This window comes from Nothobranchius furzeri, chromosome 3 (assembly GCF_043380555.1).
Source record: "Nothobranchius furzeri strain GRZ-AD chromosome 3, NfurGRZ-RIMD1, whole genome shotgun sequence".
NCBI lineage: Eukaryota > Metazoa > Chordata > Actinopteri > Cyprinodontiformes > Nothobranchiidae > Nothobranchius > Nothobranchius furzeri.
The window spans coordinates 41493907-41634982 of record NC_091743.1 but is presented as its reverse complement, the minus strand read 5'-3'; the positions used below and the strand labels follow the sequence as shown (position 1 = coordinate 41634982).

At 44.3% G+C, this 141076-nt stretch overlaps 9 protein-coding genes across 18 annotated transcripts; 3 read left to right on the top strand and 6 right to left on the bottom strand.

Moving 5' to 3' along the window:
• Positions 1 to 33980: 33980 nt before the first annotated feature.
• On the top strand, positions 33981 to 40690 carry LOC107385831 (bactericidal permeability-increasing protein). 2 transcript variants are annotated; one of them, XM_015959969.3, is made up of 16 exons: positions 33981 to 34077; positions 36339 to 36449; positions 36538 to 36652; positions 36725 to 36856; positions 36921 to 37076; positions 37160 to 37223; positions 38226 to 38286; positions 38349 to 38440; positions 38521 to 38697; positions 38770 to 38829; positions 38901 to 39068; positions 39420 to 39487; positions 39566 to 39608; positions 39686 to 39749; positions 40211 to 40287; positions 40358 to 40690. In XM_015959969.3, exons 2-16 carry the CDS (start codon positions 36347 to 36349, stop codon positions 40397 to 40399), a joined length of 1422 nt encoding a protein of 473 aa, XP_015815455.3. In that variant the 5' UTR covers positions 33981 to 34077; positions 36339 to 36346; the 3' UTR covers positions 40400 to 40690. The 2 variants fall into 2 exon arrangements, with proteins under 2 accessions (XP_015815455.3, XP_070405281.1); XM_070549180.1 differs by having other exon boundaries at positions 33989 to 34077; positions 36342 to 36449.
• Positions 40691 to 40812: 122 nt separating this feature from the next.
• cdk5rap1 (CDK5 regulatory subunit associated protein 1) lies at positions 40813 to 53783 on the bottom strand. 2 transcript variants are annotated; one of them, XM_015959968.3, is made up of 13 exons: positions 53351 to 53783; positions 53173 to 53276; positions 52779 to 52813; positions 52589 to 52689; positions 52316 to 52526; positions 52102 to 52222; positions 51405 to 51635; positions 50782 to 50879; positions 50651 to 50706; positions 50413 to 50543; positions 50178 to 50327; positions 48984 to 49097; positions 40813 to 41096 (listed from the first exon to the last, which is right to left on the bottom strand). In XM_015959968.3, exons 1-13 carry the CDS (start codon positions 53601 to 53603, stop codon positions 40959 to 40961), a joined length of 1743 nt encoding a protein of 580 aa, XP_015815454.3. In that variant the 5' UTR covers positions 53604 to 53783; the 3' UTR covers positions 40813 to 40958. The 2 variants fall into 2 exon arrangements, with proteins under 2 accessions (XP_015815454.3, XP_054604249.2); XM_054748274.2 differs by having other exon boundaries at positions 50178 to 50324.
• Positions 53784 to 54866: 1083 nt separating this feature from the next.
• ghrh (growth hormone releasing hormone) lies at positions 54867 to 57584 on the top strand. Of its 3 annotated transcripts, none has more exons than XM_070549772.1 (6): positions 54867 to 55049; positions 55317 to 55422; positions 56031 to 56135; positions 57131 to 57199; positions 57273 to 57371; positions 57447 to 57584. In XM_070549772.1, exons 2-6 carry the CDS (start codon positions 55343 to 55345, stop codon positions 57457 to 57459), a joined length of 366 nt encoding a protein of 121 aa, XP_070405873.1. In that variant the 5' UTR covers positions 54867 to 55049; positions 55317 to 55342; the 3' UTR covers positions 57460 to 57584. The 3 variants fall into 3 exon arrangements, with proteins under 3 accessions (XP_070405873.1, XP_015815587.3, XP_015815588.3); XM_015960101.3 differs by having other exon boundaries at positions 54872 to 55049; positions 57095 to 57199; XM_015960102.3 differs by lacking the exon at positions 54867 to 55049 and having other exon boundaries at positions 55099 to 55422; positions 57095 to 57199.
• A 4042-nt stretch (positions 57585 to 61626) lies between these two features.
• Positions 61627 to 87822, bottom strand: rpn2 (ribophorin II). 3 transcript variants are annotated; one of them, XM_054748220.2, is made up of 18 exons: positions 87710 to 87822; positions 87219 to 87409; positions 84867 to 84962; positions 81609 to 81784; positions 81448 to 81523; positions 80224 to 80358; positions 79967 to 80143; positions 79767 to 79885; positions 69450 to 69555; positions 68682 to 68773; positions 68188 to 68302; positions 67840 to 68034; positions 67685 to 67771; positions 67503 to 67598; positions 67068 to 67143; positions 65574 to 65703; positions 64921 to 65017; positions 62073 to 62136 (listed from the first exon to the last, which is right to left on the bottom strand). In XM_054748220.2, exons 1-17 carry the CDS (start codon positions 87720 to 87722, stop codon positions 64966 to 64968), a joined length of 1932 nt encoding a protein of 643 aa, XP_054604195.2. In that variant the 5' UTR covers positions 87723 to 87822; the 3' UTR covers positions 62073 to 62136; positions 64921 to 64965. The 3 variants fall into 3 exon arrangements, with proteins under 3 accessions (XP_054604200.2, XP_054604195.2, XP_054604193.2); XM_054748218.2 differs by having other exon boundaries at positions 64970 to 65017; XM_054748225.2 differs by lacking the exon at positions 64921 to 65017 and having other exon boundaries at positions 61627 to 62136.
• An 898-nt stretch (positions 87823 to 88720) lies between these two features.
• Positions 88721 to 97011, bottom strand: mybl2b (v-myb avian myeloblastosis viral oncogene homolog-like 2b). Its single transcript, XM_015959972.3, has 15 exons — positions 96808 to 97011; positions 96320 to 96416; positions 96174 to 96245; positions 95997 to 96089; positions 95687 to 95907; positions 95451 to 95583; positions 95302 to 95361; positions 95020 to 95226; positions 94449 to 94721; positions 93683 to 93825; positions 93040 to 93139; positions 92837 to 92947; positions 89759 to 89869; positions 89552 to 89683; positions 88721 to 89474 (listed from the first exon to the last, which is right to left on the bottom strand). The coding sequence occupies exons 1-15, from the start codon at positions 96825 to 96827 to the stop codon at positions 89346 to 89348; spliced, it is 1902 nt and encodes a 633-aa protein (XP_015815458.3). The 5' UTR covers positions 96828 to 97011; the 3' UTR covers positions 88721 to 89345.
• A 760-nt stretch (positions 97012 to 97771) lies between these two features.
• On the top strand, positions 97772 to 98723 carry LOC139068841 (uncharacterized). Its single transcript, XM_070549178.1, has 2 exons — positions 97772 to 98022; positions 98093 to 98723. Exons 1-2 carry the CDS (start codon positions 97989 to 97991, stop codon positions 98581 to 98583), a joined length of 525 nt encoding a protein of 174 aa, XP_070405279.1. The 5' UTR covers positions 97772 to 97988; the 3' UTR covers positions 98584 to 98723.
• Positions 98590 to 102808, bottom strand: ift52 (intraflagellar transport 52 homolog (Chlamydomonas)). 3 transcript variants are annotated; one of them, XM_015959973.3, is made up of 13 exons: positions 102507 to 102808; positions 102253 to 102340; positions 102003 to 102132; positions 101844 to 101919; positions 101657 to 101728; positions 101439 to 101565; positions 101279 to 101362; positions 101115 to 101183; positions 100892 to 101043; positions 100728 to 100815; positions 99144 to 99252; positions 98922 to 99067; positions 98590 to 98851 (listed from the first exon to the last, which is right to left on the bottom strand). In XM_015959973.3, exons 1-13 carry the CDS (start codon positions 102623 to 102625, stop codon positions 98813 to 98815), a joined length of 1299 nt encoding a protein of 432 aa, XP_015815459.3. In that variant the 5' UTR covers positions 102626 to 102808; the 3' UTR covers positions 98590 to 98812. The 3 variants fall into 3 exon arrangements, with proteins under 3 accessions (XP_015815459.3, XP_054604214.2, XP_054604225.2); XM_054748239.2 differs by having other exon boundaries at positions 98688 to 99067; XM_054748250.2 differs by lacking the exon at positions 102507 to 102808 and having other exon boundaries at positions 98688 to 99067; positions 102003 to 102128.
• A 2760-nt stretch (positions 102809 to 105568) lies between these two features.
• Positions 105569 to 120555, bottom strand: acot8 (acyl-CoA thioesterase 8). 2 transcript variants are annotated; one of them, XM_015959974.3, is made up of 6 exons: positions 120250 to 120552; positions 119850 to 119986; positions 111036 to 111261; positions 109366 to 109523; positions 107864 to 108055; positions 105569 to 106333 (listed from the first exon to the last, which is right to left on the bottom strand). In XM_015959974.3, the coding sequence occupies exons 1-6, from the start codon at positions 120423 to 120425 to the stop codon at positions 106215 to 106217; spliced, it is 1008 nt and encodes a 335-aa protein (XP_015815460.1). In that variant the 5' UTR covers positions 120426 to 120552; the 3' UTR covers positions 105569 to 106214. The 2 variants fall into 2 exon arrangements, with proteins under 2 accessions (XP_015815460.1, XP_054604231.1); XM_054748256.2 differs by lacking the exon at positions 107864 to 108055 and having other exon boundaries at positions 120250 to 120555.
• Positions 120556 to 136860: 16305 nt separating this feature from the next.
• Positions 136861 to 139156, bottom strand: LOC129165165 (serine/threonine-protein kinase pim-1-like). Its single transcript, XM_070549839.1, has one exon. It carries the CDS (start codon positions 138460 to 138462, stop codon positions 137149 to 137151), a length of 1314 nt encoding a protein of 437 aa, XP_070405940.1. The 5' UTR covers positions 138463 to 139156; the 3' UTR covers positions 136861 to 137148.
• Positions 139157 to 141076: the final 1920 nt, after the last annotated feature.

The following is a 141076-nucleotide window of genomic DNA, read 5'->3' as shown; positions in this document are numbered from 1 at the left end:
CATTTACTTACTTTGAATTCACTAAAGCTCTAAATTGAGGCAGTGCCCTCTCCCACTCCACCCTGAAACACGTCAGGGTGTCTTTAGGTGTGACACTGGTTGTCGCAGTCGCTCGGAAATCTCTGTTCTGCAGAATGATGAGGTGGGTTGGGGTTGCAGCCCACATTAGGCAAGCATAGTGTGACGATGTTTCCTTTTGTCAAAAAAGAGGACCAAGGGTCTTAATGCTGGTTTATGCTTGACGCGTCCGCGAGGTTTGCACGGCTCCGCGCGGCGAAATTGCGTCATTTTAACAACCGCGCCTCCGCACAACCCAAAATTTCCGCACCTAGGAAATTTTCTAACCACGCCGTGGACGGTCGGACGCGGAAAAACATGGCGGACTGGCAAGAACTAGTATGGCAGAGGTTCGTAAATACAGACATTTGTATGATTTAGCTCTCAAAGATCGCCGTGATCAACATGTTGTTAATAATTCTTGGAGAGAAATTGCTCGGACTGTCAGAAAAGACGAGGACGCTGTTAAAAAATGCTGGAATGCCATGTTGTAAACAACAGTCATTTTAACTTCTACTATGGTGTAGTGTTGGATGCATGCCATAGAGCTCCATGCTGCTCCCTACAGTTTGGGAGAATATTGGCTCACCGCAGAGACAAGCCGCATGAACCATAAACGTTGCAAGCTGTGAAGCACGTTCGATCCACGAGCCGCATCACCAAGCGGAAAGTAAATGCGTCAAGCATAAACCAAGCTTAAGCCTACCGATGACATCACACTATGGCAACACCACACAAACCATGTTAGACCCCTTTTTTCCCAGAGTTCTGTCACACCTGGTTTAGAGCAAAAATAATATGAGTTTCTGCCAACAAATTAAATTTAGAAACTATTCATAAGTATTTTTTTTTTTTTGCAATCTCAGTCAGATTAGACAATCAGATTAGGGCTGGGCAATAGATTGATATTTTTAAAATATTGATATAATTTTAAACAAAACAGAAGGACTTTATATAACTCGGCTAACTAATGCTAGCGATTAGCCGCTATGCTAGTGACTACCTTGCTCTGTCTCTAAGCCAGGGTGTCCGCGGGGTTTTAAAAAGTATTAAAAAGTGATAAATAAAAATAGTCAAATTTAAGGCCATTAAAAGTGTTAAATTTGGTCTCAGAGGTATTATTTTTTCCAAGTTAGGTATTATTTTTTTCAGACTATCAGTTGTCGTATTCTGAACATCGACATAGAAATATATTCCGAATGAAATGTTTTGAACGATTATAAAAACAAAACAAGCCGATTATTTGCTCCTCCCACTTTCGCTGCCCCGAGTTGCAAATGAAGCGCTCCTCCTAGGGTGTTGCCAACTTGGCGACTTTGATGCTATTTCTAGCAGCTTTTCAGATCCCCTTATTGACTTTTTAAATCTTAAGTACCTAGCGAACACCTCAGAAACATCTCTGGTAACCCTTAGCTACTTTCTGGATAACTGTCGTCGACATTTACTGCAGGTTAGCTAAACACTCCGCCTGCACTCCGGACCGTTCTTCAGGACATTAGGAAAGGGAATGATGTAGTGATGTGTCAGTCGCTAAAGAAACAGCTCTCAGAGCCGGCTCCCTGTTGGAGTAACCAGAGTGAGTGACACACACACCGCACCTGCGGACTCCTGAGCCGCTAAAACGGCTAAATGTGCGCGTGCTAAACACACGTGCAGCTTGCCCCTGATTGCTGTGAAACCGGGTTGGGGGGTGGGAGGTGCAGCTGTGGTTGGGACAATTATTACATTAACTGATGGACCTGTAAATAAATAGTTTATAAATAAGGTAGAAATAAGTTCCTCATGCTGATAAATAATAACTAATCTCTCTGAGGACATGGTGTTAGTGCACGCTCCTACAGCACCTTGACATGACTCAATAAATGCTATGCAACATTTAGTGAACAGCAATTTGCATGTATTTGTTATAAATGCCACTGTATAATTCTTGCTGTCAGTATTTGCAAAATATTGGTATTTGGGTCTGTACTGGTTAGACTTAAATGAGTTAAACCAAGGTCTATAGCCCTTGGGTCTTAGACTATGAGCTATAAGTATATTGGTCTTTTTATACTGGGAATCAGGAGTTATTTTAGTGATCATCTTGTTTCTTGTTTATTTTTGCCCTGATTGTGCCCTGAGCAGTTTTATGACTGAATAAAAATAAAAAAATAAAAATCTACATAAATTGAAAAATCGTCTTAAATAATCGAGATCTCAATTTCAGTCACAATAATCGTGATTATTGTTTTTGCCATAATCGAGCAGCCCTACTTTAGCATATCCGGTCACATAATGATGACGTCATATTCAGTTTTCGTTCTGCATCATTTCAGGCCTCGTGGTCAACTGAACCGCTGAACAGAAGTGCCTGGCTTATTTTCTAAGTAAAATAAATATGTGCAATACGTTGTAAACATCAGTGAGTCTCTAAGTCTATTCTTTTTGTATGTTATATATGTTAAAATATGTGTAAATAGGTCGCTGATTAACACTTGCAATTTAGTGTTGTGATGGTTTTAAAAAAATTCTGAAGGTAGTAAAAAAAGTATTAAAAAGTAGTAAATTTTACTTAAGGATTGCTGTATATACCCTGTAAGCGGTCATTACATTATTCTCACAAGTCTGCTCATCCTGAGTTTTAATTATCTAGGATGTTCATTCATGTTTCAGTCTTTTCATTGGGGATGTGTTCTGTTTAGCCTGCTTCTGCAAAGAGACGGGCCAAACCCCTCCTCCATGTAATCAGGAAACATCTACGGAGAGCCGGAGTGGCCAAATGACCTCAAACCTGTTGTAACGGTTTGAATAGTTAACGTTGGGGTTACCTTTTTATTTTGAAGGGGAGAGGTTGTTCCGGTTCCGGTTTTTGCCGCTTTGCTATGCTAGAAAATGCTCTATTACGAGCGATTCGGTCGAAAAAGTTAAGAGTTTGTAAGGTGTGGGTTACGACGACAGTAATCCAAAAACAATACCCATAAAACGTGTGTGTTAACAGACAGCTAGTTCAGTGGTTTTAAAGCTCAGACTGGAATAAAAAGCGGCACTAAGGTTACTGTTTGACATGAATCAATACATTTTTATGGATTTAATCTGCTGATTAATTTATGTATATAGTTTCCTAAGACAGCTTGAAGGGAGTTAGTTTTTACCTATTTTAGAGGAGAAAAAAAATCGAGAGATATATATCATATATCGGAATTCAGCTAAAATATATTGGGATATAAGTTTTGGTCCATATCGCCCAGCTCTAGATTCAACAAATTCTCACACCCTAAGCTTCGAAAAATGACGCAGGGTGACCAAACATTTGTTTCCGACATGTTGGGAGCCTCAGAGAGTCATCTGACGCCCACGGTAAAATGGACATTTCACTGACATTTCACCTCTAACCTCTAGCGATTTAACCTTCCCCTCACCCCCATCCAGTGCTGGACTGACCATAGGGCATAGCGGGCAACTGCCCGCTGGGCCAACCCTTTCATCTTTTATGGGCCGGTGTCTGTTTTTTTTTTTTTTTTTTTTTTCCTGGCCTCTAGTTGTTGCGGACAACTTGCCCGCGCCGCCCCACGCGACGCCTCGTAAAAGTTGGTGGATTGGCCAATTGGTAATAATACACTCTGGGCTGGACCAATAGCCAGAGGTCTGATGCACCCGCCAGTTGTTTGTGAATCTCAGTAAACAGACAGACGAGCTTAACAAAATGGAGAACAAAAAACGGAAAGGAGGAGCGGAGAAAATTCGACTAAAAAAGAAACTGGCCCTTCAGGCTGATGCTGGCACGTGTTAAAATCTCACAGTTGTTTGGTAGTGAAGGTTCAAGTAAAATCAATTTAGGAAGTGATGGAGCCTCAGCCCAGCGACAGGTTGGAGAAGAAAAGAGGGAGGAGGAGGAGAAACCCGAGCCGGTGTTGTGCCATAAATTGACTCGCTGCCAAAAAATGATTAGCCACCGCGGGATCGCGCACGGTTAGATAATTGCATTTCTAGACAAAATTCCCCAGGATTTCGCCCTAAAACTCAGCATATCTAGCAATATGGACATTCAGAAAGCAAAGATAACCTCTTCCGGTACTTAAACAGATGTTTATCGCGGATATTAGTGTGGCAGTGTTTGTGGCACCCTGCGCGGGAGCACGAGGACGTGCTTGTGGAAAGAGGGAGGGAGATGTGGCAGTGTGAGCATCCACAATGTCCCGATAGATCATGCGCCCTGGCTACTTGGCCAAGGAGATGCTCCTTTGGCTGACTGGTTAGAGTGTTTGACTTCCACCCGGGAGTCTGGGGATCGAATTCCGCCCGGGAACTCGTTTCCTCACCTTGCCACATTAGTTTTTCCAGTTCGGAAGTTGTTTTAAGTGTTGCTATTTGTCTTAAACGTTCACAATGAGGATATATTAATCCTTTTTGCAATATTTGCGATTGAAAGATGGTTTGTGCCACAAACTTTGTGGTAAGAACTGGCTTTCTTTATGTTACAGCCTTGATACTAAAAAAATAAATAAACAATGTAAAATGGCACCCTGTATTGAATGTAAACGTTGTATAAATGGAAATAAACAATTATCCAGCGATTAAATTTTTTCCCCTTCCTTTCTTTAGTCCACTTGACATGGAGCCACAGTTAACTAGTTTGGGTACATTTTTACTTGAAAAAAAGTATTTAAAATGATCCAGCATTGGCTTTACAATGACACTGTGAAGGTTGCTATTCATTACATTGCTCTATTTAAAAGTAACAAGATAAAAGCACTTCAGCACATAAAATCAAGATTGTCACTTGCCAAATAGACTACACCCTCCCGTTTACCTATAAGAAATGCCTCAAAATATCTTTAAATTCTTTATTGATGATTTAATTGTAGACAACTAAAATGGCATTTTACTTGCCAAAAAGTGATTGAATCGCTAAGATTTTCATGGAGGCTAAAATTGACCAAATAAGGGTTTTATGTATTATCTGTTGACGTTACTGTACTCATACTGCCTACTGTGTCATCAAAAACACCCCAAAAATGGCAACAAAAAAAAAGAAGATAATTTCCCTTGCCAAAAATTGATTAGTGTCCTGGTCACGTGTAAAGGGTTAAATTGACCTAAATATTACCTTATTTATTATCTCTTGATGTTATTAGTGCCATCACAGGATGCTGGGTGTCTTCCACATTCATAAACACCTCAAAAATGGCAACAAATGATAATTTCCCTTGCCAAAAATTTATCACAGAGTCCTGGTCACCCATAAAGGCTTAAATTGGCATAAATATTACTTCATGTATTATGATGCTGGGTGTGTTCCACAATCATATTCGAATAAACGTGAAAATATTCTGTCCGAATATCTGTTTCTTGTTATAAATATAACAGCTAGAAGGATTTACAGTTAAAATAGGAGAAACACGTGACTCCCCAGGAAGGGTCGTAACACCACTTGCCTCATGCACATAAGTGAACAAAACAAAGCAGCATGGAGACAATCCGTCTCCAACCACCTCTCAGGCAGCAGCCTGCACTCCCAAGTTCTACACGTCACCAGAACATAAACAACCGCAACACAATAAAAGCAGTGTTATACAAAATGGAAGGCCTGTAGTGTTTATTCTCTTACAGTAACAACTTATCAATTTTTTGGAGGAATTTATTTGAGAATTTTTTGGTTTTTATTAATTGTGCAATAGAAAAGTAATCGCTAGATTAATCATCTAAATAGTTATTAGAATAGTCGACTATTCGATAAAATAATCGTCAGAATAATCATTTTAAAAATAATCAGTTACCCCCAACCCTACTTTTTAGAATACCAGGATAGGAAGGATGGTGTAGGTTTACGTTTATTAGATTGATACATAAATACTACCAATAAGAAAGTGTACGTTGGTGTGTGTCAGAAACAGCGTAAGGCTTAATGTCTTTTCCAAAAAAAACAGGTGATGGGCCGGTCTCCAGTCAAAATGCCCGGGCTGAATTTTTGTCCCAGTCCAGCCCTGCCCCCATCCTAACCTTAACTCAGTACATCAGTCTAAATTTTCCGTTAAGCGTGTTTGAGAGGAACAATGAAACGCGAAACAAATCCTGCATGCGCAAGCTAGTTAAGGTTAGGATGGGGGTGAGGGGAAGGTTAAATAGCAAGAGGGTAAAGGTCAAATTCAGTCAAATGTCCGTTTTACCGCAAGCATCAGATACCGACGCTCTGGCACAGCACGTTGCCTTCCAACGCGCAGAGGCTCCCAACGAGTCGGAAACAAACACTAGTTACCTCGTGTCATTTATCGACACTTAGGGTGTGAAAAGGTGTTACTAGATCAGATCAATGGGGAAAAAAAAGTTTATCACAGACTCCGTGGAATTTTACTATTGGAGAATCTGCAGATAGAGGCGTTCAAACGGTTTTTGTTACTGAGATGTTTGCAAGCTTAGAAAAAAACAGACGAGAGACAACACGTCTGACAATTTAGTTTTTCATCTGACAATATTAGAACACGTCAGTAATGTCTTTTTTGTAATGTTTTTTTTATTTGACTATATTCCTGTCCTGTCTGTGTCACGACGTGATGCGGAATGGAGCGGAGCTAAGGCGAGGATCCAGACCGGGGATGAAGCAGGCAGACAGGTAGGATGCACTTTAACAGTTTTATTAGGACGCACGCTGGACAATGAAACAATGACACCACAAGGAACACAGAACAGAAGGGGTTTAAATACACGAGGAGCGGGAGCTATGGTGATTGGGAAACAAGGGGCAGGTGGGAGCAATTAACGGAGACACAGACTACAACCTAGGAGAAGACAGGACAGGGTGTGACAGTACCCCCCCCCCCCCCCCCCCCTCAAAGGGCGGATCCCAGACGCCCACAGGAACTAGGAGCAGGGCGGGGGGAGGGGGAACCGGAGGGAGGGCCCAGAGGACGATGGAGAGGCGGCAGGGATCAGCAGAGTCCGGGGGCCGGCGCCTGCGGCAGATGAGGCTACGGGCCCTTGGAGGCCGGCGGAGGAGGCGACGGGCCCTTGGAGGCTGGCGGAGGAGGCGACGGGCCCTTGGAGGCCGACGGAGGAGGCGACGGGCCCTAGGAGGCCGGCGGAGGAGGCGACGGGCCCTTGGAGGCCGACGCCTGCGGCAGAAGAGGAGGCGACGGGCCCTTGGAGGACGGCGCCTGCGGCAGATGAGGAGGCGACGGGCCCTTGGAGGCCGGCGCCTGCGGCAGAAGAGGAGGCGACAGGCCCTTGGAGGCCGGCGGCAGAGGAGGAGGCGACGGGCCCTTGGAGGCCGGCGCCTGCGGCAGAAGAGGAGGCGACGGGCCCATGGAGGCCGGCGCCTGCGGCAGATGAGGAGGCGACGGGCCCTTGGAGGCCGGCGCCTGCGGCAGAGGAGGAGGCGACGGGCCCTTGGAGGCCGGCGCCTGCGGCAGATGAGGAGGCGACTCAGACGAGCCGACTTCAGAGGAGGCGACGTCGTCAGACGATCTGACTTCGGAGGAGACGTCGTCAGACGAGCCGACTTCGGAGGCGACGTCGTCAGACGAGCAGACTTGGGAGGCGACGTCATCGGACGAGCCGACTTCAGAGGGGGCGGCGACGTCATCGGACGAGTCGACTTCAGAGAGGGCGGCGACGTCATCGGACGAGCCGACTTCAGAGGAGGCTGTGATGCCGACTTCAGAGGGGGCGGCAACGTCATCAGACAAGCCGATTTCAGAGGCGATGTCATCAGACAAGCAACTTCAGAGGCGACGTCATCAGACGAGCCGACTTCAGAGGTGGCGGCGACGTCATCAGACGAGCCAACTTCAGAGGCGACGTCATCAGACGAGCCGACTTCAGAGGGGGCGGCGACGTCATCAGACGAGCCGACCTCAGAGGAGACGACTTCGGACACGTCGACTTCAGAGGAGACGACTTCGGACACGTCGACTTCACAACAGGAACGGGCGTCGACTTCAGAACTGGAACAGGCGTCGACTTCAGAACTGGAACGGGCGTCGACTTCAGAACAGGAACGGGCGTCGACTTCAGAACAGGAACGGGCGTCGACTTCAGAACAGGAACGGGCGTCGACTTCAGAACAGGAAGGGGCGTCGACCCTAGGACCGGATCGGGCGTCGACCACCATCGACTTCTGGTCCGGGGGCGTCGGCTTCGGGTCCGGGGGCGTCGACTTCTGGTCCTTCGATTTTCGGACCGTCGACCTCTGGACCGGAACCGGAACCGTCTGCTTCTGGCCCGGAGGAGTCGGCTTCTGGTCCCTCGTCTTCTGGACCGCCGACTTTTGGACCGGATCCGGTACCGTCTGCTTCCGGGTCGGTACCCTCTGCCTCTGGGCCCGCTCCGTCGGCTTATGGGCCGGTACCGTCAGCTTCTGGACCCGATCCGTCAACTTCTGGGCCAGTGGCAGAGCCGCTGCTGGGAGAGCTTGGAACGATGAGAAGAGGCGGGAGGTCAGCTCGTCCAGCTGTAGCTCCCTGAGGCTGAGTGTCCAACGGAGCTGGGCCAGCTCAGCCCGCTGACCGGCGAGCTCCGCTGGGTGAACCCCGCACTCGCTCCTCTGGCCCTGAGACGAGGAGGATAGAGCATCCAGGTGAGACTCCTGGCGGCTGATGAGCTCGCGGAACCGGCCGAGCTCTGCCTGGAGCTCTATCAGCCAGGCTGCGATCGCTGCTCCTCCCCCTGCAGACGACGGAGGCGACCGGTTCGGCAGGAGACGGGACTGGTGGCCTGGCCGGGGGCGTGTCTGAACTGCCACGCCGGGCACGGCCAGCGGCGGGCTCGAAGCTCCGTCCAGAAGCGCAAGGCTGCGGTGGCTTCTGGAGTCTCTCCCCACGCCGTGGACCGACTTCAGGGGAACAGATCGCCAGCCTCGTGCCCTCATAGCTGGAGCGATCCAGGAGCGTCTCCCCATCCCAACACCCGTCCGGTTCCGGAAGGGCAGCGAGGAACGCCGAGGCTGACAGTCGGGGACGCCGGCGGTGGCGAGGCGGAGCTGGGGCTGGAGAGGGAGAAGCCGGCTGGTGGGTCGGGGTAAGCCACTGGAGCAGGTTCTCCCACGGAAGAATTTCCCCACTGGATCCGCTACTGGGTGGTGGTGTCATTCTGTCACGACGTGCTGCGGAGTGGAGCCGAGCTAAGGCGAGGATCCAGACCAGGGATGAAGCAGGCAGACAGGTTGGATGCACTTTAACAGTTTTATTAGGACGCACGCTGGACAATGAAACAATGACACCACAAGGAACACAGACCAGAAGGGGTTTAAATACACGAGGAGCGGGAGCTATGGTGATTGGGAAGCAAGAGGCAGGTGGGAGCAATTAACGGAGACACATACTACAACCTAGGAGAAGACAGGACAGGGTGTGACAATCTGTCTGTGATCTTCCTGCATCTCCTCTAAATTCTCCAGACAAACCCTGGCTTCCTAATTTTTCACCACATGAGGTAGGCTACATTTGAGCAGATCAAAGGGATATGTTGATGTTAGAATAGGATGCTTCTGCCACAATGTCATGGGCTCTATTTTGTTCAGCGTAAAGTTACACTTTATGTGAGTTCCGTGTCATTCAATAAAGGCAGGGCCTACCCTTTTGCTGAGCTGAGTGGGCATTGGGGCAGTGTGGCTTCCAGAGAGCGCCAAGTATGACTCTTGTGGTTTTGTATAGCTAGCGGATAACACAAGATCAGCATGACCGATACCGAGACCAGAGATGGTGGTTTGACTCCCGTGATAGGTAGGCAACCTGAAGCTGCGATGTCAATAGGTTATGGGCCCAGACAAGTCCCGGGTACGGTAGTACATGGAAGAGGATTACCGCCGCGGGTTGACGGGGAGGAAGCCCGCTATCACATCTGGGAGGCAAGGTTTTTAGCATATATGAAAACCATCGGCCTCAAGGAGGTTATCCTGGGAAGAGAGCTAGCAACGGGAGCTAACGACGCACAAGAAGCCGCAGAATTTGGTAGGAAAAATGAACTGGCATATGCAGATTTGTGTGGTTGCCTGGATGACAAAATGCTAACTTGAGTCCTCCATCAGGCACCGGATGATGGCAAGAAGAGCCTAGAAATATTGAGGTGCCATTTCGAGTCAGACGAAAAACCGCAAATCATCGGATTGTACACAGAGCTAACCAATGTGCAAATGGCTAACGGCGAAGAGCTAGCAGACTACCTAGAACGTGTGGAAAATATAGTGGCCGCTCTAAACAGAGCTAAAGAGACTCTGAGTGACGCACTCCTGGTAGTGATGGTACTTAAAGGACTCACGGATTAAAATGACCCATTTTCCGTGCATGTTATCAGACCAAGGAGATGCTAACTTTTGCCGAGTTAAAAGCTAGGCTAAGAAGTTTCGAGTGCACTCTCCGATACAGAGGCAAACCCCGCTCAGATGAAGTGATGACAGAGAGTTACAAGACATCCAAACCAAAGTTCAAAGAGGAAAAGAGGTACTTTAATGGAGAGTGCTTTATATGTGAGAAGACGGGACATAAAGCCAGAGACTGCAGAGACATAGACAAGAAGCTACGGCGAAAAGTGGTCAGCGCACACAGCAGCAACAAGGTGGTCACCGTCATGGACACTGGACAGGTCATTCACAACACCAAAGATAAACGAAAGCCCACGAAGGAAGAGGAGGAGTATGTGCTATGGCTGAGCGAGTGGAAGCCCCACGGAGCGGAGCAGCAAGGCCTACTAGTAGAGAGCGGAGCACATTATAACCAAAGAGGGAGCCTTCATCAGATCCGATGAGACATTTCGGCCCGAGAACCACGTCATGCAGCTGGCAGACGGGACCTGGAAGACCGGCAGCATCAAGAGGAAGGGAGATGCGCAGATCCAGCTGACTGACTGCAACGGGAGAGTGGTGAGTGTCAAACTCACAGACGCCCTGCTGATTCCTGGATACGCACAGAACATTCTATTTGTGGATGCAGCGACGTCGAATGGAGCGAGATTCAACTTTGAGAATAAGAACAACAAAATTATCCTTCCTGATGGTACTATATGTACAATGAAGGTAAAAGATAGACTGTACCATTTAGACACTGTTATTGAGAAGGATGTAAACATTGAAAGTTCGTGTAATGTAGCCCGTGATTTGAAAACTTAGCATGAAGTAATGGGACATTGCAACTATGGAGATCTAGTAAAGCTAGAATCTGTTGTAAACGGTATGAAAATCAAAGACAAAACATGCAAACCCAACCAATGGGAAGTGTGTCTTGAGGGCAAATTTTCTCAGAGCAGAAATAGAGTGATGCAAGAGCAAAAGAGCCATTAGAGTTGATCCACACAGACCTGGGTGGCCCTATTGTCCCAGAGTCATCCGAAGGGTACAAATATGCCATGACTTTCATAGATGATTTTTCTGGTGCTTTGTACATGTATTTCCTTAGGAATAAAAACAAAGCTGTTGAAGCAGCAAGGTAGTTTTTAGCAGATTCAGCACCCTACGCTAAAGTAAAGTGTCTGAGATCAGACAATGGGACAGAGTTTGTTTCAGAGGAGCACCAGGAATTACTGAGAAACAATGCGATCAAACATGAGAGGTCAGCGCCCTACTCCCCGCATCAAAACAGGACGGCGGAGACAGGCTGGCGTACACTGTTCGACATGGTCGGATGTATGTTGATCGAGACAGGCCTACCCAAAGAGCTGTGGCCACATGCAGCCAGGACTGCTGTTTATATCAGGGATAGGTGTTACTGTAAGAGAACGGGGAAACGCCCTATTTTCTTTTCACTGGACAAAGACCAGATATATCCAAAATGAAGTTGAAGTTTGGTTCAGTGTGTAGTGTATGAACAAAACAGGAAAAAGCTAGACCCGAAGGGCAAAAGGGGGATTTTTGTTGGTTTTGACCGTCACTCACCTGCCTACATGATTTATTTTCCAGAGAAAAACAAGGTTCAGAAACACAGACTGGTTCAAATTGTTGCAAAAGACGTGACTGAGAGCCAGATGCAGACTGACATGGACCAACTGGAGGACCACTTTGTAGAGTGGGTAACTATGCCAAGTCAGACTAGTCAGCAACAGAGTGAGCAAACTGTACAAAACTCTGACGAAGACGCAACCAAGGACACTTATAGTAACACACAGACTACACGCACTACTGATAGAATCAGGAAGAAACCTAAGTACTTGGAGGACTATGAGTGTGCAGTGCAGAATACTGAGTTAACCATAGACTTCTGTTACAGGGCTACAGTTGGACTGCCACAGAACTTTAAGGAGGCTATGGCATCACCAACTTCAGAAAAACGGTAAAAGGCTATGAAGGAGGAAGTAGCCTCTCTTAAAGAGAACAACACCTACTCACTTGTACCGTTACCAGAGGGTAGACAGACAGTGGGGGGAAGGTCGGTGTACGCTCTTAAAGAGAAAAAACACATGACTGCTTTGAAGCATGTGTACAGATACTTACAGGGGACCATGGACTATAAACTGTGCTACAACCAATGTTCATCAGATTTGGAACTGGTTGGATACTCGGACGCGTACTGGGCAAATGATGTCGAGAGCACTACAGGCTATTGTATCAGTCTCAGTCAAGAAAGTGCCATTATTTCATGGAAAACAAAGAAACAACAAACGGTGGCACTGTCGACATGTGAAGCGGAGTATGTGGCCTTAACAGCTACTGTTCAGGAAGCGCTCCATTTGACTCAACTGTTAAAGGACATTGGCTGCAGTTCAAAACATGCAGCAAAAGTCTTTGAAGACAACCAAGGGACTATATGCCTTGCAAAGAACCCTGTGAATGGTCAGAGGAACAAACATGTGGACATTAAATATCACTTCATCAGGTCTAATGTGTTTCAGGGGAAAGTTGTTTTGGTGTATTGTCCAACTGAAAATATGGTTGCAGATGTATTCACAAAGTCTGCTTCTAGAGCCATGGTTGAAAAGTTCAAGCCCAATATATTTGGAAAATAAGGACTGAAGTAAATGACAGTGGCATCATCGAGTGGGGGTGTTAGAATACGATATTTCTGCCACAATGTCATGGGCTCTATTTTTGTTCAGCGTAAGGTTAAACATGATGTGAGTTCCGCATTATTCAATAAAGGCGGGGCCTCCCCTTTTGCTGAACTGACTGGGCATTGGGGCAGTGTGGCTTCCAGAGAGCGCCAAGCATGACTCCTGTGGTTTTGTATAGCTAGAGCAAGATCAGCATGACCGATACTGAGACCAGAGATGGTGGTTTGACTCCCGTGATAGGTAGGCAACCTGAAGCTGCGATGTCAACAGTTGACCGCAGTGCTCTCTACATGACCGCGTCAGTGAGGTGAAATCACCGCAGCAGGTGATGAGTCCCGCAGTAGCGGAGCGCTTCAGGCACCAAAACAGAAATGAGAGAATATGAACAGACATGAACAACCGTGTGTTAAATTACAACTTTTTGGTTGCGCCACTTTGAGAATGTGCCGTTTTCATCAGTAAATGCCCCGGACAGAGACTGAAAAGTGGACATGTCCGAAAAGAGGACGTTTGGCCACCCTGGGAAAGCGGCCCATCGGGACGATGCCAGATGGGCATAGGGGGAAGTACACACCTAAATCATTACGGATGGCCATTAGGGTCAAAAATCTCTGGGAGTGCAACCTCCAGCAAAATGACAAGTACATCAGACTCCCTCTCATAACTGGCAACAAAGTGCCCCATGTGCACGGGCATGCTAACTCCATGCAGAACCTCCAACCCTGCTGCCAACTGCATCATCATGCAGCCTGATTTGAAAACAACTCAATTCAGTTTAATTTGCTGAAAACAAAGGGCTTGGATTTGGCCATAACATGAATCCGACATGTCATTTCTGCAGAATGCCCATTAAGTTTTCCATGGAAGTCAAATATGGGATGAAACAACTCTTTTAAAGAAGGTTGTTGCATTTTTCACATTTTATGCTCAAATTAACCTAAAATGATTTTAACATTTGGACACTATGCTTAATTGGATCTGTATTCATCTTTTATTTTCTTAGTCTGACATCAGACTACAAAAAATCTGAATAGGCTAGTGCTTACTTCTTAATTTTAAGAATAAAATAAAGAGGATGTTTGCATCCTCGCCACCTAGAAACTTGAAACTGTTTTTGATTTAATCTAATCTGACTTTTTTTAAGGTTTCTGCCTCACTGCACAACCACAGGAGATGAAGAAATGGTGCAGCGAAATATAAATCCTAAAATCAAAAGCCATTTTGTACCCGTTTGAGGGAGGAATAAAGAGTCTTTAATGTGTGTGTTATTGAGTGTGAAGGCCTGAGGTCAGAGGAAAGCCCCCACTCTGCTGAAGCTCTTACAGATTTCAGAGATCAGTGAACTCACAAACACATGATAAACATTTGAAACAACACAACTGGGTCTCCTGCTCTCCTCGTGCTGCTTCAACGGGTTCCAGCAGAAACAAGAAATGAGCAGCGAGTCAAAGTCAGAAAGAGACAGACTGATGCAGGAATCTTTTCCAGTTTAAACACACTTTATAATAACAGAGCATCATCTCATAGTTTTACAGTGTGAGGGTGTCAGGAGGGCCCACGGAGCAGAGGGCATGGATGTGTGCCCAGGCCCCACAGCTGCATGGTGCCGGGGCACAGACAGCCCTTCTCTCTGGGGCACATTACTCCTTTTATCCCCGACACACAGAAGCATTGATGTGGAGGCTCCACGATCGCTGCAGAGACCCGGTCCAGGTCAGCAGACCTCACCAGGGCCCAGAGAAACCAGATCTGACCACATCCCGAATGCAAACATGGATTTGGTTATCAGAGGTGGAAGAATCAGTTCTAAGGAAGCAAAGCTTGTCTCTTTAACTTCTAACATTATTAGAACTACAACAAGAGTTAGAAACTGTTTCTCAGGCTGCTAGTTTTTCTCAGTTGCTTTGGTGCATTTCTCACAACAGTACTAAAGTTTGCACCACTGCTAATAACCCTATACCACAGTATGCTGGTCTCTTCTCCCGATGAAACGTCTGAATAATTGAACTGACAGCTTCTCCCATCATTTGGCTGCACCCTTCGACCATCCTCAGCCACCGAGAGGCCATGATTTACCACATGATCCACAGGAATCTGTATATGTGGATGACCTCTTCTTCCCTGGTATTGTCCCCTTCCTCCACGCATCCTCTCCCCTCTTCCACGAGGCTGACCTTCCATGTATTGCAGTTTTGCAGATACAGAATGCACCTCATGCAAACCCTGTCTCCTGGTTTAGACATATTTAGAAATCAAACTTCTAGGAGTGTGGTGCCTTGGTCTGCCTGAGTGTTCGCGGCTCCCAGGCCAGGGGGTTTAAGATTTTTGGCATTTGCCTAATTAATCCTGGTGGCTGCCAGGCGGGATCTGGTTCCCTGGGCTCTGTTGGGTCCCCGGTGGGGGTGGTCACCCCTGGGTCCCGGGTTGCTGGTTTCTGGGCTCAGACGGCTAGGGGATGGGAGGCTGCAGGCGGGCCTGTGGGCTTGCCACTGATATCCCCGGGACTCTGCTGGCTGCTGGTTGTGGTCCCCCGGGGCAATCCTCTGCGCCTCTCGAAGGGGGCGGGGGCTTTTCTGGTCGCAGATTCCCTGGGGTCCCTGAGCTTTGGGGCAGCTCCTGGATCTCTGGGAATTGGAGCTCCCTCCATCTCCTACACATCTTTGGGGGGCAGATCCGTGGCCCCTCACACTCTCTGTTGGACGCTCCTATAGAGAAACCTCACATGGGGCTCTCATAAGTATGGACTTGGGCACGTTCAACACATGTCTTAAGGCTGTGGTTGGCACTAAATGCACTGTGAGTTATTATCGTGTGATTGTTCAGTTAAACAATGTTGATTTTATATTTCCTCATCAGGTTGATGCAATGATAACTTGCTCCTGTTGTATTGTTGTGTGTCCCTTTTCTGCAGATCTAGAAGCAGACTCTTGTTCATCAGCATTCAGACATTAATTCTGTTTGCTTCACAGCCAGACAGGACACAGGGAAAAAAGAAATAAAAAATAAAAAAAAGAAATCAAACTTCATGTGATTCAACTGCGAGTGACTCTGAATGAGAGGCTTATCATTGGTTGTGTTACCGGCCCCAGAGAGCAGAGAGCCAAAATAACAATTACTGTTGGTCCTGATGTGGACCAGACCTGAATAAACAGGAGAAATGGAGCAATGAGGAAACAGGACTTGTAGCTTTTTGTTTCTCCAGAATACAACTGTATCTGTGGATTTATTTACCACCAAATTGATTTACAAACAGTAGCAAGACATCTTATTTTATCTCAGCTTTCTTCTTAGTTTAATCGCTTTACTTTCGATAAACCCAGGGCAACGTCCCCTTTTCACAGTTTCAGTTTCATAGCAGCAACACTTTAACTTTCTCCTTTACTCATATTTGACTAAACTGCACATTCAAACTACCTTTAACAATAAAGGGAACATTTACAGAACAACACTGTTTAAATTATCACTTTCCAAAGTGCAATATTATTGTGCACATATTCTGGTGCACTGTACCTTTTAATATTGATCTTTAACCTTCCCACCATCTTTATGGGTGACCCCGCAAGGAAAGTTGACCATTGAGAAGGATTGATGGTTTATCCCTTGAGGTCCACGTGGCAGGGGTGAGGTACTGCTCACTCCTCACCCCTGCCACATGGACCCAAGGGATAAACCATCAACCCTGCTCAATGGTCAACGTTCCTTGCAGGGTCACACCATTAGGACAGTGGGAGGGTTAATATTGAATTTAATATGAAATGCTTATGCTACCTCCAATACAGGCCCTTCTCAAAAAATGTGCATATTGTGATAAAGTTCATTATTTTCTGTAAAGTACTGATAAACATTAGACTTTCATATATGTTAGATTCATTACACACAACTGAAGTAGTTCAAGCCTTTTATTGTTTCTAATATTAATAATTTTGTCATACAGCTCATGAAAACCCAAAATTCCTATTAAATGGTAAGAAAAAAAGTTTGTCACAGACTCCAAGGAAACTTTCAGAGAATCCACAAATGGTGGCTTTCAAATGGTTTTGTTACTGGCAGATTTTTGTAAGTTTAGAAAAGAAGCAGATGAGTCAGCGTGTCTGACAATTTTGTTTTTCGTCAGACAATATTAGAACATGTCAGCAATGTCTAAGGTGTTTTTATAAAAACTGTATACTTAATAGTCCTGGACAGGGTAGGAATTACACAAAGGCTTCTGGGGGAACCCAGTCATTGGGGGGGGGGGGGGGGTTTTTGCCTTGAAATGGCCCTGGGTGTGTGGCTGCATTTTGAAGATGATCTGATTCAGATCATCTGGATTGTATCAAATGTATAAATATTACATGTGCATAACTTATTGTTTTATAAAATGTGTAGCGGAGATAAATCTACCTAAATTTTACTTTCAAACACTTTGCTTAGTTTCTTGTTTTTATGTAACTATGTACCTGTCCTGTTTGTCTCTCACCTTCCTGCATCTCCTCTAAACTCTCCAGAAAAACTGCTGCCTGGCTTCTTACTTTTTCACCTCATCAGTTACTTGTGAACTACGCAGATCAAATGGATCTCAGATCAAAGACAGAATACCAGAGGATATAAACACATATGAATGATCATGTGTTAATATTAATGTTTTGTTGCGCCACCTTGAGAATGTATTGCGCGCCGGACGCAGCGGGCGCACCAACGACCAGCGCTCTGCGTCCTCTCCGCTCAACAGAATCCCGCTACGCTGAGAGTCCATGAATATTGTAATAAAAGCAAAAACTGGATCTGTCAATGAAACGCTTCCCGACAACAAAAGTGGCTCTCGACACTTTCCATAGCGTTTTCAAAACCAAAAAACAAATACACACCTGCAAACTGTACATTTCCTAAAACTCAGTATACATCTGAATCTTCATCCAAATCAGACTTCACTCTCTTGGTCCCTCCAAACCCTGTCTTTCAACGGCGGGCTTTTTCGGTGGATTAGGGACTGGTGTGATCCCTTGGGGCGGGAACTGGAGGTTGTTGACAGGCAACAGTAAGTTCCGGTGTAATGTCCGTGTTTTCCTCTTGTCCCCGTTCTCTAGGTGGATTGTGTAAACCGGATTATCTGCAACTTGGTCCTTGATCACAGATTTGGTTCTCCCAGTATGAAAGCAACTTCCCGGGTCCACCTCGCTCACCCAGATTCCTCACCAACACCCTGTCTCTTGGCTCTAAGACCACTCCTTTCACCTACTGGTCATAATACAACTTGCTCTTTTCACTAGAAGACAAGCTCCTTTCGTTAGCAATCCGATTTGCTTTCTTCATTCTTTCGCACCACTTCTCCACATACTCGCTGTGTGTTACTGTCTCACGTCTCTTCGACCAGGCCAAACAGAAGATCTATTGGTAAACGAGGGTGCTGACCTTACATTAAAGGGACTTTATGGAGTTTTGAATTTTTATGCTCGTGATTGCCCCCTCTGGCCAAAAGCGTAACGGCAGCTTCAATAGGAGGCTTGTGCACGAGGCGTGCATGCTGTACGTGCACACTCCTTAACGAAAATAACAGCTGAGACGAAGCTCTGTGAAGCTGACGGGGTCAGCTTCACAGAGCCCTGAGAGCTGACAGTCCCTTGTATGTGTGTGTGTGTGTGTGTGTGTGTGTGTGTGTGTGTGTGTGTGTGTGTGTGTGTGTGTGCGTGTGCGTGTGCGTGTGTGTGTGTGGCCCGGAGGACAGGGCAGGAGAACACACAGCTAGTTAATTAAATAATTTGGTTCTGTACCTTTCTCTTCAGCACAGCCGACAAAGGTTTATGATGGGTCAGTCCTCCTGCATGCTCAGACCATTCCCTTCCCTTGTTTGAGAATTTGTTCCAAAATGAAAGTTGAACCCACATCTTTTTTATCTGTGAATTCAATGCCGTTCGGCGAGTCTCAAATAAAAATTTGGGCATCTTACTGTAAAAAAAATATATACCATTAATGTAAAAAAGAAACTCTAAAAAAACTGTGTTCTCACCCAGAATCAAACCCAGGTCTCCTGCACAAGAGTCCAATGTCTAACTAGATGAGCTAAACCACCACTGATGCTTTTGGTATCTGTAATATTTATACCCTTGATTACAGCTAAAACAACATTCAAAGAACAGTTCGGAGCGAAAATGGCTGTTTTGTTGCTAATTTGCAGGAAATATCTAGAAGAAAGTAGCTAAGGGTCCTCAGAAATGTAGCTAGGTTCATCACTAGGCGTTAGGAACAGCGACAAAGTCGCTGAGTTGGCACTACCTCACTCTCTGCTGCTAAAGCTACGGATAGCAAATGCTACGAGCTATGCCTGAGTGTGAACGCGCATGAAGCAGCCTGCTCGACCCGAGCATCTCTCTTTTTCTGTGATTTTACAGAAAAACAGGCAATCACAGTAAAAATGCCAGGGCTCATTCTACAGGACCAGGGCATTGCAGGAGAATGTATGAAGAAGACATTTATTATTTCTATACATGTTTTGGCTGTCAAACTTCCATAATGCCCCTTTAAGAAGTAGAGAGAGAACCCTGTGGACTCATGACGTGTTCAATTATATGCGTAGACCACCTGTGGGAGGTGCTCCTTACATCTCTCTTTCTCCCTGTCTGTCAAGGTACGCAACATCTGTAAGAGTGTGCGGTTGAACCACTCAGCCGGATTTCCCTGTGGGTGATACGAGGAGGTTCGGGAATGTCCCACTCCTGAGAGCTGTCCCAGAGTCCTGAACAGCTCATCCTCATACTCCCGTCCCTGATCATGGTGTAACTTGTTCAGAAATCCAAAGCGCGTTACAAAGTCACTGTAGATCCATTCTGCTGCAGTTTTCCCACTTTTATTTTTGGTTGCATAGGCCTGGCAAACCTTGTAAAGTGTTCAATCACCACTAAAATGTGCTCGTATCCCCCTTAGCTCTTCTCCAGATGAAGGTAGTCTGTGCAGACAGTTCAAGGGGCGAGTTGGATTTCAGGCTGCTCATAGGGGCTCGGACGTAGTGCCATTGGCTTTTTCTGGACTATGCAGCGGAATTTCTTGGTAACATAGTCCTCGATACACCGTTTCATGTAGGGCCAATAAAACCGTTCTCGAGCCAAATGCAGCACCCTCTCCACCCCGACATGTCCCATATCATCATGGAGGTGCCAAGACAATGGATTGGTGTTCGGGGGGCAGAACTAGCTGTTTCCTACCTGGTGTCTTTCGGTACAGGATTCCCTCCTCAAGATGTAAATGGTTCCATTCATGGAGTATCTTATGAGTGGTTGCTTTCATCAGACCCATATCCAATGACCCGAAGCTTTCCACCCTGCTGCTGATAAAGGACTGCGCCGAGGCCTTGCTCTGATGCATCAGTATGCAAGACAAAGGGTTGGTTGAAATCTGGATAGGGCAGGATGGGGAGTCGAATCAACATGTCAACCAGTTTTCCCAATACTTCCTGATGTATGGTTGTCCACCCTATGTGTGCCCTTGATGACAGCTGTGGATTTTTTAACTTAACCTGCCGGGGTTGTGATGGCATTGTTAGATACCTAGTCTGGAGCAACTCATACAGCGGTTTTGCGATCTTTGAAAAGTTCTGTATGTAGGACCGGTAGTAAGATAGGAACCCAGGGATCCACCTAAGGTCACCTACTGTATGGGGTTTGTTGGTTTTCAGGGCTATTACTGCCTCAAAATATTTGGCGTCGACTCGAACTCCCTTAGCGCTCACCAGACGTCCTACGTAGCGAATGTCCCCTTTAAACATTTCGCACTTCTCAGGACGGAGTTTAATCCCCTGATGCTGCAAGGCTTTGAGCACTTTGCGGACCACTTCTACATGAACTTCAAAAGTCTGCAAATAACACAGAACATCATCGAGGTAAGATATGCAGCACTCATTCCTAAGGGAGCTCAGCATTTCCTCCATTGATCTCTGAAAGGCCGCTGGGGCATTGGACAAACCAAATGGAATCCGAACCCACTCATAGAGGCCCCACGGTGTGATGAGGGCTGTCAAATGTTGTGAGCCCTCTGCCATAAACCCCTGGTGGTAAGCTTTACCCTGGTCCAGGATGCTAAATCAGGAGTAACTCCCCAGAGTGTCCAGAAGGTTTCAAATGTGGGGTAGTGGATGTCTGTCCAGTATTGTTTTTGATTTAGCAGCCAGTAGTCTATGCAAGATGTGGCATACCATCCTTTTTTCGTACGTACACAACAGGGGCAGAGAAGGAAGTCTTTGATTTTACTCTCCAGCCCTTCACTAGCAAGTCCTGGATATATTCTTTAACTTCTCTCAACAGTGGTTTTGGAATGGATGAGTACGTCCTCTGCACGGGAATGTCATTTTTTAAGTTTATCACCATTTGCAAGCTAGGATTGCAGCCAATTTCATTCGCATCCCTTGTCCTTGGACTCTTCAAATAACATTCTCTTAACCAGCTTCTGCTGTTCTTCTGATAAGTGGCTGAGGTCTATTGGCGGGTGCCATAAGGGTAATGTGGGCTCAACTAGTTGGGGGGTGGTCTCCTCTATGGCCGCGACCTGCAGTGGATTGGCCGGGGAATCAGCATCCACAACCCTTTCAATGTTCTGCAACATACCCAAGGCTGTCTTCCATGGTAAATTTATGTCAAGCTTGGTGTTGTTGCCCACTGCCATTGTAACATAGGGTTTTGCTGGATTTTGAATCTGTACCAGGCCAGCCCCTCTCTCTAGTTGGTCTACTGGATGGCTGCCTTCCACTGCTTCAAACAACACCTGGGGGGGGGGGGGGGGGGGGGGGGGGGGGTACAGTTGCAATAAATTTTTCACACACCCTTTTCATCAGTGTAAGATAAGGTTCACCTGAGAAAAGTTATTTATGACATTCTCATGGAAACAATCAAAATATTTTGAAAACGGATGTACAAAATGTTTGACAACATGTTCAACAATTTTATGTTTAATGACAGAAGCAATTAAATTAAGATCGTTAGTTGTATGAACACCGACTATTCAGCCTGTACAAGTATTAGTTTTGACAGATAAAAGCAATTGATCATTTTGCAGATATTTATACTTACTCAAATGATTCATGCCCAAGAACAGTTACCATTGGATGAAATGAACATGTTGTGAAGGTTGCATTAACCGTTGTGCAAAGTTTAATTCTGCTGTGAGAAATGCACCAAAGAAACTGAGAATACAAAGAAATGTTCCAAGTGTGTTTTTCATTTCTCATTCATTGTTAGGAGAGTTTCTCAGTGCAGCATTTCATTTAGAAGACATGTTTTATGGGTTTAGTGGCAATAAAAGCTTAATATTGCAAAACCAAGAGGGACATCTGATGAACCTCAAAGAGCAGCTAAACCCCAAAATTACTTTTTTTTTTTTTTTGCTTACACACTGTATAATTGGGTCTTTACAAATGCTATCTTTCTGTTTCTGTGCATTTTTGACATATTTGTGACTTGATTAAATCTGGATGCTAGGTTTTATTTGATAATATTTTCCTCCAACCCTCTCCCTTCCCCTTTTCTCGCTGCATACTTCAGAAGTAGACACAAAGGGGCGACGGTGGCACAGGAGTTAAGTGCTCGCCTCGCAATTGGAAGGTCGCAGGTTCGAGACCCGCTCAGTCTGTCGCTGTCGTTGTGTCCTTGGGCAAGGCACTTAACCCACATTGCCTGCTGGTGGTGGTCGGAGGGACCGGTGGCGCCAGTGCTCGGCAGCCTCGCCTCTGTCAGTGCGCCACAGGGCAGCTGTGGCTACATCGTAGCTCATCCCCACCAGTGTGTGAATGTGTGTGTGAATGGGTGAATGACTGATTGTGTTGTAAAGCGCCTTGGGGGGTTCCAGGACTCTAGAAGGCGCTATATCAAATACAGGCCATTTACCATTTACAAAGGACTGTGAACAACTCTCTGTGGCTGCAAAAGGAAGATATTTTAATTAAATGTGCTAATTCCACCCTTTTGCTATTAACAAGTCTACCTTTTGTTTCTGCGTGGATTTATGATCAGCTGCTCCTCCACACTTTTGAAAAGGAAACAGAAAATTACGGAAGAAAATTCTGCATTCAGGTGAGAAACCCCGCCTCCATTTGGAGCTGTATGAGGGTGTATTCACGCTAAAAACATTACTCAGAATCTAAAAGGCTCTCAGAAAGATGGACTTTACATGACTGAAATGGTGTTTTTGTGTATTTGATGGTTTTCACACAATCCCAGTTGAAACGTGAAACTGGAAAAATTAGAATTAAAATTTAGGCTTGTTTTAGGCAGTAGCTGCTTTGGTGCTCAGTTCTTTTGCACCACCTTCTTTATTTTATCATTCTTAGTTTCACAATAAAGTTTCACCCAGTTTTTTTTACAGAGTCCTGTCCGTTAACAGTGAGAAGAGCTAAAATTAAAACAACTAGACTTCTTACGATCCATTTTACTCATTTGAATGCGAACTAAATTTGTTAAATGTGGCAAAAATCCTCCAAATTAAAAAGCCTAAATAAGCCTTTAGTTTTTAATAAAAAGAAGAAAAAGACGATGACAAAAATTATACTGAAATGTTATTGTCCAAGTAATAAAAAATCTGATGAACACTAAACTGAGGACTACGTATGGTGGTTTTTGGTTGAGGTGTGCAACTTCATGAGGAAACTGTAACTAAGCCATTTCCCTGCAAAGTCATGTTGGTTTAAAATGCTTCCCATTAAAAAATGAAATCAATCCCCACCGTCCAGTTCCACTCTCACTCCACTGGCCCAGAGGCTCCTGGTCAATACTCACTGCTCTTCTCCGACGGCTGACGCTTTGAACAGATTACAGACTCGGTGGGAGGAAGTCTGTCAATACGAATCAGAGGCGCTTTTATGATTCTACGACTGTTCTACATCTGCCCTTTGCTGCATGTGATTCCCCTCAGTAATATCCAGGTCTTTGAAAATGAGATAAATGCTTCATGGTGTGAACTACACACACCTAAAACAGAGAGGAAAGGACTCGGGATTTATTTATTTGATGCAAAACATGTAGGTTGAATTAAATATCTTCCTCTTTACTCATTTCATGACAATTTTGAAGAATAAATTATAACAAAACATGAAAACTACACGAAAGGTTTATTTTAAAAATAAGTTTTGAACATTAAATGTTCTTCAATAATTTTAGAAGTATTTGTTCTGCTGATATACAGCTGGTGTGTGAGAATGTAAAAGTCATTTTGACATAAATAAATAGCAGAAAATAACGTATTGTGATATAGACTTTAGGTCACATGGCCCAAATGAATAATAAACCAGCTTTTGTCAACCCTAAACACCTAAAACATGAAGGACCAGGGTCAAGAAACACAACATGAAGGAAAAACCAGAGCAGGGCTGCAGCTGCTACTGAGAGGGCCTGAAGCATCGCTCACATGGGGATGGATACAGTTTCACATGGATCAGAAATCATTCAGTCCAATCAGAGCATTCACACCAGCTCTGGTGAGGATGCAGAGCTCAAGAAAATGTTCATATGAAGTCTGGGTCCTGCATGAGGATTGTTAAAGCCAAATAATTCACCTGAGCCAGACAGGAAGTGGGTTTCAGAGTTATGGAGATTTAATGAAATTGTTTTGATTTAATAATCAGTTGTATGCTCTACTTTTGGGCAATCGTTTGTCTAAGGGGTACTCGTGGTCCTAGAGAACGGCTCAGGGGGTCCACGAGTCCAAAGGGTTGGGAACCACTGTCCCAGCTAACCATCTCAGTTTATCTTTTAGTCTGTTCAGCTCTTGGTTTTCTTCTCCTCTTGTTAACCTTGTATTTTGGTGTTGCCCTTGTGTTCAGTTATCAAGTTCGGTAGGTTCCTCCAATACTTTCATGCACTTTGCGATGAAATCTCTTCCCTTTTCTCTTCTGATTTGGAGCCTCAGCTCCTTTCTTCTGTTTGGACATTTCTTCTTCCTTTCTGGTCACTTGTAATAGTTCTGTTGGCTCATCTGAGCGGCTGTTACTCTTTGCTGTGTAGCTTTTTTCAGTCACAGCAATATTTCTCCACTTACTTAGACCTTTCAGTGCCATCTGTATTTGGACAATTTCACTGTATTTATCTTTGTTGTCTGTTCCAGTGTTTTTAAGTCGTTTTTGGGTCTCTCCAGATTCCTGGTGCTGCCGGTGCAGATCTGATTCTCTGATGATAAGCCTTTCCAGAACCTCGAACACTTCCAGGGAAATCTCTTATTTTTGCATCTGAACAAGCAGCTCAGACTCTCTGATTTCAGAAACCGTGGTCACATCCGTTAGTAGCTTTCCAGCAATCACAACTTTCTTTTGAATAAAACGGAAAGGTGAGGTTTTCTTGTAGGAAATTGTCTCTTGGGGACCCACCTTTATGTTTTACTGTTGTTGATCTGTTTATCACTCAGGATTCGTTTTAAATGGATGTAACTGCTGTAGGAGAAACTGGTTTGGCTCAGTTATATTGTAGCGTTGTGATTTTATGCTCTTTTATGAAAGAGGAACCCTGCTACGTATTAATTCGGAATATTAATTTTTAATAAATCAATAACCAAATTTTATATTGTTAAGAAGACTCAAAGGTTGTTTTCATCGATAAACTGACGATAATATCTGTGTGTCTGTGTTTCAGTTCAATGAGGAAACCAGTTTGACAATTAAAAGTTTTAATTCTTCAAATTAAACTAATGATTTTGAAATTGACAAACAGGAAATAGAACACAGAGGCCAGAGACAGAGTCACACCCCTGTGAAAGGAGGAAAGAATTGGCCACCGTATTAGCAGAGGTCACAAACTGAAAAGTGACAAGGTCATTCACATAAAGGTCTTGATGTCCGGGCACAAACCCTGCAAATGGCAAGGTGGCTCCGTCCGGAGACCACAAGTGTTTCACGGCGGCTGACGTTTCCATCACGCCCCGATAAATAAGCCGGTTTGTGCATGAGGCGGACTGATGAGTAAAGCAGACCCCTGACTGAAGAGGTGGATCACAGCCTGAAGATTTCACCCCCATGCTGGAGAGATGGTCAGCCTTTAACACGGATGACAGAGAAAAAGCATCAGGAACCAAAGGGTTAAGCACAACCTGTTTGTCAGAGAGGTTAACCATAGGCTCAAGAGATTTATTCAGCCTAAAAGCAGCAGAGAAAGTGTTGTTTATTTCAAACCTTGATATTGATGGTGGGTTTTTGACCCCCTGGAAGAAATAAAGGCAAAGAAAAAGCGTTATGACTGTAAACAGCATGTTGTTTGAATTCACGTCATGAAGTGCAAACCAGAACCACCTCCGACCCAGAGCAGCTGGCACCGAACCGCTGCCACTAGTCCCCACCGTGCCCGACCGGCGGCACCCGACTAATGCGGGCCCGTTCGGGCGGGCGGCGGGACCAGCGCGGCCCGGCCGGTAAACAGACTCCTGCGTCTTGGCATGTTCTGGAAGCAGAACGTCAGAGAACCTTACATCAGGTGTAACAGTGCAAGAAAGATTTTGTCGTGTCTCGTCCATCCCTCATTAAGTTCAGAGCAACTCGCGTTTTTACCTTCTGAGTCGACGTAAAACTCCGGGCAAATTCCTTAATATGTCTCACAATCAAGGACTGTCCGTAGCGTAACTTAACTTTATGACACAGGGTAAAACAAGGAGCTGTTGATAGAGAAAGGAATGTACACAACTTCACAAGACGGAAGAAAAAGGCATGGACCCGAGCAACGGAGGCTGTGAAAGCTGACCCGTACAGTGGTCCAAAATAAAAATAAAAATAATAAAACCTACGCTGCCGTGTTGGTATCAGACGGACAAACGTAGCAAAATGTCGATTCTACACACCGTAGTGATTTACAAGAACCACCGCCAATGCGGGTTTCGGGAGGACACAGACTGACTGTGTCAGAAATGGTTTGACAATTTAATGGGACGCGTTCCCGTTTTGTCTAACTGTGGCTCGCTAGCTTAGCTCTCCGGCTAGGTCTAGCTTTTCGTCTGTAGCGACCAGACTTAAATTTGCCTGATTAACCAGCAGGCATCTCGCTCCGCGGCTAAAACGGACTGTAAAGCGTACGCAATCTGGATGCAGTAACGTGCTACGGTAATAACCCGACTTACAGCGTTTACCTAGCAAGTGAAGCTACGGTAGGTGCCAACGAGTATTCCGGTAAGATTCGGCTCCGAACAGTCGCCTATGTAATGGAAATATCTTCCACAATAGCTCGCCCACAGTGTCAACACACTGAGATGAAGGTTGTCCGAGAATACGGAGAATTTAGTCGCTGGCGTTCAGGTCTTAATCTGTGGGTGAAAGTTCTCAGCGACCCAGCTTTGACCCAGCTGAGTCCAACACCACCTTTGTGACAGAAAACCCACACTTCCTCACGTTACACTGCTGAAAATACAAAGATGTAAAAAGCAATCAGCAATTAATTACAAATTTTTACAAGTTTATAAATCTCATAGTACGTGACAGGTGTGGTCACAACACCCATCATTACTTTTCTATTAAATTGCAGTACAACACACAGTATGTGTGTTTCTGGGCACAAGGCGAAGTGGATTAGATAATAGCTCTTTTAGTCCCGTTCACTTACATTACCCATGAGCCGACCGGGAAGGGAGGCTAGTGGAGCCTACCTTTATAAATATTATTATTGTTGTTTCTTTATTATTATTATTATTATTATTATTATTATTATTATGGTTGTTGTTGTTGTTGTTATTATTGCTATTATTATTGTTATTATTATTATTGTTGTTGTTAATGTTATTATATTAGTGTTTAATGTTATTATTATTATTATTATAGCTTTATTATTATCATTATTGTTGTCGTTTTATTATTATTATTATTAATAATGATGATGATGATGATGATGATTTCCCACTGTGGTTCAGCTGCCAGTCTCTCCTCTTGACTGAATTTGTGTTCCAACAAACAACATCTTACATGAGACACTAGAGGGCAGTGTTGTTCTTTGAAGTTTCTGCACCCAGACATGTTTCATCCCACAGGAAAACCCGACAGCATCAGCCTGAGGAGAGAAATATTTCACATTTCTGGATCATCTGCTGTCGTGCTGTGTTCATACCTTGTGGACAACTTGACTAAAAATCCTAGAAAGAATTTGTGACTCCAAGTTTTGAAGAATTTCCTCCATCCATCCACTGATCCACCCATGTTCCCTCTCATCCTGTTTCTGTTTGGGGTCATGAACTTGTGGGGAGCTGGCTCCTAATCCCAGTGGTCATTGGAAACACCAGGACACGTGTCAGGAGACCATAAACATGAATGTATCTATCTTTGGTATGTTCTTTCTGTGTTTGGCTTCTAATTCCATTTTTGGTTCTTTTTTAAGACACAGGAAAGGTTTACTCTGCTGCCCGCGGACAAACGGAGTAGGAAGTGACGCCACCATCAGCATCAGCTGTGAGGAAGTTTGCAGCCGCGAACAAAACTGTCAGCAAGGTAAAGAGAAACCTTTCCTGTGGTTTAAAAAAAGAACCAACAATACAGTTAGAAAAGCAACACAGCAACAACGTACCAAAGATAAACCTTCATCGTTTTAGAGACTGACTTGAAACAAAAGACATGCAACTTTAAGGCAAAGTCACAGAAGTTTCAGTAGAGAAAACAAAGATTATTTGGTGTGAGGAGTTCTGTAAAGTCTTGATGCAACCTGCTGGGTTCCTTAAATAGGAAACTTTTTACTGACTGGCTTAATGACCTGACCTGTATTGGAATGTTTACTGTGTGAAGCGCCTTGAGACGACTCTTGTCCTGATTATTTGGCGCTTTATAAATAAACTGAACTGAATCTAGTTTTGGGAACCCCGGCAGGTAACCATTTAAATTTGTTAGAGCAAACTTTATTCTCCTTCCTGTTCCTCCAGATCCGACCAACAGGATGTGATGAACAAAATGCAACATGCGTCTCTGCGTCGGGTCTGCCGGGCCAGAGGCAGGAACAGGAAGCTGAACTCTGTCTGAACCACTTCTCCTCTGTAGTGAGTCTGCAGAGCGTCTTCAGCGGGTTTCATCTCCCCTGATGTGAGCGTCCACATGCATTAGGCTTTGAAAAGTGGGTGTCCAGGTGGTCCCATTGAGCGGGGAGGATTTCAGCTGTCACAGTCTCTCTGATCTGACGAGGCCTTTGTTTTCTGAGCTACGACGACATTACCAGAAAAAAAGCCTCACACAGCACATTTAGTTTGATTTCCAGAGATTCTGACTGCATGGATGCATAATAGTTGTTCTCTCTGCACAGTAACATCTTCTTTTGCATTGAATAGCTCAGACTTAGAGCTATCATCACCAAATAATGTATCATTGCGTGAATAATGTTTGTACTGTAAATAAGAATGTTTCCATTTTCTGGGTTTGTTTCTACTCTGGCGACTTCTGGATCTTACTGTGGGAGCTGAAGTGAAGAATGGCCCCAGAAATAGTCTCTGATTCCTGGGAAAATGTTCCCTAATTATCCAAGCCTAGAGCTGGTGAGGCACAACGAGGCTAAAATCAGACTAATTCTGGCCTAAAAGTAAAATGTTTTCTAAACATCCACATCTTATTTCAGATGTCAGAAGGTCTGACTTTTTTAATTCAATTCAAGTTTATTTATAAAGCGCCAAATCACGACAAGAGTCGTCTCCAGGCACTTCACACAAACATTCCAGTACAGGTCGGTTCATTCAGCCAATCAGCAAAAAGTTTCCTATATAAGGAACCCAGCAGGTTGCATCGAGTCACTGACTAGTGTCAGAGTCTTTTCAGCACTCCTCATACTAAGCAAGCATGCAGCTCGGTGGATCATGGGTCTGTGAGCCCGGGTTTTGACTGGGATGTTTTGAAACAACCACTGTGTTTTGGACACTGGACCTCCAGCATTCAGAACTTCACACTTGAGGAATTTGGGTGTTGTTTCTGACTAGTCTACGTGTCTTGAAGGTCACTCAAAAACATTGGTCCGAAACAGTTTTTAGCCCTTAAGAAATATCTCCAAACTGCGAAGGTTGGTGTCAAAACATAAACTTGAAATGGTTCTCCATGCCTTTATCTCCTCCCGTCTAGATTTCTGTAACACACTTTTCACATGTTTTAACAAAAAGCCCTTGACCGCCTTCAGTTGGTCCAGAACTCTGCAGCGAGGCTCCTAACTGGAGCAAACAGAAGAGCACACATCACTCCTATTCTGATGTCTCTGCACTGGTTACCCGTTAACTTTAGAGATCATTTTAGAATCCTGACTATAACTTTCAATGCTCTACATCAGTGGTACTCAACCTTTTTTGACTGATGTACCCCCTGTGAAATATTTTTTTCAGCCGAGTACCCCCTTATGAGCGCAAAAGCATTTTTGGTTGTAAGAAACAAAAGACCTTAAATAGAGCACGGTGCCTTCAGTGACTGATTTATTAAATTTTGGAACTGATAAACAAGTACAAAATTCAACCATTTGAAAAAAAACTACTTCAAATATTTTAAATATTAATAATCCATTACTAAATGTATTGGAAATATTTTTCATCACTAAAATGTGATTCTAATCAATTATGGTCAGGCTCCTCCCTATATTACTGAACTGTTAGAGCCTTGTGCTCCAACCCAGCCCTCAGGTCCACACACCAGAACCTTCTAGAAGTTCCAAAGACCAGATAAAAAGTCGACTGTTGCACCCCGACTCTGGAATGATCTTCCTTACGCAGCATCGACAGTCTGGACACTTTTAAAAAGCAGATGTCATTTATTTTAAGCTGCTTTTACCTAAACCTTTTATTTCCTTATGTTTAACTCGATTTGTAATCTATCATCTGTTTATGAAATTTTATAATGTTATGACTTTATATTTTCGGATGTTAATCTAATTCTGTTTTGAGATCATTCTGATTTTATGACTTTGGTTTTGATCCATGTGAAGCACTTTGTGATTCTATGTCTGCGATAAGTGCTACATACATAAAATGTCTAAAAATACTTGAGTTCTGTTTCCTGTATTATCTGAAACAAAGAACAAAACCGCCCGCTGCGTACTTTCATTCAACTTCATTGTTTAAAAAGTCCTTTTACTATTCATTCCCACTCGGGTGGTGAGTGAACTACATCATGGCCCCAGTCTGATGGTGTGCTCCACCACCCCCTCTGACCAACAACCAGTCAAGTGTCTTGCACAAGGTCACAACAGCAACTCCCAGGAAGGAGCATTCCACCTTCTCCTCTACCTTCTGAGCTACTGCTAACTCAAGACTAGGAGATAGTTCAGCTCCTCTGGGTCACTCCGTCATTGCCTACATGAGGGGTGGCATCTCCCAGCAAGACTATGGAGTCCCTGGTAGGAGAGCCTTCTCACACTAATCCAAGAGCCTCCAAAAATGGTGGTGTAATCTGGATTGTTTGTGGCTTAAACCTAAGCAACAGTCTGATCCCAACTTAACGGTACAGATAAGCAACCCTTTTGTTTTCGTGTCGAGCGTTCTAGAACTTGGTGTTGATGTTCAGGAAGGGTCTTCTTAACAACTCCTCCTTGTGTCGCCTTTCACCTGCAAACCAGTTACCTCTGCAGACCCCAGGGAGCAAAGTGGCCCTGATGACAGCAGTCCCAAAAACCTCCACCACAGTACGGACATTCAAGAAGGAGATGTGAACATCCAGTCACACACACACACACACACACGCCAGACAACACGCCCTAGGACAACTGTGATGGACTAACTAACTGGAGGTTTGTGGGATTTTGTCCCGCTTAAGCCGGGCGTACACTGTGCGACTTTTTCACTCGTAGCACTCAGCTTCAGCTCAAACTGTACGACTTCCTCGCAGGGCAGATCTCACGAGTCATGCGCTCACACTGTACGACCCGGTTCTCGGATACGACCTGACTGCTCACACTGTACGTCTGGTAGCAACACGTCGGCCCTAAAAATATGCTAAAAATAGCAGTTTTTACACAACACATCAGACTTTTTTCTCTTCTAAGTGTGTGTGTGTGTGCGTGTGTGTGTGTGTGTGTGTGTGTGTGTGTGTGTGTGTGTGTGTGTGTGATGAGTGATGTTCCAACTTGTTTAGAGGTGTGCTTTGATCCTAGCCTGGCAAGCCAGACTAAATAAATGTTAGTCTGGCCACGCTCCATTGACGGCTCTCGGTTGTGGGGCGGGTTCTACCGTTGTCTTTCAAATGATCTCCGCATTCCTGCGTTTACATGCAGCCAGTAACCCTTTTAAAACCCGAATATTCACAATAACCCGGTTCCGCACGGCCATGTAAACACCGCCAAAAACCCGGATATGCTCATAACCGGGTTTTTAAAAACCCGGTTACTACACCTGGGGTAACCCTTTTCTAACCCGAATGTTTGGTCGTGTAAACGCATATCGGGATATCCCCATCAAAGCGTGTGTTCTGCGCATGCTCTGTTCGCAAGGAATCTTGGTCTTTTGAGTAGCGAGACGTCTTGTATGCGCCAGAACTCCGGAAGTAAACAACAAGTTGGGAGCAAAATGGCGAGTCGCAGCACAGCACCACACTTTCGGAGTGATGAGGAAACTAAAGCGCAAACAAACTCGGTCGCTATCTCTTCCGAACTGGGAAACATGTTGTTGTTTTCACGGATACCGGAACGAGAAGAACCGGAAATGACGCATATTGCATCTGGACGGAGTCCACACGTCCTGACGCTACCCCAACGTCCGCATTTAAATCGGGTTATGCAAGTTAGGGGTAACTCTTTCTATTTATGCTTGTAAACGGGTTATTCTGATCAACTCAGAAACCCAAATGCCGACCTTGATCCGATCATAACCCAGATATTGGCTGCATGTAAACGTATGTCATAGTGACATACTCTTGTTTCACTCTGTTGCATCACCCCACCCACCAGGCATATAGAGTGCCCTGATTGGCCCACAAAGTGGATAAAGCTCTGTGATTAGTTCACTAAGCAGATAGAGCACTATGATAAGCCCACCACTATGGACCAATCACAGCTCTTTATGTGTTTGAAACCCCTCTAGAGAGCTGTGATTGGCTAGCCAGAGTCCTGGTAGGAGCTACTGAGGTTCCAATGGAGAATGCTTAGACCATTCTTTGCAAAACAAGAATTTGGTCTAGTTCACTAGGCTACTTTGATCCCACATGAGTGTCTGGATCTTTTCTCCTAATCAAATCTAACCTGAGTCATTAATTAATGCTCGAACACTGAAACATTGTTATATATCCAGTCTGCTTTCCTGCCCTGCAGCTTTGAGGAAAAAGCAACCGTGAAATTTCCATAAAAACATGAGATTCCACCAGGAAAAGCATGATCTTTCTTCCACAGACCATAAAAAACTCTGAGACGTGTAATGTGATTTTGGTGGGTTAGGTGAGAAAACCCCGCCCTCTTTAGAGCTTTAGACCTTTCTTTGTTGTTCTTCTCATGCAGTTTATAGTTTGTTTCAGAGGGTAGGACCGGCTTGGTAAAGCATTACATGATATGGTTAAGCAGAAAGGTTAATGCAGATGGGAATCGTGACATCACCTGGTTTAGCTGCTGAAATGAAGAAAACACGGCATGGAGATGACTTGTCGATGCCACAATCCCCTATCTCTGCTTGTAACGTTAAGTTATTAAAGTTAAGTAACATTAATAAAGGGACCCTTACTGTAACATGCTACCGAATGTTATAGCTCTTTATGTTGCACAATAAAAAATAGATTATGATGTGATAATGAATGTTTCTCTTGTCTAGAGAAGCTATGAGGAAGTACATGTTTAGTTGTTTGTCCGCTGCTTTACTGGAACTGCCCTAGGGGTTGTATCAACTAGTCGAAGTCGACTCGATTTTCATTACTTGACGGTCGACTTTTAAAAAAATGAAGTCATGCAGCCCCTACTGCCTACACCACTGAAATCCAAACAATAGCAGCAACATCTCAGAACAAACATTCATGTTGTTGCTGATTTTCTATGAGATAAAACCCAGAGAGGGCGAGTTGGTTAGTTTTTGCATGAAGCCTTCTGGGTAAGTCCCTTTGCCAGGTTCAGTTCCTGATTGAGTAACTGAGTTAGAAGTCATGTGCCTCCTGCTGCTTCCCTCTGTCAGTCAGACGCTCCGCAGGAGACTAGAAGTCGTACATTCCTCCTAGCTCTGCTCCAGGTAAGTGTGTGTGTGTGTGTGTGTGTGTGTGTGTGTGTGTGTGTGTGTGTGTGTGTGTGTTTCCATTAGATTAATAGAGGATTTTGACCACAACCTTAATTTTATTGGTGTCCTCCATCTGCAGTTAGAAAAGCAACAATATAGACGACTTAAACTTACCTTCAAATCATTGTGTTAGTACACTGTCGGCATCAGCCACGCCTCCTTTGGTAAAAGTGGAAGAAACTTTATTAACTTTGGTTTATTAACTTAGACTGAGCAGTTTAAGTTCCGCGTGGATCACCAAAGCCTGATTCTGTTCACGTCTTTTAGACTTTTTTACTTTCACGTTGTTATTTGTGAAGCTTGCACCATTTCCACGGTGGCTTAAGCATCCTTGAAATGTTTGACTGAGATGTTGAGCCTCAGTTTGATTTCATTAAGCTGCTGGCTGACGAGGTCATGGTATTTCATCTGAAGGAACCACATGACAGCTGGATCTTTTAGAGGCTTCACCATCGACATTTATATATGGACAATGGGTTTCCAAAGGCTCCAATAATATGTTTTTGAGCTAAAATGGGAGGTGGCCACCACCGCCATTTTGACCGTGTCACAGGTTCCGTCAAGCCCAGACAATTCCACAAAAGGGAAGAGAGGTGGAGCTGAGGGTGAGGCTGTAAGACTGGGATCAACTGACGACACCCGGTCGAACTAGCTACAAGCTAACCTGAAGCTAACCCAAAGCTAACGCGGAGGTGGGAGCTAAGCTAACGGAGGTAGCAACCTAGCTACAACCGGAGTTAACTGTGCACAACACCAGAGCTTCTGAGTCAGATACGCTGGGCTGACCGCTAGGTAAAACCGGGTGGAACACAGAGGTCTCCCGAGAGTTCCACAAGCTAGCAGCCGCACAGCAGACAAGCGCCGCTGCGAACAGAGATGCGCCAAGCTGTCGCTGAGGGGAGGGGACCATACTGATAGTTGGAACCCAGCTCCACCAACATGTTATATTTCAACCCATTTTCTAAAGTGCAGCATTATGTTAAATGCACTGGGGTTTACCCTATTACATTTAAATTTCATGGTTAAACAGTACATGTTAAAATCTAAGCTCAGCTCGGCAGTGACCTAAAATACATAAATATAATTTTACTTACCGAAAAAAATGAAGTGGAGACTTCTTGGACGCTCTATTAGTGCAATTAATGCCACAGCAAGTCATTTTGTCCAACAATTGCACAAATAATATCCAAAAAAGAACGCACAAATGCTACAACTAATGGTCTAAGTTGAGAGACTGAAAATCCCGGAACAGTTTCCAAGCCAGACCGAGGCTCTACTGAGGCCTTTCCACGGAGCTAGCTCTGTGGTCACGTGGGTCTGATGCTCATTAATTATACAGCATTTTAGGCTTTTAATACACTTAAACAGAAGAGTGAGAAAAAAAAATTCACCCCCCTCAGAGTGTTCATGAGTGTAAACTAGATCATTTAAACCAAAAACATGTTTTGGTACCAGGCCGTAAACATGTTTATTTCTGCTGTGAAATTGGTATTTTTAACATGGGAGTCAATGAGGATTTGCTCGCTTCTGACACCAGCCCCCAGTGGATGAGGGTGGAACTGCAATTTATTTCATTTCCGCATTGGCCTCATTTTCAGAACCGAATTGTGGGGGCTTGTGGGCCATTCCCATCTGTACCGGGTCGGCCCGGGCCGGGTAGCCCCAGCCTGGCCCGGTTGATTCCACACATCCTTGCCTTAAGCCCATGTGGGCTGATTCTACCCACCAATCAGAGGCTTGCTCTAATGGAAGGTGTGAATTTGCTGTCAGCAGTGGGTGTGTTGGCTCTGGTTGGCCTGAAGCAGACCCCCTCAAGAAGAGGGCTGAGAATGAGCCTTAGTTGGCCCGGAAAAATACCAGGCCACCCAGATATGTAAACAACCTACGCTACCCGGCCCGGGCCGACCCGGTACAGATGGGAATGGCCCATTGGTCTTCACCCATGTAGCTCACGACGTTTCAGAGTATTCCAGATCTCTTGTGGTAGACAAACTTCTGCTTGCATGGGAGATGTTCTCAGCTGATTGTGTTGTTGATTGGATTTCCTTGTGAACTGTTTGTTTTTTTAAGAGCACAGTCATCTAAAAGAGGGAAGCTTGGTGAATGATTCCCTCAAACCTTTTTCACTAAGCTGTGAAAGCTTCAAACACACAAAAGCAAAGCTTTTCTGTTTTGCAGCCACCACCATAAATCTGACATTGTCCCTTATTCCCCAGAAGTGGAGATGATTCTGTCGTGGTGTCTGGTCCTAGTGACTTTCACATCTACAACTTTTGGTACCAATCCAGGTGTGCAAGTCAGGCTAACGCAGAAAGGCCTTGAATATGGTGAGGGTTGCATCTGAAGTGTCCTTTTGCATAGCATGGTCTGTCCTGGGGTTCATCATCATCATCATACCTGCTTGTGCTTTTTCAGGCAGACAGCTGGGCATCACTTCTCTGCAGCAGAAACTCGGATCCGTGACAATCCCGGACTTTTCAGGGTCTCAGAGTGTGTCTCCCATCGGTAACGTCAAGTACAGTTTGACAAAGTAAGCCAAAGTTTTTCTACCTAATCTGAGACCTGTGAGGCTTTCCTGCCCTAACAGCCCAGTTCCTTTCAGTATAAATCTGGTCAACGTTGGGTTACCGAAGTCTGCACTGGACCTGGTGCCTGGGACTGGCGTCAGACTGTCCATTGGTGATGCCTTTATGAATCTGCATGGAGACTGGAGGGTCAAGTACCTCTATGTGATGTGAGTGATCCTTTCACACTGTAATTACTTCTGTCTCCCAGCGCTGACTCGTGTGTCTCAACAGAAAGGACAGCGGCTCCTTTGACGTGAACGTCAACGGGCTTTCGATCACGACGAGTATTGCCGTGAGCAGCGACGAAACGGGCAGGCCAGCGGTCGACGTTGCCAACTGTGCAGCCAGCGTCGCCAGTGCCGACGTCAAGTTTCATGGGGGAGCCAGGTAAGAAGGAACAGATCACATGAAGGAACGTGATGGAACCTTTACTGGAGACTCCTGAACTCCATAACTGCTGTACGTTTCAGTTGGCTTTACAACCTCTTCAGCAAGTTTATAGACAAGGCTCTACGCGACGCTCTGCAGGAGCAGGTGAGACCTAATACACTGATCACTCTTCCTCTCTGGGTTTAGATCCTGTTCACACACACACACACCAAAGGGTGACATCACACCACACATATTTATAATGTTGGACTGTTTAGATTTGTGTTCAAATGCAGTCGGTATTCATGGTATCACTCTGGAATCGGAGCCCTACGTTGAATTGGGACGGTACCACACTTACATCAAGTCTAAATATTTTCTCTGGACCAAAAGTCGATTTTTGAGGCTCATATCCATCTACTAATTGTGACCAACGCGCCCGTGCTCCAATGAGACTCATGTGACTTCCTGTGCTCCCATCAGGATAATTTAATCTACTCTACCCTGGCTTTCCAAATGAGAAAAGCAAAGGGATTAGTTCTGTGAGAAGGAGACAGGGAAACATCTGCATACAGTGGATGTAAACGGGAGACGAAGCAGCCCAAAGGTTTCTTTTTCCCAAAACTTGAATCAACCTGCAGCAGATTTAGTCAGCTCATAAATAAATCATATAAATAAAACTACACACACATCTGTTATTTGGTAACTCTTTACAATACAGGTCCCTTTATAAATGTTACTTAGTGCATTAATAAGCATCAATAATCTGTTAAATAAAGTATTAACAACTTCACATTAATGTTAATATTAAGTAATGCATTAATAAGGAGACACCCCCCTGGACCCGTGTCCTAACCTTAAGGACATTTAATAATAAACAACATAGGACACATTAATAAAAGGATCCTTTGTTTATTATTGCATAATAATGCACTGAAGGGAAACTTATTGTAAAGTGTTACCAACAGTTTCTCTTGATCCTAAAATAAAGTCCAGGACCGGAGGCCATATTTAGGGATGAGAGTTCTCTTGAGGACGTTGGGTCGCTGTTTGGTTTGATTAGATCTGGTTTTTGTATCGAGGACCTTTTGAGGAACATTCCTTTTTTTTGTTTAGAAATCTCTCTGTAATGTTGTTACAACGGACAGGTTTCTCTTCTCGTTGCAGATCTGCCCTCTGGTGGTCAAAGCAGTGGCAGATTTAAACCCCACACTGAGAACACTCAATGGTATACAGCATCTCTCTTCCCAATCACAACTATATTTTACTAACACTGCTGTGTTTCTGCAGTGCTGGCCAAGGTGGACAAGTACGCTGAGATTGAATACTCCATGGTGTCTTCTCCCATAGTTACAGCGTCTTCTCTGGATCTGAGCTTAAAGGTAAAGAACTGGGATGTGTACAGAATGAAGGATGGTGTTTTTATTCCGACCTGTGATCACTGTTGTTTTTGCATGTTTAGGGTGAATTCTACAACATTGGGAAGCATCGGGAGCCTCCGTTCTCCCCTGCAGCCTTCTCCCTGCCACCTCAGACAGACAACATGGTGTACATCGCACTGTCTGCCTTCACACCCAGCTCTGCAGGCTTCGTCTACAACAAAGCCGGAGTTATGAGTCTGTACATCACAGACGACATGGTCCGCTGCTTCTTTCTAACTACAGCTCATCAACATTCACGACATTACTCTAATCATGCTACGTCTCGACAGGTCCCCAAGGAATCTCCTGTCAGACTCAACACCAATACGTTTGGGGTCTTCATCCCACAGGTGGGATTCACCGGGAGGTGTAAACACTGTTGGCAGCTTGCCATCATTGTACTAAAGTCTTGTTTCCTCAGATTAAAAAGCAGTTTCCTGGTCTGATGATGAAGCTGCTGCTGAAGACTTTGGACAATCCCACCATCACTTTTCAACCCAAAAATGCAACAGTTGAGGTCAACGGCACGATGACGGCCTATGCCGTCCAACCCAATGGAACCCTGTCTCCTCTCTTTGTCCTAAACATGGTAAATTAGTTCTGGTGAGATTAAGAAGCCTGCTGTTAGACAAACAGGTAGTTTAGGAGGTAGAGCGGGTTGTCCAGTCATCAGACGGTTGCAGGTTCGATCCCAGCTCTGACCAGAGAATGCTGCTGTTGTGTCCTTGAGCAAGACACTTAACCCGCCTTGCCTGCTGCTGCTGGTGGTCAGAGGGAGCGGTGGAGCCAGTGGAGCTCATCACCACCACCATGTAAATGTGTGTGTGAATGGGTGAATGACTGATTGTGTTGTGAAGAGCCTTGGGGGGTGTAGAACCCTAACAAGGCGCTATACAAACCCATTTACCAGCCTTAAACCATCCTGATGTTGCCTTGGTAGGAGAGCAGCGTCAGCAGCGACGTGTTTGTGAGTGGGCTGAACTTCGCTGGAAGAGTCAGCCTCAACAGGTGAGTTACTAATAAACATCTTCATAACCTACGGCTTACGCAAGGATGATCAACCCAGTTCCAACTGAATGTTCACAGAATGAAACTGACTCTGGCCACAAGTTATGTGGGACTGTTTCAGGTAAGACCCGTTTTCTGATCATAGTCCCTGTTAGATCCTTAAATCCATCTGAAACTAATCCTAATCCCTAACTACAGGTCAGCACTCTAAACAGCATATTCCAAACCGTCCTCAAAGTGGTGGTGATACCCGTGGTGAATGGTGAGTTTGTTCCTGCCTTTTCAACTATAAGGGAGATAACGTGAATTAGTCCATGGATGTGATGCATCTAATAGCTTTTACCATTATTGTATCATAAAACTCACTGTGGGAGGTCATCAACTACAATTAATTATTTAGAATTAGATTTGAACATTTGTTTCAGGTTAAATTAAGAATTATCTAAAAATGAAGACAAGAAGTTTGGTCTACTTTTAAAGTACTAAGTCCCGGATGACAGAATCTGCACCAGCATACATGCACAACTACTGTAGTTCATTGAGACTCATACTGCACCCAACCACAAGGGGGCATCTGCTGTGAAGGTTTAGCTTCCAGGTTGAATTTTCCTGTCTAGTTTGTGTTTTTGTTCACGATTCTGACCAAATATATTAAAGTCGCACCAATGGCACCTTACCATCCACGGATCCATATCTGAATTAACCGACCAGTTTTCTCCACAGTGCAACTTGCTAAGGGTTACCCACTTCCTGCTCTTGGAAAGATGAACCTGGTGAACCCCCAGGTTCAAATGATGAAAGTATGAGAAAAAATTCATTTAAGATTTAAAATCATGTTTCAAATTAATAATTGTTGTTTGTTGTTATTAGGACTACATGCTGATTGGAACAGATGTCACGTTCACAGCCTGAACCAGGAACTGAACTGGGTCAGTGTACATAAGAAGTCCAATCACTGGAAGAAAACCAGCCAACATCAATTCCTCCTAAACTGATCTATGCTCTACTTCTGAGACACGACTTCTTCTTTTGTATTTACTTTAGCAGTAAGTGACCTGTGGATGGGGCAGTGGTGTTACTGCGGAGCTTTAATACCAGGAGAGTGGGTTTTACCGCTCTCACCGCTTTTAGAAATCAGTGTGCTCTTCTAAAGCACATCACAGCTCTCTGAGCTGCTGACTTTGGCAAAATTTCCTCTCAAAGTTTCTGACTTTATGGAATGATTCTGCAGAGTGCTGATCTGCAGCAGTTTTCCTGCTGCCTGGAGAATCCCATTAAAACACTACTATATCATCACACATCAGGAAAAATCAGTCAGAATCAGGTGATGGGAGCAGATTCTACATTTATTTAATCCAAATGGGATTAAAGTCATTTAGATACTTTGAATCAATAGTATAATTAAGTTAAATTGAACTTTTCAAAAGGTGAATCTGATCAGACTAAAGAATATAAAGCGATTTTTTTGTCTTCATCCCGTGATGTCCTTGATCATGGTGCTGTCTGAGGTCACATATCCACGAAGCTGGCCAGAGGTTGCTGTCCGTGTGTCCAGGTTGCTGTGGCCAAGGGCTCGACCTCGCAGGCTCTGTGAGGTGGCTGATAATATCTACACACACACACACACAAAGGACATCCAACCCGGAGATTATAGCAGACTAACAAAACTAGTTGACAGGTGTCTGTTTTAGCGTTTGAAGTAAATCTATTTTTGTTTACACAGCAATGCATTATGGGTGAAGCAGTTTGGTGGCAAAGGGTGCAGGTGTGGTACACTATGGGTGTACCACAAGGCTCAGTTCTGGGACCACCGCGGTACAGTTTGTACATCAATAGTGCAGGATTGTGTTGAAACTTTAACCGTATGCTGATGATTTTAACATTTATAAACAAGATCAATAAACTTATCAAACAACAGACAGGCTTCTCAGAACTGTCGTGTTTTTTGTACATAACCTAAAATTCAACTATTAACTACTGAAGTTAAATACTAAAGATGGATTTTAGGCCCAATTCTTGAGCTGAAAAAACACAGAGAAGGTTAATTAATCACTAAAATATCCTCTACCTACTTGTAGCCACATGATGAACTCTCATAAAAGGAAAGCAGTGTTGTACATTTCTACAGATTGGTTAGGAATTAAGTCATTAAATTATCACAACTCGACCCCAAAGGCTAATTTATACTTCTCCGTCTGCGTAGGGATGGACGCACGCTACGCCATTATCTGTCCTTTCGAGGGCTCTCTGACAGGCCCGAAAGGACGGACGGAGTCGAGCTCTCTTTTCTAAACATCAATCTGTCGAGACGATGAACGCAAGCTTGTGATTGGTCAGGATGCTGCTGTCGTCTACAGCTCCGCGATTGTGCCCTCAAAAACATACAGATCTGAGAATATCTAGCAGCAGACATGGAGAAGCTTGAGTACACCGCGGAAAAATCTAAAAATATGAACGTTTTATTCCCCCCATGTCTGGGGACTGAGGAGCGTTTTATTTGTGGACAGAAATGACGGGAAACGTGGGTTTAGAGGTGGAGGAGGATGAGGGACAAATGTTAAAAAGTCTCTTAAATACAGAAAAACGCAATATAAACACATCAACTTGGACCGGATACATGACAGGATACCACAGAACAGCGCTACGCTCTCTGCTGTCCTGGTGGAGAATTGCTTTGCAACACTCCCCAGTAGACGGAGAAGTATGAGGGCAAGTTGCCTCCGTCCGTGCGCGTCTCTCCCTCCTGGAGCTGACAAAGAAGTATAAATTAGACTTAAATACACACTAAACCAAGATGGAAGCAGATTCAGAAAAAAAAAAAAAGAGTGACTTCCGTTCGGGCTGCAAAAAAAGTATGACGTGTCCAGAAAACAAATCTTTTCTGCCAGTTGAAGGCATCTTTGTCCCTCAGCTCCCCTCAGGGAGGCAACTGTTCGATGGGAGACAAAAACTTGCAATGCACAGTCAGGTTAGAGGCGCATTATTTAAGGGCATTATGGGATAGATATCCTACACAACACAGAGACACACTTTGCCCGAAATGTATTTATTCAGTGGAAAAACAAACAAGTATTCCAATGGTATCATGAAAGTAACTGTATTCTAAATACCAAGTTTTCAAATAGTAACTAACTGAATGCAGTTGCTCATCTTTAGTATTCTAAATACACGTGTTCAGTTAGTCCCCAACAGTGGAGCTGGAGCATATTACAGTACTGCTCGGAGGTGGAGGAACGTGTTGGACACAGCAGCCGAACCCTAACCTGGTGTCAGGAGCTGTTCCAGGTAAACCCACGGTGTCTGTGGCCAGCCGACGAAGGGCTGTCACGTCTGATCTTCATGATTTAAGGTTCAGATGGTTGAGAAGTTTAAACACAAAATAAGCAGGACATTCAGAGAAAGTCATTGATGGCTAGTGTGTGTGTGTGTGTGTGTGTGTGTGTGTGTGCGTGTGTGTGCATGCGTGCGTGAGACCATGACCATGAAAAGCACTTGTCCTAACCACATATCAGATTCCACAGCACGATGACAGATAATTGTGCACTTCCTTCCCAGACAAGAGCTTTCATCTTCAGCTGATGTGATAACGCTTTTCAATAACTGTTTGTGGAAGAAGTACAAAGATATTCGAAATAATAAGTCAGTAAAGATGGCTCTCCCTTGCCCTGCCTCCATGTTAAAGGCTAGGTTATCCAGAGTTATCTCTGTAGTTATGCTGCTATAGGCTTAAGCCGGGCGTACACTGTGCGACTTTTTCACTCGCAGCGTTCAGCTTCAGCTCAAACTGTACGACTTCCTCGCAGAGCAGATCTCGAGTCGTGTGCTCACACTGCACGACCCAGTTCTCGCATGCGACCTGACTGCTCACACTGTACGTCTGGTAGCAACACGTCGGCCCTAAAAATGTGCTAAAAATAGCAGTTTTTACTCAACACGTCAGACTTTTTTGTCTTGCCTGTTGTCCTTCGGGAGTGCTCAGGGCTGGACTGGGACAAAAATTCAGCCCGGGCATTTTGATTGGAGACCGGCCCATCACCTGGTTTTTTTGGAAAAGACATTAAGCCTTACGCTGTTTCTGACACACACCAACGTACACTTTCTTATTGGTAGTATTTATGTATCAATCTAATAAACGTAAACCTACACCATCCTTCCTATCCTGGTATTCTAAAAAAGTAGGGTTGGGGGCAAATGATTATTTTTAAAATGATTATTCTGACGATTATTTTATCGAATAGTCAGCTATTCTAATGACTATTTAGATGATTAATCTAGCGATTATTTTTCTATTGCACAATTAATAAAAACCAAAAAATCTTAAATAAATTCCTCCAAAAAATTGATAAGTTGTTACTGTAAGAGAATAAACACTACAGGCCTTCCATTTTGTATAACACTGCTTTTATTGTGTTGCGGTTGTTTATATTCTGGTGACGTGTAGATCATGCAGGCTGCTGCCTGAGAGGTGGTTGGAGATGGAGTGTCTCCATGCTGCTTTGTTTTGGTCACTTATGTGCATGAGGCAAGTGGTGTTACGACCCTTGCTGGGGAGTCACGTGTAAAGGGTTAAATTTACCTAAATATTACCTTATTTATTATCTCTTGATGTTATTCGTCCCTATTTCTGTGGTTAATTGACAATAGTTTCCTGAAATGTTTCTCCTATTTTAACTGTAAATCCTTCTAGCTGTTATATTTATAACAAGAAACAGATATTCGGACGGAATATTTTCATGTTTATTCGAATATGATTGTGGAACACACCCAGCATCATAATAAATGAAGTCATATTTATGCCAATTTAAGCCTTTATGGGTGACCAGGACACTGTGATCAATTTTTGGCAAGGGAAATTATCATTTGTTGCCATTTTTGAGGTGTTTATGAATGTGGAAGACACCCAGCATCCTGTGATGGCACTAATAACATCAAGAGATAATAAATGTAACCCTTTACAGGTGACCAGGACACTGTAATCAATTTTTGGCAAGGGAAATTATCTTTTTTTTTTTTTTGTGCCATTTTTGGGGTGTTTTTGATGATACAGTAGGCAGTATGAGTACAGTAACATCAACAGATAATACATAAAACCCTTATTTGGTCAATTTTAGCCTCCATGAAAATCTGAGCGATTCAATCACTTTTTGGCAAGTAAAATGCCATTTTAGTTATCTACAATTAAATCATCAATAAAGAATTTAAAGACATTTTGAGGCGTTTCTTATAGGTAAACGGGAGGGTGTAGTCTATTTGGCAAGTGACAATCTTAATTGTATGTGCTGAAGTGCTTTTATCTTGTTACTTTTAAATAGAGCAACGTAATGTTTAGCAACTTACACAGTGTCATTGTAAAGCCAAAGCTTGATCAGTTTAAATACTTTTTTTCCAAGTAAAAATGTGCCCCAAACTAGTTAACCGTGGCTCCATGTCAAGTGGACTAAAGAAAGGAAGGGGGAAAAAATTAAATCGCTGGAGAATTGTTTATTTACATTTATACAACGTTTACATTCAATACAGGGTGCCATTTTACATTGTTTATTTATTTTTTTAGTATCAAGGCTGTAACATAAAGAAAGCCAGTTCTTACCACAAACCATCTTTCAATCGCAAATATTGCAAAAAGGATTAATATATCCTCATTGTGAACGTTTAAGACAAATAGCAACACTTAAAACAACTTCCGAACTGGAAAAACTTATGTGGCAAGGTGAAGAAACAATGCCCGAGCGGGATTCGATCCCCAGACCTTTGGGGTGAGAGTCATACGCTCTAACCATTCAGCCAAAGGGACATCCCCTTGGCCAAGTAGCCAGGGCGCACAATCTATCGGGACATTGTGACAGGACGCTCACACTGTCACATCTTCCTCCCTCTTTCCACAAGCATGTCCTCGTGCTCCCGCGCAGGGTGCCACCAACACTGCCACACTAATATCCGCGATAAACATCTGTTTAAGTACCGGAAGAGGTTATCTTTGCTTTCTGAATGTCCATATTGCTAGATATGCCGAGTTTTAGGGCGAAATACTGGGGAATTTTGTCTAGAAATGCAATTACCTCACCGTGCGCGATCCCGCGGTGGCTAATCATTTTTTGGCAGCGAGTCGATTAATGGCACAACACCGGCTCGGGTTTCTCCTCCTCCTCCCTCTTTTCTTCTCCAACCTGTCGCTGGGCTGAGGCTCCATCACTTCCTAAATTGATTTTACTTGAACCTTCACTACCAAACAACTGTGAGATTTTAACACATGTGCCAGCATCAGCCTGAAGGGCCAGTTTCTTTTTTAGTCGAATTTTCTCCGCTCCTCCTTTCCGTTTTTTGTTCTCCATTTTGTTAAGCTCGTCTGTCTGTTGACTGAGATTCACAAACAACTGGCGGGTGCATCAGACCTCTGGCTATTGGTCCAGCCCAGAGTGTATTATTACCAATTGGCCAATCCACCAACTTTTACGAGGCGTCGCGTGGGGCGGCGCGGACAAGTTGTCCGCAACAACTACAGGCCAGGAAAAAAAAAAAAAAAAAAAAAAACAGACACCGGCCCATAAAAGATGAAAGGGTCGGCCCAGCGGGCAATTGCCCGCTATGCCCTATGGTCAGTCCAGCAGTGCTCGTAACCCCCTGTACACTACACGACCGCTCGGCGCAAAACTCGCCCCGATGTCGTGGCTTCTCGCACGACTGGAAAATCGGCTCAAAAAAGTGAAAAAGTCGCAGTGTACGCCCGGCTTTAGACTGCTGGAGGACACACTGACCACTTTCCACACTCGACTACTTTCTTCTACAATCTGCTCTTTAACTGTATTATTTTCTGCTATTTCAGCTGTTAACTTTATTTTCTCTCTAAGTGTTTTTCTCCCCAGAAGAAGCTACAATGATGTTCTGCTGAGCTGTGGTGGCCTCATGGAGGGGGCCATCGTCTAGCACACTGCTGCTAACCACTTAAACATTCTCCCTCTCCTGATAATAACATTAACTTTCCTTGACGTTGGATGTGCTACTACTAGTTTACCCGTTTAACTATAGAATCACTAGGTTAAATACAAAAGTTTATCTCTCACCAAATAGAATATTTACTAAGAAATCACAATGTCACCATAGAAACACTGCTTGGTGTGTGTGTGTATCTGCTCTGTCTTCTCCATCCCCAGTGAGTCATGGAGGATGGCTGCTTATACTGAGCCAGGATTCTCTGGAGGTTTCTTCCTGTTAAAAGGGAGTTTTCCTCTCCACTGTCGCTGCATGCTTGCTTAGTATGAGGATTGCTGTAAAGACTCTGACACTAGTCAGTGACTCGATGCAACCTGCTGGGTTCCTTATATAGGAAACTTTTTTCTGATTGGCTTAATGAACTGACCATGTTTACTGTGTGAAGGTCCTTGAGACGACTCTTGTCGTGATTTGGCGCTTTATAAATAAACTTGAATTGAATAATTATACAACTACCCGTTACGGGTGCCTGTGCACTTTTTCCAACTACCCTGTGAATATTTACATGGTGTGCTCAAAAAAACATGGAAACATACAATTATTTATTATGCAATATTCAGTGTGTGTTCAATGATGTAGAGTTAAAGTCCCATTAGATGTCACACACACTGATGTGTGTTTAAAATTTGTACTCCACATTTGCCCATCCTCTGTGGGGGCGGTGAGCGGCAGACACGGCATCCCTCGGGAACCGTTTGGTGGTTTAACCCACAGACACAAAAACGTAGACGCCTGGTGGACTAGCACCGTCTGTCGGCCACACTTTTGTTTTTGCTCCCATTTTTCATGAGCTGAACTCAAACATCTGAAAATGTGTGTACATGTAATTAATCCAGCCTGACATGTGCACAGTGTTGCTTTATTTGGGGGGGGGGGGGGGGGGGGCAGAAAACCAGTCAGTATCTGGTGTGGCCACCATTTGCCTCATGCAGGGCAACACATCATCTTCATCACACATAGTTGATCGGGTTGTTGGTTGAGGCCTGTGGAGTGTTGGTCCACTCCTCCTCAGTAGCTGTGAGAAGTTGCTGAACATTGGCCGGCACTGGTACACGCGGTCGAGTACGCCAATCCAGAGCATCCCAAACACGCTCTACGGGTGACATGTCTGGTGAGGGTGCTGGCCATGCAAGGACTGGGATGTTTGCAGCTTCCAGGAATTGTGCACAGATCCTTGCAACATGGAGCCGTGCGTTATCACGCTGCAACATGAGGTGATGTTCATGGATGTACGGCACAACAGCGGGCCTCAGGATCTCAGCACGGTACCTCTGTGCATTCAAAATGCCATCCATGAAATGCACCTGTGTCCGTTGGCCATAACATACGCTTGCCCATTCCATAACCCCACCGTCACCAAGGGCCACTCGCTCCACAACATTCATCAGCAAACCGCTCACCCACACGACGCCACACACGCAGTCGGCCATCTGCCCTGAACAGTGGAAACCGGGACTCGTCTCCAACGTGCCAATCGCCATCGAATGTGAGCGTTTGTCCACACAAGTCAGTTATGATGGCAAACTGCAGTCAGGTCCAGACCCTGACAAGGACAATGAGCAGGCAGATGAGCTTCCCTGAGACGGTTTGTGACAGTGGCTGATGCAGCTGTCCAGGTGGCTGGTCTCAGGCGATCCTGGAGGTGAACCTGCTGGATGTGGAGGTCCTGGGCTGGCGTGGTCACACGTGGTCTGCGGTTGTGAGGCCGGTTGGATGTACTGCCATATTCTCTGAAACGCCTTTGGAGACAGCTTACGGTGGAGAAATGAACATCCATGTCACGGGCAACATCCGTGCCGTTGTGCTGTTTGATCAAACTGAAAACAGGACGATCTTCCGGAGTTTTCGTTGATGTACCGACGGTTGGTTTTCAGAACCTCTTCAGCTTCAGTCGTTTTTAAAGATATTTTTGTCAAATGTCTCTTTGGTTACTGGGGAAGAATGGCAAGCACTACAACAGTTTTAACTGAAAGAGTCAGCGTTAGTAGTGTGGGCTGGTCTAGACCTGCAGGTTCCCCTGACATGCTGTCAACCAGCCTCTGGCCCAGATCCAGACTGATGGAGCTCAGTCTTCATCATCATCAGCTACCCTTTACCAACAGCTCGGGTCGGTTGGGAATTCACATTTATAGGATAGCTTGGTTCCTCGTGTAAAAATGTGACACCAGCGACTGTCCAGTTGGCCAGGGAGGCGGAGTCACTTGCTCCAGGGCTTTACGGGTTCAGAGACTGACAAAAAGCCAGAGACTGAACAGAATGGTAAACATCATCACCCTACGTTTGGCTCAGGAACAGGTCGCAAGTCAGCTTTTCTTCTCCAGATGATGCCTTTCCCAAACGCTCCAGAATAGAAGAAGTTGTAGCAACAGGGGACCAAGTAGACGGTTTTATTTAGCTCATCACCCTTCAGTTGATTCTGGAGTTTTTATACAAGCCCTGGCTGAGCTACTCTCACCGCTACGGTCCACATCTGTACAGGGTGTGTGTGTTCGTGTCCCCCCCCGCCTACCTCCACCAGCACGTAGTCTCCAGCATGGATCGACGCAGCATCCTCTTTGGGGAAAATCACTTTCACGTTGCCATCCGTTCTCCCACACAGGTCTTTGGCCGATCTTTTACTTTCCTTAATAGAAACAGACACCAAGATTTGAGCAGCGTTGCCTAGCAACAGGTTAAAGTAACCCTGTACTGGTACAGCTCTTCTGCTTTCGCGTAAAATGAGCCGTGCGGAAAATTACTATTTCTATTTGTGTATTTCTGAAGGAAATAATTAGATTCACCTCTCCCTCTGCCCTGTTCATGCAGCAGAGTGCCCCCCCCCCCCCCCCCCCCCCCCCCCATGTGAGCTGAAGGTGGGCCAGGATGCAGAGCTGTGCTCCTGTTTGTTGGGTTTACATGCTGCGATTGATAAAACCCACGTTTACACACACCGCCATCCGACTGACGTCCCTTTTATAAACAATGAAGTGTTCTAACGTTAGTTGGGCGGTTCTGATCCGGTCCTCCTGATGCAACAACCCCCCCCCCCCCCCCCCCCGCTTCACTGAAACGGAGGCCGACGGCCGATAAAAACACGATCTTCCTCTCTGCGTTAGGATGAAAGTCTCAGCTCTTCCCTGCTGGTTGGTGTGCTTTAAACCGACCAGAGAGCGTCAGATCACCACATAAAGTTGTTGTCATCTGAGCTCAGAAACGCCGTCGGGTCTTTAGGTCCGCCCGGCTGGCGCTGACGGTCCTGATCTCTGTGATGACAAGGAACTCGCCTGCCTTCAGACTGGCTCAGAGTGGAGGAGACGTTTCCTCCAGAGCAGACAGGAAGCCTCTGATTACTGGAGGACAGGCTGTTCTGGAAGGAGGTTAATGAAGGCAAAGGTCATCATCTCTGGCACACGTGTGCCGGCAGAGAGGAAGCAGCACCTTGTATCAGGCACAGGTGGGACGAGCTGGTGTTCAACACTTAGATCTGAAAACCCAAAGATGCTTGACTGCTGAATGATCAGACAGCGGCGGTCCCAACAACGATCCTCCTCTAAAAACTCACCAGCACGGACCTTAATCACGGCCACGTTCTGTCTGCCAGAGCCCGATATCACGAGGACCGGACTGAGACTCGGGATTACACAAGACAAAGAATCCTAATCAGGACGTGTCCCGTTAGGAGGTTTAGATCATGCTGGCTCTAGACAAACGCCGCTGTACCCACCCCCTCCACCAGCACCAGCTGTGAGCTGCCAACGAGAGCCGCGTTGACCCTTGAAGCTTCCTCTCTGAACACGTCGATGCACTCCTCCAGCCGCCGCCGCTTCACGTGAGCCGGAACGTCGTCCTGAAGGCGGTGGAAGGCGTGGGTCTTCTAATGCATTCAACACACAACAGCAGATCTAAGGGCTCCATCGTTTGGTTTCATTCCAGAGACCACAGAGGTTACAGGAGGTCACCTTTCTCATGCTGTAGGCAAACAGGAAGCCCAGGTTGTAGCCCACCTCTCTTATGAGGGAGAGGGTCTGCTGGTGGTCGTCCTCCGTCTCGCCACAGAATCCGGAGATGAAGTCGCTACTGAGGCTCACAGCTGACACAGAAACAAACACTTCAGTGGTTTTTTTTACATCGCTGGACGTGCAATCAGAGCAACATGGCACCAGTCGGCTGAGTTCAGAGGTGATTTCTGTTTCCCACCTGGGATGATTCTCTTTATGTTGCTCACGAGATCCAGGTAGGCCTCTCTGGAGTAGCTGAGCACCACGACAAACAAGGTTTAGACACAACCTGCAGCTCTAAAACGCGGCTGCTGCGGCTACACGTCTCACCCGCGGCGCATGGCTTGGAGGACCTGGTTGCTCCCGCTCTGAGCTGGAAGGTGGATCTGTTTACAGATGTTCCTCCGCTCGGAGATCAGATGCAACACCTGAAAACAGCAGGCGGGTGGGCAGGAATCAGCAACGAAACCAACCGAACCGCGTCGGGTGCAAGAGTCGGTAAATCGTATGACCTGAAAATCTATCAGGGAGGGGAAAAAAGGGCCGGCTTTCACGTCAGGTTGCTCAAAAACACTTGAATCTAGTTTTAATAAGAGCGGTTTTGCTCCAGAGTCGTCTCAGTCTGCCTCATCCGTGTGGGAGGTCTAAGTTAGTCTGAAAGAACGTGGGTCTGGGTTCGTTTTTACCCGATTTCACCTGAAAACGTGGTGAACGGGCTCCATTTCTCTACGACAGCTCTCAGAGCTGTCCTCACGTCTACTCTCACCTTCCCAATCGGGAGAATAAAGCCCAAACTTTCAGGAAGCATTGAGACGGTCTGTTTCCTGCAGCAGGAACACGTCTGACTAAATGACACCGACAGGTTTTTAAACTGGCCAACGTTAAGGGCCGGCCTCTCGCCTGCCTACTCGACCAAAAAATCCCTTCACACATTTGAAGCTGGACTCACGGACCTCGTCTGGGAAGTCCTTGGGATGGGGAGAGGTGAATCGGATCCTCATGGCAGGATCAACACGGGAAACTCGGTCCAGCAGGTCCGAGAAGCGCAGACCTCCTCGTTTGGATCGGTACACGGTGTTGAATCCACGGCTGAGCTTCGTCACGTCAGAGCCACAGAACTGTTCTTCTGACGCGTCCCGGTAGCTGTTCACATTCTGGCCTAACAACGTCACCTCCTTCACACCCTGACACACACACACACACACACACACACACACACTGTTGTAATGAGGGCTAGTACAGGGCATGATGACAGAGTTTTGATGAGATCCTGAAGACTGATGGGAGTTTCAGCTGATTTGCATCTTGCAGGATCTCATCTGAAGCCGTAGCTCAGCATCTGCTGACCGACCTGCAGCCATGTTGAATCAGGCTGACTGGCTGTAGATGAAAACGTGATGGATTCATCTCTGTTCAGTGATTCGTGAGATTTTTTCTCTAAAACTTCAGACAAACATCATTTAAAACTAAACGTTTTTTGTTTTCTACTAAATAAATCAGCAGAATAAAAATAATTTCAAATATTTCAAAATAACTCTGGACAATCGTTCTCTGAGGTGACAGAATTTTGTGCATTTCAGAGCCTTTTTGCTTCATTTGATCCAACTTTTGACTCTTGTGGGTGTCTGACTGGTCCAGATGCTGGCTCACCTGGTCGGAGAGCATACGGACCTCCTCCAGGATGGAGCTGACGGGACGACTCCTCTCCCTGCCTCTGGTGAAAGGAACAATGCAGTAGCTGCACATGTTGTCACAGCCACGCATGATGGAGCTGCCACCAGCCAACAGAAACACACAGCGTTAGGCAGAAGCGATGGGGGGGTGTTACCTCCCCAGCAGTCCACTCTCAGGATGAAAGACCTACACAAAAGCACTGTGGCTCTGAGGAGCGCGGTGGACGGGCATGATGTCGGCGTAAGTCTCCTCCAGGGACAGCAGCACGTTGCTGGCTTGGTGACCTCCGTCGGCCACGGTTAGAAGGCGAGGGAGGTCTCGGTAAGAATCTGGACCAGCGATGACATCAACCAGCTTCTCTCGCTCCAGGAGCTCCGTCTTCAGCCTCTCTGCCATGCAGCCTGCAGAGACTCGTCAGTGTGGTCTCACTGTAACACACACACACACACACACACTTTCTTACCTAAAATGCCTATCTTCATTGGTGACTGGATCTTTAATCGTTTTCTCTTCATGGCTGCGAGTTGTTGTAATCTATTCCAAATTGTTTGTTCCGCTTTTTCTCTGTTGAGAAACGTTTGAGTCACTTTCATCTGGCCACAAAAAGGCTGGTTTTAACAAATAAAAGATGGCGTGAGGGTGAACGATCAGACCTTATGGAGCAGGTCACCAGCAGAACAACATCTGCCTGCGAGAAGAACAAAACATCACTGAGGTTAGCTTCAGATTCAGCGTTTGGATCAAAAATGTATCTCATTATCAGATCATCTTAGATCAGCTTTAGCTCAAAAACCAAGAAAATGAATCCTTAGTGGCTTCTGGGGACATCAGCACCAGTCCGGGTCTTAAAACTGGTGCAGGTGGCCCATGGTGGAACAGGCTAGGTGGGATTACGTACCTCAACCCTCCCAATGTCCTACCACCTCACCCCGGCCACACGGACCTCAAGGGATGAACCATGAATCCTGCTCACCGGTCACCTTTCCCGGAGGGGTCACTCGACAGGACAGAGGGAGGGTTAGAAAGAGGACACACATCAGGCTGTACCTGGCTCAGATGAGCTGTCCGTTGGTAGCCTTTCTTCTCCAGGATGGCCTGAGCTATCTGCGTGTCACTGACGTTCATTTGGCACCCGTAAGTCTCGAAGTACACTGCAGAGACGCAAAACAACAACACGTGAAAGGATGAGCTTCAGCTTCAGCGTGAGAGGCTCTCACACACTGACCTTTCCTTGACCTCCCCATGTCCAGGTCTGCAGAAAGATAGCCCTGTTCCTCTGGGTCTGCTCCGCCTAATGCCACTGAAACTCCCTTCTTAACAAAGTCCTGGAAACTTGGACCAGATGCTAACCGAGTCCTGAAGTTGTCCGTTACAGATGTCCTCTTCTTTTCTGGACTAGTGCTAGAGAAGTTACAACAACGTCTAAGCAGCGCACACATGAGAGGAGAACAGGTCGTTAAGGTCTTTAAAGTCCTCATGTTAGCTAGCAGCTAACGTGGTATCTGACCAGTAAAACTACAAATGGATCAATTGTCGCTTTGATGTGACACAATCGGTCCCGCTAAACTCCTGAATGTGTAATGAGCTCTAGTTATTAAGGAAACGTGAGACAAGCTCTCCTCCCATAAACATCCGCTGCCTCCTGCTCCTCATTCTTCTTCTTCTTCGGTGCATTTGTCGCTGTTGGTTTGTCGCCCTGTGGAGCGTTACCGCCACCGACAGGCTCAGACTGGAACTACAAGTGTTAGCGGCGGAGATGTTCCTGCTGTCGGGTCTCTGGGATAAACGGGGCTTTATTTATAACAACGATGGTTTAAAAAGGAAGTGTTAGCTCTACCGGACTAGAGGCCCGTTGCTCTGGCTAGCGTACTCTCAAAAGTCTTGGACAGAATCAACGACACCTTAAAAATTACCGATGATCAGCTTGGCTGAGCTTGGTGCAGACATGTGCTCTAAAGGAGATGGTGACCTCCTCAGTCTCTGTGTGCTTCTTGCATCCAAAGCAGTTAACCATAGGAAACCCATTCATAACGCTGCTGCAAAGGCATCCCATTGTACACATCCTGTTTTATTGGTATGGTCAACAAATGTCACAGATAAATGGGGTAACAGTATCTCAGAGTGCTGGTGAAGGTTCTCAGTCATCCAGGTCATAGTAATCCAAAGGGTTCAACTGGACTTCTTTGGTTTCTTCAAGACGTTGTTCTTCTCTTATGAGGAGCTTTGTCTATTCTGACTGGAATAAAAAAAAAATAAAAAATTAAAATAAATCTAATTTCCCTCTGGGATCAATAAAGTATTTTTGAATTTGAATTGAACTGAGAGTCAAGCTTATAAGCTGTAGCCGTCTGTTATTTAACGAGCCGAAACTACTCTGAGTACCCCGCCTCTCTACCCCCGATGAGTCGTTAGCCTCTACTGAGAGGGAGTCATGTTGATTAGATGCAGGAAGGTGGACCCAGACTGAAACTGCTTAGGAATGAGATTCAAAGCTGCATTATTGGTATTATTATGAAGTTGTTTGTATTTTAAGTAGCTGCTGCTGTTTTTGGCGCAAAACGTCGTCAAAAATGTTTTTGTACAAAACTGACGTCACAGTTCTGGAATGGTCTTGATAACCAGGAAAGCTTGACTCTTGAATTTATCAGAGACACAGGGCATGCCAACAGCTCATTTCAGGGGAGGGTTGGTGGTGATGGTGATGATGATGATGATGATGATGATGATGATGATGATAATGATGATGATGATGTGGGATGTGGGTGTGACTAGCAAATCCAGGTTCAGTATAAACTGACCACGGCTGCAGGGGGGACAAGCAGCACTGCCCCTGTGTCTCCTGCATTTGCTGGCTGCCAGTGACGATGAGAGTGGAAGGCACTGAGTAGAGGCTCAGCAGGGATCCTCAAAGCACACACAACTAGGTGAACACACACTTGCATGTGTGCACATATCTTGTGTGTGTGTGTGTGTGTGTGTGTGTGTGTGTGTGTGTGTGTGTGTGTGTGTGTGTGTGTGTGTGTGTGTGTGTGTGTGTGTGTGTGTGTGTGTTTAAGAGCTGAGTTAAGTGTTGCCATCTCACACATCTGCCTGCATCAACTCTGGTCTGTTTTGTTTTTTCTGCTGTGCGATGACGCCGGTGGTGGGAAACTGTGATTTCAGCGTTTTTTGAATGTAATTTCTACTCCTAGTCGACTCTTCTCCGGGACCGGCTGTGATGATGGAGAAAGCCGCGCTGTTGCTGTTATGTTGCCTGGTCATTTCTTTGTCAGGCTCCCCGCTCTACCCATCCATTAGGTGAGTCCTCACACTTTTTCATCTGGCACTGATTTTTGGGAATCATTTGGAAGTTTTGGAAATGCTTTTTGACTGATTATCAAAGCTGGCTTAGTGGATCTGACGTAAAATACGTAATAATATGATTTTATTTTTAACTAGAGATATTTCTTAGACATCTGATGTCTATAAGCGAATAACTACACCCCTTGTTGCTCTTAAAATATGATAAAATGTTAGAAATAGTTAAACAAAACAAGTTTTTCTTAGTTTTTCAGTAAATTACCTGACACCGCATGCTGATGAAAATGTTTTCAACCCCTCGTCGCTGACTTCTCCAGTCGTCGCTGTGTCCTCGACACTTGTTATGCAAAGGAGGGTCAAGATGCCAGAATTAGTCACCGTGTTTCATTGTTCCTTTGACACGGCATCTTCATCATGCACTCAAGCTGCACGATGCTATTTGACAAGGACAGTTTTTAACATCTGAAATTCCTAATTACAAATGTTCCGAATTAGAATAAAACTTATTTGCTTACTTGATAAAAGTGGAATATTTAATCCTGCCGGGTAAACCGGGGGAGTCTGAATGCAGAACAAAGACATTCAGTTGGTTTTATGTTTCTCAGCTTTGGCCAGACCGATACGTCCATCCTGATGACATCGTCCATAAAAGACGCAGCAGACCAACTGGAGGAAGACACACGTCGTCTCAGGGACAGGGCAGAACTGCGGTGAGTGTGACCACCTGGACCAATAAATGTATACAGAATATGTTCTTTTTATTTGGTGTTTGTCAATCTTTTCCTGTAAAGTGGTGACAGCTGAAGCAGCTTTCCTGTAAACGTGTGGCAGGTGCTGATGGTGTACTCACACAAACCACCACGCTGGGCTCCAGTGTGTCATCTTATCCGTTAGAGTGAGGAATGTCACTTTTAACTCTCAACTATAGCTAAATCAATGAACTGACAAAATAAAATATCTTTACTAAAATTATTTTGTTACTGTCAGCTTTGCACACATGCCCTCATTTTGTTTTTCCTTCCAAATGATGCAAAACGATCCGCCTTCTGAACGTTAAACTGACCCGAAGGTGGCAGAACAAGGGTAAAACACACAGCTACATTTGACACACCTCCAAAAACAAACCCCAGCAACTCACTGCATGATTCTTATGTTCTGCAATAGGTTTCTGTACCATTTAGCCCAGACATCCAGGCTCTCGTAGCTCTTCTCTGCTTTTATAGCAGCGCTGACTTGTCCTTGTTTAACTAGTTGGAGCTGAAACCCAGTGTCTGAGTTTTACAACAGTTCTTATAGTTCCAAAACGGCCTGATATATTTTTGATGTAAACTAAATTTATTAGTGTTATTAAAAGTCATATCAAATAAAATAGTATCTTTTATCGCAGCTAAACTGTGCAAGTCTGCCACCTGGTGGTGCACAGCTGATTATGGTTTATCTGAAATCGGAGACTAAAACACACAACATTTAACATTTACTTTTGTCTCTAAAGATGAATTAAAATCCTGACTGAAGTTGTGATTTTTATATGAATGGGTAGAAACGACATCACGTTCCATCCACTTTTAGTCATGTAAACACTGAGACCTGTTTGTATTCTAATTTAGCCTCGTTCTAATTTGATTTGAGAATCCCAAGCTGACGGGACCGATCTACTTTCTGATTTTAGCTCCGAGCGCCATGCTGATGCCATCTTTACAAACAGTTACAGGAAGGTGTTGGGCCAGATCTCTGCCAGGAAGTTCCTGCAGACCATCATGGGCAAGCGCCTGGGGTAAGAGAGGACAAGCCTACGACGGGTTTTCAGAAATGTCCTGGCGAATCTGATTTGTGTGTTTTTACCTCAGAGATGGGAGTTACATGAAGCGTCAGTCAGATATCTACGAAGGGATGTTTAAGGAAGACCTCACGTCCATCCAGAGTGACCAGAGATACACAGGGCCCAGGTAACAAAACTCAACATCTGTTTAAAACATCACTTATTGCTTGTTTGACCTTACCTGAGTGTCCTGTCTCTCCAGGCTGCTGAGTTGAGCACTAACTGAAGATTAGCAATCTTCACTGATTGCTTTTTTTGTTGCTTCCATTAATAAAATGTTATTTTATTTCACAAATTAAAAAGTGCTAATATTCTTTATTATTATTATTATTATTAAAATCTAAGGAAACTATCTGCAGCCTGACTCATTATTGGGGATGGGAGACATCAGAAAAGCTCTATTTGATGAGCCGTGGCATCTAGAGGGATCGTCAGGTAAACATAATTTGATACGTGTTAAAAACATTTTCTTTAACGCAGCATAACTTCGTCATGGGAAATGTTGAAAGAGAAGCCCTGATAAAAACATTTAAGCACACACATTAATAATTGTTACCAAAATTATTAAAGCTGAGAACAATATTCAGAGGCTGTGGATCATTTCTGGAGACTTTCTAGTTGGTTTGTGGGTTTTGAACAACGGGGTGTCGACCAGCAGCTTCTCAACAGCACAGCACACTTACAAAGCACAAACGGTCAGTTTTACACATGTTGAGCTAAAATAATACATAGCTGGGAATTAATAACAACCATGAGCATTTATTATGGTGGACAATGTGTCCGCCATCTTAGATCTGATGTTTCAGCTTTTAGAAAGCGTTGCTCACCATCATGGCGTTTTTAACACTTTAAAGAGCAAGTTACCCCTACCAGAGTATAACTCCACTCCCACTTCCTGTTTGAAAAATGCAACAAATGCTGTTGCCTAGCAGACCGAGAGGGCGGGGCGCTAACAAATACACACACACACACACACACACACACACACACACACACACACACACACACACACACACACACACACACACACACAGGCTCACAACGACATTGTGACATCATATGGCTCACGTTCAAGGGTACCTCTTAGCCAATAGCGATGGCAGATTTAAATTCAAATGCAGTGCAGAGTTTTTACCTGACAACGGAACAACACCGACAGTTTTAGGCAGAAAATTAAAATTTTAACAACTACAGTACAAAACTGTTGACTACACTTGTCTGCAGCACGATTAGACACGCATTTATATAGTTTATCAGGAAAAAAAAGTTGATTGGGGGGGGGACTTGCTCTTTAATTTCCACAAGACAGATTGTGCATACTGTCCTTTAGGGTTTTAACCCTCAGGCTTTCATTTACTATACGCTTGAGTCTTCAGAGGATGTCCGCTGGTAAAAACGGCTACAAAAATGTATACATTAATATTATTTATTTGCTTTTTTCATAGATCTGTTAAATAGCTTCATATCTGCTCAAACATATAAAAACTTCCATCATTTTGAGGATTATCACCCATCAAATGCCAGTTTGATTACTCAGTAATTTCTGTATTTTATGAAACACACACACACACACACACACACACACACACACACACACACACACACACACACACACACACAGAGTTATTTTCCATAAAAAACAACTTTTTCAGTCTGGTGTATTTATTATAAATCAGTCTTGGTTGCTATGAAATAGACAACATTTAAAAGTTTTGCATCGATAGTTCTTGTGTCGCTACAGATTGATCTTAGCGGACAAAAGCGTCCCATTGGTTTCCATTCAAACCAGTTTTGATTCGGTAACATCTGCAACAAATAATTGTGCTTTCTGTGATATTAGGCTTTCATTTTGGAGAACAGTAGTCAAATTTATGATTTTCACTGTTCACCACCAAATTCAGTCATTTCTGTCCCTAAAGACGCCTGAGGGTTAAGATAAACTCATCTAAACAGCAATATTTGATTATTTTGCATTTAGTTCAGTACTTCTTCAGTTCGGTTCATGCGTCTATTAAGTACAGGGACTAAAAAGTGCACTACGCTGTCAAAGCGTAAAAGTATTAATTACTCAACATGTAACAGTAAAGTATGCATAAAAACAAGGTGAGGATTACATAAATGCATCAACTGAAAAAAGTTCGGTCCAGGAAGGGATCCACTGAATTAGATCAGGGGTTTGCAGCGCTGAGGAAATTTAGATTTGATAATAATGCAGGTTTGAGCAGCTTTTGTGTTTGCCATTTAATAAGTTGAGGTTCCACAACAGAATGACATGAAAGGACCGGTAATGTTTCAACATGGCTTTTTTTTTTGTATATCATGGTTCTAAAATATTAATATCTCTTCAAAAGAAAAATTTTAAAACAAAACTTTTTATTACAAACCTCAGATTTTTACATATTTACTCGCCTCCTCAAAAAAAAAAAACTGATTTCAAAATTTAAACTGAGAAAAAAACTGAACCCTGATTATAATCCTACACTTCTGAACTTTCTCAGACGATTTCTTCTGGCCCTAAGTGTCTTCAACAGATTTTTCTCAAAAATAATTTGTCATTAACTAGGGATGTACGAAAATATCGATATAGCAATATATTGGAATATTTTTTGCTGTGACATTACATCGATATTTAAAGCTGTGTATCGATTTTTTGGAAGAACTTAATGCAAACATTTAGTGTTTTTCCTTTTCTTTTGGTGCAATTCAAACACTGACCACTAATTGGCAGTAGTGTGCAATGGGTATTGTTTCCACCACAGAAATATAAATCCCTCTATTATGGGCTTGACACACAGGAGGCGACATCGCCTCTCCTCCATTCATTTTCAGTGAGACATGCGCGGTAAAGCGATAATCGCGGGTCTTCCTCCTACTAAGCGAAACGCGAAAAACGTGCGTGTGAAATTTTGCGCTCGTGCACGTGTCGTGCACTGGCGACCCAGTGACGCGATCCCAGAAAGTTGAAATATTTTCAACTTTTCATCGCTATCGCTCAGACGAGGACCAATCAACGGGGGTTTCATTCACTGACCAATAAGCGGACAGGATGCTCCATACATCTCCAGGCAAACATGAAGAAGTTGATTATTATTGTTTTATATAGTAAAATCTGAAGTAAGATTTCACATAACTCTAGCAGCACTTTGTGAAACATCATATCTACCACTTTATTAACTCTGAACCACTTAAATAACCTTAATTCCCTCCAACCTGACACAGCCAATGAAAACGGAAGTTTCGATTTCGCCTTGGAACAGAACGCGTAGACGGCTCTGCCGCTGGCGCAGATCGCCTCCCGTGTGTCGAGTCCCTCATACAGATTATAATATTTATAGATATAGATATATATATATATCTATAAATATCTATATATAGATATATATATCCCGCAGCGCTCCGTGAGAGCGGGGGGCGGGGCATGATGCTTTGCCTGGCGGGTGGTCAAGCAAAGCCTGGTTTATAAAGCGCTGGGGGAAACCCTGTATGTGTATGTATATATACATTATATATATATTATACACGATTCAGACACCTCATGTTAAACATGTTATGTATCAGTTTGGTCTGTTTATTGCATTTTCCTACATAACTTCAGTCTAGGGCTGCGCAGTGGTTAGAGCTGTTGCCTTGTAGCAAGAAGGTCCTGGGTTCGATTCCCAGCCTGGGATCTTTCTGCATGGAGTTTGCATGTTCTCCCTGAGCATGCGTGGGTTCTCTCCAGGTACTCCGGCTTCCTCCCACAGTCCAAAAACATGACTGTTAGGTTAATTGGTTTGTCCAAATTGTCCTTAGGTGTGTGTGTGTGCATGGTTGTTTGTCCTGTGTGTCTCTGTGTTGCCCTGCGATGGACTGGCTCTCTGTCTAGGGTGTACCCCACCTGATTGCCCGTTGACCGCTGGAGATAGACACCTGCTCTGAAGTTGGGTGGTCTGAGGGGGAAAACGGCCTTTTGAATGGTAAAGGTTGACAAGTCCGGGTTGAGATAGACTCTTGTCAGACGCTAGAGGACGTTTCTTTTTTGGGAGGGGGGTGGGTCTAACTTAGGCCTCACGTCATCAAAGATTTAACCTGAGAGGTAATCCTAGATACTATAGCTCAAAGTGAAGAAACTAAAGGATGAGAACACAATAATCTATGATTCATATTGAACACATCATAAATGCACCTGTTGATTCTAGGATAGAACCCAAAAACCTCCACAGTATTTCTGCTCATGTCCCTCCATATTTATCGTTAGCATAATATGTCAGGACCACTGGACAACCTCTGCTTTCCTCTTTCTAAACAGTTTCAGCAGCTAAAAACAAACAAACAAAACGTAATTAAGCTTAATGGGCTTGCACTTAAAACACAATGTCTCCCAAATAAAGACACAACTCCAGTTTCACCTCAACATCTTTATTTCCCCTCTTCTTTACAAAAACATCACATCCTGAAATTGCCCATGTTTTATTACCAAATTTCCACGAGGACATATCAAACAGAGCATCACAGGCAAACAATGGCATAGTTAATAGGTGTCAGTGCTACTGCTGTTGAGTCACTGATGAGGTGAAATGGGCAACAAAAGAGGAAAGTACAAAAAAAAGGGACAAAACCAAATTTCATCAGGAAACCACAAAGAAAATTCCAGCTCGCTTAGAAAAGTCTGGCGTGTCGGACATCAGGAAAAGAACTCTCACAGGAAGATGAGGTGCAATGATCAGTAGCTTTTCAGTCCTCGGCGGGGGAATCTGTCGGCGTCTTCTGTTGGGAAACACACACCTACTGCATTTTAATGATTCAATTCCTAAATGTCCACGCCTCTTTTCTCAGTCTGATTTGAATGGAAACACAAAAATGACCATCTTCATTGTCTTCTTTTGATTATTTGGCCTTATTTCTTCTCCATTCTGTGGGTGAAATAAGAGAGAAGAACCCTGTTAGACGTGACAAGAGGACTGTTTCCCATTAGTCAGTGTACTGACAACATGAAGAGGGTCATGCATGTTGATGTGCACCCTAGACAATTCACAGAGATGGTGAAGATGAGGACGGCTGTCTAGAACACACACCATGACTCAAACACCATGATACAACCACAAACATCAGTCTGAGGGACCAGCAAAGAGCTGGTGTGGCTTTGGTTGGACAACCAGCATCTTCCTGGGCAGCGACTGTAGGCGACAACGTCAAAACACTTTATGTGGGAGTGTCCAACATAACTGCAACAATCTCAATTTCCTTGCAAGAGCCACAGGCTTGCTGCATGTGTCTGGAACAAATTCCAAAGCCTTCACAAGTACAGATGGCAGTGAAGGGCGAGCATTAATAAGGCTCTCGTGACTAGACATCTAAACATGTAAGAAATGTTAGCTTTGGTGTGTGTGTGTGTGTGCAGGCACAGCCTAAATAAAATGAGTAAACACAGCAAACACACTGAGAGCCAGAAATTAAAGTGTCCAAACACAAAAACTCAGTAATGGAAATGATATTCTGCTCCATCCCACTTTTAAGCATGCATGGTCTCGTCTTGCCAATACTAAAAAATAGGGATGTCCCGTTCCGATGTTGGTGTCGGCCCAAAAACACTATCGAATGATATGGGACTGCATCAAAAATCTCCGATATTAGCAGTCCGTTCCGCTTTAAATTCCATTCCAGCAATTCTATCCATCAGTGCCCAGATCCAGCATGCAAAGTCCACGTGATCAGACCAGTGTGTGCTAGCAAGGTAGCATGGAACAACGCCGGCCATGAAAAAGACGGTCTGGCTCAGTGCAACACTGTCATGCACACGTTTGGTGGAACAGAACCAGGAATGATGAACACGTCCAACCTCATCGTGTTTGCAGCAGGATCATTAAAGACTGCTTGATGATCTTCTCAGTGTGTGAAACTGAAACTTTAGACACTCAACTTGTAGCAGTTAGTCAGTGAACAATGTGTGTTTGTTTCCTTATGTCCCTAACCCCAGCTGTTCACATTCATGCAACCAAAGGTTAATATAAAATGGTCAGTTTTTTATACTTACCGTTGCTGGCTTTTGTTTTCTGTTTGAGTAATATCACTTTGATACATTCCACACTAGGAAATAAGTAAAAGTATGCATGATTTGTGCCGATATCGTATCGGAGCGATATCGGTATTGGTCAATACGGAAGGCTGCAATATCGGTATCGTATCAGAAGTGAAAAAAGTTATATCGGGACATCCCTACTAAAAAACTTTGCCACGTTCGAAGAATAAATCGTGTACATTCCCCATACTTGTTTTTAAATAGTTATCACAAAAAACAATAGAAGAGCAAATGACAGAAAAACATAATAAACCTCAGTGGCCGTCAACGCGACCCCTAGCATGCTCGCTAGTAGAGGTCAGTGAGATTTGGTATTTTTACTTCTGGTTGTATCTCCAAACGTCAACATTCCAGGAGGAAAACGTCTTTATGCATATGCTCTCTCTGCTAGGACCTCCAGGCTGCTGTATCAGCTCCGCTCAATACGCCACACAACCTTAAGAACGGCCATATTTAGTCTACAGTTCAAAAAGAACATTAAACAGCTCAATTCTGCCATCTATCAGCATAACTTGGTCCCAGTGGTCATCGGAGATGTGAGCTTTTGTTTAGTGCTTTTTCATTTCCTCTTGCCTGGCAGAAAAAAAGAGCTTTTCAAAGAACAGAAAATGAGTTTGTTGAAGAGCACCTTCACTGAGAAACTATTATTATTGTAAATGATCGGTCCTTCTGGGTTTTTCATGCACTCCCTAAACAAGTGATGTTTTACGGCAAATAAACGAAAGAAATGCTAAACACAGAAAGAAACGCATTAACGATTAATATAACTTAGAGGACAACTATAGTGTTCTCCTTTTCTCCTAACGCATTTCTAAGGTATCAGATTGGGACTCGGTATCGGCAGATTCTTAAAGTCAAATGACTCGGAATCGGATCGGGAGCAAAAAACGTGATCGGAACATCCCTACTCAACATTCATGGACTCACCCAACTTGACTCACAACGGGAAGGCTGTTGGGTTTAGCGTCCAGGTAACAGCAGAGGACATCTTGGCTAGCAGAAGCTAACCATTAACATTAGCAACTCCACCACACAGCAAAACTCCTCCAGGCTTGAGTTATTTGTGGAGGCCAAACATCAACGTTGCAGAGCAAACAATCGGTGGTAGTGTCACGTTGCTGTTAGCCAATCAGAGAAGAGATGTCCAAATATCAGGAAACAGACAAAATCCTGCCGTCTTCAGCTGACTTCTACGTCCTCAAACAGCAGCACACGAGCTTTCCTCCCAGAGAACAACTTACAAGGCACGCTTTCATACCAGAATCCACATCAAATGAGAAAATTTGACCTTTAAAGATCTTATTTACTTGTTTTTTCACTAAATCTGCTCACTCTCAACGATTTATACGGGAAAATCATAAAGATCAACAACACTGCCCACACGTTCCCATTCCACTGTATGCCCCAAGTCTGTGTCAAAAGCCATCGTCGCCGCCAGCCGAAGCCCAGTAAGATACTGGTTTAATGATCATGATGGGATGAATGACGTAAACCGGTGGTGGTGGGGGGGGTGGGGGGGGTGGGGCATGAACACTCAGTGTTGGAATGAGCGAGCGAGCACCACAGCCATGCACACTGCCAGATGTTATGGAGATGCCGTGTCAGAGGATGCCCTTACTTCAGCCTGGAAGCCACTCATTTGTTACAAAAGGGGAGGGGGAGTTTACCGGAGGCTCCTATACTTTGCCAACCTACTACTTTGCTCTGCAGCGATCCTGAAAGGGGAGTAAAGAGACAGCAAGGTGTGGATCGAGGGGTTGAAGTAAAAAAGAAAGAAAGACAGGCACCATCTTAGAGGAGAGAGGGGGACAATGTCCTCACGGGGGAAATGACATTGGACCACATCATTAATTATAATGTCCTATCTGCGGTTAAACAGGCTGCTGTAAGAAAGAGAAATGAAAGTGACCTCTTCAGTCAGGCACAGGCTACAAATTGCTCACTCTGGTCCTTGAAGAGCTCTACATATTGATGGTGAAGAAATTGCCCACTCAGATGGTCACTTCTACAGATCTTGTAGCGGTGCTCCTCTTCCTATACATGAGAACGTCTTCTAGGGGAGAATTTTCTATTAAAATTCTGCCCTACAGGCCCGCCAAGGAGCTACAGACATGGAAAGCTGCCCTTTGCCTCAGCTCTACCACTAAGAATTAAACAGAGTTCTTAAATCAGCAGAGTCCTTGTCCCCCAAAGGGGCTGGACTCTCTCTCTCTCTCTGGGATCAAGGACTCTTTGGGAACCATTTGTGCCAGGCACCATCAGGACACATACCTCTTTACTGCTTTCTGGGCCAACATGCGGTTCCCGGCAAGGAAGGTTACACCGCCGATGATTGCCAGGTACTTCAGAGTCTGAAACATGTTCAGGTGGGTCCAGTAGACGTACATCAGACCGAGCATGGCTGAAACGACACAAGCGAGGAGGGCTGAGAGTTCAGTTTCACAAAAACTCACCCACGACTTCCTTTTGAAGAAGAAATGAGTCACAGTAAAAGGAAAGTCTGGATTCTGAATCAGATGATTTGACCTCAAACCAGCAGCAGACACTATAAGGTACATGGCCTGTATTTATTTATTTAACATTAAATATTGAACTATTATTTAAATGTAGGAAGCACTGATCTAGTGGTAACTAGAGTGGACACGAGTCCAGGTGGAGTGACTTGTTAAGGTGATATTTTTGTACATATAAACTCACATTCATGCGACCTTCCTTCAAATTTCAGAGCACATCACCAAGTCTGTATTTGTTCTGTATGAAACATCTCTCTCTTATGGCTCCAAGCAGTCAAACCTTGGTAGCGGAACATTTAGAAGAGCTCTTGAAGCTCATGTTTTTGAACCGTCAACATTCCAGTGACACGAGATGAGGATCCTGACAAAATTGAAAACCTGTATGATGAATTAGAGACCGTTGGGAACACTGACGTGGGGTGCGCGGGAATTTGCCCAACCAATCTTCACTGGCGCTTACACGTGAGCATTGGCACGGTTGGGTTTGGTGGGACGGGATAGCTTGGGTTCGTACTCCAACGGGCGGTGTAGTGTTCACACATACATCTGAGGGACTTCTCCTCCATAATAAAGTAAACAAAGGCGGGCATGAGCTGTGTTGCTTTTGGAGACTCGGAACCACATTATTTTATTCATTTGTTGTGTGTGTCCTTGTAATCTTGTGACACACACACACGCACACACACACACGCACACGCACACACACGCACACACGCACACACGCACACACACACACACACACACACACACGCGTGACACGCGTCACTATGGGGGCCGTGCGGGGGGGGACTCTGTGAGTATAGGGTACCAAGCCCCTTGATATGGGCTGTTAGGTCCCTCCCTGTATGGCACCTGGACGCCTCCCTGGTGGTTTTCCGTGCACGTCCAACTAGAAGACCTAAATGAAGACCCAGGACACGCCAGAGGGACTATGTCTCACGGCTGGCCAGGGAACGCCTTAGGATTCTCCCCCAGAGGGCCTCTCTGCTTAGGCTGCTGCCCCCGCGATCCCACCCTGAATGAGCGGACAATAATGGATGGCCGGTTTATATTTTTCAGGAGGATTTATAATTCAGACTGATTTGGATTCTGATGACTGCAGAAAGGTTTAAACACGAGTTTTATTGTGGACTCTGCATTAATTGCCCTGCTGAGTAGTTTTTTGTAAGAATGTGCCTTTATCATTACTGTACCGGAGGTTTTCACCACAGCGTGTGGGGTAATCGGAGCTCTTTAGCGGGGGAGGACTAACCTGCGTGTCCCACGTGGAACAGGATAGTGCTTGGAGAAAAGCTGAAGCTGGAGATGTTGGCTCCCAGCTTAAACCACTAGTGGAGAGAAATAAAACCATTATTATTTGTTCCCTGCAAACAAAAGAGCTGCAACATTTGTTTGTCACCAAACGGACAATGCAGAGATCCTCGGCAACAATGACGGACACTACGCTGTGGGAAGCCTAAAGATAAAACACTCCACAGCTTTTGTGATCTCATTCATGCGCGACGGGCTTGTTGACCATGTTCCTAACGACATGACAGCACATCAGCATCAATACAACAGGTAAACGTTCCATCAGCAAAGCTCCACACGACAGTTAGGTTCGTTTGATTCCTACGGTAGTTCTACAGTTAAAGCCCGCTTCAGATAATTACCCAGTAAACACAGAGAACACCAGATCTATTTTTACCAGGATGAGCAGCAGCAGGAAGGGAGACAGGACGAGAGCAGTGAAGGTGTTGGAGACCACAGTTGGAGGCTTCTTCTCTGGCTCCCGGAACAAGTGCTGCACAGAAACAGATGTTGCACTAGTGAAACTGCCGACTCGACGCGGTTTCTGTGCATCAGCTCTAACAAGCAGAGAGGTGCTACCTGGATCTCTGGTTTAGGGACATAAAGGGTCTTGGGCTGCACAGCGGCTGGGGCTTCCTCCTCCACAAACTTCAGGACAACATCAGCCTGCAAACAGAAGCTTCTTCAGCAACATGTCATGCCGCGGTGATCCTGAAGCCGGGACACACACTCACTACGTTCCACAGGATGGGATTCTCCAACGTGGCATCCCCGACGATCAGGTAGAGGGAGTAGGTACCGGACATGGAGTCAAACTCAGACTTCCGCTCGGCCGCGTCCAACTCAAACTTGTAGAGATTCTTGCTGTCGGGTTCGGCCACAAACACGACTTCCTGTCCGGTTTTCTGATTGTGCAGCCGGACGAAGGTCTGTGATGGAGATAAACCCACCTCACATTAAACAGATGGCTTTTCTGCTGACTGGGCGTGCTGTTGGAGAGCCTCCTGGTCAACCACACGGATGGTTTAATAGCAGCTTGGTCCCAGACGTGCAGCTGAAATCAGAAACAATAGACTACACACCTGGTGAGGCGTGAGCTCCTGACCCGTGTTGACGTCAACCAGCTGGAAGGACATGGCGAAGTTCTGGTGGCTGTCTGCTGTGAACGGGCTCTTGGCCTTGGACGGATAATCCACCCTGAATGATCACACCAGAAGAAGAACACGCTTATTTACTCTCCTGTGTAGCCCACATGGAAACGGTGTTTTATTTGAAAATGGCTCCCGGAGCTGCGGGCTGCTTCATTTAAACAGCTTTTAAAATGATGATGTCATAGCCCTTCTAAACTACAACCCACCAACACCACCTGTTGCTAGGATCCCATCTCCTAAACTGATCAATGCAACAGCTTTAATAAACACACTCAGCGACGGACCACTCCACAGTTTTCACTGGGAGTGCACCCTTTGGAATGGGGAGGGATCCTACTAACCGTTAGCCCATCAGTCCTGTATATTATAAACCATTTCTCTAAAACAAGGCTGTTCAGGTTGAGTTATTGGTCCATTCTTCTGACCTGGTGGTCTTGGTCCCGATGCTCTGGTCCTTGTCCACCACAGACAGGTCCATGTTGGAGACTGACACCTCTGTGGACACCTTTACTTTGAGCTGGAAGAGGAGACGGCAACGACAGAACATGGAGTCATTCTCTAAAGACGACATTTTATCTTCATCCCTTAAACATTTAAATAAAAACAAAGCTGGATAAATGTTTGTAACTCCAGAAGTTCAGTTTCGTTTCGTTCGCATGTGTCCTAAAACACGTCTCTGCGTCTCAGTGTGGACAAACCAAGATCAGGTAACTGTGTCCAGAGGTGGTCTGAGTCACGGGCGTCTCCATCCTCATTAGCTCTGTGTGTGTGTGTGTGTGTGTGTGTGTGTGTGTGTGTGGGTGGGGGTGGGGAGGTGGGTGGGTGGGGGGTCAAAGTCCATCTCAATACAGTTAAGGCCTCCTAAAATGATTCTACGGTTACCTTTTCTCTAATAACATGTCCAGAATAGACGTTCTAGAAACATCTGAACACAAAAATGTCAGAAAGTACCACCACATCAAAAACCTGCTGAGACATAATTGAAGGCCACACAAAACCATTCCAAGGGCCACACTTTGGACATGCCTGTTATAAACAATTATGTATGCTAGCTTGTGTTAGCTAACACAGATCTGAGAACAAACGTGTGAAACCTGACATATGAAGGACTGTCCCATGACCCATGAGAAGCTGAAGCATCAGAAACACCCCCACCACCACACCGCTGGAGACGTTTAAAGGGCACAACTTGCCTCAACGTGACTGGCCACCAGCCGGCTGTCTCCAGTCACAGCCACGGTGAACTGGTAGTATCCACTGGCTGGTTGGCTGGACATGAAGTTCAGCTCGAAGACGCCACTAAAAGCAAGAGAACAAGAGAACATGAGTCCAGAAAAACAGAGTTTAGAAGAGTAGGAGCAGCTTTAAGCCTGCTTTATTCTTCTCCGTCTGCGTCGGGACAGACACACTCTTTGCATCGATGTAAGAGCCCTGCGGAGGTAGACGGAGACAGTGTATCTGCAGGTTTAAGGGAGCCAAATTGAAGACTTTTTAAGACCTTTTTTAAGCTATTTTAAAATTTTTATTTAAGCTATAATTTCCAGCTATTGCCTGGAACCGGTGCCAACCACGTCGCGAACGTGGGACTAGCCATCCAGTTACCATTAAACTTAAGAGGCCGAACAAGATGGCGGCCGAGTAGGACATTTTTCGCCATTATGGTCATACCCAAACGTTTTTTGAACGCGTTTCACTGCTTTTTCGTGTTAAAAATAACCTACCCAACAGTCTACCAACAATTTAAGCCTCTCTGGCTTCTTCTGGGTGGGTAACCATGCCTAAATCAGCTCTTAAAAGAGGCAGCTATGGCAACAAGATGGTAGCTAGCTTGGTAGCTAATAACAACAACCATAACTATGACGGTACATTGGCCGGCAACTCTCAAGTAGTGGATGAAGACAAATTCCCTCCTCTCCCGGTTACACCATGCAAACCCCCAATTATGAAGAAACCAGCTGTCGGTAATTCCCGGCTCAACAATTCCCTAATTTCTGAAGATGCCGCTTCGATGCTTGCTAACTTGATACATTCCAGAAGTGATCTGCTGGAGAAAAAAGTGGAAAGTGTGCATGAAGAAATTGTTGAGATAAAGAATAAGATAGGCTGCGTTGAGAAAAGAGTTGTCTCAAATGAAAAACCCATCGCTGTGTGCATGGACCGAGTGGCAGAACTTGAGCGTTACGGGCGGCGGTGGAATTTAAAGCTCCACGGTGTTGCCGAGTCTGACAGAGAAAACTGTCGACAGGAAATAATACGTGTTTGCCAAGAGATTTTGCCCCAGGAGAAAGAGAACATTCCCGACTTCATTGATGTGGCACACCGCGTTGGAAAGAAGCGCTCAGGTGATCCCAGACCAAGAGCCATCATCCTGCGCTTCACTGCCAGAAGACACCGAGATGACATCTGGAAAGCGGCCAATGGCAGCAGCTTCTTGCAGAGAAATAACTTGCACTTCTTTGAGGACTTGTGTAAAGTCGACCGCGACTCACATCAAAAACTGTGGCCCTCCACCCGGAAAGCTCGAGAAGAAGGAAAATCGGCGTACGTCATCGGAGGCCGGGGCTTTGTTGACGGTACTGAAATCTCGCAGATCGCCATAATGGAACACTGAATTAGAGCCTCACTATCGTCTTTTGGCATCACTCGGTTCTTCTATTCAAAGAGTGGCTTTTTGGCCATCTGCTAATATGGGTATGTTAACATAATTTCAAGTTAATGTGTTGCAGTTTACTTGTTGGTTTAGCGGGGTACCAGTTACGGTGGTCCCATCTTATACACTATTCAACACAGGTTGTTCAATAATATTTTAACTTTACTGTTAGTGTTCTTTGTTGTTGTTATGTTATCTTTATTTTCTCTAAATGCCAGGGGTTTACGCAATATAACTAAAAGAAAAGCTTTATTTTATTTGCTAAAATGACCAGATCAGATTTTTGTTTTTTTCAGCAAAGTCATTCTACAGTAGAGGATGCTAGTTTTTGGAAAACACAATGGGGTAATACTATTTGGTTTTCACATGGGTCTGTGCATTCTGCAGGAGTTGCAACTCTAAAAAACAGATTTAATGGAGAGATTCTTTTAACGGAGAGCGAGCTCTTTGGTCACTATGTATGTCAGATGATTGAGGTGGAACATAGACATTTTTGCTGTGCAAATGTATTTGGTTATAATAACAGAAAAGATAACATAAGTTTATTTCGCTCTCTTGAAAAGATAGTTACAACGTGGTTTAAAAACTTTCACACATGCTCTAATTTGTCTGGGAGGTAATGTTAACACTATTATGAATGGGCAAACTGACAAATGGCCACCAGGGTAACCAAATGATTCCAGCTCCATTGTCATGGCTTTCATGGAAAAATTTAATTTAGTTGACATTTGGAGGGTTTAGAATGATGACACCAGTATGTTTACCAGGTCTAACAAAACTGGTTCAAAACACTAGACTGGATTTCTGGTTGATCTCTAAAACTATAAATAAAGATTGTGTCGATATTAAGATTTCCCCTAATCCTCTCACTGATCACAAAGCCATTCAGATAACCATCAATCTCTCAGATTATAAAAACTCCAACTCCATACGCACTTATTGGAAATTGAACTGTCAATTAAAGTTAAAGTTAAAGTCCCATTAGTTGTCACACACACTGATGTGTGTGCGACATTTGTTCTCCGCATTTGACCCATCCCCTGGGGGAGCGGTGAGCTGCAGACACAGCCGCGCTCGGGAACTATTTGGTGGTTTAACCCCCCAATCCAACCCCTTACTGCTGAGTGTCAAGCAGGGAGGCATTGGGTCCCATTTTATCAAAGTCTTTGGTATGACCCGACCAGGAATCGAACCCTGATCTCCCAGTCTCAGGGCGGACACTCTACCACTAGGCCACTGAGCTGGTTCAATTACTACAATATGAAGAGGTCAAGGTAAAGATTTCTGAGTTAATTCATGCATTCTGGTCAAAAGCTAAAGATGAAAATAGTTTTGGATATAACTGGGAACTTTTCAAGTTTGAATGTGGTAAGTTTCTGAGGAAATCTGGCAGTGCCAGAGCAAAATCATCTAACGCCGAGGAAGCAAATATTATACTGGGTATTTCAAAACTCTCTCAGATTCGCCCCACTCTATTGACTAGTGAAGAACAGCAAGAGTTAGCTGAATTACAACTTAAACCAGAGAATATCTATACCCAGAAGAGTAAAGGTGCCTTTGTCAGATCGAGGAAGGAGAAAAAAATTCTCATTTCTTGAATTTAGAAAAGAGCAAGGCCACAAACAATACACGTGGCATGCTAAAAATCAATAATACAATCACAGAGCATCATAGATTAATTTCCCAATTCTGTAGCTGCTTTTATGAAAAGTTATATTCCTCCAATCAAAACATATCATCTGCCGATTCCTTTCTAAGCTCTTCGACTGCTACAACTAATTTGTGAAAATTCTATTACAAGAAATTTTAGATGCAATAAATTGTCTAAAAGCTAACAAATCGCCCAGGGTTGATGGTTTAATTACAGAATTCTACAAAACATTTTCCCAAGATTAGAGGTTTTCAATGAAAGTATTGGAAGAGGTGTCCTTCCACCCACCTTGACTCAAGGTCTAACGACATTAATTCCTAAACCCAAAAAAGATCCGTTGCTCATTGATAATTGGCGCCCTATCCGTCTTCTCAATAATGATTATAAAATCCTTGCTGTCGCTCTTGCTAAAAGGTTAAAATCAACTCTACACTCAATCACTGATGACACACAATCAGGCTTTATGAGGAACAGACATATCACCAATAATATTAGGCTTGTTTTAGACCTCCTAGATTACCCTGAGCTTGTTCAAGACAACAGTTTCCTTTTATTTTTAGACTTTAACAAAGCCTTTGATACCGTTGAGCATAATTTCATTTTTCAGTCTCTTGACAAATTTGGTTTTGGGCCTTTCTTTAAAGCTACTATTAAGACTTTGTATAAAAATGGAAATAGATCCATCAAGTTGAAGGGCGGTACTTCTGCCAGATTTAATATTTGTCAAGGATGCCCCATCTCCCCCTATTTATCTCTTTTAGTGAGTCCAATTCTGGTCTATCAAATTCATTCTAGTCCCCTTAAAGGTATAACAGTAGCTGGTAGAAGCTTAATATTAACACAACTGGCTGATGACACAACCTTATTTTTAAGAGATCACTCTCAAATTTCTGTGGCAATCAGTGTAATAAATACCTTTTCCAATGTATCCGGCCTCCATTTAAATATTAAAAAATGCAAACTCAGCATGGCTCATAAGAGACCTCTCTATAAGAGGTCGCCTTTTGATTAGCAAAGCTGAGGGTATCTCCCGGCTGACTTATGCGGCCCTGGCTCTAGATCTTAATAGTAAAGTGTGTAAGGAGATTGATCGGTTATTACTTGACTTTGTTTGGAAAAACAAGACCCACTTCCGTAATAAATCCTCCCTAATGAATATGCTAGAAAATGGTGGTTTGAACTTGCTTCCCTTTTCTTTATTGAATAATATTTCTAAAATTAACTGGATTTGTCAATTTTTCAAGTCTCCTACCTCTATCTGGAATATAATACCCCATCACATTTTATCCCAACTTGGTGGTTTAAAGTTTTTCTTGATTTGCAACTAAAATGTCGAAAAGCTCCCCGTTAAGTTCTCAGCCTTTCATCGCCAGGCCTTCCTCTCATGGACACTCATGTACAAGCACAAGTTCTCACCTCACCGCTACTTCATCTGGAATAATAACATTCTTTATAAACACAAGTCTCTGTTTTTCAACTCATGGTTCCAGAATAACATCATTTTAGTAGACCAACTCTTAAGTATGTTTTAATTGCTCTCCTAATAATAAAAATAAAGCAGTTAAAACTCTCTTTCTTAAAGACATGGCATCTCTTCCATGTGCCGTATCATACTGGAATAGATTTGTGGATGACTTGACATGGAGGAAGGTTTGGCTTCTACCCGATCAATTTTTGATCACCAACAAGGTAAAAGAAACTTCCTTTAAACTATTACATAGATTCTACCCCTCTACAGGTTATTTAAAAACATTTAAATCAGACCTGGATGTATCTTGTACATTTTGTGAAGATCTTCCAGAAACAACAACTCATCTTTTTTGGCTGTGCCCTCATTCCAAACGGCTTTGGCAGTCTTTCTGTGACTTCATCTGCTGTAAATTCTCTGTCAAGTTTAACATTTATTAGAAGCAGGTTTTGTTTGGCCTTCACCAGAATATTTTTTAATAACTATTGCATTTTTTATTAATCTGCTTTTTTTTGGGCCAAATTTCATATCCATAATTATAAATTTCTTAAAAGCAAACCCAACTTTAATTGTTTCTTGGTGGAGGTCAAACATTATATGACTCAGTCCGGTTCTCACTAAACCAGAAGGCTGTAAAGACTACTGAAATATGTACCTGCTTTAAGATACTCTGATGCTGATTTATTACTATTTCTGTGTTGATGTTCTCTCTAGATATATGCTACTTTAATCGGTATTTTTCTGTACATCCACCTTTTTTTATACCCCCTGGCACTTTGTTTTCATTTTTGTTCACATCTCACTTTTCTTCTAAGTTGTCAACTGTGAGCTTGTAACCTCATTGTCACATTGTATATTCTATTTTTGTTAATAAAGGTTTATTAAAAAATAAATAAGATAAAAAAATAAAATAAAAACGATTTGGCACGACAAAAAAAAGTTACCTTTAAACTTGCACTTCCCCATGGCGCAAGCTCCCACTAGCTTAACCAGCTAATGTGCTCTAGGCTTGGGCGGTACTACGGTATTACCGTATACACGCGGTATTACCGTATACACGCGGTATTACCGTATACGCGGTATTACCGTATACACGCGGTATTACCGTATACACGTGGTATTACCGTATACACGCGGTATTACCGTATACACGCGGTATTACCGTATACACGTGGTATTACAAAATAGCGACGGTGTCAGTTCCAATACCGTCATGAAAAACAGCTGTGTGTGTGTGCACTTAGGAGACAAGGATTAAAAATGTGAAAATCAACGAAAAAGATAAATAAGTCATTTCATGTATAAAACTGATGCGTTTTTGAATTATTGTTTTTACTTAAATATTTTAAAATGTTTTGTAAGCTTTTGGAGATATTTCATAAAGTTTATGAACGTGACGTTACGTAATCACGTGACAGTGCGGAGGAGAAAGGCTGAGCGAAAGATGGCAGGTTGCACACCGACTGACTTGGTGTCCAAAAAGAAAACAACTTCTGCAATTTGGGAATTTTTCGGCTTCAAGCAAAATGACAAAGGAGAGCCGGTGAATCCCAACGAGGCCATTTGTAAATTATGCAATAAAAAGGTAACCGCGAGAAATGGAAACACCTCAAACCTACGGACCTTTTGGCCTTTGCCAAAACAACAAAATACAAAAGGGACAGTCTCCGTTGGAGAACTTGCACTGATGCTGTGACAACATATTTGGCAAAGGAAATGGTTTCTTTCCACATGGTGGAAAAAAAGTCATTTAAGGACATGGTGAAGGTCCTAGATGCCCAGTACGAGCTGCCCGGACGGAAACATTGTTCACAAACAGCGATCCCAAGTTTGTATGTTAAAGTCAGAGACGATGTTCAGGCGCTGCTGTCAGGGGCAGATCATGTTTCCTTAACAACTGACATGTGGTCGTCGGTTAATATGACACCATACATGTCTCTGACTGTCCACATAATTACACCTGAGTGGAAACTTGAATCCAAATGCCTCCAAACAACCTATTTTCCAGAGAGTCACACAGCGGAGAATCTTGCTGCTGCGCTCAAAGCTGCACTTCAGGACTGGAAACTCGAAGAGGAAAAACATTCAGCCATAACAACCGACAACGCTGCAAACATTTCTGCTGCAATCAGGTCCCTGCAGTGGCCGTGGCTTAACTGCTTTGGTCACAATCTAAACTTGGCGATCACAAATGCATTGCATGACCATAAGCAAAAAACTGAGCGCGCCCTCGGATTATGCCGCAGCATTGTGGGGGCATTTTCACACAGCTGGCAACGTAAAAGTGAACTCCACAAGAAGCAAGTGGAGTTGGGACTCCCAGAGCATAGTCTCGTAACGGTAAGCATACATTTAGTCTATATCTGAATCTGAGAACGTTAGATCATGTAACTAACAACAGAATTCGTTTATTTATTTAGTTATTAATTTAGTGTGTCATTCATCATTGCAGAACCTCCCTGAACCGTCTACAGGTGGTTCAGAATGCCTGTGCTCGGCTTCTGACCAAGTCCTCCAAACACACCCACATCACCCCGCTTCTTCTCCAGCTTCACTGGCTGCCAGTCAACTTCAGGGTTCATTTCAAGATCCTGGTTCTGGTCTATAGGGCCTTACATGGACAAGCACCATCTTACATTGGTGATCTTCTTAGTCCCTACACCCCCAGCAGGTCCCTGAGGTCCAGTGATCAAAGCCTACTGGTTGTGCAGCACCAGGCTAAAGGTCAAAGGTGACAGATCATTTGCTGCTGTGGCCCCCAGACTCTGGACCTCTCTCCCCCTGAGCCTGAGATCAGTGGACTCAGTGGTCTCCTTTAAAAAGCAGCTGAAGACTCACTTGTTCAAGCTGGCTTTTGTATGACCTTCTTCACCACTCTCTCTTTATTCTGCTCTCCCCACCTATTCCACCTTCCTCAGGATCCACTGATTTCCCTCTTTCCTGTTCACTCTCTCTCTTTCTTAACATTTTTTCTTTTAAATCGCAATTGCTTATTCTTGCTCATTTTGAATATATTTTTAAACATTTTCGAAATGCTTTTTTATATTTTTACAATTTTTTATATTTTTTGTTTTTGTGAAGCGCCTCGTGATTTTTATCTTGAGAGGCGCTATAGAAATGATATTTTCTTCTTCTTCTTCGTCCGTCGGCAGGACTGCGCAACTCACCGGGGCTCCAAACTGCATGGTGGAGCGCATCCTCGAGCAGGCCCCAGCCATCAAGCTCGTCCTGTCTGATGACAGAAGCAGCAACCTGTCCCTGCACTGGCAGGATACTGATATCTTGAAAGCTGTGAATGGCGCACTGACACCTGTTGGTGACTTCACTGATATTTTGTCTGGTGAGAACTATGTGACCAGTTCCTCTATCCTCCCCATACTCCAGCTCTGCAGGGAGAGCGTGTTGACTGTATCAGAAGACGACCTCCAGCTTACAAAGTCAATAAAAACCACAATTGTAAAAAAGCTGGAGGCCAAGTATGAATCTGATTCAGTGCGTTAATTCATGCGAAAATGCACTTTCCTCGATCCTCGTTACCGTGGCAGCTTGATGACAACGCACTGGCTGAAATCAAAGCTGAATTACAGGCTGAGATCGTGAGCTTAGAGGGGCAAGCAGCACCAGAAGCAGTGGCCATCCGAACCATAGAGGAACGAGCACAACCTGAACCCCCACCAAAAAGATGTCTCTGGGAGCTCTCCTGCAAAAACGAGCCGCTGACGCTGCACCGGAGGGTCCCGTCAGCGCAGAGCAACGAGCTGGAGCTGAAATAACAGCGTACTGTTTGGAACCTGTTATTCAAGGGGGCGAAGACCCTCTCTGGTGGAAATATGCTGCCAGTCATTTTCACCAGATGTCACGAACGGCGGAGGTGTCTATGTATTTGTGCCACCAGCTCACCACCGGAGCGGGGTTTCAGCACTGCAGGTAAAGTTGTTGGTCCACAACGTGCAAACTTGAACCCAGAAAAAGTAAACATGCTGGTTTTTCTGGTGAGAAATCTTAACTAGATTTGCTGCTACATGCTGTAATGTTCACACTCCTGTCTGTGTGTGTGTGTGTGTGTGTGTGTGTGTGTGTGTGTGTGAGTTTTTTTTATAATTTTAATGCAGTCGTTTTGGTTGAAATCATTTTTATAATTTTAATGTTTATGGTTATTCAACTCTTGTTGGCTGTTACGGCCTACTTGCACGGTTTCATGCTGCTCGTTGGGAAGTTGTTCACTTGACTGGCGCACAACAGCTGTCCTGGGTTTTTATGTTGATTTATTGCTGTTGGACTGTTGACTCTTTGCACTTGTTTATAGGTTGTGTTTTTTTGTGTTAATAAATGCTGTTAATAGTATGCGAGTTACGTTGTTATTTTTTTAGTAATTGTTTGGTATTCGGATTCAGAAAGGTGAAGGTTCACTTGAGGCTTACGTCATACTTTTCAAGTATTCACGTATTCAAGTATTCATTTACCGTATACCGTGGTAAAATTAAGAGGAAGTTAGACGGTATTCAAATTTGGATACCGCCCAAGCCTAATGTGCTCATCTAAAAATAGCCCCCTTTCACAACCAGCTGAACGTGTACGGTTCCGCTTACGGCAACATCATACACGAAAAATGCTGATAACAACTGGAAATTCACAAAAGTTTTATAGAAATAACAGAATCTTGTTTATTGGGTCTTTGGTAATTTAAGACCATTGGAAACTGTATTCAAGAATTATTTCTCATTTTTAAGGATTTTTAGGGCCTTAAATTTGGAAAAGCTAATTTAAGACTTTTTAAGACTTTAAGGACCTGCGGGTACCCCAAACTATGTGTCAAAAGCTCGTGATTGGTCAGGATGCTGGTTCCTGTTTTCATTCATCAACAGCAGATATTTAGCGGGATCGCAGGAAGTCTGAAAATATGAAAGTTTATTCACCCGTCACTGAAGGAGTGAAGGGTTTTATTCGTGGAGGGAAGAGACGAGAAACGTGCCGATTGTATGGAGAGGTGGGGGGAATGAGGAACAAATCTGTCCGTGTTCAAAAGTCTCGGAAACAAATGACAACAATGCAAACACACCCGTAAATACACCATCCTGGACCGGATACTGTAATGGTGGCAGGATACCGCTACGCCCTATGTTGTCCTGGCAGGGAATTGTTTTCTAAAAGCAAAACATCTGTCAACCCGTGTGGGTCTCTCTCTCACAGAGCTGACGGAGAAGTATGAATGAAGCTTTGGGCTTATATGGATCCAAAATCATCAACACGGATCTACTGGGAGCAAATGATCTGGTTCGTATTTTCTCCTTAAAGAGCAAGTCACCCCCAAATCAACTGTTTTTGCTGATAAACTATAAATGAGTGTCTAATCGTGCTGCAGACACGTGCAGTCAATAATTTGGCACTTTAGTGCATCTTAGTTAAAATTTAAATATTCTTCCTAAAACAGTCAGTGTTCAGGTAAAAACTCTGCACTGCATTTGAATTTAAATCTGCCATCGCTTTTGGCTTAGAGGTACACAATGACGTTAGCTGGTACATTATGATGTCACAATGCTGTTGCGAGCCTGTTTGTGTGTATTTGTTAGCGGTTCCGCCCTCTCAGTCTGCTTAGCAACAGCATTTGTTGCATTTTTCATACATGAAGTGGGAGTCGAGGAAGTTTCAAGTAGGGGGTGACTTGCTCTTTAAGCTGGGATTCACTTCCAACAACCCCGAGACCCTTCTGGGAGCCGGAGTTTATCTCTGACTGTACATACTCATTCAGAGTGAAAGGTGTCTGGCTGAGGATGGCGCTCTTTGTGGCCACAGCAAACGCAGACTCCACCAGCACGCTGGCTGAGGTCAGAGGCTGAGACATGACGTCAGTAACCAGCAGCTGTGAAACACACACAGGAAGGGTCAGCGTCTAAAACCCACCAGCAGTTAGTTAGAGCAAACTCCAGCGTGTAGGCCGTACCTGCAGGGTAGGCTGGTTGTGGGACACTGTGGCCGGGCCCTGAGCGCTGACGATGACCGGCACGTGGAAGCGGTTGTTGGACAGGGCAGCAGCGGCGCTCGCCACGCTGAAGGCCTCAGCCAGAGAGTCCCAGGACTTCTTACTGAAGATGGAGTTCACCAGCTGGATGACCTGGTCCTGGGGGGGGGGGGGGGGGGGGGGGGGGGGGCATTCGTTACAAACTGGTTTCAGACACACAGGGACGTGACTTCTCATACCTCCTTGAGCGGGGGCTCCACGTCCACATGATCCGACAGAGCGTACGCAGCAGCCACAAACAGAGCGGTTGCCTCCAGTCCCTCTTCAAACTGCAGGTAGATTCCACCCAGGTCGTCCAGGCGGGCCGTCAGATCCTACAAACAAACATTTTCAGCTGCAGCACATCAGAGGAAGGCGCTTCGGTCTGGAAAAACGTTCGTACAGCGTGAAGGAGGCTAAAGCAGTAAGCTGGCGAGGAATAAAGATTTGTTCAGTCTGTGAGGTTTGTTGTCTCACTACGGCAACATCACCAGCACCAGGAGCTGAAACGGCTACACACGCTGGTCAGACGGGTGAAAAAACCTGAATCTGGACCCACGCTCAGCTTACCCGCTTACGTTCAGACTTCCACTGTCACACACACACACACACACACACACACACACACACACACACACACACACACACACACACACACACACACACACACACACACACACACACACACACACACACCCTGCTGCAGTTACAGCCACAGCCGCGCTCGGGAAACACTACCAAGCCTTTTTCATCCATTAGCTTTTAATCACATTTCATTTTAGGCAACACTAAATAAACTTTAAGCTTTAACGCTGAGTTAGGAGCTCGACCAGCTTCATCTCTGACACCGCTCTGCAGCCCTCTACTGGTCAGATACGGCACCTAGCAGTTTTGTGGAGCAGGTTAGGGTTTACCTGCTTTACGGCTGTTAGCTGTTATGCTAGCAGTTAGCTTTTTCACTTTGCCAACTGTCGATAAAAAGCACCAGAAGAAGAAAATGAAGACGCTTGCTCTTTTGCCGGCATCATGGCGGAGCCTGGAAGTAAGAGAGTAATGTCTTTGGAGGCGGAGCTAAACCGCAGTGAACATCGGCGAGGTCTGAGGGAGCAGCAGGGCGGTTTACCAGTAGGGCAGAGGAGCAGGAACGGCTCCGTGTTATCCAATAGAAAATGTTCATTATATTACATTAAGTAACACTCAGTTTGTCAGCAAGAGCTTCACTTTCTGCTTTTACTGGTTTGGTTTGGTTATTTTTCTTTATTACGTAAAACATTTTATTTTGTGACCAACATTGAATTTCAAATTAAATGTAATTGTTTGGAATAACGGATGAAACTGAAAACAAATGACTCAGCCTGACCCGAACCACTTCCTGTGAGGTAAATGGTACCACAGCACCACTTGGTGGAGATCAATGAGCTCACCTCAATTTCCTCCAGGATTCTTCCCAGTTCCGCCTGCTGGGATAGGCGGGATGCCGTCTGCAGAGCCAAGATGATCCTGTCCCAACACAAAACCGCATACGTTGTAAACCACATCAACTCTGAGACCGTCGCTCCACCTCACCCTGATGGCCCACGCTTACGCCATAACATTATCCTCCTTGTTGATGCGAGCTGCGAGAGCGCCCACGACTTCCTGGGAAGCAAGCGGGAGCCCCAGAGAGCTGAGGGCACCCACGGCCCGATGGATCTGGGTCATGGACGAGTCCTCGCTGACTGCTGCCAGGAGGATGTCCCGGGTTTCGTTGGACACTGGGATCTGAGAGGCAAAGAAAGCTCTTGATGAACTATGGTCAGCATTATTTCTCTATTAACGTGCTTTTGGCTATAACGGACATGACTACATAAACACTGTACTCATAACCAGTTCAACCCCACTGGGATTATTATCAAAAAGAAACTGGAAACCATTTTCTAAATAAAGCAACTCAGACAATTCCATTCGGGAAAGCAACGCTCTGGTTTTGGAAAAGCTTTCACAGAATCAGACAGAAGTGAGGTGAGCGACGGAGTCGCAGTGATCTCTAAAACAAACCCTCTGTGCAAGCAGGTGTGAGAGTGAAAGAGCAACAGGAAACACGACTCCGACACGAGTCGGCTTAAAACCCCGACAGGAGTGTGAAAAAGGTGATTTAAAAAGGAAAAACATGGCAGTCGGCCTCAAATAAACGAATAAATAACAAAAGCACAGGATGTGCCACAAGATACGACTCCGAACTCCTTTTACATGAATACGCTGGACCAACGCTGATTTTCTGCTTCACCTAAAGGTTTCTTTTATGAGGCGTGTTAAACAAAAACAGCCTTTAGTGAATTAAATTAACTCATTATGAAAAAATAATGTGAGAGTACTGCTTCACCAGCGATCTCATCCCATGTTCCTTCCTATGAACAGTCAACATCCTGATGTAAGGTGATGAAGGAGCCATGTCTCCCCACTAACAGCTGTTCTGTTTGACTCAGTGCCAGAGTGCATGAAACAGCCCAAGGTCGTGCATTCACTCCTGATGTTTACGTTCCAGCAGTGAAGACAGAAGAACGAAGAATGAACTCTTTTCTTTTAATTAACCAAAGAACTCTATTTTAATAAAGCTAATCAAAACAACTGTTAGTCAATAATAACCATGTGACCGATCTGTTATTTAGTCGTGTCAAAGTGCTGTAGGAGCGTGCACTAGCACCGCGTCCTCAGAGAGATTAATTATCAGCGTGAGGAACTTATTCTACCTTATTTATAAACTATTTATTTACAAGTCCATCAGTTAATGTAATAATTGTCCCAACCACAGCTGCACCCCCCACCACCCAACCCGGTCTCACAGCAATCAGGGGCAAGCTGCACGTGTGTTTAGCGCGCCGCACACGCACATTACGCCGTTTTTAGTGGCTCAGGAGCCCGCAGGTGCGGTGTGTGTGTGTCACTCACTCTGGTTACTCCAACAGGGAACCGGCTCTGAGAGCCGTTTCTTTAGCGACTGACACATCACTACATCATTCCCTTTCCTAATGTCCTGAAGAACGGTCCGGAGCGCAGGCGGAGTGTTTAGCTAACCTGCAGGAAATGTCGACGACAGTTATCCAGAAAGTAGCTAAGGGTTACCAGAGATGTTTCTGAGGTGTTTGCTAGGTACTTTTAAGTTAAAAAGTCAAGAAGGGGGTCTGAGAAGCTGTTAGAAATAGCGTCAAAGTCGCTAAGCTGGCAACACTGTGGGAGGAGCGCTTCATTTGAAACTCAGGGCAGCGCAAGTGGGAGGAGCAAATAATCGGCCTGTTTTGTTTTCATAATCGTTCAAAACTCAGATCGTAATTGTGATTAAAATTCGATTAATTGAGCAGCCCTACCGTTCATCATCGTTTACATACACAAACGCCCTCAATTAACCACACTGGGTCCCACCACGTCCTCCGCTCCTGAGGGGAATCCCGGGGTTCTTCCCGAAAGAAAGAAAAAAGAAATCTTTGACAGCGAGGTTGAGACAGAGGCTGCTGAAGTGCTAAAGAACCAGACAAGTTGCAGAGGTTGTAAACGCGGTCGGGACAGAGAAGAGGTCTCGGGAAGTGGAAACGGCTCCAAATAAATCATACAGACTAACAGGAGCTCATTACGGTTTACATTCAAGGAGTCGTTCTGTTTGGAGTTGGATTTATTAGGAAACGTATTCTCTGGTCATGGGTATGATCGAGGAGGTTCTGGGCGGTTCTCGTGGATGTAAAACAGAATCGGATTTGTCTGTCGCTCCACAAAGTGTCCCAAATCCCAGCACAGCTCCAGGCGGACCTCCTAGAGAGCTCACGGAAACGCGTTTCCCCCCTGAGAGCACGCATTTAGTTATATCTAGCACCTTCCACAACCCTTCTCGGGCACCCTAACCCTAGAACACACTGTAAACAGACTTGTGGTCGTAAAAAGAGAAGTTAAAACATAGAACACAAAACGTAGAGCATACGGCAAAGGGATAAAACAATGAATAAAAGCCACCTAACAAGGAATAAAACAGCTATTTAAAGCAAGAAGTTAAAATAACACAAAAGCAAGCCGACTTCAAACATGTTCTGGAAATGCTAATAAAAATAAAGAGTTTTCAGTAGACTCTTAAAAACCGGCAAAGAGTAGACCGCCTAACTGCAGGAGGCAGCTAGAATAATAAGAAACGATCTTTTACTTAGGGTCTCCCAAGATAACAGTCACAAGAACAAAAAGCTAAAGAGGAAAATCATAATAAATAATTAATAAAAAATATAAAGAAAGAGAAGAGTCAAAAACTGATTAAAAGGTTAAATCAGCTACGACACGCCGTCAGATTCTGATCACTCACAGGTGTCTTATAGGCTTTAGCACCAATCATGTGACTCCGCCTAAATATTTATTTATTGGGTAAAATAATTAGTGGATGAGGAACACGTGTGGACGGCTGAGGCCTTGGGTGTTGCCGCTCCCTCCCATCCCCGCTAGACGCTGCTGGTACGCGTGGTCTGAGGTTTTCTACGTTTAGGAACATTTTCACCCACATGTACAAAAGGATGAAGACCACACAACGCCTACGTCAGTTCCTACGCACGACGAACACACAGATCTGTGTGTCAGTACGGCTGATACACGAGGCCCTGCTCTGGGAATGGGAAAACAATCAAAGACATTTAGGTTTTATGAAAAAATAAGGAAATGTCCTAATTTTTTTTTACTTTATTGCCAGGTTAAAGTTACATTAAAATCTATTTGATGCATAAAAGACCTTTCAGTTACCCTGATGCCCGTTTGTGTTTTTATAAACAAACAACCATGTCTTCTTCTCTTAAAGTCACAGCCTGTGAGAGTGGTCACAGACAGAAAAGAGTCCCACCTCGCATCCTGAGATGGCCTGACTGGTCTCAGCAGCAAAGAAGAGCGAGTCCACACTGCTGGGGTCCAGCTGAGACTTCAGGAACTGGCACACTTCCTAAAAAACAACATTCAGATTCCACAGATTTAGCCCGACTGCACCGAACCGCTCGTCCTCTTCATTCAGAAGCTTCACTTCATCAGATTTTTTTAACCGAGTTTGACTTGATTTTAGTTTCTGATCAGGTTAGTTAAGAAGTTTTAAATTTAGGCTGATTGTAATGACGGATAGAAAAAGATATAACACTATAACATTTCCTGCTGAAACCAAATACACATTAAAAAGCATCAATGGTTGCATTTAGACCTTTTGCACGGAAACCTCCTGTGTGTGTTTTAAGTGACAGCTCTGTTGTTTTCCTAAATTTATGACCTATTTAATCAATAAACTATAAACTGTGCCGCAGCTGAGTCGCACTACACATGTGAAATAAGAGCTATTGTCTCTCAGCTAAGGCGCGGTATGGGGGCCAAAATTAAGACTACTGCCCAGCAGCAGGAGGCTGTATAATTTCTGAAGCAAACTACTGATCTGATTAATGATCAGCTGGCGCCGGTAACTGAGAGGCTGGCGCTGCTTACTGAGGAACAGCACCTTTACCGGCGTTACTACTAGATACGCTAGGGACTAGCAGCCCTCGGCTGGTCATTGACTGGTTCACACACTCCCTCTGCTGTCTATTAGCATGGATAGGCTAGCGTTAGCCTGGACGGGCTGGTGTTAGCATTGGAGAGGCTAGCCATTAGCGTGCCTAGGCTGGCTACTAGCTGGATTTCCTACCCCCTCGACGGACCTTAAGCATGGATAGGCTGGCATTAGCATCGGAGAGGCTAGCCATTAGCACGTCTCGGAGAGTCACTAGTCAGCTAGTGGCCAGCCTAGGCACGCTAATGGTTAGCCTCTTCAATGCTAACACTAGCCTATCCATGCTAACAGACAGCAGAGGGAGTGTGTGAACCAGTCAATGACCAGCCGAGGGCTGCTAGTCCCTAGCGTATCTAGTAGTAACGCCAGTAAAGGTGCTGTTCCTCAGTAAGCAGCGCCAGCCTCTCAGTTACCGGCGCCAGCTGATCATTAATCAGGTCGGTAGTTTGCTTCGGAACTTATATAGCCTCCTGCTGCTGGGCAGTAGTCTTAATTTTGGCCCCCATAACGCGCCATAGTCAGCCAATAGGTGGGTGGGAGGTGGGGCTTTACATATTGGTTCAGGACGCTGTCACCTTCTGGATGTTGAAGGACCATTCTTGTTGGAGATGGCTATATTCTGTCCATGACATGCCGCTTGGAACCGTGACTTAGACATTTGTAAAGTTTGGGTTTGACTAAAGCATCTACAGTTATGGTTAAACCACAGACTTTCAGCTTTTAAATGATGTGTAATATCTATAAGTACATAGAACAAGTGTTGCAGAAAAGATGCCAATTTGAGGTGGAAGTTTGCAACATCCCATCCACAAGACTAACTCGTAGGTATAAAAACATATTGCTCATTCAAACGTGACAGATTCATGGGATGATAAGTACATGTGCTGTATTTGTTTATACTGGCCTGTGAGATCATATTTTACAGTTTTTATAACCAGTACACAGGTGTGAAGTATTTTTGACACTTCATGTCCCAGAATGCACTGGAACTAGCAGCCCCTCCCCTCTAGAGTTTGTGCTGCCAGGAAGAATCGAAGCACATCGTTTAAAACAGTCGAGTTCATGGAGAAATTTAGAAAACGAAGTCTGAAATTCTCGGTAACCAATAAGTATGAGCTGTAGGATCTAACGGAGCTGCTGGTTCACATGGAAGAACTCAGATCATCTCTGATTAAAATGATCTACCCAGGAGATGTGTCACTGACAGCAACGACAGCTTAGCTGCAGAGCTACAGGATGTCTGCTATTCATCTACACAACTCTGAGATTTGTTGTTAAAGTTAAGGGTTTTATTTAGGGAACCTTTTAGGCCCTTTTGATGGCAGGTGGGAAAATATTTTAATAGAAATAATCCGTGAAAATGTTGAGGAAGACGTTAGAAATAAATAAATACCGACATCTCGTAGATATATTCTTACTGGGAAAAACAGTAAATAATCATTTATCTCTAGAATTAAAACAAACATCTAAAGGCCTGAAGAGCAGGAGTTGGATTTCTATATGTTGACCAAGTTTCCATCGGGTGGCCCTCGAGAATGGGATTAATTCTAATATTACGTAACTTCCTAATTGAATGGTCTTTTCAGTAAGGAATCGTTTGTTATTCAGAATTTTAATCACTTTCATTGGTTTTTAATTCAGGTGAAGGGGAAAAACACAATTTCTTACTTGGTGATCGGGAACGATGCCTCCAAGTTTTGAGAGACCAACCACAGAGTAATAAGCGGACTGCAGGTCGGTGAAGGGCTGGCTCAGGAGGTTCTGGAGTCGGCTCACATCGGAGAGAGACAGGTAATGGGACGGTGTGAGCGCCTGAGCTCCAGCAGGAGCCAGGCTGAGGACGAGCAACCCGAGCAGCTCTGCGAAAAACACCAGAAACTCTCACCCCAAACCAACTACAACAGGACGGTATAAGATCACTTTCATTCAAAAACACATTCTAGTCATTCATTCATTGAATCAACGGTCAGTCCGTGCTAATGGGGTTAGCTACAACACGTTTAAGCTAACGTCGTTGGAAAGCAGCGGGCTGCAAACACCAAACAGCTTTTTATCAAACTCTTCTGCAAACAGCAACTAAATAAGAGTATTTAAACCATAAACATTTGGAAAGAAGCATATTATAAACGCTTAATTTGCCCATTTAAAGGTGTACTTACGAGACCGGTTCATTTCTGGAAGTCTAATGCAGCGTCACCAAAACCGACGAATACATCCGGGTACTCAAAGAGCTGTCAGAAGATTAATAACTTCCGGGTAAGCAGCTTGTACTTCAAAAAATAAAAGCACGAATTTGTATTTAGTTTTACACTTCTGTACATACAGCCACACAGAAAACCATTTATACTGTTGCAAGGTTAGCTAACGTTAGCATTTCCAGCGGCAAAACCCTCGACTGCTGCGGCGGTTGAGGGTTGACGCTCTTCATCCATATCCGTAGGTTTTTGTGGGTCTGAGATCACTTCCAAAGACTCATTCGTTTCTGACTGAACCTGTGGAAATTTGGGCAACAAAAACCGATCCATTTTACCACTAGCTCTACCTTTCACTCGTTCGCAGTTGGAAAATGGGGTCAAAGGTTAACATCAATTTTCTGTTATGGTTTAAGTTTTTACTATCTATATAATTTACTGATTATTTTTGTTTTGTATGTTAAATACTATCACATCCACACGTTAAATTAAAATTGGGGGTGCAATGACTAATCCAGGGGTAGCTATAGCGCCACCACTGGTTCTTCAGTGAAGTTTAGATAAGAACAACTTTATTTATCCCGAGGGAAATTCTTGTGTCATGTACATGCTCAAAGCAGCTCAAGTTCTTAAAATCATCTAATGTAACTCATACGTGTAACACTGAACAGATGTTTTAAACAGAGTAATTCACTAATGAGATTTTAGGCTGTTGTTACCATGCCCATGGTTGCAACATAAAAGCAGCATTTCAAAATAAAAGCAGGGTAAAAAGATAGTCAATTCCTGATGTGGCAATTTGTTTTATCGCAGATCCAAGTTCATCAATGTTCTGGGAAATAAACAGAATCAAATAGACCACTTTGCACTTTTGTATTTTTAACCACATCCATTTCAAAGCACTCTGTTATTGTTTTGTTAAGTCTGATTTGATAAATAGTTGCTGATCTAAAGTTACATTACTCAAATTGAATTATCTGGCAGGAATCATATATTTTATTTTATCAGTTTGCCATCCTCTGTCACTTGGTTGGTTTTACTGAAGCCTTTAAGCAGTTAAAGTGTGGAAAAATAATAGAACAAACATTCTGGAAAAATAGATGTTTTCATTAAACCCATCTATTACATGAGTGAGATAATACCCAACTCTAATTATATTTACAAATATTGCTAAATAACAACGCATTATGCAAACAGTGGTCAGAACAGGTCTTCTACACAACCTTTACTGTATAAAAACAGGTCACATTTTTAAAATATTGATAAGTTGCTGTTAGGGTTGCAGTGGGATGTAATTTGTGAGACTTGAGGTTTTAATTCTACTTATGGTGAACATGTTCTGCAGTAAAACTGATGTGAAGATGTTTCCTGAGGGTTTTTTTTTTTGTTCACAACAGTACAAAAACACTTTCCAGATTCATAAAACCACAATTTTTACAAAATGTTACAATCTTGATTCCTTGTTTTTACATTCAAAGTTCTTTTCTAACATTTGAAATCAACAATGATTAGCCTACATCTAGAAGCACCACACTCTCAAACGGGTCATTTCTTTGAACCCTGTAGTCGCCGGTCTCTGCCCACGTTGGCGTGGCAACCGAACTCAGGACAGAACCAAAGCCCGGTTTGGAGCGCTGCGTTTCAGAGAGCGAAGGTAGCGCCTTGCTTTCTCCGTCATTATCAGCTGATCTTTAGTTTGTCCACAAACGACTTTCTCCCACTCCCTGGACATCTGTGGAAAGAGAAACCAGCTTCAGATCAGAACTACGTACACTGGTGCTGAGGTCATACTGGGAGGGGATGACTTACAGGAAGTGGAGGCAGTGAACTGGGAAATATGGCGCTGTCACTTGGCCCCAGCAGGAACCCCTGGTCCAGAATGCTTTCATGTCTCCTGCTCCGGAACGATGAGGAGTTGAGAGGAACGGTGACGGGTTCCTCCTGTGAGCAGGAGGCAAAAACATCAGAACTCACATCTACAGACGACTGAACCTTTTGTTTATTTACACATTCCACCTTGATGGTGCGTCTGGCCTCCATCTTGCCGGATTTGCGTTTGGATGGAGGATTCACCTCCATGACGTCCAGGGCCAGCGACTTCCGCACCTTCTTCATCGGAGGGCGATGCTGCAGGCGGGGTGACAAATCAAAGCTACAGTTACAGTTCCAGATCAGCTGATCACAAGTTTATCCTGTGGTCTGATGCATCTCCAGTCTGGAACCACCTGTTCCTCCTTGTGAGGAGCTGAGGACTAAAGATCCAGCTCCACTTTAGCCAAACTCATGAAGACATTCCAGGAAGCTTTTAGTTTGGTGCAACGAGACGAGGCAGCAGACCCGTGGGTGAGTGTTCTGTAACAGAGCTCAACGGCGTTTTAGAAGACTCAAGAGAACATCTGCAGAACTCGGCTGTACCGCTGCTGACTGACACCTAGAGTCGGGGTGGAGTCCAGGAGCTGTACGCATCAAACGTTCGTAGAATATTTCTAAATTCCTGCTCATACGAACGCAGATGGCTTCTCGTTCCTCCTCTATCACCTGATGATAAATCTCACCTGTGCTCGTGTTTGTTCACCATCATTTACATACAGAAACACCCTCAATTAACCATATTTGGTCACACCGTGTCTTCAGCTCATGAGAGGAATCCCTGCATTCCTCCCCAAAAATTTATAAACGTGGGCCAGAGGAGACATCCTGTCACTCTGCTGTCATTTACCGTTGACATCAAAGAGTTGTCTGCATGTTCGGTTTGGAAACCTTTGTTGTCCGAGTGCAGCCTCCTCTGAGCTGCCACTCAGTCTGGTTACCACGACGACACGCTGCGTATGACGGGGCAGCAGAGGAGGTTCTGGACGGGTTCTTCTCTTAGTTGTAAACAACTGAATGTGCTAGAGTCGGATGTGTGTGGTCTGTAACCACGACAGCTCCAGAAGGATCCCTTTCGGGGAGATCCGTGCGCTCACGGAGGACGCGCCGGAGTGCACATTCTGCCAAATCCTCAGATAACACAGATCAGCCATGCTCCTGTCAGTCACAGGTGTCTCTTACAGGTTTTGGCGCCAGTCGGGCGCGAAAAAACTGATTTTCCACCGCTAGAATTGTTTATTGGGTGAAATAATTCAGAGATGAGGAACATGTGTGGAGTTCTACCACTAGATGCTGCTCATACGCATGGACCAAGCCCCCACAATGCTGCTCTAAAATTTGAGTCCAACCCGGAAATACCAAAAATTGCAGTTCCACCCTCATCCACTAGGGGCTGGTGTCAGAAGCGAGCAAATCCTCATTGACTCCCATGTTAAAAATACCAATTTCACAGCAGAAATAAACATGTTCACAGCCTGGTACCAAAACATGTTTTTGGTTTAAATTATCTAGTTTACACTCATGACAACTCTGAGGGGGGTGAATTTTTTTCTCACTCTTCTGTTTAAGTGTATTAAAAGCCTAAAATTCTGTATAATTAATGAGCATCCGACCCACGTGACCACAGAGCTAGCTCCGTGGAAAGGCCTCAGTAGAGCCTCGGTCTGGCCTGGAAACTGTTCCAGGATTTTGAGTCTCTGTGTGTGTGTATTCTTTTTTGGATATTTTTTGTGCAATTGTTGGACAAAATGACTTGCTGTGGCATTAATTGCACTAATAGAGCATCCAAGGAGCCTGCACTTCATTTTTTTCGGTAAGTAAAATTATATTTATGTATTTTAGGTCACTGCCGAGCTGAGCTTAGATTTTAACACGTACTGTTTAACCATGAAATTTAAATGTAATAGGGTAAAACCCAGTGCATTTAACATAATGCTACACTTTAGAAAATGGGTTGAAATATAACATGTTGGTGGAGCTGGGTTCCCACTATCGGCTTGTGGAGCTCTCGGGAGACCGATGTTTTCCACCCGTTCTCCCCTCCCTGCAGCTCGGCGCATCTCGGTCTGCTGCGCGGACTGCCGGCTTTCGGCAGCTTTTGGGAGACCTCTGTGTTCCACCCGGTTTTACCCAGCGGTCAGTCCGGCGTATCTCTGACTCAGAAGCTCTGGTGTTGTGCACAGTTAACTCCGGTTGTAGCTAGGTTGCTACCTCCGTTAGCTTAGCTCCCACCTCCGCATTAGCTTCAGGTTAGCTTGTAGCTAGTTCGACCGGGTGTCGTCAGTTGATCCCAGCCTTACAGCCCCACCCTCAGCTCCACCTCTCTTTCCTTTTGTGGAATTGTCTGGGCTTGACGGAACCTGTGACACGGTCAAAATGGCGGTGGTGGCCACCTCCCATTTTGGCACAAAAGCGTGATATTGGAGCCTATGGAAAGGAGATGTCCACGTATATTTATGTCAAAGGCATGGACCGAGGTTTTCTTAGAATCAGGAACATTTCCAGCACAGGTACAGAACCATTAGTACATTTGCTCCTACTGTATACGTACAGAGATCGTGTTATTTTTTATCTTCTACTTTTCAGTTGTTAGATCAGGAATCTAATTTCGTTGACGATAATATTTTATTCTGGATATTTTAATTACAGATTAGTTTTATTTGGCAGCATTTTATTTTTCAGATTACCGACATCATTTCATATGGAACAAACCCGTCTCAACAGAAAACGACGTGTTTTAGATGCTGAATTCACGACATGCTGATTACTCTGTGAAATTATGTATTTGAATGTTTTAATTAAAATACACCAGCGTCAACTTCACCCGTACAAATCCAGCAGCTGATATTCAGCATGGCAGGTGGCCTGACCTCCTAGTGACCAAAGCACTCGTCACCTCGTTGAGCCGCGTGGCTTTTAGTCAATCGGGTTACGTCTCTCTGACCACGTGACGCCAGGAGGTGGCCTTTTTTTTAAATGGATGTAATGTTTGCAGGTGTATTGAGGTAAACAAACCCAATACAGAATGTCACACAAATAAAACATCATAAAGTCGTTTCTTCCATGATTTTACTACCTCTCTGAATCCGCTCTTTCCCGTTAGAGTGGGAGGAGCTACAGCTTTCTTGGTGCTCCTAACTCCTTGCTGCCTGTAATTGTTCGGTTTTACTTCCTCTCTTATAAAGCACGCTGCTTCACGCCTGACTGGAAAAAAGCTCTCGTTACCGCTGTTTTGCGCCGTTGCTCCGGTGGAGTGGAACGCATGACGACCACATTTATCCCCGCATCTCTGAGGATGACTTCGTTAATATCGTTTTCAAGGTTTGGAGTCTGGGGCTGAGGAGACCAAACAGGAAATAGCAGAAATCAAACACAGAAGTAAACCAAACACCTACCAGCGGCTGTGAGGAGACCGGGGCGAGACTCACCAGAGGATGCAGAGCGCCGTACTTCTCCATGGCATTCTTGAACGGTGTTGGGGTTCGTGGCGTTGTGCAGATCCCAGACTTGTGGTTCGGAGTAACAAACCTAAAATACACACAAAAATAAGGTCATGAGTGAAAATAAAAACACTGATCTGTTCCACAGCAAAGCAGCAGGGCCTCACATGGACAAGCACCATCATACATTGGTGATCTTCTCAGTCCCTACACCTCCAGCAGGTCCCTGAGGTCCAGTGATCAAAGCCTACTGGTTGTGCAGCACCAGGCTAAAGGTCAAAGGTGACAGATCATTTGCTGCTGTGGCCCCCAGACTCTGGAACTCTCTCCCCCTGAGCCTGAGATCAGTGGACTCAGCGGTCTCCTTTAAAAAGCAGCTGAAGACTCACCTGTTCAGGCTTTGGTCGGACCTTCATCACCCTCTCCTTGTTCCACCCGTTCCACCTTTCCCGGTTTCCACTGATTAGCTCTTATTCATTTCCTCATTTCTTTCCTTACATTTTTTATTTTTCTCATTTTTGTGATTTTTCAATCACTTTTAAAAATCTTTTTTATTTTAATTGAGACGATTTTTTATCTGGTGAGGCGCCGCGCTACAGAAAACATCTGTCCTCTCTTCTTTTTCACTCACATGGATTTTTCCTTCTGCGTGAGCGGCGTTTTGTCCCGCTGCAGCGGCGTGGTGACGACGACCTTCTGGCTGCACACGGGGGTGGACGTGAGGGACGGGTTCTCCAGGTCGTGCGTGTCCTGCTTGGTCCACATGTTCAGGAACTGAAAACAACAAGTCAGGTCGGCAGATTTTGTGCCTCTAAAAAACGACGTTTAGTAAAAGAGGAGATTAAACGGCCATTTTATTTATAAAGGCAGCAAACTCCAATCTTACAATAAAACGATTAACCAGTTGTCACGGCTTTGGGACAAACATCACTTCTGACATCTTTGTAATAACCAGCTTCATGCTAATAGGTCAGTAATTATGTGTGTGAGGCTTTAGCTGGGCAGTAGAATAAATACACACACATTTTCTGTACATCAGCATCGGCCCCATAAATAAAACTGGGCCGATATGAACAACCCATATTTTCCCCCCATCTTCTTTATGTTTAAGAGGGTGGGGTGTATTCGTTTAGTCATGTGACCGTGATTGTAATCATCTCTTCAGCTTTAATGTGTTCATTCTATGCAAAACCTGCTGATTTTAGAAGCACTGATGTCAGTATTTGGATATCGGCCCAAAAATGTCATATCGGTGCATTTATTTCTGTCCTGCTGCCATTAAGCCTCTTTTAGGCGAAGAACCGAAGAAGTTCAGTTGCCTTCATCAGACTACCATGACCCGGATGACGGAGACGTGTAACCAGCGTCGGTGCCGTCAGCATGGAGCTTTTCCTCACCTGTGACGGAGAAAAGGGCAGGATTTTGACAGGGGTGCTCTTTGGAGTCATGGACCGATTGACGTCTGGAGACAGGGCGATGCGTCTCCGGCTGCGGCGGGACAGAATGGAGGGAGGGGTGATTCCTCCGGGGGAGATGGGGATGAGTTCTCCCTTGCTGCACTTGCTCAGCTCCTGCAAGGCGCTGCCCTCCAGACGGAACTGGTGGCGCTCGGGGCTGGGGCTGTCCTCGGGCAAGTCGAAGGCTGCCAGGTTGCACCAGCCGTCCAAGTCCTCCACCAACAGGAGATATCGTTTTATTTACAAGTCTGGTATCCGCTAGATTTTACAAAGAGTCGACTAAATAGAATAGAATAGAATAGAATAGAATAATCCTTTAAAACAACACGGACAGAAAAAGGCACCACCTGGATTTAACTGCTGCACCGGTGATCATCTTTCTGCTGCAACTGGTTATTTAACTAAACCGGAGCAACGAGTTGCTTCTCATTTCTTATAATCAAATACGATTAAACTTTAGTTAGTTTCAGAGATGCGTTTGTTATTTTTCTGGTGAATTATGGGTATTTACCCCGTCTACCATGTCCAGCACTTCCTTCAGCACAGGGCCTGTAGGGTAGAGGAAACCAGAGCTGTCCACCACCCAGTTGGAACTGTTCGTCTCTCCTGTGGAGTCCACATCGGTCTTGGGGCTTGACACGTCCTTTAGAGAGGAGACAGCCCTGGACGACTCTGCTTCGTGGGAATTCTTAGCAGGAGCCGATGGTTCCTGTGACTTCTGTAAAAACATAAGGACTGATGGCTGATGCAACATTTAAGCTCATAGTTTTTAATAGATGCGATGATTTCTTACTAAAAGTCGGACTTTTGAATCCGTTTCTTTGTCCGAACCATCCTGAGAGCATCCAGCGACCTGTTGGTTCACCACAGACAAGATGTTCGAATCAGAAACACGTGAGACTGCTGCTGATGTAGGAGGCTTGGTGGAGGGAGACGACCCACCAGCACGTCTTTACTAACGCGCGCCAGCAGCTCCTCCAGCTCGTTTGCTCTGAAAACCTCGCTGGCGTAGAAGCCCATCTCCAGCTTTCGTTTTATAGTGGAGTTCCAGTGATTCTTCACAGCATTATCCGTCCTGTTAAACGATGTACAAGACCTTTCAGCAGAAGATTCAGCTTCAACCACAAATCAGTGCATCCTCCCACTTGTTTAGAAAACAGGAAGCAACATTTTCCGACCTTCCAGGAAGCAGCTTGGCGATCTCGGCCCAGCGGTTTCCAAGCAGACAGTGGGCCTTGTAGATGATCAGGTCCTCCTCAGCAGTCCACGATGACTTCTTCACGTTGGGGTTGAGGTGGTTGTGCCAGCGCTCCCTACACTGCTTTCCCAGTCTGCCCTTCAGGTGCTTGGCTACCATCGCCCACTGTTTGTTACCGTAGAGATTAACAAGCTCTATGACCTGGAAGAAAAACAAACAATTCAGTTGCATCTTTTTGACAATCTCAAGAAATATTCTACACTTGATCCACAACACGAAACGCAGCCCACCTTCTCATCCTCCTCTTTGGTCCAAGGACCTTTGACCAGTTCTGGATCCAAGACCTTCAACCAGCGGTGCTGACACTGGTGCTCGGTGTGAGTCTGAAGAATGCAAAGAGAGGCACGAACGAGCTAAAGGAGTGACTCGAAGACGGTAACACTAAAGACCAGAACAGCGGGACTCACTGGGATGCAGCTGGCAACACGTTTCCAATCATTCTGACCCAGTTTTAGAACCAGCACTTTAAGCTTCTCATCCTGTAAAGACAACCCAGTGTGTTCAGGTCTGCTGACCCACAACGACGTGATCTGGGACAAGTCAGCACACTCACCTCCTCCTGAGTCCACTTCACCTTCACCTTCCCTCCATCCCTGGGCTCGGCCACATCAGAATCAGTGTCCTGATGCATGGCCTCGTCTGCATCCTCGCTGAGAAACACATGTGCACAGCTGATTAATGAAGACACCAGGAGTTAGCCAGTGCCCGCCCTAAGGCCATACAGGCGGGGGGAGGCTAAACGAGCGGACTTGCGCGTTTTCATGGTTATATTATTTATAATTCACTAGCTACAACCAACAGTACTGCTGAGGGCAGGACAAGGATTCATTTGCTCAGACTTGTTGTTCGTGATTACAGCCCGGAAAAGGGCGGCAGTCGTGAGTCACAATTCCAACAATAAAACTCCTCCTAACGTGTTTCCCTTCCGCTAACTGCAGCTGCAAATGCATCTAAGCTAGGCAGTAACGTCCAGACATCAGTAGATTAACAAGTTCTGCTACTGTCAAAAACAACATCCGGCAACAACGATCGATCTCTTACCCGCGCGACCACGAAGACATTTCTCTGCTTCACTTGTTTACTTTGTCACACGGCGATATTCCCTCCTTCCGCCGCGCGCGCACAGAGGTGTTTACGTTGGAGTGGACCGTTGTCCCGGTGTGGTTCTGAGGGGCCGGCGCTGGAGGTTCTGTGTACCGACAGCAGCAGCCGCTGAGCGCCCATTCCGACCGCGCTTCTTATTTCTATCTCGCGCCCTTCACTCTCGTTCGACCAGAGCAGTGACGTAGATGCGCACCAGATCTGCGCGGTCGAACCAGTCAGGCGCAGGAAGATGTCAAACTTCCCACCAGACTTTCAAAATAAAAGAACGAGGAGCGTAGCAAGCTTTTGTTTATTCTAGAAATTTCACAATTTCTCTCGAAACTTCTTAACTCAAAAACAAGAAACACGTTTCTTCAATTGTCCTTTCTTCTGATTAATCCTAGTATATTTATTTATTTTATCCACTTAATGTAATTGGCTTGTAATCAATATATTTAGCCAAATATGTGATTTTCCTCTGGAGGTCAAATTAAAAGGCACTCCCTCTGTAAGTGTAAAAACAATATTGTGGTAAAATATAAACACTAAACTATTCCACTATGAAATCTAACATATGCTATACCTCTATTTCTTTCTCTAACTTGCCAGATAACCCTTTTATCAATGTGTCATGTTTAATTAAATGAGTCCTAAATACTCGCCATAACTTTATTTAAATATATTTACTTTGTGGTGAATTTGAGTAAAAGATCAGGGACAATAAGCTATGGAACCAATCGACAGAGGTGTCATTAGTATCAAATTGTTATAGATGTATATAAACTTGCATAAAACTGGACAGAAACCAAACAAAGACCTTTATTATGAAACTTTGAAAATAAATATAATTAATCACCAAGATATGAGACACAAAGAGCCTCTTGTGGCCCCAAGTTGCAGATTACTATGATCATGTGCTGTAAATTTGTCTTGTTTTCTTTTCAATAAAGATTTAAAAGCCATTCTAATCATTTTATAAATGAAACAGTATTTTTTAAAGCAGAACTGCAAACACACATCGGCCCAAACAGAAAACGTTTCCTCTGATCCCGACTGATGAGCAGCCTCCAGCTGGGCCAATTAACAAGCAGCTTCAACCATTTAAAGCCACCTGCTGCTGGCCAGGTGTTTGAAGACCAATGGACACCATGGACAAAGCTTTTGTTTTTAAAGGTAAGCATGCTGGTGATTTTGTTGCTACCTTTGATGAGAAGCTCACATTCTTAACTACTTATCTTTCTAGATCTGAAAAGCTTTGAGTGCTCATCTCCATCAGAGCTGGACAGGAAGTTCTTTGGAGAACAGGGTTTGCTGTCTGCTTTGTCTTTGGAGTACCTGTCCCTCTCCAGAGCATCAAATGAAGCTGTAGCGAACAGATCTGAGGGCAGAGTATCTATCCTGGCTTCCCTCTGTCTGTCAACGGATCTCCTTTCTCCTTGTCGGGGGTTTTCGTTTCTGGGCTCCGGCTCCAACACACAAGAGGCTGATGGCTGCACCCTGACCGTGCCCATGCAGGGGAAATTTTCCACGCCCATCGTGACCGTGCCGAATTCTAAACCCGCTGGGTTTTTTGACCGGTCTAATGGAGACCTCACGTCCTTGCAGATCTCTTGGGACGTGTCCGTGATTAAAGCTGAGAGCAACAGCCCCCGGTGCTTCGTGGATTCCAGCGTTCAGCAGCAGACGTGGAGTCCCAAACCCCAGAACCAGTCCCTGGCTGAGGTTTCACCCTGATGGGGCATCAGAATGATCTACTGTTGCATCCTTTAAGATGAAGTGGATGGATTATTTTTGAGTCATGCACCTAAAAACTATTCTAATAAATGAGGGTCTTTTAATTAATAATTTACTACAATAAAGATAGAAAACGTTGATTTGCAGATGCTTTCACTCCCAAGTCTTCTGAACGTTGACGGCAGCTTGCTAGGACCACATCCCGCTCGCGTTCGGACCGTAGACCAGGTCATGTTGACACCCGTTCCTCTGTCTCCATGTCGTGTTCCTGAAGGTGAGAAGTTAAACTTGAACCAGACTCGAAGCACCATGGCACCAGACTGACAGGCCACACCCACCTGGTTGAGTTTCTTAAACTCTACAACCTGAAAGAAGATATGTTCTAGTATGTGCTTGGCATCCCGCTGCTCTTTATCTAGTTTGGGAGTCACACCCAGAATTTCACCACATCTGCGAATGTAGAACTCCAGGTCGTCGTCTGTGCCTGTGGGGAGGGGGGGAGGGGAGTTGGCAATGGTACCGTCCTGCTTCCAGCTGAGGAAGCTGGTGAAAGGTCTTACAATTGTTGGTGAGTTGTGCGAGTCGGGCCTTCTCTGATGAGAAGGTTTCATCTAGATCAAACAAGTCCAGCATAGGAGGAGGCAAGTCGTTCAGGGCAGGAGGGAAAACCTAAAACGTAAAGGCGTTAAGACATTTTTCGGCCCCATTTTGGAGTTAATTCTTGTACAGCAGTCTAATCCTGTAATCTCACTGATCATGTGGTAAAAGCTCCTGTTCACAAAGAGTGTTAACATCCAACAGAACCGATGAGCTACGGGTTGGACCAACGTTTATTCTGACCTAAAAATGAGGAGCAAGGTTTGAGTCGTCTGAGAAAATTTGTCAGCTCAGATGCAACTTATGGAGTCCTGAAATGAAAAAGTAATTTCTAAAGGCTGCACTTCAGATGGGCCTGGAGTTCGTCTACTTGACATTTTGGTCAAATGACAAAACAAATCGGTGTTTGCAGCACATCCAGGACCGCTTCAGACGTCATCTGTTTTAATAACTGGCACGCTCTCTGTTCGCCTGATGGCGTCGGTGCAGGATCGGCTCGGGGTCCTTCGACTGCCGATGACGTCAACGTGGTTGATTGGCTGAACATGAAGCTTACGGAAGTTACGTTATCACGTTATGATTGTGATTGGTCAGAACAAATTTGCGGTTGCAGTCCTGTAGTGCAAAAATCAACAGTTTTTGGAGAAAATGTTTGAATTTCTAAATGAAATGTAAAATATAAGCAAATGATAAACGGTGACCCTCAAAAGCTCTTTATGTTGATGAAATGGGGCAAAATAAAATATAAGAACTTTTTTGAAAGACACCAAGCAATATTTAGAGTCAAAGAGTGTATTTAGATAACTAAGGAAATATACAGACAAACTCCACATTAATACAAACCGATATGGCTTCACATGTAAGAACTGTTCGAATGTCAGTCCAATGCTGGTTTTATGCAGTTTCACATTCTTTACAAAACAAAGATAATCTGGTGTTTTATTAACAAATTACAATTCTAAAGAAAACATTTAAGTGTTAACAAACAAGAATTTATTAAAACTGCTGATGTCTTTCCAAAACGTGTGTGAAAGCCGAGTAGATTTGCAGTAATGTGACGTCATCGGCAGTCGAAGGGACCCGAGCCGATCCTGTACCGACACCGGCAATGTCAATGAATGATCAGGTGATTGGCTGTGAAACATATTGGTGTGCTTTTATTTTGAAAACACGTTGGTGTTGGCTGTGCTCTGACCAGCTGCTGAGTGTTCAGGACTCCAGCTGCAAACTTTTATTCAATTTTACATGAAAATAAAAATACCTTAATATCCCTTTTAGACGTCTGCAAGGCCGGCAGTGCTTTTGGACATAGCGACGAGCAAAGGGTGCCTCTGCGGGTATTGTCTAACTAGACTGTGGGTGGACTGAGATTTCTACACGTTTTATTCTTCAATACTGTCACATAGTCTCACTGACCATTTACAGGTGGCACCTCAGTGAATCTGTTAGCCTGAGGAGGCACAGCTGAATAGGAGCTTGGCTAATGTGCGGCTCTATAGCCACCTGTTCTACAGGGCCTTATGTGGTTTTTGGACGTAAAAACTTACAGCCGGTTCAAGCGGAGGCAAAGGAGTCTCGAACTGTGGTGTGATGAGCTGGAGTGGCTCGTGCTTCACATTCAGCTGCTCATAAGCACTGCCAAGAGCAAGGGAAAGTGGTTTAGCTGCAAGGAAAGCATCAAACATGTGCTGGATGAGTCCCGCTTTCCCACCTTATGACTTGCTGTAATGTCTCAGTTGATAAATCTAACACAGACTTAATGAAGGAGGTGGAGTCTCTGGGGTTCTCGTCGCTTTCTTGTAAACATGCACTGAGCTGTCCTGACAAGCACCCTGTGTTTGGCAGCATGGTGTAGTCTGCAACCTGGGAGATCACAGAGGTGTGCATCAAACCACCGGTGGTCCTGTTTCCCGGGCCCGTTGTGTTCTACGTACCTCTGGATCTTCTGCATCGATCTGATTCAGCTGAATAGTATCAGTCATGAGCCACTGAAGCACAACATCCTGGGAGGAAAAGAGGGAAAACAAAATCCCATAAAAAAAAAAAAACAGGCTGGGATGGTTTTCCATTTGAAAGAAAAAAAAACTCTTGAACTCACCATGATTTTACTATTTCCTTCCTTGTCTATATACTGATCACTGAACATGTGGCAGGAACCCAAAACAGCCAGCTTGCCAGCCTCCTTCATGAGAAAACATATATCTTTCAGTATCATTTTACAGATGTTACTGGCCAATAAAAACATTTTTAAAACTCACTTTTCCCTGATAGAAGGCCAGGATAGGCCTGTTGAGCGGGAAGCTGATGAAACCGGTAGAAAGAACAGCCACAGCAGGCTTCATCACACTCAGCGTGGCTCCATATGGGTACACAAATGAGAGATTTCTGTACAAAAACACACAGAACAACTCGTTTCACCCAAACAAAAACAGGAAACATGGTGTGTAAAAAGACAACATTAAAGGAAGTCATTTACTGAGACTTGTTTCCGATATTTTCATCCTCGATAAGTCCTGAGGTCACTTTGCTGGCAGCTTGACTGATCGCTCTGAGGAAGAGGAAGAAAACCTCTCATTTGAATCAGCCTGAAACGCCAGCATATTTTATTTCTTTGTAAAAGACAGGACTTTGTAAAGTTTTAGAATTCTGAGAAAATTTCAAACCTGTTCAACACGCCATCAGAAACAAAAGCCTCCTTTGGATGGAAGTATTTGTAATAAACATTCCTCACAACTGCATCTGGTGTAGCGAAGAGAACATTCACCGTTTTACGAAAAACAACCTTAACAGAAGTTCTGACGTCTGGTAAGATCAACACGCACCATTGTTGACCATTATTCCAAACTCCTCCAGGAGGAAATTGATGTTTGTGTTGTATTTCATCTCTCCCCCCTCGCCCAGCATGACCAAGATATTCCCCCCTCCATCCAGGTATTGCTTCAGCATCTCTAACTGGAAGAAATGGGATCAGACAGAGCAAAGCAGCTCTTCTCAGACTGATGCAAGTAATTCTCATGCAAATGTGCAAATTTCCATTAAAATAAAGCAGCCAGATTAGTGTAAACAAATCACCTCTGATGCAGTGAACTTCTCCCTCGGGCCTGCAGAAATCCACAACGGGGCTCCCTTCAACTTCTCCATACTGACCTTTTCCTTCATGCTGAAGTAGAAATCAGATGCATGCAACTCAGCACATTTCCTATTGTACTTTGCTTGAATACTTGTTTTATTTCATGACAGCTTCTGTTTTGGTCCACATACAGAAGTGTGTACGTACTGGCACCCTGGTCAGACGTTTAAATCACAGGCAGGTTTGTTCAGCTTACCTTTGTATTTTCCACTGAGCTCGGAGTTTCTTTTGCAAAGACTTGAATCCATTGATTGCGGTAAAAAGCTCGTTTTTTGAAGCGTTGAAGATTATGGCGTTACTCTTTTCTATCTCCATTGTTTACACGTCACCTCCGGCCTCATCCAGCCACCTGAAAACCCCCCTTTTAAACCCTCAGACGCGGGTTTGCCTCTTATCTTTGGGAATGAAAGCACAGCCGTGTTGTTCTTCAGACTTTATAACACCGTGAAACACAAATGAAGAACGACGTGAACCGAAGCCGTGTTGTTGTGGTTGTTAGCGTTTAGCTTGAATCTCCGAAGCTAACATTAGCCGTCGGGCGTATTATGTGGTGTTTTACTTAATAACGTCATATAATTCGTTCTACGTTTGACTCAATACACAAATTATGCAAACAAGGGGCAACACTTGCCTTGAATTAAATGTTATGTCCCCGTTTAATGTTAAATTTTAACAACAAATTAGCTCGATACACTTCTAGAAGGGATGCATTGTGGGGGAAAAATTGTGGTTGCTAAGGGCGCTAGAGCCCCAGCAACCAAGTGGCAAACTGCATGTCAAAATAAGAGTCCTCGTTGATTTTTCCTTCCTTCCTTTATATATTCATTCATTTATTTGTTTTTGGTCAATGAGGGTCAAGTCATCTGCGAACTTGACCAGTTTCACACTAAAGGCTGGAGGTGAAGCGGGAGGAGAGCAGAGGAGAGGATGCATGTAATGAGTCTATTTTATGTACATGGTATAGAACAGTGTATCCCAACCCTGGCCCTCAAGGCACACTGTCCTGCATGTTTTCCATGTTTCCCTTTTAAACACCAGCGTTTACCTGCTTCCAGCACCTGACTTTAATGAATGAGTGATCAACAGGCATCTGCAGCACTTGATGTCCTCCTGAGGAGGCAGTGTAAATCAGGTGTGCTGAATCAGACATGGGTTGGGAAACACTGGTATAGAACACTTTTAGTGACAAGAGATAAGTCTTCCCATTTACATGTTGGAAGTGGAGACTAGGGAAAGGTTTTCCTGAGTTAATGAGTCACTTACTTTACTTATTGGGGTAGCTCCCTACTGGGGAGCTACCCCAATAAAGTCCCTACCCCAATCCAATAGGGTAGACTTTATTGGGGTAGCTCCCTACTGGGGAGCTACCCCAATAAAGTCCCTACCCCAATCCAATAGGGTAGACTTTATTGGGGTAGCTCCCTACTAACACAGGTCTGTTGCAACAACGTAGTCGCAACGTATTTTCTGACACCTTGTGATGTTGCAGGAACATTGTATGTTACGTAGTAGCGACTTCCAAAGTGAAGTTCCGCTACGACGTTGTCAGAACGTCACATAGCGCGTTGCTGGAAGGTTGTCGCGACATATCCACAACTTTACTGCGATATTGTGACAACATACCAACTAAATGTTTGTGACATGTTGCAGAGACGTTTTCAGGTAAACTTATTTTGTCACCTTTATTCATTATGTAGATACCACAGGAAATTATATTTTAAAACTAACGGCAGATTAACAGCAAAAACAACCAGAATGGCAAAACAAATGTATAAAAACCTTAAAAACAAGTAATATAAGACAGCGGTGTCTTGATTTCATTTAAAAAATAAGCTCTACTGCATATGTTTAGTAGTAGGCAGCAGGATCAGATGTAATTTCACAAAGGATGGACAATAAACAGACTTTTCTGCTTTTTATCACATAAAGGTTTGACATTTTCATGCACAATTTAAGCAAAACATTTTTATAGCACCTCTCAAAATAAAAATCACAAGGCGCTTCAAAAAAATAAAAATAAATGATCAAAAATTATATATATATATATATATATATATATATATATATATATATATATATATATATATATATATAAAAAGCAAAAATTGTGAGCAAAAGAAAGAAAACAGAAAGGGTGCAGGCGGCACCTATGTTTTGCGGATTTTGCCCATATGACCCTCTGCTGGGTGCCAACATGTTCAGATTGTTTTCCATACATTGCACATCTCCCTGTAGCTTGGATGAAAGAGATGAAAGGGCAGATTGACTTAGTCCTCCCCAGAAAAATGGGCCTCCATTTGTGTGGCCCGATGAAAAAAAAAGTCCAGTTAGTTTGTTTGACTTTACTTGAACAGACCGAATAAACTACAGTACATAAGCTACCATGCGGCATTGTTTGAGGGCAGATATATACTATTGCCTTTTATAAACCAAAATTACAACTATAATAACAAGCACAGGATTTAAAACTTTTCTTGCCTGCAGCAAGCGAACTAAAGAGTGAGTGGTTGACAAATAAATTAGACGAAGTAGCCAAACAGCAAAGAGCAACTAGAAATAAATCTGGTGGTAAAAAAACATGGGATAAAATAAGAACAAGAACAGAGGCAGATTAAGCTGATTGGAAGATGGTCGTGGAACATGTGATGACCCGAGAACTGGCTGGAACATCAGTCACAGTAACTGGTTGATTTTCAGGGTTGTTACAACAAGCCATTCCAATGGAATGCTGAGAGGGCAGTAACATGTAAATTAGGTTACTTTTCTCTGCTGGTGGATTTTAGAAAGTAAACATTTGTAAACAGCAAAAATGAGTTTTTCAGTAAACAAAGTTTAAAAAAATATCCAATTCTTTGGTAGAAAAACTGTTTTAGCCATGAAAGTGGAATAAAGGTTAACTTAATTATTACTTAATACTAACAAAAACAAAACAATGGAGGGCTGTGAGGGCAGGTTGTTATAATATAGGGATTTAAGCCAGTGAAACCTAAACATTTTAAAAATATTCTCTACAAATAAAAATGTAGTTATAGAACTTGTTTTTGCCAAATGCAAACATTTGTATAAATAGATTTTCATTCCATTTTACATTTAATAACATCCAATTAGCAGAGTCAACACTGGCCATGTGACAAACCCATCTGTAGCCATGGCCAAATAGCAGGGATGTGCATTTTTGAAATTCTGTCGATACGATACATATCACGATACAGGGGAGATGATACGATATATCACGATATATTGCGATACATTCAGTCAGACGTTACAATTTTTTTTACTGAATTTATTGAAAGAATGTTCAATAAACAGTCCAAACTGATACGTAACATGTTTAACATGAGGTATCTGAACCATGATGGAGGGATTTACATTTCAATGGTGGAAACAAAACCCATTGCACACTGCTGCCAACTAGCGGGTGGCGATTGAATTGCACAAAATGAAAAAAAAATACACAAATGTTTGCATGTAAATTCTTTCAAGATTTAGATACACAGCTTTTGAATATCGATGTAATAATCACAGGAAAAAATATCACAATATATTGCCATATCGATATTTCCGATACACAGCTTTTGAATATCAATATAATATTGCTGGAAAAAATATCACAATATATTGCCATATCGATATTTCCGATACACAGCTTTTGAATATCAATATAATATTGCTGGAAAAAATATCACAATATATTGCCATATCGATATTTTCTTACATCCCTACTGGTTAGTCTTTCCAGCATAATCAGGAACTGAGATCATTAATAATTTCACATGTGAGACTATAAGTCTTTCATTAAGACATACAGATCATGACATTATTAAATAGTCTTGTTAATCTTGTCAAATGTTATTGGCAGAATGAAAGATGGCGGTTATAATAATAATCGGTATAACTGGTGTTGCTAAAGTTTGCTGGTGTGTGTGACGGGTTTGACTCTCAGGACCCCCTCCTGGGAACACGTAGCAGCCAGGACTCCATCTCTCCTCCACAGCCGGCCTTGTGCCAGGCCTCTACTGCTCCCTGTAGACACAGAACAAAGAAAAGGTCTTTCAAGTTCAAATCCATCACCGTGCACTCGACTTCTACTTTTATCACATGTTGTGTGATACTGTGTTAAACAAACACGAGTTTTGTTTCGTTGAGAGAAAAAATGTGTAATAATTAAATGCGTCCACAGCTACGTTCCCACCATAGGAGCTGAGGAAATATTTCTGGGTGGGAAAAGGGACCAGGAGAGAGGATGGCTCGGTCCTCCCTGCCGGTGCGTCTCCACACAAATGCAGCACTTTCAGGACTTTGCACAGAAGTAAGCATATTGTGACTACTTCAGCAGTGAGTGATGTCACAGATCAGCGCCAAAAAGTATCCAAGGACATTAATGACATTAGAGGTTTTATTTGTCAAAGTACGCAGTCATTTAGTCTGTTCAGGGGACTGGCAGAAGTGCTGTGTGATGCAAAACGCAGCATCTCATGATCAGAAAAAGCATCTTTTTTATGGTTCTCCAGCAAAGCGCTGGTAATTACCAAGGATGCACCGATAACACTTTTTATCCGATACGATACTGATACTTGGATCTGAGTACTCGCCGATACTGATTACTGATACTTCTACCATACAAAAATGCCATGAACTGGAATACAGGTTTTACTTTATTCTCTGCTTTCAACAGGAAAAGTCTGTGAGGAAGATAAAAATAAAATATATGAATTAAAATGATCACAAAACTAAAATTTTAGGTGAACAGAAATGACAAGTTACAGTGAAGCTAATTTCAGGCAACTGCACTGGTATTGGCTAACTTTTGCTGATACCGATAAAGATATTGGTATCGGTGCAGCCCTAGTAATCATAGTACTGTGGGGGAGTTCCACCACGTTTTAGACATTGGGGGTTTAGAAACGGCCATTTTAAACAAAGGGGAACGTTGCTCTTATGTTTTCTTTTCACTCTTCTTCACCAGCTACTCTTCCAATTTTCCAAATGCGGGTTTTTGGCGACGTTTTCTGATGCAACTTCCTACTGAGTTACAGCCAATCAGCACGTGTTAAACACAAGTCCCAATCAGCGACTCTACCGAGCCTTTCAGAGAACATAGCCCAGTTCAGGTAAACGACCTGTGTTTGTATAGCGCCTTCTTAGGGTTCTACAACCCCCCAAGGTGCCCATTCACACGCTGGTGGGGATGAGCTACAATGCAGCAACCTGAACCCACCTACTGCCGAACCCTGGCGCCATCGTTTCCTCAGACCACCACCATCAGGTGAGGCAGGTTAAGGATCGAACCTGCAACCCTCAGATTACCGGACAACCCGCTACCTCCTGCAGTGTGTCTGTGCATGCGAACGTGCTTGTTAATGGCTCGTTTCTACGACTGACATTTTTGTGGTCCACAAGGACGATGACCTTGGCAGTTTTGGTCTGCTCTAGTGTTTTTACTCAGGAAACAGAGGAAAACAAATCAAACCCTGGGACTGAGAGCAGTCAGCGGCAAGTCTTAGAGAATATTGAAAGTGTCTGAGAAAAAAAAACAATAAAAAACGTGCTGACCTGCCCATGGACTCTCACATTCATACAGCATCCACTCATCACTTCGGAAAGTGCTGTGGAACCACATGGCGTGGTCCAGAGAGGCGGTGAAGTAGGCCTTGTATTCAGAGTACGGCAGCAGGACGGTGCCAAGCAGAGCAAAGTCTGAGACGTAGGCAGCAACGCAGCAGTGGAGCTTCATGGTACCTTCACCTGCAGGTGTACACACACGTCAACACTAACGGCCCATTTGAAAGCTTATTTCAGCCAAACATGGATGTTTGGTCCAGATGCAGTAGCGCATCGTTGTTGGGATAAAAAACCTCGGAGATTTAAGTTTCTCCGTGTTTCTGGGGATTCGTTTTACAGCTGCAGAGGTGGAACCTGGGGTTGGTGAGGGACTTTCCTGCTTCAAACCATCCATCTACCTCATCCCCAGAACGTCTCCGTCTTTATACCTTCATGCCTTCTAAGCACACACGGAGCCTAACAAGAACTTCTATATTTAAAGGCACACTAAGGCCCTGTCCACACGTAGCCGGGGATCTGCCAAAACGTAGATATTTTTCTACGTTTTGGCCTGTCATCCACACGAAAACTGTTTTTTCACACGAAAACGGATCTTTTTAAAAACTCCGGCCAAAGTGAAGATCTGCGTTTTCTCCGTTTTGGGTGTCTGCGTGTGGACGGACAAAACCGGAGTTTTAAGGTCCGCAACGTCACTTTCCGCGACAAAAAGATGCTGACATCACGTGTGCGACCTGTGTTTACACTAGCCGACAGCATGGATGCCCTCAGAGCTGCGCTCGCTTTATCAATTGTCCAAGCGCTTTTTGCTTGTTTGTTTTTGCAAGCGGAATTACTGCTCCTTGCGGAAAACCACAGACGAAGGACGAGGTTAAGAACGGGGGAAGTACTGCCGCCTACAGGTCTGGCATGTCCTTAACAACGTATTTATCCGGGTACGTGTGGACAGAGTTTTTTTGTAAACGAGGTGGTGTGGATGCAAGTTTCTGGAGGGGCGGATATTCGTTTTTTTAAAAACCCGGCTACGTGTGGACTAGGCCTGAGTAACCTTTCCCACACACTACGAGGAGCTGGTCAGAAGCCTGGAGGCTCCATGGCTGTCACATAGATGTGTTATGTTAGGATTTATGGCAGGAAAGGTTCAGACAACGGCTCAAAAATGCTGTAGGGTTTTTGTGGTTGTTTGCTCCAGGCCTTCTCCTGTATTCTGAGGTGTGTCTTTGGGGGAGGGGCCTGAATAAAGTGGGTTATAGCTAGCTAGAACAACTTTTTCCAGGAACTCTTGAGCCTACATGGTTATTTCTATCCTTCCTCTCATTATAGTAAAAGTTCCAAGCACTTAACACTTTAAAAACCTTTATGTTCAAGAACCCTGGTATTCCTTCTTTCTGCGGTTTCATTTATCGTTGATGCTTCGGTTATGAATGAAGCTACAGGACTGACTAGCCAGGTAAACTTTGCATACGAACACAACACATCATGACGGAGTGTTTTACCGATATATCCTCGTGCCCGCGCCCAGAAGAGCCGCTTTGGTTCTGCTGGAGCGAGTCTGTGAAAGTGCGCTGGGCGGACAGGTTTGATCTCAATGGGGACCTCGTTAGCCAGCAGTTTGTTCAGACCTTCTCTGGCATTCTCCGTCAAGTCCGGTTTACTGCAAACGTAAAGATCCGTGGAGAGGTCCAACGTCAGCAGAAATAAGTCACAGTGATGCACACTTTAATTATCTACTGGGTACAGAAACCCACAGAAGTTTGTGTTCCCTTGTAGAGGTGGCCAATATAAACGATATAAGGTAGAAACAATATAAAACTGGGTAATGATAAAGTTTTTGGCTATATCGCAATACCGCGATATCGCGAAAACTCATGACATCACTAAAGGTGCTTTTATAAGATACACCATGCCGGCATATCGGCGTAATATTACCGCAATGGTATGTCTATAAACGCGCCATGCCGGCATGGCGTTGCGCGAATATTGCGGCATTCGTTCCGCCTCGCTTGGCAGTAATATTGCAGCATCAGCCCCTCGCCTCTGACGGCTAAACGCGTGTCAGCCCCGCTAATCCCATTGGAGCGACTGTGGGAAGCCCCCCCGCAAAAGAGGGTGGTCGCTTTAGTCATGTGTACTGCGCGCCGGGTGCCGGCTGGAGGGACGCGGAGACCATGGAGCTTTTTTACGGGGACGGCGAGAGACAGCCAGCTGTTCTACAGAGTGGTGAAAACACCGGCTGAGCGGGGCGTCAAGTGGGACAAAAAGCAGGTCACATCAAAGCTAACGGTCCTGGAAAAGAAATTTCATCTGTCTGACGTGTCTTCCGTCTGACGCTGAATGCGCGACCCTGTACGTCACATGCGGGGGGGCGCCCAGCGACCTCCCTATATCCCATCTTGGTTGGAGAGGTTTCAGCTGCTTTGCTGCTATAAATGCCAAAACCCTCCCCAGGGTGCCGCGGCAAATCCCGTTTTAGAAACGCTCTGGTCCTGTAACAACAGCTCAAGATGTGCACCCTGCTGCCACTGGGTCAACAGAATGGAGTGACTGCAAGCATGGAGTGGGCAGAGGAGGAGGCCTAAATGCCTCAAGTGGCATATACAGTATTTGCCACATGAGGATATTTTAAAGCATGTCATTTTGACATCTATAAACAGAGGAAAAAATATATCTCAATATATAGCGTTACCGCACATGCTTCAGATTATATCGCAATATAGATTTGAGGCCCAGCCCTATTCCCTTGGCTGATAAACATCAGTTCATATATTTCAGATCAGCAACACTGTTGTGTTCTGAACACTAGGGGTCAGCATAGGCTCATACGGAGAGAGATGAGGAGATGTGCTGCTCTCCTAAAGTAACAGCGCCCTGCTCTTTCCCACCACAAACCCAAACTCTCTCCGTCCTTTTGTCCTGTTGTTGATGTAAATGTGCTGCTTCACCAACATTTAGCAGAAGACAAACAGTTCATCTCTGCTCGTTCTACAGGAAAAGCAGCCCGAGGAAAGGATGTTGGATGAAACTTTCCAGCAACATGAAACCGTTTCAGGAGATCTTCTATAGTTACCAAAGGCATGAAATGATTTATTTGCTCAGTTCTCTACAGATTCCACTGTAGAGAAAACTTGTGGTATTTGTGTAAGGGTCAACACGCTGGCTTCACTACCTGAGATAACGCTGGATGAGCTCCTCGGCGGTTAGCAGGTCTTCAGGCTGAGGGACCACTGGCATGGTGAACTGGTGCTGCAGGGGGCTCGTCTGCAGCACCTGGAAGGACGCCTGGCAGATTAATATGGGCTGTCCGTGCTGGATGGCTTTCACAGAGCGAACAGTGAAACTGCGGCCATCTCTTGTGCGGTCCACCTGGTACAGCACCGGAACCTTCGGGTCCCCTGAAAACCAAATAATAATAATAAATGATTTAGATATGCGGGGAGTGCAAAGGTATGAGTGAGCAACCTGGGCTAAGCTCACGGGAGGGAAACACGGTTAGACCCAAGGAGATACAGTGTTGGGACACTCCCACAGGCTAGAATGGAATGTGGCCATGGAGCTCCTGATGGTTCCAAACACTGGTAGCTCCACCACTGAACACTGCTCATTCTCTGTGCTTCAGAGTGTTTTCCTCTGGTAAGGTGACGAAGTTGATGTTGTTTTGGCACCGTGAAGAGTTAGCTGACTGGTGGTAGAGGACAAAGGTTTTCACTTTAACCATCCCACCTAGAGAAAAGCTGCTTCTATCCTGAGAAGCCATGGCTAGTCTAGTTAGAGACGTAGATCATTTGACAGGGCTAGGGTGAACATGAACATTTCATACTTTTAAGTTAAACCACATGATGCGGACTTGTATAACCTGCTGAAGCAAGTTACACAGTCAGGATCACCATGGTAACACGATGTGTCCTCCACAACAACCAGAGCTGAATCAGAACATCTGAACAACAGAACCTTTAGAGCTGGTATTTACTGCAGGACTGTTCATCTGTTTCATATCAGTAATCCATCGTTTGAGGTCAAGACAGAACAAGAACATAAGAATTATTATTGATTAAATATCAGCATGAATAAATAACTGTAGAGCAGTTACAGGTCACACCGCTGCCGTTGCTTTCATGTTCATCTTTGTCAGGGTTTCCCCCAGCGCTTTATAAGCCTGGCAGCCTGCCAGGCTTTGCTTGGCCATCTGCCAGGCTAAGCGTCATGCCCCGCCCCCCTCCACGAACAACGCAACGAAACTAGAGCCCTCTGTCAGCTGATACTGGTGAGAAACAGCAGCGGAACGTGTGCAACCACCCACCCCCGCTGAACCACTGACATCTTTAAGTCTATTAAGACAAAAAGCATAGCATCTATGCTAGCATGCAGAATACAGAAGCCCTGATATAAACCACATCCTTATATTGATCAGTGTCTTTCATCAGGGTTCCCCCAGCGCCTCATAAGCCGGGCTGATACGATGAACAACAATGACATTTCCTGCCTAAAGCCCATTCGGGTTAAGTTAAATGCTATATCATGTAAATGTTCACATCTTAGCGATCCCTGAGCACCGTAATGAAGCCGTTTAGGACGCCATCAGTTATTGCCAGCTCTCTCCCGTGGTCGTGTCCCTGCTCTGCCACGCTCACAGCTGCTTGAAGGCAGGAAAACCTTTGTCTGTGCCTCGATGTCATCCACAGGCACCTTGACTTCATTCTCGGTGCAACGTTTTCTAAATGCCCCAGTTGCCATGGTTACACCCACTCAGCTGGCTTATTTATATGCAGAGTGTTTGTAAAGTGCATTGGCCATGTGAGTGTGTAGGAGGCGGGATATGATCCAAAAACACCCGAGCACATTTCTAGGAAGAGTGGGAAACTGCATGCAGCTGTTTGTGTGTTTATAGGTCAGGAAATGTGTTTTTAGTAGAGTTTCAATAACACATAGCAACAAAGAAACCATTTGCACTCCGAACCATTCTTCCGGGAGTAAGGAAGGAGAATGATAATCTGCACAATTGCATGAGGACATTAACCTTTCTCTGAAAGCTACAGCTGCAGAGCTGGAGACCACTGATTCACGCCTGCTGCTGCTGCGGAGTCACGCTTCTACTGCAGCCGTCAGGCACTTTGGCCCTTCCTGCATTTGGCAAATAAAGTCAGCGGGAGTTTGAACTACCATCCCGTTAACACACGCAGCTCAGTGGCTCATCTGAACTTCTTTCAGTGACACGGGGATGATATCATGAGACACCTGCTCCCAGTTACTCGGTGCACCGGTGTGCGTCGTTATCATCATCTAGATGTAGAAAAAACAACGGAGAAGTGGAGAAGGGGGAAAAGACGCTGTTCAAGAAAATGCTGCTAATGCACAAATGTTACAGAGGGTCTGTGAGAATGGGGAGAGCAGGAGGTCTGAGCTATGTGCTATAACAGAATTTATTTTATACAGTACAGGCTAAAAGCTTGGACACACCTTCTCCTTCAATGTGTTGTCTTTATTTAAATGATATCTATCTATGACTAGATCAGGGTACATCTGTGGTGCTTCTGTTGTTAGACCTGACAGCAGCCTTTGACACAGTTGACCACGCGATGCTACTGGATCGCTTGGAACGATGGGCTGGGATCAAAGGGTCAGCTCTGGACTGGTTTAGATCGTATCTCCACAACAGGACATTCTGTGTTAAACTGGGTGATGTTTTTTTTCTTGGGAGGGGCTCCGCTGGGGGGTCCCGCAGGGATCGATCCTTGGTCCTCTTTTTTTTGCCATTTATCTGCTTCCTCTGGGGTCAATCTTTCGTAAACATGGCCTATCATTCCATCTCTATGCTGATGGTTGCCGGATTTACTCTCCATTGTGTCAGGACAAAGGTCACTCTATCCAGTCCTTTGTGTCCTGTATTAATGAGGTGAAGTCTTGGCTAATGGCCAACGTTCTGCATCTGAATGAGGGAAAGACAGAGCTCATTGTTTTTCACCCCAACAGCAGGAATGTGGATCGTTATGTTGATCTTGGCCCGCTTTCTCCCTACTCAAAACCAGTTGTTACCAGTCTGGGGGTGAAAATTGATGCTGGACTTAAATTTGATGCTCACATCAACTCTGTGATCCAGTCCAGTTTCTTTCACCTGAGACGCCTTGCAAAAATCAAGCCTATGCTGCAGAGAGCCCACCTGGAGCGGGTATTGCATGCCTTTGTTATTTCTAGGCTTGATTACTGCAGCTCTCTCTATGCAGGGTTGTGTCAGTCATCACTGCATCGCCTATAGAGCTCCGGACCCCGCGTGACTCTCAGTTAGTGGATGCCATTTTGGCATGCAAAAAAGGTAAACAAACACGGATGTAACCATGAACATGAACGGGATCCGCTTGGATTTTACTTCGTCGGAGTTTACTTCACACTTTAAAACAGAAGAAATCATTTTATATAGTCAGAAATTAAATAGACTAAACATCTCCGACCCTTACCGTGCCCCTGGGATACTTTTTAAAAACGCCAGAAGCTGTCGGAGAGCGGACTTCTTACCGGCACAACACCGGACCTGACCGGGGAACCCCTTGGGATTTACCCGGAGGAGCTGGCTCCGGCGGCTGGGGAGAGGGAAGTCACGCTACTGCCCCCGCAACCCGACTCCGGATACGCGGATGAAAATGGATGGATGGACGGACAAATAACAGATTTACACGTAAGTAGTCTCGGTGAGACAGATAATAGCAATCCAAAGTGCTTTTTATGTGTGATCTGACAATTGATCAACCATTGCTTAAAAATTAAATACAGCTTAGCCGGTTAATTGCTGTGATCATAAAACACGTAAACGGCAGCACGCAGAACTCACGAGGAAACGTTTTACGTGATGTTTACTTGCTGCTATGAGTAATAAGATAGAAAAAGCCACGCCAAAATAAGTTTAGGAAGCCCACTAAGAATCATAATAAAAGCATTTAAAATAAACACCATACACAGTTGAGGAAACGTTGGTTTAAGTACCTGATATGAAGCGGTCGCTGCATAAGCGAAAACCTTCTCTCGGGATCCCACAGCTTCATTTTCGCCCGGTCACTAGCGCGTTTTATTACAATGATCCAACGTTTGCGGCGCTCCGGATTTTGGGGAATCCTGTAGACGGCTCATTCCTTATGTCGTCCGCGTCTGTTCTGCATCCTGGGGCACAACAGGAATCTACCATATTTCCTGTCTGATTGAGTTTTCTGACAATAACAAATAGTCCAGCTGCCGGCTTCTGCATGCCAATATGGCGCCGTTTCGATTTGAACTGTTGCATGCCGGGAGAAGTGACGTCAACTCCCGGAGCTCTATAGGTTGTGCAGAACAGCACAGCCAGGTTCCTGACTGGGACCAGGAAACAGGACCACATCAGTCCGGTTCTGGCCTCCCTGCACTGGCTTCCGGTTTGCTATTGTTCACACTGTAGACTCCTCGTCTTTGTTTATCATTTCTTCCAGGGTGGTGGCCCTCCCTATCTGGCCACCCTCCTGAACAGACATTCCCCATCACGCGCTCTGCGCTCTTCTGACCAAGGCCTGCTCGCTGTCCCTCGTTCTAGGTTTCGTACTCGCGGGGACCGGGCTTTCTCAGTACTAGCACCGTCACTCTGGAACCAGTTGCCACCCTCAGTTAGGCTTCCCCCATCTCTGCCAGTCTTTAAGAGTCACCTAAAAACACACCTCCTCCGCTTGGCGTTCCCTGAACATGTTTGATTCGGCCCTCGTTTATGTTGGATTTCTTTCACAGTTTTCATTGGTTCACTCTACCCCTTGTTTTACCCATTTGTCCTGTACCAGAATGTTTCACCTTTTTTTGTAATTTGTAATCTGTAATTTGAATTGCTTTTATTTTCTGATTTATTCACTATATTTAACTTTCTGTACCATGTTCAGCGCCTTGGGCTTCCTGACAGGGTTGCGGAAGGCGCTTTATAAATAAAGCATTGATTGATTGATTGATTTTCTATTTATATTGGTAGATTCTCACTGAAGGCATCAGAACTATGAATGAACACATGAGGAGTTATGTACTTAACCAAAACAGGTGAAATAACTGAAAACATGTTTTATTTTCTATTTTCTTCAAAAAGGCCACCCTTTGCTTTGGTTACTGCTTCACACTCTTGATGAGCTTCGAGAGTCCTTCAAGACTGTTGGAAAACCATTTCAGTTGAGGATTAGGAGTTCCAATTCCAGAAGTTTTCACATCCCTTCTCTATGTCTGGTTCGATGATGTCAATTTGGCGAGACGAGTATTTGTAGTCTGCTACGTCTTTTCACACGAAACCTAAAATTTCTTTTGTCCCGTTGGAAAATGAGCGCTTTCTTGGCATCAGAATGCGTCCTTAAAATGTTTGGGCGTCACATGTGAATTCAATGGCACGTACAAGGACAAGATCAGAAAATAACATTTATCCTGTCATAGACTCCCGTTCATTTTTGGGGGGCAGTCGGGGACCCGTGGTCTGGAAGTAGATGAGTGACTTTTATATAACCTGTAGCCTAGACACTTTCCACTCTCTCCTGAACACTAAGTCAACAACAGCTTCCCCCTTGAGCCAGTTGGCTCATTTCAGGCGATATAGTTGAAAAAGTAATGAGTCATTTGTAGTTACTCAAGTGTGCGATCTAATATTCCTACTGGGACTAGGGTTGCAGGGATTAACCGGTTTGACCATTAACCCCAGTTAACCCCCGTAAAGACCTCTCCAACACTGCCAATAAAAAAAAGAAAACGACAACAGCGAGACCGGCGCGGACAACAACAAAGGTAAACTGAACGCACACACAGCAGAAGCAGAGCTAGTGACAGCAAGCATCGGGACTGCCCCGTTAGAAAGTGCTAGAAATCTCCTGTGTGGGAATATTTTAGATTCCAAAAGCTGCTAAAGAAAAAAACTTGTGACACCCTGAACGAGATCAGTGACCTGTGTCCGCCCTGGGACTGGGAGATCAAGGTTCAAATCCCTGTCGGGTCAAACCAAAGACTTTAAAAATGGGACCTAATTCCTTCCTGCTTGACACTCAGCTTTACGGGGTTGGGGGGGGGGGGCTAACTGTGGGGATGGGTCAAATGTGGAGGACAATTTTCACCACACACCAAGTGAGTGTGACAACTATGGAATTTTAACTTTAATAATAAATACACCATCCATCCATTTTCATCCGCTTATCTGGAGTCGGGTCGCGGGGACAGCAGCCTAAGGCGAGAGGCCCAGACTTCCCTCTCCCCAGCCACTTGGGCCAGCTCCTCCGGGGGAATCCCAAGGCGTTCCCTGGCCAGGTGAGAGACATAGTCCCTCCACCGTGTCCTGGGTCTACCTTTAGGTCTCCTCCCGGTTGGACGTGCCCAGAAAACCTCAGCAGGGAGGCGTCCAGGAGGCATCCTGACCAGATGCCTGAGCCACCTCAACTGGCTTCTCTCGATGAGGAGGAGCAGCGGGTCTACTCCGAGCCCCTCCCGAATGACCGAGATTCTCACCCTATCTCTAAGGGAGAGCCCAGACACTCTTCAGAGAAAACTCATTTTGGCCGCTTGTATCCGCGATCTCGTTCTTTCGGTGTCTACCCAAAGCTCATGACCATAGGTGAGGGTAGGAATGTAGATCGAGAGCTTCGCCTTCTGACTCAGCTCTCTCTTCACCACGACAGACCGGTACAACGCCCACATCACTGCAGATGCAGCACCAATCCGCCTATCGATCTCACGCTCCAGTTTTCCCTCACTCGTGAACAACCCCAAGATACTTAAACTCCTTCACTTGGGGCAGGACCTCATCCCTGACCCGGAGAAGGCATTCTACCCTTTTCCGAATCAAGACCATGGTCTCAGATTTAGAGGAGCTGATTCTCATCCCAGCTGCTTCACACTCGGCTGCGAACCGCTCCAGTGAAAGCTGAAGATCGTGTTCTGATGAAGCCAACAGGACCACATCATCTGCAAAAAGCAGAGACCTGATCCTCAGGCCACCAAAACGGATGCCCTCCACACCTTGGCTGCACCTAGAAATCCTGTCCATAAAGGTTATGAACAGACTCGGTGACAAAGGGCAGCCTTGGCGGAGTCCAACTCTCACTGGGAACGAGCCCGACTTACTGCCGGCAATGCAGACCAAGCTCTGACACCGGTCATACAGGGACCTAACAGACCGTATCAGAGGGCCTGGTACCCCGTACTCCCAGAGTACCCCCCACAGGGCCGCGGAGGGACGCGGTCAAACGCCTTCTCCAAATCTAAAAAACACATGTAGACTGGTTGGGCAAATTCCCACGCACCCTCCAGGACCCCCCTAAGGGTATAGAGCTGCTCCAGTGTTCCACGGCCAGGACGTAAACCACATTGCTCCTCCTGAATCTGAGGACCCTCCTCTCCACAACCCCTGAATAGATCTTACCAGGAAGGCTCAGGAGTGTGATCCCCCTGTAGTTGGAACACACCCTACGGCCCCCTTTTTTAAATAAGGGAACCACCACCCCGGTCTGCCAATCCAGCAGGACTGCCCCCGATGTCCACGCGATATTGCAGAGCCGCATCAGCCAGTGTAATAAATATACTTATTGTTATAATCTCTGAGATCATCACGCAGACAATAAGCTCCAAATGAGTCAGATTACGGTAGTGGCTGAAGTGATTTCACACTAATAATTAGAACCTTCCAGCGAATGAGGGTTCATTTAGTAGTGTTGGATTACAATCCTCTGTCTATAAACAAAGCAAGCCAGTATGGCAAGTCGTGTTAGTATTTAATCAAAAACATCTCTTTGTAATTCCTGTTCAAGCTTTCCTCATTTAGCACGTTTCACACACACAGAGGCAATTCAATATGCTTTCCATTAGCAAGAATATCAAGAATATTAAAGTCAACGTGACAGAAAAAACTAAAAAGAAACTAAGTTAAAGTTAAAGTGTGAGCAAATACAGAGCAGAAGGTGCAGCATAAGAACATTTATGCAAAGGCTGACGAAAACATGAAGGTTTTTCATTCTGATTTAAAAGTTTCTAGAGTTGGGGCACATTTGAGGTCATGAGGAAGCTGATTCCATCTGTGAGCAGCATAGTAGCTAAAGCATCTTCACCCTGTTTGGTTCTGACCCGGTTCTACCAGCTGACTGTTTCCTAAGGATCCCAGAGCCCTGCTGGGTGTCCATAGGGAGCCTAAGTCACTTCTGCATCATGGGAAGAACAAAAAGAATCAATACAAGTCAACGGGGCTAAAAACTTTATTTTCTAGTTCCGCTTGTTTTGTGCCATGGGTTTCACATATGATGTCCGTGAATTTTAAAGACACATAATGATACCATTATTTTCGAACAGGGGGAATGCTATTTTAGGTTTTGTGTGAAATTAAGTCCAGGACTACAAATGTGCTTCATGAAGATGACATCACTGAACCAGACACGGAGAGAACTGAGGGAAATGGGCTGTAAGTTCAGCAAACTTCCCACAGGAGGAAAGAACCTCCATAAATCTGGTCATGTGGTAAGTAGCAGCTACGCTAGGGGAGAGGAGATTATGAGGTGACGTCACATATGCGACGTACCGATTTCTGGTGTGCAGTCATGCTAATTACAAACTTTTACAAGCTGGTAAATCTTAAAGTACGTGACTGGTGCGGTCAAAACACTCATCATCATCACTTTTCATTTAAACAGCAGTACAACATGTGTGATCCAGGGCGTAAGGCAAAGCGGGTTAGAATATAGCGTTTTTAGCCCCGTTGACTTACATTCATTTTGTGTTCTTCCGAGGACCCATGAGCTGACAAAATGAGGAGGAGACTTAGGCTCCCTATATAGGAAGGAGATCCGACATGTATTCTGGCCAGGGGTGCCTCCAGAAAATTTAGATAGGGGTGGCATACCAAAGTCGTCCTCGTGGTAACTCTGGGAGAGTTTAGCCAGCAATTTCCTGGCCACCCCTTGGGGGCGCCATTGATTCTGGCCCCATGCCAGAAACACATTTCGATAGAACACCTGTTAGCTTACCTTACCTGCTCGGACAAAGTAGCAGTGGAGGGAATGGGCGTACAGGTTGTCGCTGACAGATTTGGCTGCAGCCACAAGAGCCTGACCCATTATCTGACCTCCAAACAACCGCTGCGTGTGCGGAACCCAGTGGTGTGTCCCCCTGAGAAAAGACAACAAGAGACGGTGTTGAAATTATCCTATCAGCAGCTATGACGTGCTGCTGATGGCTCCGTAGTAATTAGCTAAAGCTAGATGGATGAGTTAAATGAGTACTACCGATATGTTACCACTCATTCGTTCAGAATAAACATGAACTACCGAGTATTAATAGTGCATTAATTAGCAATGGCGTTAAACTACAACTTGTTTCACTAATAAAAGCTGCTTCCTGTTCAGTTACACGTGCAGTTTGAACTCAAACACCTGTACAGGTCAACGTCCAGCTCCTCGAGATTTAAAACACTGGTGACCAGAACACTCCGGAGGTCCTGCGGATAAGGAGCATCAGAACTCTGAGAGCTGGAGTCTTCTCCTGGTCCTGGTGGGTCAGATGAACGGCTTACGCTGTGGACCTCCTCCTCAGTTTTCCTTCCAGCCATGTTTTGTTAGGCTCTTCTTCTTTGAGTGTTTAGCGGCGGATGCAAGCTACCTAGCGCATTACCGCCACTCACCCGATGTAAACAGGTCACTTCTTCTTCTTCTTCTTTTTCTTCTTCTTCTTCGTGTTTATTGGCGGGTGGCATCTAACTTTTACGTGCATTTCCGCCACCTACTGTGCAGGAGTGTGAGTCCAACGTATCAAAAAAAGAAAAATAGGCTCTTCTTCTAACACGACCCTGTCATTTATAGATGCACTGAAGCGTGATATCGCCCCCTAGCGTTGGGATGTAGGTACTTCAGTCCAAGTAAAGGTCTTGGCCGCGGCTTGTAACACTGGGTGTAAAAAAAAAAAGGTGAGAGCAGGATTCTAAAATTTGTATTCATAAATTCAGGGCCGTTGCTAGCTATTTTGGTGCCCTAAGCACAAAGTCTTCGTGGTGCCCCCCCCCCCCCGACACACACACACACACACACACACAGAAAAAACAACACAATCACTGGCATGTGACATGACTAAATTCAAAACTATTTAACTTTATTAAGAACTAGAGAGGCACAATGTACACATTTTATACACAACTAGAAAATTCTGAATATGAAGGGAGGAGGTTAGCATAATGGACATTTTTCTTCAAATTATACCATCAGCAGCTGATGTTCCTCTTGGCCCGCAAATGTTTATGAAATATATATCAACATAGAGCAAATACCTAATTTGAAAATAGGTTTGTCTAATTTTTCATATTAAATCTCAGTTACATAGCCTATAGGCCACATAGGCTATTCAATAATGATATAAATCATGTCCATAGTTGACTCATGATTAATCACAAACAGCCGCTTATTTAAAAAAAAAATTTGTGATATTTATCAAGTATTTGGGTGGACAAATATGATTCATTTGTTTGTTTCTGTTTCAAAACAGCACAGATGGGCCTATCTGACCTCACAGAGGAAACTTTATTTGACTTGAGAAAGATGTTTTAAGATGAACTTATTAAAACAAAAAAATCTTCAAACTCTTCAAGGTTTATTTTTAGATGAACAACCTTTAACACTGCTCTGACTTATTTTTTGATCCAAGTCACATGAACAGGCTGAACAAAAGGATTTTTCCCTTTGTTGCATTTAACTATTTCTTCTTTAAAGAAGTGCTGATTCAGAAGAGAATGACTGCATTTGGGAAGATGATGACTTGCTACGTTTTTTCTCCAGCAGTAAAAAAGCTTTAAAGCTTCTCTGAGTTTCTCTCCCTCTCAGCCTCTCTCACTCAGCTACTAATGAACGCCCGGTAGGCAGGGCCAGATTAACACTTTGTTGTACCCTGGGCAACAATATTCAAGGGCCCCATCATCACGACCCAAGGATCACCATAATATGGTAACATACAGAATATTTTACTGTAATATGCAGTAAATATACTCAATACTTGAATGCCTGACAACACGTAACCGCTCAGGGTAACCTTTGACCCACCTCGTGTGGACTGACCAATGAGGAGAGGGTCTTAACTTGAGGCCATCTCTTCATTGGTCAGTCTGCATGAGACTGACTCTCAACTGACGTTCAAAGTCATAGGCAGCGAAGCGTCTCTGTGCAGCGCAAAAGCCCGGGTGGACAGTTTGTTTAATATAGGGTGATCATATTTCCATTTCCAAACAAGAGGACAGGGGATCTGTGCCTATGACGTCACACTATGGCAACGCCACACAAACCACGTTGGGACCCATTTTTTATAAGAACTAAATTAATATCAGATTCTGCCAATAAAAGGGCTCTAAAACAATTCATATGTAAATATTTAGCATATTTATATCAAAATCTCATTTTTCTGCTTTTGTGCTACAACAAGGTTTTATTAATAATAAATTATTATACCTTTTGTTTTACTACAGCATCGGTACACTTCCTGTGCACGGATTATTAAGGATGCTTGTTTCAGCTGTGAGATTAGACGATAGGATCAGTGAAAAAAATAAGTTGTCCCACACGGAAACTTTCAGAGAATCCACAAATAGTGGCTTTCAAATGGTTTTGTTACTTTTTGCAAGTTTAGAAAAGCAGCAGATGAGACAGCATGTCTGATAATTTAGTTCTTCATCTGATAATATTAGAACATGTCAGTAATGTCTGAGGGGCTTTTACAAACACTGTATAACTAACACTCCTGGACAGGGTATGAATTACACAGAGGCTTGGGGAGCCCAGTTATGGGGTGGTGGTGGTGGTGGTGGTGTGTGTGTGTGTGTGTGTCTGTGTGTGTGTGTGGGTGGGGGGGGGGGTCATTTTGCCTTGGCCCCCAAAATGTCTTGAAACGGCCCTGGGTGTGTGACTGAGTTATGAAGGTGATCTGAATTGTATCAGATGTATAAATATTACATGTGTATAGCTTATTGTTTTATGAAGGTAAAAACACGTAGTGGAGATAAATCTACCTACATTTTACTTTTCAACACTTTGTTTTGTTTATATTGAACTATTTTCCTGTCCTGTCTGTCTCTCATCTTCCTGCATCTCCTCTAAACTCTCCAGAAAAACTGCTGCCTGGATTCTTACTTTTTCTCTTCATCAGTTACTTCTGAGCAGATCAAAGATCCTGACCGTAAAGCGGAGAGTGCGTTTCGTTGCTGCGTCAGTGAGGTGAAATCACCGCAGCACAGGTGATGAGCTCCGCAGTAGCAGAGCGCTTCAGGCACAAACTAGACAGAAAGTAGAGAACATGTGCGGACATGAACGATCGTGGGTTAATTATAGTTTTTTGGTTGCGCCTCTTTGAGAATGGACCGTGTGCTGGACGCAGCAGCCTGGAGCGCTGCGCAACAACGATCGGTGCTGTGCTGCTGTCTGAGCTCTCTGCTCAAAAGAGTCCATAAATGATGTAATATAGGTGGAAAACTTTTTTCCGGCTCCCCTGGATGTATAGGATATACAGCTCCCCCATAATTCGATCCCTGCTCCTGGATGAAAATCCGGATATTTTCACAAGAACCCCCAGTCCGGACTCCGGACAGAGTGAAAAGTGGACATGGTCCATCTCCTTTACTTATTCTATTGTTTTCTCTCTGTAAACATGCTGTTAACTTGCTTTGCACATCTTCTAATTGAAATCTGTCTTTATTATATATATATTATTTATCATAAGCTTGCGTTTGGTGCCCCTCCCCCGGCGTGGTGCCCTACGCGCTATGCGTGGTGTGCTCGTGCGGAGCGCCGGCGCTGGTTAGGATGCCCCCTCGACGCCTCGCTGGTGGGGTTTTCCAGGCACGTCACACCAGGAGAAGTTAGGATTCCCCTGGAGGAGCTGGCCCAAGTGGATGGGGAGAGGGAAGTCTGGGCCTCCCTTCGTAGGCTGCTGCCCCCGCGACCTGACCACAGATAAACGGATGAATTTATAGATGCTTGAAAATAAGACATGCAACATACAAAAGATTACTGCAATAGGAATGCAGGAACTTCTCTCCACACCATAACAAACAGTTGGGGAGCTAGAATGTAATCTACATAATATTTCAAGAGAAATCAATAAAAGTTTATTAGTAATGAGATTTTAGACAACTTAGTCAAGTCAAGCACATATAAACGGCAACAGCCGTTACCCCAAAGTGCTGAACATGGGCAAAAATATAAAAGCATAAAAGCTAACTGACCATTACAGAAAGTTAGAATCACAGACGACCAGGACCAAATGCCTAGTATAAGTTACAGAAATGAAAGCGTCAGTTCTACACATAAAATAAATGTGAACGATTAAAGCTTTCTGGAGTATTTCTCTTATCCGATGGCACCATCTAGCGGCTGACAAGCACATCACACAAAACATCTGTTGCTCTGTTTGTTTAAGATGGCGACTTCACGTTTCTGTTTATACATGTGCTTCTGTAGCCGACAAACAGCTAAAACACGTCGTTTTACGAGTATTATTCTCGTGTCATGTTGTGTTCTCATATATTTATATTTTAGAGACTTTCTTGTCAGAGAAAAGTTCATCAACTCTGCATCAGCCGAGGTATTCCTTACATTTGAAGCAAGTAAGCGCTAGTCTAACGCTATTGGTTGGTTCTGGTCGGCGCTCAGTTTCCTATTGCACGGAGCTCTGCGGGGCGTGCTTAGCAAAGAAAAAAAGACGTAGTGCTTACATGACATCACAGTACATGATGAGAAAATCACTTTTACGGATTTCTGAAAAGTCATACATCATTTCTAGGGGAGAACTCTGGAAAGCAGCTTTAACAGCAGGAGGAAAAGAAAGCCTGCAGCCTTATCGCTGAAATGGCAAAGCACACTGATGCGTTTTAGACGTGCTTTAAAAGAGGACAAGCAATCAGCTGTCCTCACTCCAGGCTTGGACTGGTCCACGGGACAGGGCCATCGCAGAGAAGGGACGGGACGTACGGCTCGATCAGGTCCCACATAAGAGGGAGCTAAACCATGCAAACATTTAAAAACTAGCAGCAATATCTTACAGTCCCTCCAGCAGTACAGCGGGGATGCGATCATATTTCCTTGCCCCTGTGAGAAGGCGTGCTGCTGCGTTTGGGACATCCTGTAGGCGGCTGACTGAGGCAGTCCAGCCTTGAAGTAATCGTGACATAAATGAAACCATAAATGACTGAATACCTCATGTGATGTTTTATCTGTCACAGTTTCAACCCCTCCTCTTTTATCCGGGCTTGGGACCGGCAGAAGTGACCCAAAGAGGGCACTCTGGCAGAGTTAGTTTTTTTTTTTTTTTTTTTTTCATTCAATTCAATAAAATTGAATTCTCTTTAGCTTTATTAAATTGAATCCAGTTTACAGGCTCCTTAACCCTCCCGCTGTCTTCACTCCAAATCAAATCATTAAACAAGTGATGGAGTTCATTATTCCAATTAGTTCAATGTTTTCTATGTAATGAAACCCAGCTGATTGCTGTAAAGTCACAGATTTGTTGAGTCAGTGACTTTTCAGCAGTCCCCTTACTGAGCTACAGCGGAGAGGAAAGCTCCTTTTAACAGGAAGAAACCTTGAAGACTTTAGTTTCTGCGTTTTATAAAAGCCAAGGGTGACTTTGGAGCTGCTTTAAGGTGGGACGTCGCCATGGGGTTCTCGTGAAGCAGCTCTTTAGGAGTCTCTTACAGTCTGGAGAGAGATCCGTCCTGATTTTGAGTTCATTTTTGAGAAATTTTGTAGAGTCAAACAAACTTTCGTGGAGCATTTCATAGAGAACAACCCCCACCTGCCACACGGTTGCTGGTCCTGCCTCGTAAATGCTTTTAGAAATATACTCAGGAGGGGCGTGCTTCTCTGTGCCGTAGAACCAGCCGTCTTCATACTCTCTGTCGGTAAAACAACTCAGTCCAAAGTCAATCACTCGCAGTTGAGGGATTTCTGATCCTGTTTCAATCAGAATATTTTGAGGTTTGATGTCTCTGTGGAAGATGTTGGTGTCCTCCAGATGTTTGACAGCGTCAACCAGCTGTTTTACAATAGTTTTAGCCTGGTTCTCCTGTAGAGGCCCTTTGTTATTTTCGATAAACTGTGACAGGTCCACTGCAGGCACTGGTCTCTCCAACACCAGAATCTGTTCTTCGTTTAAGTCGTACCAGTCCAGGAGGGAAACTGGAGCTGACTTCCCCACCGAACTGGTTTCCTCTTTCTGAAGTTTTAGCATGACGGCTACCTCAACAGAGAGCTGCTGGCCATTCTCGTTCGTATCGGTCCAGACGACATTTTCCTTCGGTATGTATTTGACTGCCACTGGCAAATTGTCTGCCCTGCGGTAGCCACCATAAACAGATCCACAGCCACCCTTTCCGAGTTGGTTTTGTTGCTCGTATTTTGCGTCAAATAGCTCTTTAGCTGAAGGCGAGGGACTTTCAGAAGCTAACAGTCTGAGTCTCTTTGCTGGACTTCCACATCCCTCACCATCCAGGCCGATTAACCTCTTTGAGGCCCTTTTTACTGGAGCCTGCATGTCTGTGGATAAACAGCCTTCATCTGAGATCCTAGACGTTTCTGTGAGAGACTTGCGATCAAAAACGTTTCTGCTTTTGGCAGACGTCGATCCATTCTCAGTAACCAAACATCTGGATCCCTTTTCTGGATTTTCAGATCCCTCGCCGTCAAAGGAAATTGAGAATTTCTCTGTTTGTATGATGTTAGGGTTGGTTTCAGAGAGTTTTTCTTCTTCAGAAACCTTCAACCTTTTAGTGGGAGCTTCATGGTCTGAAACCATTTTTCGTTTGTTTGATGAAACTAAACCACGATTCTCTGACAAATGTGGTTGTTCCATGCTGATGCAAGTCTCTGAATCTTCATCCAGAGCTGGAGAGCAAGTCTTGCGTGCAAGATAATTGCCCATACTGCTAAGTAAGACTTTGGCGATAACTATCGAACACAACTGTCTCTATCAGCGTCTGACTGAGAACTGAACTGCTGGGATCAAAGGCTCAAATTTATAGGCTTTGTCCCTTTGTTGTGATGTCATAAAGGGAAAACAATGTGTTCCATTCTAAATTTGCATAATGAGCTATTAAATATGCGCATAATTATTCATGGGTTTTTACAGCAGTTTTCTTTTTAAATATAATTTTTTGGGGGTTTTCACCCGAACTGTTATGATTCGCCCCTTTTTGTGTTTGTGTTTAACTTTTTCTCTGTTGTTTTTGTTCAGGTCAGCTGCAGCTCCTCTCAGGAATCCTCCCCTTCCCTGTGAACCTCCTGGAGTGCTGCAACTGAACCACATCATCTTGATTGCCCTCACCCTATTTCAGGCCACTGCTGCCAGTCATCAGTGTGGAGTTGTCTTTGCTCAGTTGTACTTGTATGGATTGAGTTTGGTTTTGGTTTTTGGTTCCCACAGTCAGTGGAGGAAGTTTTGTTTATTAAATCTTTTTTGAACTCTGGATAAAGGATCTTTATTCCTGCAAATGGGTTACTGCAGAGGCAAACCGTGACACGAACATCACCAAATTATCATTATTTTAGTTTTTTTTACCCGAACATCACCCAAATATTATGAATTTGTGGTTTTCACCCCAGCATCACTCAGACATCATTTATTGTGTGTGTTTCACCCCAATATCAACAACATATAAACATTTGTAATAATCTTTTATTTGTTTTATCATATTTTATAATTTTTTTTGCCTTTGTTTTTGTGATTTTAATATATTTCAGTTTGTTTAAGATCATTATGATTTTACGACTTTATGATTTTTTTGGTTTTGTTTTTGATCTAAATGAAGCACTTTGTGATACTCTGTCTGTGATGGGTTAGGGTTAGGGTCAGGTGCTTTATAAATAAAATGTACTTACCTGCTTTACTATTATTCTTCCACGGACGTTAACCCTCTCAGACTCAAAATAAGTTTTGACGAGTGGCTTGGCTGTCGGATCTGTATATTACTTTTATGAGCGGTCCGATTTATCATGGCGAAATTTTCAGCAAAATCCATTGAAAAATATCCTTTTGAGTGTGTTTATGCCTCAATTAGCAAATGTATTAATTAAATATGTAAACAATAAATTAATTACTTGATTTATTAATTTTGTGCAATGATATGGTCATCCCAATATCATTACACATGTGGTCATTATGCATGTGTTCAATTTGTGTGTATTCAAATGGCAGCGTGCCCCCCCCCCCCCCCCCCCGCATGCTACATCATTACGACAGACTTGGCCATGGGAAGTGTTGTGTATCATGATATTTGGGTGATAAACCAAAAGTCTCTTGAAAATCAAGATTTCGGTGTGATTACCCCAACATCAACGCAGTATCATGATTTTGGGCTCATATAACATATGGCCACTATCTTGTGCCAGTGGGCAGGACCCTTTTAAAATTTCTTCAGGAATTCTCATTCCTACTTATAATGTACATCAATCAGATTCAGTCAGTCAGATTTATTTATAAAGCAATTTTCAAACAAAGTGCTTTACAAAATGATCCCAGATTCCATAACAGGTTAAAAACATTAACAGACATATGCAAACACACACGCACGCACACACACACACACACACACACATACACACACACACACACACACACACACACACACACACACACACACACACACACACACACACACACACACACACACACACACACACACGCACGCACGCACACGCATGCACACACACACACACACACACGCATGCACACACACAAGTAAAAATTATATTTGGCTGAGTCCAGATGAGCCAAGTAAGGTGAGGCAAGGAAACGCCATCAGAGGAGCCATCTGCCCCGGTAGCATCAGGTCTTCCACACGAAGGCTGTGTCTCAATTCAGGGTCTGCATCCTTCGTCAGCCAGTTACGTCACAGCGCCGCGACTAGGCCTGTCCCAATTAGAAGACTCCTTCAAATGCGGTCGACGAATCCGGCCTTCTTTTCGCCTGCAAGGAGGATGGGTCCATGTATCCTTCATTGGTTTACATTTCCCAAGATGCTTTGCGGGTCGGATGGCAGAACTTTTAAAAACAATGGTGGACAGTGAAGCGGGAGCTGTCGGAGAGGATTGCGCAAATAAATGTCAGTATAAACTTGAAAACTGTTAGGTTAAGGACTTTTTGTGATACATGAACGTTATTTTAGTTTGAAATGTTACAGTAAAAGTGCTTGTATTGCGGTCTCGGCTCGTATGTTCGGCCGCTCGGTGTCGTACTTCTCCCGCCACGTTTTCCCCGATTTTAATAGAAGTTTGTATTTTATGGACAAAAGAGAAAACCACGGACTTTATTAAGCTTAGGGCGGAGATGGACCACATGTTCACTGGAGCAAAGTATTCGGCGGCTGTGGCATGGAGGTACAATAACATCTCATATTTTAAAAACTGTCGTTTGAGTTTAGTTTTTTTCTGCGAATACATGAAAGGAATAACCCATTGTCCTCTTTTCTCTTCCTGTTTCTTTCTTACATGTTTATTGGGACTATTCTGGAGAAAATGGGCAGCCGGGGGAAGGTGACAGCGATGACCAGCTTCTGGAGCTGATCAGGGAGGACATGAGGCTGCAGAGGGAGGCAGAGCAGCAGAGGGCACAGGAGAGAAGGAAGAATTTTGACAGGCTTTTTACTTTGCTAGAAAAAAATGGTTAAGAAAGATTAAACATGTACATATAAAAGAAATATCTAAATAAAATCAGTTCTGTAATAAACTCTTGAATTTTATTTTGGTTTACAAATGAGAATTGTTTACTAGAGGGTATCCGCTGGGTCTTGAAAAGTCTTAAAAGGTGATGAATCGGTTTTGGTAAAATGAAAACCCTTAGAAAGTATTAAAAACTATTATCACATCTTAGCTAGGCTCAGCTTGCCGAAAGTATTTTCTCTGAATTAGCTCTCCAACAGTCAAGGAAATGATCAAAAAGCTAAATAAAACTTTGAGCTCCATCGTTTAAAGTTCCTTCTCCCATCTGCTCAGCGGTTCCACGGTTGCTAGGCGATGGAACGTTCACTGAGGGAGTGGCGGGAATTCATGAAGGCTAGGCCTGTCCAAATTCACAGCCGTTAACATCCGGTCTACTCGGCCGACGGAGGACCCAGCCCACGTCGGCTGAGTAGGCTGGGTCCTTCGAAGGATGCAGACCCTGAATTGAGACACAGCAAGTCAGGGCGCTCAGTGGAGGGGGAGCATAGACCCCCACCTCCACTTAAACACCACCTATAGAGCGCCCAGGAAGCTACAGTCGACCACCGTCCCCGGGGCAGAGGGCCCCTACAGAGGAAACACTGGATTAAAATGAGTAAAAATATAATAAAAGAGCTAATATAAGGGACAAAAGTTAGAAAATAAGTAATAAATAAAATCATATAGACAATAAAATAATTATTAAATAATGAAAACAATGCTAAAATGTAGTCATATAAAACATGCAAAGCAAGCAATAAAATATAATCATGTAAAACGAGAAATACAACTGTAGTAAATATATTAGATAAAAGCTAACCTAAAAATGTGGGTCTTGAGCCTGGACTTAAAAACATGAACATTCTCTGTGGCCCTGAGGTCCTCTGGCAGCTCGTTCCAGCGGCGAGGGCCACAACACTGGAAGGACACCTCGCCGTGAGTGTGTCCTGACTTTAGGGATGACCAGGAGATGCCTGCCAGAGGAGCGCAGAGGCCGTGAGGGTTCATATGGTAAAAACAGTTCTGAGAGATAAGAAGGCCCAAGACCGGTAAGACACTTAAAAACCATTAGAAGAACCTTAAAATTGATCCTGAAACTTACGGGGAGCCAGTGCAGTGATACTAAAACCGGTGTAATGTGCTCCCGCCTCCTGGTCTTCATCAGGACACGTGCTGCCGAATTTTGTAGGAGTTGTGTGACGACCCTCGTCCCCTCGGTCCATCCTCTCATTTTAACCTGAGCCTTTTGTCCCCACTGCCGAGGATTCAGCGACAGGAACAGCGCCTGAACCTGCGGTTTACACTCTCCAGCACCCCAGCGCCAATTCAGGACCTCGGAGAGAGGCACGCCGGAGAAGACAGCAGCTGATCTTCATCAGCTATCAAGCGGCCGACAGGCTTAAAAGAGGAACACAGCAGACAGTCAGGGGGATCCAGAGCTAGTCTGCGATTCTCCTGAGCTCGGTTTACAACCCATGCTAAGGCTAAACATATTAAGGGTAGTTGCTAAGGGTTTTGTTAAAGGGTTTTGGCTTGGTTATCCTCTTTTGTAGGATTTATCTGACAAGGCGTCAGTTTTCTTATTTTGGTGGCTTTTATCCCCTCTGGACTTATAAGACGGGGATATTTTCGTTTAGGTGGTTGTGATTTAAGTTCTGCAGAAAGCCTTTTTCATAAGCAGTTAGTCTGCTTATGTTTTCAGTTTCCACCTTATTCGTCACCATTATTACTAAGCCTTATTTTGCCGTTCAGACATGGACATCTTCTGTTAATAAACCCTTTTGTTTTTTACTCTCACCACCTCGTTATTTGTCCTCACACACACTCCTCCACTTATTTTCCTGTGTTAGTCCCCTCATCCTCCTAGACCTTCAGGAGGGGACATAACAAGTTGTAAGCCTGAGATGCTCTTTTTGGGAAGAGCAGAAAGCAGGGCATTACAGTAGTCTATCCTACTGGTGATAAAAGCTTGCATCAGAATCTCCGTATTGGCCCGAGAGAGAATGGGGCGGACTCTGGCGATGTTCTTTAGATGATAAAAACCTATTTTTGTGATATTTATAATGTGTGGTATAAAAGTCAGCTCAGAGTCAAAAATCACACCCAGGTTCTTCACTTGTTCAGATGGATTAAAAGTACATTGATTAAACAAATGAACCACACCTTGAAGTAAAACCTACATATTTATAGTACATTCACGCTCACCAAAATTGGACAAGAGGAGACTGGAAAAATGTTGCCAGTAATGAGTCTGGATTTCTGCTGGGACACTCAGATGGTAGGGTCAGAATTTGGCATCAACAGCATGAACGCATGGATCCATCCTGCCTTGCATCAATGGTTCAGGCTGCTGGTGGTAGTGTAATGGCGTGGGGGACATCCAATCAGTTATAACATCCAGAAATGGTCAGTTTTCACCAAGCCCCCACAATGCGGGTTAAAAATTGAGGCCAACGCAGAAGTGACAAAAATTGCAGTTCCACCCTCATCCACTAGGGGCTGGTGTCAGAAGCGAGCAAATCCTCATTGACTCCCATGTTAAAAATACCAATTTCACAGCAGAAATAAACATGTTTACAGCCTGGTACCAAAACATGTTTTTGGTTTAAATGATCTAGTTTACACTCATGACAACTCTGAGGGGGAGGGGGGTGAATTTTTTTCTCACTCTTCTGTTTAAGTGTATTAAAAGCCTAAAATTCTGTATAATTAATGAGCATCAGACCCACGTGACCACAGAGCTAGCTCCGTGGAAAGGCCTCAGTAGAGCCTCGGTCTGGCTTGGAAACTGCTCCGGGATTTTGAGTCTCTCTGTTTGCATATTCTTTTTTGGATATTATTTGTGCAATTGTTGGACAAAATGACTTGCTGTGACATTAATTGTACTAATAGAGCGACCAAGGAGTCTCCACTTCATTTTTTTCGGTAAGTAAAATTATATTTATGTATTTTAGGTCACTGCCGAGCTGAGCTTAGATTTTAACATGCACTGTTTTACCATGAAATTTAAATGTAATAGGGTAAACCCAGTGCATTTAACATAATGCTGCACTTTAGAAAATAGGTTGAAATATAACATGTTGGTGGATCTGGGTTCCGACTATCGGCTTGTGGAGCTCTCGGGAGACCGATGTTTTCCACCCGGTTCTCCCCTCCTCGCAGCTTGGCGCATCTCTGTCTGATCGCGGCTTCTGTGTGCTACGCGGGCTGCTGGCTTGTGGAGCTCTGGGATGGAAACCTTTCCACCCGGTTCTCCCCAGCGGCAGCTCTGCGCATCTCAGATCGCAGCGGTGCTTGTCTGCTGTGCGGTTGCCAGCTTGTGGAGCTCTCGGAGACCTCTGTGTTCCACCCGGGGAATTGCTTTGCAATGCTCCCCAGGAGATGAGGGCAAAATGTCTCCGTCCGTGCATGTCTCTCCCTTTTGGAGCTGACGGAGAAGCATGAAGCAGCACAGCACCATAGGGAGTCTGCTACGAATCTAATGGCAGCCATCTTGACAATATCTATGTTAATAATAAATATGGGAAGCTGATGAATATTAAAGAACTGTTAAAGATCGTTAAATAAAAATAACATATATTACACCTTTAATTTGATGTCTGAAAGGTGAAATAAATATTGGATTCTCTGTAGATAAAGTAGATTTTTAACCTGTTAACGTCGTCGTCGTCGTCTTCCTCCGCTTATCCGGGTCCGGGTCGTGGGGGGCAGCATCCCAACTAGGGAGCTCCAGACCGTCCTCTCCCCGGCCTTCTCCACCAGCTCCTCCAGCAGGGCCCCAAGGCGTTCCCGGACCAGATTGGAGATGTAACCTCTCCAACGTTTCCTGGGTCGACCCGGGGGCCTCCTACCGGCAGGACATGCCCGAAACACCTCCCCAGGGAGGCGTCCAGGAGGCATCCTGACCAGATGCCCAAACCACCTCAATTGGCTCCTTTCGATCCGGAGGAGCAGCGGTTCTACTCCGAGTCCCTCCTGAATGTCCGAGCTCCTCACCCGACCTCTAAGGCTGAGCCCGGCCACCCTACGGAGGAAACTCATTTCGGCCGCTTGTATCCGCGATCTTGTTCTTTCGGTCATTACCCAAAGCTCATGACCATAGGAGAGGATTGGGACGTAGATTGACCGGTAAATCGAGAGCCTGGCTTTCTGGCTCAGCTCCCTCTTCACTAGGGCTGTAGCGAAGCCTCGATGACGTCGACTTTTTGTGATACATGAACGTTATTTTAGTTTGAAATGTTACAGTAAAAGTGCTTGTACTGCGGTCTCGGCTCGTATGTTCGGCCGCTCGGTGTCGTACTTCTCCCGCCACGTTTTCCCCGATTTTAATAGAAGTTTGTATTTTAGGGACAAAAGAGAAAACCACGGACTTTATTAAGCTTAGGGCGGAGATGGACCACATGTTCACTGGAGCAAAGTATTCGGCGGCTGTGGCTTGGAGGTACAATAACATGTCATATTTTAAAAACTGTCGTTTGAGTTTAGTTTTTTTCTGCGAATACATGAAAGGAATAACCCCAGGAATAACGATACGTTCAGTGAAAAAAATAAGTTGTCCCACACTCCATGGAAACGTTCAGAGAATCCACAAATAGTGGCTTTCAAATAGTTTTGTTACTTTTTGCAAGTTTAGAAAAGAAGCAGATGAGACAGCATGTCTGATAATTTAGTTTTTCATCTGATAATATTAGAACATGTCAGTGATGTCTGAGTCTTTTTTACAAACACTGTATAACTAATACTACTGGAGAGGGTATGAATTACACAGAGGCTTGGGGAGCCCAGTTATGGGGTGGTGGTGGTGGTGGTGGTGGTGTGTGTGTGTGTGTGTGTGTGTGGGGGGGGGGGGGGGGTTGGTTCATTTTGCCTTGGCCCCCAAAATGTCTTGAAACAGCCCTGGGTGTGTGACTGAGTTATGAAGGTGATCTGAGTTGTATCAGATGTATAAATATTACATGTGTATAGCTTATTGTTTTATACAGGTAAAAACGTGTAGTGGAGATAAATCTACCTACATTTTACTTTACACTTAGTTTTGTTTATATTGAACTATTTTCCTGTCCTGTCTGTCTCTCATCTTCCTGCATCTCCTCTAAACTCTCCAGAAAAAACTGCTGCCTGGATTCTTACTTTTTCACTTCATCAGTTACTTTTCAGCAGATCAAAGGGATCTCCTGACCGTAAAGCGGAGAGCGTGTTTCGTTGCTGCGTCAGTGAGGTGAAATCACCGCAGCACAGGTGATGAGCTCCGCAGTAGCAGAGCGCTTCAGGCACAAATAAGACAGAAAATAGAGAACATGTGCGGACATGAACGATCGTGGGTTAATTATAGTTTTTTGGTTGCGCCTCTTTGAGAATGGACCGTGTGCTGGACGCAGCTGCCTGGAGCGCTGCGCAACAACGATCGGTGCTGTGCTGCTGTCTGAGCTCTCTGCTCAAAAGAGTCCATAAATGATGTAATATAGGTGGAAAACTTTTTTCCGGCTCCCCTGGATGTGTAGGATATACAGCTCCCCCATAATTCGATCCCTGCTCCTGGATGAAAATCCGGATATTTTCACAAGAACCCCCAGTCCGGACTCCGGACAGAGTGAAAAGTGGACATGGTCCATCTCCTTTACTTATTCTATTGTTTTCTCTCTGTAAACATGCTGTTAACTTGCTTTGCACATCTTCTAATTGAAATCTGTCTTTATTATATATATATTATTTATCATAAGCTTGCGTTTGGTGCCCCTCCCCCGGCGTGGTGCCCTACGCGCTATGCGTGGTGTGCTCGTGCGGAGCGCCAGCGCTGGTTAGGATGCCCCCTCGATGCCTCGCTGGTGGGGTTTTCCAGGCACGTCACACCAGGAGAAGTTAGGATTCCCCTGGAGGAGCTGGCCCAAGTGGATGGGGAGAGGGAAGTCTGGGCCTCCCTTCGTAGGCTGCTGCCCCCGCGACCTGACCACAGATAAACGGATGAATTTATAGATGCTTGAAAATAAGACATGCAACATACAAAAGATTACTGCAATAGGAATGCAGGAACTTCTCTCCACACCATAACAAACAGTTGGGGAGCTAGAATGTAATCTACATAATATTTCAAGAGAAATCAATAAAAGTTTATTAGTAATGAGATTTTAGACAACTTAGTCAAGTCAAGCACATATAAACGGCAACAGCCGTTACCCCAAAGTGCTGAACATGGGCAAAAATATAAAAGCATAAAAGCTAACTGACCATTACAGAAAGTTAGAATCACAGACGAGACCAGGACCAAATGCCTAGTATAAGTTACAGAAATGAAAGCGTCAGTTCTACACATAAAATAAATGTGAAAGATTAAAGCTTTCTGGAGTATTTCTCTTATCCGATGGCACCATCTAGCGGCTGACAAGCACATCACACAAAACATCTGTTGCTCTGTTTGTTTAAGATGGCGACTTCACGTTTCTGTTTATACATGTGCTTCTGTAGCCGACAAACAGCTAAAACACGTCGTTTTACGAGTATTATTCTCGTGTCATGTTGTGTTCTCATATATTTATATTTTAGAGACTTTCTTGTCAGAGAAAAGTTCATCAACTCTGCATCAGCCGAGGTATTCCTTACATTTGAAGCAAGTAAGCGCTAGTCTAACGCTATTGGTTGGTTCTGGTCGGCGCTCAGTTTCCTATTGCACGGAGCTCTGCGGGGCGTGCTTAGCAAAGAAAAAAAGACGTAGTGCTTACATGACATCACAGTACATGATGAGAAAATCACTTTTACGGATTTCTGAAAAGTCATACATCATTTCTAGGGGAGAACTCTGGAAAGCAGCTTTAACAGCAGGAGGAAAAGAAAGCCTGCAGCCTTATCGCTGAAATGGCAAAGCACACTGATGCGTTTTAGACGTGCTTTAAAAGAGGACAAGCAATCAGCTGTCCTCACTCCAGGCTTGGACTGGTCCACGGGACAGGGCCATCGCAGAGAAGGGACGGGACGTACGGCTCGATCAGGTCCCACATAAGAGGGAGCTAAACCATGCAAACATTTAAAAACTAGCAGCAATATCTTACAGTCCCTCCAGCAGTACAGCGGGGATGCGATCATATTTCCTTGCCCCTGTGAGAAGGCGTGCTGCTGCGTTTGGGACATCCTGTAGGCGGCTGACTGAGGCAGTCCAGCCTTGAAGTAATCGTGACATAAATGAAACCACAAATGACTGAATACCTCATGTGATGTTTTATCTGTCACAGTTTCAACCCCTCCTCTTTTATCCGGGCTTGGGACCGGCAGAAGTGACCCAAAGAGGGCACTCTGGCAGAGTTAGTTTTTTTTTTTTTTTTTTTTTTTCATTCAATTCAATAAAATTGAATTCTCTTTAGCTTTATTAAATTGAATCCAGTTTACAGGCTCCTTAACCCTCCCGCTGTCTTCACTCCAAATCAAATCATTAAACAAGTGATGGAGTTCATTATTCCAATTAGTTCAATGTTTTCTATGTAATGAAACCCAGCTGATTGCTGTAAAGTCACAGATTTGTTGAGTCAGTGACTTTTCAGCAGTCCCCTTACTGAGCTACAGCGGAGAGGAAAGCTCCTTTTAACAGGAAGAAACCTTGAAGACTTTAGTTTCTGCGTTTTATAAAAGCCAAGGGTGACTTTGGAGCTGCTTTAAGGTGGGACGTCGCCATGGGGTTCTCGTGAAGCAGCTCTTTAGGAGTCTCTTACAGTCTGGAGAGAGATCCGTCCTGATTTTGAGTTCATTTTTGAGAAATTTTGTAGAGTCAAACAAACTTTCGTGGAGCATTTCATAGAGAACAACCCCCACCTGCCACACGGTTGCTGGTCCTGCCTCGTAAATGCTTTTAGAAATATACTCAGGAGGGGCGTGCTTCTCTGTGCCGTAGAACCAGCCGTCTTCATACTCTCTGTCGGTAAAACAACTCAGTCCAAAGTCAATCACTCGCAGTTGAGGGATTTCTGATCCTGTTTCAATCAGAATATTTTGAGGTTTGATGTCTCTGTGGAAGATGTTGGTGTCCTCCAGATGTTTGACAGCGTCAACCAGCTGTTTTACAATAGTTTTAGCCTGGTTCTCCTGTAGAGGCCCTTTGTTATTTTCGATAAACTGTGACAGGTCCACTGCAGGCACTGGTCTCTCCAACACCAGAATCTGTTCTTCGTTTAAGTCGTACCAGTCCAGGAGGGAAACTGGAGCTGACTTCCCCACCGAACTGGTTTCCTCTTTCTGAAGTTTTAGCATGACGGCTACCTCAACAGAGAGCTGCTGGCCATTCTCGTTCGTATCGGTCCAGACGACATTTTCCTTCGGTATGTATTTGACTGCCACTGGCAAATTGTCTGCCCTGCGGTAGCCACCATAAACAGATCCACAGCCACCCTTTCCGAGTTGGTTTTGTTGCTCGTATTTTGCGTCAAATAGCTCTTTAGCTGAAGGCGAGGGACTTTCAGAAGCTAACAGTCTGAGTCTCTTTGCTGGACTTCCACATCCCTCACCATCCCGGCCGATTAACCTCTTTGAGGCCCTTTTTACTGGAGCCTGCATGTCTGTGGATAAACAGCCTTCATCTGAGATCCTAGACGTTTCTGTGAGAGACTTGCGATCAAAAACGTTTCTGCTTTTGGCAGACGTCGATCCATTCTCAGTAACCAAACATCTGGATCCCTTTTCTGGATTTTCAGATCCCTCGCCGTCAAAGGAAATTGAGAATTTCTCTGTTTGTATGATGTTAGGGTTGGTTTCAGAGAGTTTTTCTTCTTCAGAAACCTTCAACCTTTTAGTGGGAGCTTCATGGTCTGAAACCATTTTTCGTTTGTTTGATGAAACTAAACCACGATTCTCTGACAAATGTGGTTGTTCCATGCTGATGCAAGTCTCTGAATCTTCATCCAGAGCTGGAGAGCAAGTCTTGCGTGCAAGATAATTGCCCATACTGCTAAGTAAGACTTTGGCGATAACTATCGAACACAACTGTCTCTATCAGCGTCTGACTGAGAACTGAACTGCTGGGATCAAAGGCTCAAATTTATAGGCTTTGTCCCTTTGTTGTGATGTCATAAAGGGAAAACAATGTGTTCCATTCTAAATTTGCATAATGAGCTATTAAATATGCACATAATTATTCATGGGTTTTTACAGCAGTTTTCTTTTTAAATATAATTTTTTGGGGGTTTTCACCCGAACTGTTATGATTTGCCCCTTTTTGTGTTTGTGTTTAACTTTTTCTCTGTTGTTTTTGTTCAGGTCAGCTGCAGCTCCTCTCAGGAATCCTCCCCTTCCCTGTGAACCTCCTGGAGTGCTGCAACTGAACCACATCATCTTGATTGCCCTCACCCTATTTCAGGCCACTGTTGCCAGTCATCAGTGTGGAGTTGTCTTTGCTCAGTTGTACTTGTATGGATTGAGTTTGGTTTTGGTTTTTGGTTCCCACAGTCAGTGGAGGAAGTTTTGTTTATTAAATCTTTTTTGAACTCTGGATAAAGGATCTTTATTCCTGCAAATGGGTTACTGCAGAGGCAAACCGTGACACGAACATCACCAAATTATCATTATTTTAGTTTTTTTTACCCGAACATCACCCAAATATTATGAATTTGTGGTTTTCACCCCAGCATCACTCAGACATCATTTATTGTGTGTGTTTCACCCCAATATCAACAACATATAAACATTTGTAATAACCTTTTATTTGTTTTATCATATTTTATAATTTTTTTGCCTTTGTTTTTGTGATTTTAATATATTTCAGTTTGTTTAAGATCATTATGATTTTACGACTTTATGATTTGTTTGGTTTTGTTTTTGATCTAAATGAAGCACTTTGTGATTCTCTGTCTGTGATGGGTTAGGGTTAGGGTCAGGTGCTTTATAAATAAAATGTACTTACCTGCTTTACTATTATTCTTCCACGGACGTTAACCCTCTCAGACTCAAAATAAGTTTTGACGAGTGGCTTGGCTGTCGGATCTGTATATTACTTTTATGAGCGGTCCGATTTATCATGGTGAAATTTTCAGCAAAATCCATTGAAAAATATATTTTTGAGTGTGTTTATGCCTCAATTAGCAAATGTATTAATTAAATATGTAAACAATAAATTAATTACTTGATTTATTAATTTTGTGCAATGACATGGTCATCCCAATATCATTACACATGTGGTCATTATGCGTGTGTTCAATTTGTGTGTATTCAAATGGCAGCGTGCCCCCCCCCCCCCCCCCCCCCCCCCCCGCATGCTACATCATTACGACAGACTTGGCCATGGGAAGTGTTGTGTATCATGATATTTGGGTGATAAACCAAAAGTCTCTTGAAAATCAAGATTTCGGTGTGATTACCCCAACATCAACGCAGTATCATGATTTTGGGCTCATATAACATATGGCCACTATCTTGTGCCAGTGGGCAGGACCCTTTTAAAATTTCTTCAGGAATTCTCATTCCTACTTATAATGTACATCAATCAGATTCAGTCAGTCAGATTTATTTATAAAGCAATTTTCAAACAAAGTGCTTTACAAAATGACCCCAGATTCCATAACAGGTTAAAAACATTAACAGACATATGCAAACACACGCGCACGCACACACACACACACACACACACACACACACACACACACACACACACACACACACATACACACACACACACACACACACACACACACACACACACACACACACACACACACACACGCACGCACGCACGCACGCACGCACGCACGCGCATGCACACACACACACACACACACACACACACACACACACACACGCACGCACACACACAAGTAAAAATTATATTTGGCTGAGTCCAGATGAGCCAAGTAAGGTGAGGCAAGGAAACGCCATCAGAGGAGCCATCTGCCCCGGTAGCATCAGGTCTTCCACACGAAGGCTGTGTCTCAATTCAGGGTCTGCATCCTTCGTCAGCCGGTTACGTCACAGCGCCGCGACTAGGCCTGTCCCAATTAGAAGACTCCTTCAAATGCGGTCGACGAATCCGGCCTTCTTTTCGCCTGCAAGGAGGATGGGTCCGTGTATCCTTCATTGGTTTACATTTCCCAAGATGCCTTGCGGGTCGGATGGCAGAACTTTTAAAAACAATGGTGGACAGTGAAGCGGGAGCTGTCGGAGAGGATTGCGCAAATAAATGTCAGTATAAACTTGAAAACTGTTAGGTTAAGGACTTTTTGTGATACATGAACGTTATTTTAGTTTGAAATGTTACAGTAAAAGTGCTTGTATTGCGGTCTCGGCTCGTATGTTCGGCCGCTCGGTGTCGTACTTCTCCCGCCACGTTTTCCCCGATTTTAATAGAAGTTTGTATTTTATGGACAAAAGAGAAAACCACGGACTTTATTAAGCTTAGGGCGGAGATGGACCACATGTTCACTGGAGCAAAGTGTTTGGCGGCTGTGGCTTGGAGGTACAATAACATCTCATATTTTAAAAACTGTCGTTTGAGTTTAGTTTTTTTTCTGCGAATACATGAAAGGAATAACCCGTTGTCCTCTTTTCTCTTCCTGTTTCTTTCTTACAT

What these genes read in the sequence shown, in the direction of transcription:
- LOC107385831 (XM_015959969.3), top strand. Translation starts at nt 36,347, where the DNA reads ATGATTCTGTCGTGGTGTCTGGTCCTAGTGACTTTCACATCTACAACT. An exon ending in GGAAGAGTCAGCCTCAACAG is followed by an intron (nt 39,488 to 39,565) that starts GTGAGTTACTAA and finishes GAATGTTCACAG; the next exon opens with AATGAAACTGACTCTGGCCA. An exon ending in GTTATGTGGGACTGTTTCAG is followed by an intron (nt 39,609 to 39,685) that starts GTAAGACCCGTT and finishes CCCTAACTACAG; the next exon opens with GTCAGCACTCTAAACAGCAT.
- cdk5rap1 (XM_015959968.3), bottom strand. Translation starts at nt 53,603, where the DNA reads ATGAGGACTTTAAAGACCTTAACGACCTGTTCTCCTCTCATGTGTGCG. An exon ending in GGACAGCTCATCTGAGCCAG is followed by an intron (nt 52,814 to 53,172) that starts GTACAGCCTGAT and finishes TTCTTCTCGCAG; the next exon opens with GCAGATGTTGTTCTGCTGGT. An exon ending in CTGGTGACCTGCTCCATAAG is followed by an intron (nt 52,690 to 52,778) that starts GTCTGATCGTTC and finishes GTTTCTCAACAG; the next exon opens with AGAAAAAGCGGAACAAACAA.
- ghrh (XM_015960101.3), top strand. Translation starts at nt 55,343, where the DNA reads ATGATGGAGAAAGCCGCGCTGTTGCTGTTATGTTGCCTGGTCATTTCT. An exon ending in CCGCTCTACCCATCCATTAG is followed by an intron (nt 55,423 to 56,030) that starts GTGAGTCCTCAC and finishes TATGTTTCTCAG; the next exon opens with CTTTGGCCAGACCGATACGT. An exon ending in AGGGACAGGGCAGAACTGCG is followed by an intron (nt 56,136 to 57,094) that starts GTGAGTGTGACC and finishes TTCTGATTTTAG; the next exon opens with CTCCGAGCGCCATGCTGATG.
- rpn2 (XM_054748218.2), bottom strand. An exon ending in TCCTGCTGCTGCTCATCCTG is followed by an intron (nt 67,144 to 67,502) that starts GTAAAAATAGAT and finishes TCTCTCCACTAG; the next exon opens with TGGTTTAAGCTGGGAGCCAA. An exon ending in GCCCAGAAAGCAGTAAAGAG is followed by an intron (nt 65,018 to 65,573) that starts GTATGTGTCCTG and finishes CTCCCCTTTCAG; the next exon opens with GATCGCTGCAGAGCAAAGTA.
- mybl2b (XM_015959972.3), bottom strand. Translation starts at nt 96,827, where the DNA reads ATGTCTTCGTGGTCGCGCGG. An exon ending in GTGTTGCCAGCTGCATCCCA is followed by an intron (nt 96,090 to 96,173) that starts GTGAGTCCCGCT and finishes TGCATTCTTCAG; the next exon opens with ACTCACACCGAGCACCAGTG. An exon ending in ACGCAGAAGGAAAAATCCAT is followed by an intron (nt 93,140 to 93,682) that starts GTGAGTGAAAAA and finishes TGTGTATTTTAG; the next exon opens with GTTTGTTACTCCGAACCACA.
- LOC139068841 (XM_070549178.1), top strand. Translation starts at nt 97,989, where the DNA reads ATGGACACCATGGACAAAGCTTTTGTTTTTAAAG. An exon ending in CAAAGCTTTTGTTTTTAAAG is followed by an intron (nt 98,023 to 98,092) that starts GTAAGCATGCTG and finishes TTATCTTTCTAG; the next exon opens with ATCTGAAAAGCTTTGAGTGC.
- ift52 (XM_054748239.2), bottom strand. Translation starts at nt 102,625, where the DNA reads ATGGAGATAGAAAAGAGTAACGCCATAATCTTCAACGCTTCAAAAAAC. An exon ending in TGGAATAATGGTCAACAATG is followed by an intron (nt 101,920 to 102,002) that starts GTGCGTGTTGAT and finishes TCGCTACACCAG; the next exon opens with ATGCAGTTGTGAGGAATGTT. An exon ending in TCGATGCAGAAGATCCAGAG is followed by an intron (nt 101,044 to 101,114) that starts GTACGTAGAACA and finishes GTGATCTCCCAG; the next exon opens with GTTGCAGACTACACCATGCT.
- acot8 (XM_015959974.3), bottom strand. Translation starts at nt 120,425, where the DNA reads ATGGCTGGAAGGAAAACTGAGGAGGAGGTCCACAGCGTAAGCCGTTCA. An exon ending in CTCATCCAGCGTTATCTCAG is followed by an intron (nt 109,524 to 111,035) that starts GTAGTGAAGCCA and finishes TTACGTTTGCAG; the next exon opens with TAAACCGGACTTGACGGAGA. An exon ending in GCGGGCACGAGGATATATCG is followed by an intron (nt 108,056 to 109,365) that starts GTAAAACACTCC and finishes GTACACCTGCAG; the next exon opens with GTGAAGGTACCATGAAGCTC.
- LOC129165165 (XM_070549839.1), bottom strand. Translation starts at nt 138,462, where the DNA reads ATGGGCAATTATCTTGCACGCAAGACTTGCTCTCCAGCTCTGGATGAA.